At 33.9% G+C, this 128,029-nt stretch overlaps 9 protein-coding genes across 22 annotated transcripts; 3 read left to right on the top strand and 6 right to left on the bottom strand.

Annotated features, from left to right (window-relative positions):
• Window positions 1-1,409: 1,409 nt before the first annotated feature.
• On the top strand, window positions 1,410-24,747 carry ATM (Serine/Threonine-kinase ATM-like protein). Of its 6 annotated transcripts, XM_078318138.1 has the most exons (78): window positions 1,416-1,589; window positions 1,736-1,844; window positions 2,135-2,278; window positions 2,357-2,518; window positions 2,821-3,016; window positions 3,143-3,299; window positions 3,406-3,548; window positions 3,695-3,782; window positions 4,600-4,703; window positions 4,801-4,899; window positions 4,998-5,054; window positions 5,176-5,239; window positions 5,376-5,462; window positions 5,552-5,593; window positions 5,788-5,858; window positions 5,960-6,008; window positions 6,110-6,181; window positions 6,302-6,406; window positions 6,523-6,609; window positions 6,721-6,908; window positions 7,108-7,702; window positions 7,830-7,898; window positions 8,003-8,167; window positions 8,262-8,387; window positions 8,496-8,623; window positions 8,707-8,863; window positions 8,961-9,007; window positions 9,101-9,164; window positions 9,348-9,422; window positions 9,507-9,629; window positions 9,956-10,141; window positions 10,240-10,361; window positions 10,467-10,536; window positions 11,102-11,229; window positions 11,687-11,828; window positions 11,963-12,103; window positions 12,253-12,351; window positions 12,445-12,491; window positions 12,587-12,782; window positions 12,973-13,179; window positions 13,311-13,382; window positions 13,471-13,540; window positions 13,622-13,730; window positions 13,848-13,971; window positions 14,058-14,186; window positions 14,533-14,622; window positions 14,739-14,786; window positions 14,900-15,004; window positions 15,217-15,303; window positions 15,411-15,713; window positions 15,815-15,930; window positions 16,041-16,107; window positions 16,184-16,258; window positions 16,390-16,512; window positions 17,072-17,236; window positions 17,958-18,059; window positions 18,130-18,281; window positions 18,402-18,603; window positions 18,916-18,963; window positions 19,101-19,184; window positions 19,769-19,852; window positions 20,101-20,181; window positions 20,288-20,377; window positions 20,493-20,555; window positions 20,654-20,794; window positions 21,059-21,115; window positions 21,944-22,003; window positions 22,126-22,220; window positions 22,331-22,439; window positions 22,534-22,623; window positions 22,912-22,991; window positions 23,079-23,157; window positions 23,286-23,332; window positions 23,423-23,522; window positions 23,622-23,753; window positions 23,890-24,024; window positions 24,130-24,339; window positions 24,453-24,747. In XM_078318138.1, the coding sequence occupies exons 1-78, from the start codon at window positions 1,521-1,523 to the stop codon at window positions 24,528-24,530; spliced, it is 8,982 nt and encodes a 2,993-aa protein (XP_078174264.1). In that variant the 5' UTR covers window positions 1,416-1,520; the 3' UTR covers window positions 24,531-24,747. The 6 variants fall into 6 exon arrangements, 3 of the variants coding, with proteins under 3 accessions (XP_078174264.1, XP_078174265.1, XP_078174266.1); XM_078318139.1 differs by lacking the exon at window positions 1,416-1,589 and having other exon boundaries at window positions 2,196-2,278; XM_078318140.1 differs by lacking the exons at window positions 1,416-1,589; window positions 1,736-1,844; window positions 2,135-2,278; window positions 2,357-2,518 and having other exon boundaries at window positions 2,827-3,011.
• A 6,130-nt stretch (window positions 24,748-30,877) lies between these two features.
• Window positions 30,878-35,126, bottom strand: DXR (1-deoxy-D-xylulose 5-phosphate reductoisomerase). Its single transcript, XM_078318137.1, has 12 exons — window positions 34,886-35,126; window positions 34,050-34,228; window positions 33,786-33,872; window positions 33,562-33,687; window positions 33,421-33,483; window positions 32,898-33,047; window positions 32,215-32,282; window positions 32,017-32,128; window positions 31,814-31,918; window positions 31,574-31,695; window positions 31,258-31,404; window positions 30,878-31,144 (listed from the first exon to the last, which is right to left on the bottom strand). Exons 1-12 carry the CDS (start codon window positions 34,977-34,979, stop codon window positions 30,979-30,981), a joined length of 1,419 nt encoding a protein of 472 aa, XP_078174263.1. The 5' UTR covers window positions 34,980-35,126; the 3' UTR covers window positions 30,878-30,978.
• Window positions 35,127-46,801: 11,675 nt separating this feature from the next.
• Window positions 46,802-51,127, bottom strand: LOC144568170 (peroxisomal membrane protein PEX14-like). Of its 2 annotated transcripts, none has more exons than XM_078318424.1 (11): window positions 50,901-51,127; window positions 50,399-50,625; window positions 50,132-50,183; window positions 49,869-50,032; window positions 49,590-49,782; window positions 48,652-48,798; window positions 48,519-48,547; window positions 48,391-48,427; window positions 48,233-48,291; window positions 47,828-47,875; window positions 46,802-47,559 (listed from the first exon to the last, which is right to left on the bottom strand). In XM_078318424.1, the coding sequence occupies exons 1-11, from the start codon at window positions 50,947-50,949 to the stop codon at window positions 46,990-46,992; spliced, it is 1,575 nt and encodes a 524-aa protein (XP_078174550.1). In that variant the 5' UTR covers window positions 50,950-51,127; the 3' UTR covers window positions 46,802-46,989. The 2 variants fall into 2 exon arrangements, with proteins under 2 accessions (XP_078174550.1, XP_078174551.1); XM_078318425.1 differs by having other exon boundaries at window positions 50,399-50,619; window positions 50,901-51,103.
• Window positions 51,128-56,208: 5,081 nt separating this feature from the next.
• On the bottom strand, window positions 56,209-61,455 carry LOC144568138 (serine/threonine/tyrosine-protein kinase HT1-like). The gene is made up of 4 exons (XM_078318382.1): window positions 60,342-61,455; window positions 58,099-58,283; window positions 56,903-57,173; window positions 56,209-56,820 (listed from the first exon to the last, which is right to left on the bottom strand). The coding sequence occupies exons 1-4, from the start codon at window positions 60,705-60,707 to the stop codon at window positions 56,560-56,562; spliced, it is 1,083 nt and encodes a 360-aa protein (XP_078174508.1). The 5' UTR covers window positions 60,708-61,455; the 3' UTR covers window positions 56,209-56,559.
• A 9,665-nt stretch (window positions 61,456-71,120) lies between these two features.
• Window positions 71,121-74,238, bottom strand: LOC144568471 (putative glycosyltransferase At3g07620). Its single transcript, XM_078318829.1, has 7 exons — window positions 73,881-74,238; window positions 73,541-73,654; window positions 73,228-73,338; window positions 72,932-73,018; window positions 72,652-72,782; window positions 72,184-72,532; window positions 71,121-72,103 (listed from the first exon to the last, which is right to left on the bottom strand). Exons 1-7 carry the CDS (start codon window positions 74,145-74,147, stop codon window positions 71,420-71,422), a joined length of 1,743 nt encoding a protein of 580 aa, XP_078174955.1. The 5' UTR covers window positions 74,148-74,238; the 3' UTR covers window positions 71,121-71,419.
• A 1,493-nt stretch (window positions 74,239-75,731) lies between these two features.
• LOC144567921 (RNA exonuclease 4-like) lies at window positions 75,732-78,306 on the bottom strand. Its single transcript, XM_078318119.1, has 7 exons — window positions 78,186-78,306; window positions 77,943-78,094; window positions 77,518-77,648; window positions 77,026-77,246; window positions 76,646-76,852; window positions 76,304-76,384; window positions 75,732-76,159 (listed from the first exon to the last, which is right to left on the bottom strand). Exons 1-7 carry the CDS (start codon window positions 78,203-78,205, stop codon window positions 75,919-75,921), a joined length of 1,053 nt encoding a protein of 350 aa, XP_078174245.1. The 5' UTR covers window positions 78,206-78,306; the 3' UTR covers window positions 75,732-75,918.
• A 4,263-nt stretch (window positions 78,307-82,569) lies between these two features.
• LOC144568295 (protein EXECUTER 2, chloroplastic-like) lies at window positions 82,570-87,380 on the bottom strand. 2 transcript variants are annotated; one of them, XR_013515622.1, is made up of 12 exons: window positions 86,958-87,363; window positions 86,653-86,769; window positions 86,485-86,550; window positions 86,285-86,391; window positions 85,741-85,822; window positions 84,948-85,540; window positions 84,372-84,561; window positions 84,054-84,183; window positions 83,716-83,879; window positions 83,538-83,632; window positions 82,818-82,910; window positions 82,570-82,734 (listed from the first exon to the last, which is right to left on the bottom strand). XR_013515622.1 is itself a non-coding variant. In XM_078318592.1 (12 exons), the coding sequence occupies exons 1-12, from the start codon at window positions 87,267-87,269 to the stop codon at window positions 82,636-82,638; spliced, it is 2,028 nt and encodes a 675-aa protein (XP_078174718.1). In that variant the 5' UTR covers window positions 87,270-87,380; the 3' UTR covers window positions 82,570-82,635. The 2 variants fall into 2 exon arrangements, 1 of the variants encoding a protein (XP_078174718.1); XM_078318592.1 differs by having other exon boundaries at window positions 83,538-83,612; window positions 86,958-87,380.
• A 5,710-nt stretch (window positions 87,381-93,090) lies between these two features.
• On the top strand, window positions 93,091-101,036 carry LOC144567920 (uncharacterized). Of its 7 annotated transcripts, none has more exons than XM_078318117.1 (21): window positions 93,091-93,640; window positions 94,069-94,131; window positions 94,428-94,693; window positions 94,875-94,971; window positions 95,066-95,143; window positions 95,243-95,302; window positions 95,446-95,550; window positions 95,725-95,835; window positions 96,692-96,733; window positions 97,032-97,133; window positions 97,529-97,722; window positions 98,105-98,415; window positions 98,755-98,876; window positions 99,350-99,392; window positions 99,509-99,600; window positions 99,708-99,756; window positions 99,929-99,999; window positions 100,262-100,381; window positions 100,493-100,581; window positions 100,659-100,704; window positions 100,793-101,036. In XM_078318117.1, exons 1-21 carry the CDS (start codon window positions 93,395-93,397, stop codon window positions 100,838-100,840), a joined length of 2,355 nt encoding a protein of 784 aa, XP_078174243.1. In that variant the 5' UTR covers window positions 93,091-93,394; the 3' UTR covers window positions 100,841-101,036. The 7 variants fall into 7 exon arrangements, with proteins under 7 accessions (XP_078174243.1, XP_078174241.1, XP_078174242.1 ...); XM_078318115.1 differs by having other exon boundaries at window positions 97,526-97,722; XM_078318116.1 differs by having other exon boundaries at window positions 97,032-97,142; window positions 98,761-98,876.
• A 10,276-nt stretch (window positions 101,037-111,312) lies between these two features.
• LOC144568303 (uncharacterized protein At4g28440-like) lies at window positions 111,313-113,740 on the top strand. The gene is made up of 3 exons (XM_078318603.1): window positions 111,313-111,433; window positions 112,145-112,397; window positions 113,276-113,740. The coding sequence occupies exons 2-3, from the start codon at window positions 112,157-112,159 to the stop codon at window positions 113,464-113,466; spliced, it is 432 nt and encodes a 143-aa protein (XP_078174729.1). The 5' UTR covers window positions 111,313-111,433; window positions 112,145-112,156; the 3' UTR covers window positions 113,467-113,740.
• Window positions 113,741-128,029: the final 14,289 nt, after the last annotated feature.

Below are 128,029 nucleotides of genomic sequence, written 5' to 3'. Positions count from 1 at the left end.
AAGATAAAATTATGTAGAAAACATTCGTGGTTTTAGATTTACAAAATTCCTCATTGATCGTTAGAAATATTGATTAGATTAAACAAAGAAAAAAAATTCACCTCTAAAAACGTGTAAAAGATGGATAAGTGATGTGTCCAGTTTTTATATTTGCACTTGCACGACGAGGATGAATACTTTCTCGATAAGGGATGAATACTTGTGCAACGGACAACTCGAAAGTATGTTATTATGGATCTCATTTGAAAGATAAAATTATGTAGAAAACATTCGTAGTTTTAGATTTACAAAATTCCTCATCGATCGTTAGAAATATTGATTAGATTAAACAAAGAAAAAAGATCCACCTCTAAAAACGTGTAAAAGATGGATGAGTGATGTATCCAGTTTTTATATTTGCACTTACACGACGATGATAAATACTTTTTCGATAAGGGATGAATACTTATGCAACGGACAACTTAAAAGTATGTCATTATGGGTCTCATTTGAAAGATAAAATTATGTAGAAAACATTCGTGGTTTTAGATTTACAAAATTCCTCACCGATCGTCAGAAAATGTTGATTAGATTGAATGGAGAAAAAAAAATCACCTCTGAAAACGTGTCAAGTTTTTTTTAAAATACTTGATATATCAGGTATGAATACTTGATATGTTGTTATAGATGAATACTTGATGCATTATATATGAATACTTCCGCGCGCTAGTCGTAAAATCTTTCAAATATTAGATAGTCCTCAAATAGTAAGTGGTCCCCCTAGGTAGTTAGTAGTTATTGAAATTATTAATGACTAGGAGATGAAATGGGGGATTGTTACGGAGATAGCTAGGTACTCCCTTTTTATTTTATATTCAACTATAATATATATATTTTTTATTATATTCGAACGGTTATTTAATTAAGAGCATCTACATCCCTGAAACTATTAGAGTTTCTAATCTGACGTGGCAGTTTTTAATCCAGTTTCAGGGATGTGAGAGAGTTTCTTATTTAGAAACTATGCAGAAAAGTTTCTTATTAAGAAACTGTTTATAAACTCTGTGTTGGCCAAATGATTGGCTCAAATTATTTCTCTTTTAAACTCTAAAATGAGTTTTAGAATATGAAAGTTAGAAACTTTAAAAATCATAATTTCTAAAAAGTAGTTAACAGTTATTTAGAAATCTTTTGAGTCTTAGGATGTAGATGCTCCAAGACTATTATTTTTCTCAGAACCCCGCGAATTCGGATACCTACAGTAACCCAAAATGCGAGTTTGATCCAGAATTCCGGACTGTCTCTGTTTTGGCACGAATATTAAAGGGCTCAACTAGGGTCTGATTGATCCGGATTCTGATCGTACGGATAAGATACAAACTCAAAATTTGGTACTTTAGGGACCAGCGCAAGTGAAAGTCGAGAAAAATTAAACAACTGGTTCTAATAAACCCTAGTCCAAAACCCTTTCTCTGCGATCATCGTTTCGTCTCACTCCCCAGTCCCAATGCATCAAAACCATTAATCAAATCCATCCATCCATGGCGACCCCACGAGATGTTCGAGAGGTCGTCTCCAAGCTCTCCTCCGACAAGCCCAAATCTCGCGATGTACCCCCACCCCCTCTCTCTCCTTGCGCATTATTTTTTTTTTTCCATTTTGCATTGACTGGGTCTAGATAGGATACCAGCAGTTCGTTTACTGTCCAATTTTATCTTCGCTAAAGTTTTTTTTAACTTTTGGAAAATTATAATAGGAAGGAGTAAAACTGTTGAGTAGCTGGCTGGAGGGAGAGAGGTCCTATGGCTTTTGTAGATTACTCGCTCGAAATACTCTCAAGATTAAACCGGGTGATATCCCACCAGGTCCAAATTTAATCCTTTCAAGTTTACTCATATTCAAATAATTTTCCATTTAATGAGAGAAAAGAAGAAGACAATAATCAATAATCAATGCCATAGAAAATGGTCCCATTTGGACCAGGTGCGAGCGGCATTGTACATAAGAAATGAACCAGTATACAGAAGTCAATTCAGTGAACCTAAAATATAGAGAAAAGAAATTGATACAACAGAACAAAAAATGATAAGTGCACCTAAGCAAACATTATATAGGTAAAAAATTTTGTATTAATTTTCTGTGCATCTCCTTGTAGCTGAGACATGGCCTTATATTATCACTTTGCTAACCAAGTGTGTTGCACTGGAGATTTCCAGTAGCAAGAAGCGCCCGCCTAAAATTTTATACGCTAGGACTCTTCGGATGGCGGTTCAATGTGCCGAAGATCCAAAACTCTTAGGTTTGTTACCAAAAAAAATACCAAAAAATGAGAAAATCAAATTAATTGAAAAAAACTAAGCGGAAGGCATTATGTCAGGGCAAAGATTGTTTCTATTTTCTATTGTGAAGTCTCTGTTCAACCACATACTGGAGGTAACAAAGGACGTTTCCAGTTTCCACTCTGAGTACAGCAGCATTCTCAGAAGTATTCTCATCATCAGTGATTACCGATATCAAATGAGGAACAAAATATATAGCAGTGAGTTTGATTTTTTTCCTTTTCTATTCGTGGCCTCTTTTAAATGGTTTCTGTACTGACTACTTTGTTGTTGATATCAGTTTCTCTGGTATTTACCAGTAACAGTAACAGTATCATTCTTGATTGTTATTTGTTTCTCATGAAAAAAAATAAAACTTCCATTCCCAGTTGTACATCCCAAATTGTTTGGGCATGTTTTGGAGAAGTACTAGCCAGTACATGACAAGCTGGTACTGATGTATTTTGTCATTTACTGTTCTTTGAATAACTTCTCCATTTTTAACTGTCTACATTTTAACCAGGTCTGGTTCTTCTATTCTTGAATAAGGCTGTATCTGGAATTGACATGAAATCAAACATCCAATCTATCTCTAAAGAGGATTTGTTTAGGTCTATTCTGACACTTCATGTTCTATTGGAGAACCCACCTGGTGATTTTACTGATAGTATAAGAAATGAGATCATCTCAGGATTTTGTGATATTTTTGTACAAGTGAGGTTCGTTTTTAATTTGGTCACTTCATTTTTTGTATTTGATACTTAATTCTGAATAAGATGAAATATCAATAAATGCTTTCAAGTAAATATAGAAATTAGAATTGTTCATTTAACTCTGTAAATCAGGGAAGAAGGTAAGATATTGAGAAAGCTTATGGAATGTGTGAATACATACCTGACAAAAGATGGCCCAAATCTAGGGTTTCGAGTTATGGAGATACATTCTTCACTAAAAGAGTGTATGTTTCGTTCTTGGCTCACAACACATGACCGATCCTTGAAGGTACCATTTAATGTATTTTTTGAAATCACATTGTGAACATTTAGGGACTCTAAAAGAATATTATGTTTCTTTTTCTTTCTTATATGCACATTTTTTAATGTTTCAGAATTCATTTTTAACATATGGGAGAATTATGCTGAGGCTAAATAGAGGTGCGTCAGGAGGAGGTGGGCTTGTTGAACAGTTTCTTGATGTGATAATCAAAGAACTAGACCAAAGTGTTGGCACTGCATCTGGCACTTCTCATCGGTTAGTATTTTACTTATTTTGTTCTTTCTGTTTAAATTCTTGAATTCAGATGGTGAATTTAAGTATACATTGGCTGTTGCTGGGTTAATGAAGCGTTCAATTTCGTTTCTTTTGAACTTGTTTTGGTTTTTCAAAATTCAAATAAGGGCCGAGGTGTTTCGAGATGAGAAGACTGGATTAATCCCAAGCATACACGAAGGGTTAATGGATCTTGCTGCCAATGTTTTGTATCAGGTTTTGTTTTCTTATCTTTTTTTTTTTTTGGTTAATTGTAACTAATCAAATATTGGGATGGTACCAGCTGTTTGATACCATATACCTTTTGATATGATTTCAGTAGAAACAAAATCGGTAGGATAGCCCCACTTCTTTCAACAACAACAACAACAACAAAGCTTTTTGGTCCCAACAAGTTGGGGTAGGCTAGAAATGAAACTTCGGAGTGAGGGTTTCATTTCCATAAAAGGCTGTATTTTATAGTGGCTCGCCAAGCCTATTACAACCCTCCTCCTTTTTCCTGGCTTGGGACGGGCTGTGTAGAATCTGCACATGCATAGTTTTAGCCCCACTTCTTAAAAAAAAATGTAACTAATAAACTAAACTATGATAACTTGCTTTATATCTAATTTGACATGCAATGTACCCTATGGAATTCAATCCCATGGTGCACAATAGCTGTCTTATCTGGTTGTATGAACCATATGGATATCCTCACTATCTTCTTCTTCTTCTTCAAAGCCTTTATTCCCAAACAAGTTGAGGTAGGCTAGAAATGAAACCCAACCAGAATCAGCAACACATGGACTTCCCAGGAGGTCACCCATCCTAGTACTACTCCTGCCTAATTCGTGAGGGTTTCATTTCCATAAAGAAGCTGTTTTTTTTACCTCTGGCTCGCCAAGCCTTTCATGACCCACCCTCCTTTTTTCTGGCTTGGGATAGGCTGTGTAGAAACTACACAAGCCTCTTATGGATATCCTCACTATACAAAGGGCAAATATATAAAGTATTATTTTATGCATCTTTATTATAGACAGTTATATTTATATAGGCATGCAAGTACACAACAAAGGCTTCGAGCAAGGAGAAACGATTGAAGATGGAGCATCCTGCCACTCTAATACATGACGGTATCTTAAAAGGTTCTTTCCTATGGTAAGCCTCCCTCTCCCTCTCTCTCTCTCTGTATGAATTTGGAAATTATTAACCTACATCACTTTTGGAAATTATTAACCTACATCACTTTTGCCAGGAGTGGTGCTGTTTGTCATCTTATACGCTATTATGGATCTCGTATTGAAAAGTCTCTTTTGATCGATTGGTTTGATGCGAGTCATGGGAGCCTGAAGAGGTTCTTATACTAGATTTATTTTTTAAATACAAATACTTTTATTTGAGCGTTCTGTAATGAGCATGATTAATAACTTGTTTCCCATTTTTCTTAAATAGGATCTTGGGTAATGCGAATTCTCTGCAAATTCAGGATACACTCCTGTGGCTCTTGAGGTTTGTTTCTTGAGCTTAATATTTGTTAAATACCCTTTAATTCTGAACTACACACCATGCTTGTCTTTTCCATGCTCTTTTAGTAATTTGCTTTGATATTCTTTACTCTGCATTTTGCAAGGGCACTGCAGGAGTTATCCTATGTGCTTTGGCGTTCACAAAATTTTTTGCTGATTCCAAGTGAGGTGCATTTTCCAATCCCTACCATTCAAATTAGAAATTAGAAAGTCTATCCTTCCCTTCCTTTTTTTAGTTTACCTTCATATATACATTGTAATTATATCTTTTCTTAGTTTAATGACTTCGGCTATTAATTTATAGATAGCACATATCAGAAGCCGTTGGCAAGATGTATGGAGCTCATTGATGCAAAGCCTTCCTATTATTTTCAGCACGACTAACTCAGCTGTGAGTTTCTCTAAACATTCAGCTTTTTTTTTTTTGTTTCTCTTAAATATTAGTGTCTGATATTGACAAGCCATAATTGTAACTTGTAGGTTGATACTGCTCTAGATCTCTTGTCTAACATGCTCTTAAGGGTAAGTATCCTTCTGAAGAAACATTTTTGTGTTGTGCATTTATTCAAGGTCTTTTCACTGTACTATGGCATAATTGGACTGTAACATCATGACAGGGGCCGATTCTTCATTACTAAATACGTAATATGTTTGTAGAGATAATAATAGATTGTGTCTTTAATTCCTTCAAAATTGGAATTTTGTTCTTTTGGCAGGATCAAGTAGGTTCAGCTTTTGTAACACAAGATGTGTGGGATTTGCGAACCTTTAAGCAAATGCCATCGTTGTTAGTGCTTTGTTTGGATATTTTCTTTAACATATCAGTATTTTTTTAATTCACGAGATTGTAGAAAGATCCATTTTACAATTTTTTTAAACACTATTTAGGTCTGCTTTACATTTCATTTCTTGCGTCTTCTCAAGGATAGGTTTTCAGGTATGACTAATCTGAACATTGCTTCCTTTTTATTACTTGTTTCTGATCTGCCATAAAGGTTGCTGTTTTTATTTTTGGTAGATGTTACTTCTCTTATGCAGGGTGGTATCTCTGGGTCTTTGTTCGTTAGAAAGAATCTCTTAGAAGCTACTTTGGAATTGGCCAATTTGAAGGTATTGACGCAGTACTGAATCTTATTGAAGGCCAGTGATGTATGACCTATTTATTTCAATAACAGGGGTTTTGATATTTAATTTTTTAAGCTGTCTAATTACATGTTACTTTTGTGGCAGGAACCTATGCTTTTGAATGATGGAAATGTGACTCTTATAGCAGATGTCATTTACTCTCTCTGTACTGGGTCTTCAGCTTCTCTCTCTTCCTTTACTAGCTCAGCGGTACATCTTCAATGAGTTTTTCTTCTAGACGTCTCCAATAAATTTGTTTTCATACTTCATTTTTAATGCATTGTTGTCTTTTCTTTTATATTTGTTACATTTCAATATACTTTTAGCTGTTAGAGCAAGGCCAGGGAGTTGGTGATGACTACGAGTTTTCAGTGGAATCCTTGGCTGAACTTAATCCTGTAATCTCACAGAAGGTCTATTTACATATATTGCATTTCACATTCTCTGATGGAGATATATTAGAAAAAGAACCTCAAGTTTGTCCATAATTCACTTAATAATGATTCATGTGTACTTATTTACAGGTTGAGGCCGACAAGAATATACAAACGCATCTTCCGATGCTAATTAAAGAACCTTTAGTTGTTGAATTAATGAAATATCTTGAGGTTTCTTTGGCATCCAATGCTGACTTTAAGAAAACCAATTCTTCAGCTCTTGTTTATTCTTGTTCTCTTCTTTGCAACATCATCTACTGTGCTTTAGTTATAAGGTCAGATATAGTGTAATTTGAACTTTGTTATCATAATTAATGTTAAAAACAAAAAGCAAGCACTATGTAGGATTCCATCGCAGTTTTGTCAAATGGGAAAACAGTATAAAATAAAACATCCCACATCATGACAACAATTACAGACTACATGTACCTAGTTTATGATATGTAATGCTCTTTTTAACTTTCATTTACACAGGCTACCAAATGAAACATCCCACATTATGACAATTATTTCAGACCACATATACCAAGTTTTGAACCATTTAGCATCAGAAATCAACTATAAAGCTATTGAAATCCAATCTAAAGGCTTTGTTAATACCTCCACATTAGACTCATGTGGGCCCAACTTGACTTCCCTCAAGAGCCTTGTGTCTTCTCCTTTATTCATCCTCTTGAAGAAAAACAGCAGCACAGACTTGGAGCATTTTGATGGCGTTAACCAATCACTTGATGCACTTCTAATGGCTTTTGCTAAGCTCTTTGAGGCTATTTCTGAAAACACCCCTGATTCAGGGCTGGATTTCCAAAATGTACCACCCACATCTCTGAATTCTGATGAAGTGGTCCCCTTTCCTGAGCCTAGCACTGTGATACATGACATGGAGTTGGATGCAAATAGCGGTTCAGGGGATATTGATGCATCAAAAACCAGTAATTTAGTTGTAGCCTGTTCACCTTTAACATATCAGATGGAACTGGTCTCGATCATTACCACCTTCTTCTCTATTCTGCCGATTCGTGCTTGGGAGATCTTGTACAACTGTATTGGAGATGAACCCAATGATAAGGTAGGTATTTACTTTTTGAACTATCAATGAGCACAAACAGTTATGAATGCCATTTTTTTCTGATAAGTCTATCTTCAGGTCCAGCTTAAATAACTTATTTAAAATTGTTACATTGATTTCGAGTCAGGTCCATCATAGCATATTGCATAACCTTTGCAAACACATCCATGATCCAACTCAAAATCTTTCTGTTCTGGTATGAATTTCTTATCCTTCAATTTTGTTTTCTTGAGTGCTTATGTACTAGAGCTTGATTTACTGGTTTCCTATTTCTTCTTTTTTTCGTCTTATATTAAACAGGTCAAAATAATCAATAAAACATTGGAGGAAAGTGCAAACAAAAAGCTTCTTTGTCTTGACTGTATAGATGCAATGGACGTCTTGTTAGGGAGATTACTCTCTCTCCAATCAGTGAGAGAAAATAATAAAGAAATACAATCTTTGCTCAAAGGACTGTCAACAGAGGTAAAATCAAGCAGCTGTTTGGTTGTTGTAATTCTCTATTGTAATATGTGTAAAATAATACATGCAAATTGAATAAGTATTATCTCTGTTGTAGAATTTGAGTAATTTGTCAGAAATACTTGACAAAATTGCGGAGACAGAAATTCCAGATTGGAGTTACCGTGGCAAGCTTATTGGTTGTATTTCCTCTTTTATTTCTCTTGACCCTGACAGTGGCCAGGTAATGATCTTTCTGAATGTTTTATTACTGATTTCTTAATTTATAATGTGCTTGTGAAAATTAGATTTATAATGTGTTTATCAAAATTATAAGCGCTTCTCTTTTCAGGCCATGATTGAACGGCTTCTAGCTATGTTGCATGATCCTGATTACCGTGTCAGGCTTATAATGGCGAGAAAAGTTGGTTTTCTTTTCCAAACGTGGGATGGCCACAATGAGCTCTTTCATGACATTAGGTCAGTTCTTTTCCAATTACAATGTTCTCCTTTATTACTGCTCAACCACGTTCTTATTTGCTCTTTTTATTTGTTTGGTTCAGTTCCAATTTTGGGGTGGAGATGGTGAGGTTCTCTAACGAAAAAATCATCAAAGCTAAAGAAGTTATTGTCGCAGGCTCACAACCTCAGACGTATATTGAAACTGCGCTTATTACTCTAGGTCACCTTGCTCTCTTTAGCGAAGATGTAGAAGTTGAGGTATTTACTTGAGAAAAATCCTGTTTCGAGCTTTTAGTTCACTAGTTGTGTTACTAGTATGATGATCTCTTACATTATATTTTCTTTTGATGCTTAGTGTGTCTTTATGATGTGTGCTGCTGCCTCTATAGAGCCTATTCAAAGGTAAATAAACTAAATTTGGATTAATCAACCTGAATAGTTCATACTTTTTGTTGCAGTAAAATTTAATGCAACTACTACTTTTTCCTTTTATAGAGATCTGACATACACACTAGTTGATAATGTCTCAAAGCAACTTAGTTATCCATCCAGGAGGAAGGTGCGTTGTGTTGTAATCAAATTTATGGTTTCCTTAAATAATTGGATTCGGGTGGTTTTATACCACTTATTCCAGAAAAAAAAATGGGGGCGAGTTCATATTACCTTTTGTGAAACTTCCAAAGATATTTAGCTAGTCTTATTTATCAAAAGTAATAATTCTACTATCTTCCTTATTTTTTAGTACATGGAGCAATTAATTGGTTCGGTTCTCTTTCGGTGGGTTGCTTGTGATGTTAGCCTTGTGTCTCTTGTTGAGGTAAAATTCAGAGTCTCCCATCTTACAATTCTCTTATTTATCTTACTTTTGCATGTACTATATTTTTATTTTCACTTTCCGTAGGTGCAAAATCTATTTGGCTTTGAGGGATCTAACCCGAGAGGCTTCATTGAGTTTTGCAATCCTTCTCTCCTTCCTTTTCTTGTTCTCAAAGGAGATGCCACTAGCCTAAACTGGATTTCTAAGGTTTCGCCTCATTACTTTCTTTGTTTTATCATTTCATGTATGAGGTCTGATATCGAAGGTTAAATAATTTAAGCACTGCAAGAACCCTAAATAGCCGAGACAGGGTTTACTGGATCAGAAGAGGTTTAACAACTTATTTCATATGCAAAAAGAATTGTTTTACAAATTTATATTATCAGAGAATGGTAAACTAGTCCAAAAGTTGTAATGGGATTTGTAGGAGCTTTTGTTTGGCATCAATTCAACAGTTTGAGAACCTATCATAAAAACAAAACCATAGAACAGTAACCTCTTATTAAAAAATTGCAACTATGTGTAACTTTCAGGTCTCTTGCTTGTCCTTGTCTGGTCTAATTAATGAATACTTTGTGCCTATATTTGCGTTGTCCATGGCGTTGAACTGTAGCACGAAACCAGAAAAAGAATATGCCAGAAGAGCACTATGCGAAACGCTTCTGCAATATGGGGACATTTCGGAGACACAAAGGGATGACCTTATAAAAAAGCACCTGGTATACACTTCGATTCTCTCTCTGATGACTATTCTTGTTCTTATGTTAATGTATTTGGCATTGATAAGTTCCTTTGTCCTTTTTTTTTTGAATTTCAGGTTTCAATAGTGGGCTTCTTGTTTTTCCTAACCTCATCATTGCCTAACCCTGAGATGCCTTATTTTGCAAAAGAAACCATAGCTCGTTCAGTTAAAACAATTGTCGACGGATTTATGGAAATGTACATGCTCTTTTGATTCCTCTCTTGGTACAAATTTAATTGTCAGTTCTTATCTTTTATATTTATACATTCTGCAATTTTTATGGTTGTTTTTATGGATGTCAGGGATGATAACATTAGCAGTGTACATGTGGTTGACAAGATCAACATTTTTCGTCCTGATCGAGTTTTTAAGGTAAATAAACTATTAATATTGTCTTTTTTTTATATTCTTTGTACAGATTGCTGTTAACATGGTACATTTGCAAATTACCATTTCCATCAATGTACATTTTGTGGCTGTTTGCAAATAATCATAATCATTAAAACAAACTCAATTCTACAAAAGAAAGAAAAAAAAGACTAAATTACCCCTAACTTTGGGATATTAACTTAAATGAAATCTTTTATGAAGATTATTTCAATTTGGAGCACCCCAAATATGTTCCATTTTTCATTTTTCACTTCTCATTTGATGTTTGAAGGGATGCCCAGTTCAGTATTAACAATCCAATGATTTGCTTCCAGTGGCAAGCATGGAATAATGTTCAACATTTCGTTGTAAACACGAGAATGTTCGGTTATTGGTACAATCAGAATAAAATACTTGGGTATTATTTACAAATTGCAATAGAACCTTCATATTTTGTCATTACAAAAAGTGAATTTGTTTGACTTGCAACAGTCTAAGCATGCAAGTAACCTACGTGCAACCTATTTGGTGCCTAAAGTTAATTTATTTTGTTATATTCTAAATGCAGTTCTTGGTAGAAATGCACTATCAGATAACAGCTTCTAATCACTTCCGGCATGTGCACTACAAGCTCTCTGCCATTGAGGTGCTCATGGATGTACTTGGCCACAGGGTTATCATTCCAAGCACTTCCTAGTAAGTTTTGCATTTGATATTCTTATCATTATTTTTAACTTTAGAGAAATTATTTCTGCACCCCTTAACTTCACCCGAAAGTTTTTATACTTAACATGCAAGTTGTACATATCTAATTCAATGTGTTTATACCTAGTATGTAAAGTGTTTACCATTTTTCTTTTTATTAGTAACCATAGGAAAGTATCAGGGAAATACACTGTGAATAAGTAAAAATACAACTTCCAGGATTTTTGTTCCTAGTAATGTAAGATATAAACACTTCTGTCATTAAGCTTAAACTTTAGTCAGAATAAAGTGTCAACATCTGGGGTGCAAGGGGTGCAAATCACCCTTCTTAAATTTATTGTTAAATGTTAATATTATTTGTGTAAATCTTTTTTTTTTGTTTTTTTTTCATTTTGAGGAGTTTGTAGTGGTTATTATTGGTAGTTTAACTTTGTCTTGTTTATGGCAGCTACATTATTAGCATTATAGGGAACTTTATTCAGATTGGATCTTTGCAAGATCAATGCTGTATTATCCTTTCTAAATTAGCGGAAGCATTTAATGCGGATCCAACTAAAGAAACCATCAGCGTGTTAGGCGAACAGCTTCAGGTGATTCTTTTTATCTATATTTTAAGGTCGGGGAGAAACCTTCATCATTAAAGATATATAACAAAAATTAAGAGCCTTGTAAAAAATTTTCATGTCTGATTACTTATTTCTGCTTGGTTTTTGATTGCTAATAGTTTCTGGTCTCGAGGTTAGTGGCATCTTGCATTACTATTGGAGGCTGTGAAGAAGGGGGCATTTCACATTCATCTAGTGTTATTTCTTTGCTCCATCAATTGACTGTAGATGCCAATCCATCCTTTTATGATTATATAAGAGTATGCGTTGCTTTCATTTAAAGTTTCCTTTTAGTGAGTTTCATATTTTTTTTAATACTGCAAACCTGTTTTTTTATGTTGCATTTCTTTTTGGCTACAATTTAGGTTTAGCTATGATGTTTTCATATGTGTGTGTTATTCTATTTCAGGAACTAGAACCATTCCCAACTCTCAAGTGTTTAGAGAAAATAAGGGTTTTCCACAATGAACTCTCCAGAACCTATTCTCCAAGGGATCAATTTTTGAAGGTAAGTTTGATTGGGAGTGGTATATAGGCAGAAATACTCTCCGAATTTAAATACACTTTTAATGTTTCCTTTAAATTGTTTGTCCTTTTACAGTTTGTCAAGAGAGCTCCTTATCTGCCTCCTAAATTGTTCTTTTTGAGGTAGTCTATACACTTTAAAGCCTTGTTCATGTGATTTTTCTTCTTTTTTTTACTTGTGGTTTTTATGGAAACATTCAGTCTTTTTTGTGTTTCAGCCTTGAGATGCATCATAGTAATTTGGTATCAGGATTGCTGATAGACAGAGGTTCAACAAATGGATCGGTGGACAGTGGGTGTTGGTACACTGACCCTGATTTTGTGTCTGCTGCATGGGCACTACTTGATCTCTGCAGTACAACCAATGAATACAGTTCTGACACCTGTGCACTTGCTGCTGATTTCCTATCTAGGGTTTGTTTCCATTATTTCTCTTTTCTATGCAAACACCTCTAGATCTTATTGCCATACCATATATATTCTATTTCAATGTTGTATTGGGCCTGACTTTTGCACGGATTTGTTTGTTTCATGCTTGTTGTTTGTTCCAAGTATCACATTGTAACTCCTTTATTTACTAATGACTTGCTTCTTCTAATAATAGGTTGGCATTTGTGACCCACACCATGTTGTTTTGCTTTTACCTGAGAACACTTTGTGTAAAAACACTGATAGTTTTGCTGATGAAGCCAGTTCCCATCCCAATTCAGGGGTTTCTGAAGAGCTACTAATACAGATTGTCAGGTTACTAAAGATGTGCTTATCTGATGATTCTGTGAAAATAGTGGACATTGCTGCAAAAACTCTAAAGGTACGAAATTTTAGATCATTTTGTACTTGTCTTGATAATGGTTTATAAATTATTGAGTCAGAATTCTTAATTTTAAAACAGTCAGTCAGGTCTTGATTTGATAGAAGAAACACTGACCTATTAATTTGTAGGGAATTCTTTCAACAGCAAAAGGACAAAATATACTTCAATGCCTCGACTCCCACGATAGATCTTTATTGGCAGTACGAGTTTTTTTAGCTCTCTTTTTTTAAAGTTAATATATTATCTTCTCATCTCTTTTGTTAACTGGAATTTGTTATGGCTGAGTAGGTGCACTCTAAAGGTGTGAACATGGCACTAGTTGAAAAGTTACTGCTTGAATCTGATGGAGGCTCTACTGGTATGGCACAATATTTTTTTCTTTACTAGATATATTTGTATCAAATAAGCAAACTAAATTTTTCAAAATTTTAATTTGCAGTTTTGGTCAAAGAATCATCCTTGTGGGAAACAGAAGGGAAAACCTATGAAACATGGGTCTGCTCTCTTGTTTACTCACTCATTACGCACTGTGATGACATCATTCTTCGGTACTTCTTTCAAAGTTAATAAATCATAGTTACATTTTACTTCTTTGGTGTATGTTTTCTTGGTAATATAAAATATATGTCTTGAATACCTTCTTCTTCTTAACTTGTTTGGTGTAGACTCTGCCAAAGTATAGTACTACTGAAAGCTGAGATAGCTGAGCAATTACTTGCTAGTGTCTTGGTTAGTCTAGCCAAAAAAGCTGACTCACTTTCTTTGCTTTGTGAAATTATCTCAAAAAAGGTAAATACATTCTCAATTTAACTATAACACATTGACTATCAGGTGTTTTACTTCAAATTTTAACAAAAAACGTTGAAATTTTTCAGATCAACGAGAATATATTTGTCGAATCAAATTATTCACTGAAGTCAATTCAAGTGTTTTTGGAAGCATTGAACAAAGTTAGGTCCTTTTATATTGCTGAGAAGGCCAGATCAGTCCCATCTACACCTAAGGTAAACCTTGGCTGTAAGCTAAGTACCTGATTTGTGTTTCTTTTTGGGCTATTTTGCCATGTTTTAGCCTCAATTATTACACCAAGACAATAAACAAAATAAAGGAGATAATAGTAGGGACGAAATCGGTAGTATAGTTTTCTATTTTGCCAAGGCTATTTTTGCCTTGGCTGAAAGGACATTTTATCATTTGGAGTATCTAATTATATAAATTATGTAATGAATTTTTGGTAGCATCTTTGATTGTGTTGGACTACTTGTCCATAGTTTTCTATTTCTCCCTTAACAGGCAAAATCTGATATCAATAATGAAATTACATGATGTCTAATCAGTTAGCTTTTGTAGGCCTCCTCTTCCTTGAGGCTGCAGAGAGCATCAGTGAGATCAAAAGACAAGTCACCTAAACTTGAACAATTTACATCCTCTTGGCAAAAGGTGAAGTACTTATTTTTCTTCTTTCTTTCAAGAAAATTGCTTATTTTATACTTTTCTTTGATATAAATAAACATTTAGTATTACTTTTGCGCTGAACCAATATATTATTGTCAAAGGTGTATTGGCTTTCGATTGACTATCTAGAGGTCGCCAAAGCAGCAATGGCAAGTGAACCACATTCTTGTTTTTAAAAGCAAAAAAATCAATGTCATTGTTTCTTAATTTTCTTTTTTGTTCTTTACTTAAAATTGTTTACTGGTTCTCACATTTTCTCTAGAGGTGTGGATCATACTTCACAGCAGTACTATATGCTGAGCTATGGTGTGAAGAGCATTTCACTACCCTATCCCTTGGCTCACCCGATTTTTCTCATGAAGAGCTGGTTATTATTTTGGCCCTATTTTATTTTATTTATTTTTTAGATGCGGAAAACCCAAAACAGTAGGCTGTGTTAATTGTGTATCAAAAAGCAAAATAATAAGTTGTTACATTTCAGTTGGTAATTGTACCAGCCTTTACCGGTATCTTTTTCTTAAAGGGGCTAGTATGTTTACTCTTGTATGTTTTCCTAACTCTGTTTACATATTTTGCTAGTTGCCTCCTCACATAGATGTATTAGTTGCAGCGTACAAGCAAATCAATGAACCAGATAGCATCTATGGTATTGTACAAACTAACAAGGTTGGTCTTTAATCGAGTACTTGATCTATGTTTCTTTTTGTTCTTTTTCTTATTTTTTGGTTTATTTAATTGTCTTTTACTTGCTGTTTTTGTATATATAAAAACAGATGGCATCTCAAATAGTTAGATTTGAGCACGAGGGTAACTGGAGCAAATCCTTAGAGTACTATGATTTGCTTGTAAGATCAGCTCCAGCTAGAAACATTGGTAGATCATATGAAATGATGTGTAAAGACCGTAATTCATACGGCGCTTCGTCAGGGATAAATCAACCAAACTGGGACTTGTATAAAGGTTTAGTGAGGTCTCTTCAGAAAACTGGATGCACTCACATGCTTGATACGTACTGCCAGGGCTTAACCAGCCAAAAGGATTTTTTGCAAAATGACCCCGAGTTTGTTGATATTCAGGTGAAGTTATTTGAACTGGAACCTAAACATTCTTATATGTGTCAATTCTTTTTTTTTTTTTCTTTTTATATAATGGTGCATTGTGCTTTTTGTTGGTACAGTTTGAAGCTGCTTGGAGGGCTGGAAACTGGGATTTTTCTTTTTTCATGCCAGATGCAAATACCCTATATATTTCACAAAATTCCAAATATAACCTTTTCAATGAGAGCTTGCACAAGTACATCTCTTTTATTTGCTCATGGTTTGGGGTGAAAGTGAAAGGGCTTGTGTTGACCATGATGTTTTCTTTTGTTCATTTACTTTGTTTTTTTTTTTTTTTTTGTATAGTTGCTTGAGAGCTTTACAAGAAGGTGATAATTGCGAGTTCCTGCTGAAACTTAAAGCTGCCAAAAAGGTACTTACGGTTTCATTCACTTCTAAAAATATTATATAAATCAAATGGTGTAAACACTGATTTATGCGTAATGCAGGATTTGGTACGGTCTCTTGCAAATGCTAGCAAGGAAAGCACCAAGTATATCCATTCTACTGTCTGCCGCCTCCAGGTAATCAACCTTGTTGTAGGTGGTGCATTTTGTTGTATTTATTCCTTGCATCAATTCTTGCAATTGAAATTGAGATATTAGTTCTTTGCATCAATACTTATAATAACATCAGATTTTCATAATGCAAAAAGATGCTGGATCACATATCTATGTCGTGGGATGTACGATGGAAAACTTGTGCTGATAAAAGGTCAAAATGTACTCCCAAGATCATTGATAATTCTTCTGAAGCTATCATCCCTGGAAGAGCTCAGGTTCGTATTTTTGTACTGGGCCTCTGTGTTTGATTCTTTGATTGGTGTTATTCTTCTTCCTCTTTACTTTACTTTTTTTTTTTTGGTACTCCCAAGTCCCAACAGTATGAAGTAGACAAAAATCTCTAGGTTATTTGAACTTCTGATGGTTAATTTTGAACTGTCAAGGGGACATGCATGTAATAAGATAAAACTAACTATTTTCTACCAAGGTTGCCTTCTAGTTGGTTTGATCTTACTTTTCTTTTGATAAAAGGTAGCATTTGAGCTACCCGTTTCATTAAACATGAAACAAGTTTACACCATCAAGACAGGAAAATGTAAAGATCCATTTTGCACTAGTGCTCTAGTGGTGGGGTCTGCATTGAGCAAATAAGTAGTACCAGGTTTTTAGTGGTTTTAGGTTTCTTGGGAGAAACATATATCTGCTAGTTTCTCAAATACATCAACTTACAACACAGATAGCAATTAAGAAATATTTTCTGTCACTTGTATAATTAGTGATAAAGTATTATCAAAGATGTCACTAAACAATTGCCAGTTCGATCTTGTATTGCAGATGGAACCACTGAATGAAGAATGGAGATTTGTTCTTCAACAAACTCAGTTGGATCTTGACATATTGGAACCCTTTATTGCATTTAGGCGTGTACTTCTTCAGATCTTAGACTGTAAAGAATTTGTCATAGAAAATCTCTTACAATCTGCCTCAGTCCTTCGCAAGGTTTAAACCTTTTTGTTTTTGAATTATCCACTTAAACTGTTTAACTCTCGAGAAGATTTGATTATGATTGCTTTGTTTTTGGAGTTCAATAAAAGATTAGTCATATGAGTGAGGCTATGGTACTATGCATTGCGCATAGTGGTCTCTACTATGGATCAATGTCTCCACTTTCAAAGTCCAAATAGTTGATCTCTATATGAAAATGTGCTTGCAGATCAAATTTTATATTTTTTAGAATTGCTTTACTATGTTTTTAGATGGGTAGAAATCACTTGATCTAAAGATTCTAGACCATTCAAAAGTAGTGATTTTTCACATATCTTAAGAAATAGTAAAAAAAAATCTAAAAAATGTAAAATTTAGTCTGGAAGTACATTTTCATATGGAAATGATGCTGAATGGTTCAGATCATTGACTATTTGGACTTTAAAGCGGAGATATTGATCCATAGTACGGACCAATCTGCACTGTGCATAGTACCATAGCGTCACTCTAGTCATATTGATAATTAAAGGAGTGATAAAAGCTGGTTAAAAATACACACATCTGGGTGTAAACACCCCATTTCCAGGGAGCGGTTTTGAATCCTTGTGTTCTAGAAGGCTTGTTGTACCAATTTATAAACTAAAGACCCATGCTTCATTAAACTTAATTTGAAATTTGGAATGAAAGGCATCATCTTGCTCTTTGGAAACTTATATGTTGCTAATTATTCATGCAGGGCTCAAAGTTTTCTCTGGCAGCAGCTGCATTACATGAACTTAAAGAACTGTGCTGTCAGAAAGCACAAGGACCTTCATCACAAAATTATTATCTTGCAAGGGTAAGACAGTAATAACTATTGAATCAACTATTAACTTCATTTTCTTTATATACTTCTTTTGTGGTTATAGCTTGAAGAAGCTAAACTTTTGAGAGCAGAGGGACAACATGACATGGCAGTTAGTCTCGGGAGGTACATCATACAAAATTATCCAAGGGAGGAGGAGATTTCAAATGTATACCGTCTGGTCGGTAAATGGCTGGCTGAAACTAGATCTAGCAAGTAATTCTTTTTGCATGTCTTAGTATTACTAGATACTTGATTATTTGTATGTTAAATAATTTGTTAGTCCTATGGCCTGATTTTTTGTTTCATGTTATTTTGATTGGGCAATTTGTATAGCTCAAGAACTATAATAGAGCAGTATCTGAAGCAATCAGTGGAACTTACAGAGTTGAGAAAGAGCAGCATGGGTACGTGCATATCTAGGCAGTGCCAGGCTTACTTCCATCTGGCACACTACACTGATGCTCTTTTCAAAAACTATGAAGAAAGACTCGCATCCAGTGAGTGGCAAGCTGCTCTTAGGCTCAGGAAACACAAGGTACCTCATAACCTTTATCCGAAAAATCAGTCCAGTATTGAATAATACCAATTCTCCAGTCGGGTTCCATTTCTAGCCTACCCCAACTTGTTTGGGACTAAAGGCTTGGTTGTTGTTGTTGATTGAACAATACCAATTATCTGTAACCTCAAATGAGTTTTCATACTATCTGAAAAGAATTAATGGCGGAAGGGAGCAACATCGGAACTTTGAAGCTTGCAATTAATTAAATTTCAGGGATGTAAAATTCCAGAACAGCAGTTCCCTTTATTGTCATACTTTTAGCACTGATGAAATTATTTTTATTCCCAGACCAAAGAGTTGGATGCGCTGATTAAAAGACTAAGAAGTTCATCTAGGGTAAGTGGCAGTTCTATGGTACTGTATACTATTTAGTCTGGTATCCTTCTAGATTATTGACCAGTAAGTACCTCCATTTTAGAGGGACATTTTGTTTTGGATTTATGATATTACTTCTTCTTCAATAAACTTTGTAGGGAGAAAAGACAGATTATTCAGTTAAAATTCACGAATTACAAAAACAACTTGCAATGGACAAGGAAGAGGAGCAAAAGCTTCAGGTAGTTATATATATATAACCTATTGTAATATAACATTATTATTTTATAGAGGAAACTAAAATAAGTGCACAGTTAAGTATAACTATATATAATGAGTTTGGCTAATATAACATCAATGTTATTTTAGCATATATAACACCAATTCCAAAACCTATCGAATCGACTTCAAACGACTAATCCAAACCGTTCAAACTAATGTACTTTATGAGTGATGCGTTTACATGCAAAATTTATAACTTTTCAAACTTATTTAGTATCAAGTCAAGCGGTCAAATGTGTGAGTTTTTAAGTTAATTTTAATGCATTCATTTTTTCAATATTTTTACCGCTTGACTTGATACTAAATAAGTTCGAAAATATAAAAAATTTGCATATAAATGCATCACTTATAAAGTAAATTGGTTTGAACGGTTTGGATTAGTCGTTTGAAGTCGATTTGATAGGTTTTGGAGTTGGTGTTATATATGCTAAAATAACGTTATATTAGCCAAACTCATATATAATTGACAAATACTTATTTCGCTACAGCAGAGCATGGGCACATTATTTCTATTTATTATTTTTTTTTGGGTCTTTCTTGGTAGGATGATAGAGATAACTTTCTCCGCCTAGCCTTGGATGGATACCAACGTTCACTTGTAGTAAGCGGCAAGTATGATTTACGTGTGGTATGTTCTCTCAACTTGTTTCATTTCTAGCCTACCCCATCTTGTTTGGGACTAAAGGCTTGGTTGTTGTTGTTGTTGTATGTTCTTTCAAAAACTAGGTGAGTATATGATGTAATCTCTATTTTTTTCTTTTCTTTTTTTGTAATTGTCGGACTGACAGAGTATTATAACAAAAAAGAGAGTATATTTAACCTTTTGACCTTAACTATTTTGAATTATGACTTCTCATAACAATAGATATTCATTAGGTATTCAGGTTGGTCTCCTTGTGGTTTAATCTTTCCTCTTGCAAACATGTGGTTGAATCTATGCACAAGACAGTAAAGGAGGTATACTTTATTTCATTTGTTTACTGTTATATTGTACTTCATTAATTTTTTATTATATTATTTTTAAATCCTTTCGTTAATAAGTAAAACCTTACTGAAAATGCAGGTTCAGTCATATAAATTTGTACCGCTAGTTTATCAGATTGCATCAAGGCTTGGAAGCTTGAAAGATGCTCAAGGGTCTAACAATTTCCAGGTCTTTTTTTTTCCGTTGTACAATTTCTACAAAGATTTAGATGATACTTTACATTCCTTTGTTAAAAATGAGTATGATTTGTGTTAAAAATGGGTATATCTCAATAATTTTACAGAATGCATTGGTTTCTCTTTTGAGGAAAATGGCAATTGATCATCCATACCATACTATGTTCCAGGTATTTTATGGAAATATTAATTTTTATTAATACATATCTGGCATAGTACAAAAATTGTTGCTCTCTGTTAAATTTGTAGTCAATTTTTATTCTTGTAGCTGTTGGCTTTGGCAAATGGAGACCGAGTAAAAGACAGACAACGAAGTAGGAGCTCTTTTGTGGTAGATATTGAAAAGAAACAAGCTGCTGAGAATCTCTTAAACGAGCTTGGTTCCTTTCATGGTCCTTTGATTCGTCAGGTTAGCCTTACTTTCTGTAACATACTTTACATTCATCTCATAGTTAGGTTTTGTAATAATATCATAACATGTGCAAGTGAGACTATGACATGTCCGTTTAGAATTTGAGACCATGATAGTTAGGTTTTGTAATAAGATCATAAATTCATAAGATGTGCATACTCCATATCTGTCTATAACCAACCAAATGTTAACTTGCTTTGATTTTTTTTTTTAATGTTTTTTTGGGCTTATTTGGGAATTATTGCTTACATATCCTCTTAGATGAAAATGATGGTGGAAGCATACATCAAGCTTGCTGAATTAGAGACAAGTAAAGAGGTTAGTAAGTATTATTCTTCTGGCGCAAGGATCGCTTGACAATGGTTATTCTGGCAATCTTGACAATGAATATTTGAAAAAAAAATTAAACTTGGGAAGTAAATTTATAGGTATGTTTGGTGTTTTAATAATTGGTTCTTATTCGGTATTCGGAAAGCCACCAAATACCGCATATACAGTATGCGGCCGAATATTCGGATTTTTATTCGGATTTTCAAATGAAAAATCATAGGCATTAACTCTAATAAACATAGATAAACATAGATAAACATTACAAATAAACATAAATAAAATATAACACTAGTTAGAACAAGTTAACAATCCACAGTACAAATTACAAAACTACAAATAAGCATAAATAAAACATAAGTTCAAACTTAAATAAATGAAATTATAACTTATTCGGTTCTTATTCGGATTCTTATTCTTTATTCGGAAATATTCGGCCGAATAGATAATATGCAGAAAAAAAATATGCGGCCAAATATTCGAAACCGAATATTGGACCGAATACTCATTTTCTATTCAGATTCCAACCGAATACGAATATTCGGCCGACTAAACCGACTTTTAAAACACTGGGTATGTTATTGTACATGTAGATAGCGTAGCGATCAAATTTCATGCAACATACACCAAATCTCATCATATTTTGTAGACATTGTATGTGTGGATAATATGGATCATGCCTATAATGTTGGATTTCAAATGTAATCTTTATTTTTGAAGATTGTCAAAATGAAGCATTGTCAAGTGATCCCCCCCCCCCCCCTCATCTTATATTTTATACCCCTGAAATCTAAAACACTGGAAACTTTTGGATTGTAGGATACTAACAAGAAAGTGCCTTTACCAAGGGAAATTCGCAGTCTTCGCCAACTTGAGCTTGTGAGATAGACAAAACAAAATTATATTTTTTTTCAATAATTGTTCCTTTCTTCTGAATAAAGAATGAAGAGTGCCTTTTTCTATTATTATATCTCCTTAACTTGATGTCCTTGGTACTTAAGGTTCCAGTTGTGACAGCTACAATTCCTGTGGACCCAAGTTGTCAGTACGGAGAAGGATCCTTCTCTCATTTCATGGGATTTGGAGATTCTATAATGTAAGTCTAATTGTGCTCCTTTTTTGTATTACTCTAATATCAAATACCTGAAATGTTCCATCTCCGATCAGTTAGCTTGACTATTTATAGTTTAAAACCTGATTTTGTAGGATAATGAATGGAATAAATGCACCCAAACAGGTTGAGTGTCTTGGGTCGGATGGTGAAAAATATCGTCAGCTTGCCAAATCTGGAAATGACGACTTACGCCAAGATGCTGTAAGAAAGGATGACTTTTACATGTCTTTTTCTAATTTTGTAGTAGGATTTCTCATCATCTTTGTATGTTTGGGAAAACATAATAAAAATACAGGTGATGGAACAGTTTTTTGGTCTTGTAAACATGTTTCTACAAAACCACAGAGATACTTGGAAGAGAAGATTGGGAATACGTACCTATAAGGTTCAAATTGAATTTTCGTGTTCTTTGATTATTTTTTTATGATTATTTATTTGTCAATCCCAATTTTTTAAATCAATAACAACAATATCTTTGGTTTTTAATGTTTGACAACTCTATGCCTATTGCGCATCAAATATCATTTTGAGTCCGAACTGGATAGTTCTGGACACATGATACTAAAATATTGTTGTAATATATTTAATAAACCGGGACAGGTAGAAAAAGGTTTCATACAGCTGATCTCTTCAGTGGGTCCCACTCACCAATTCTCCTATAATATTTTTACAGGTTGTTCCTTTTACCCCCAGTGCTGGTTTGGTTGAATGGGTGAACGGAACTATCCCCCTTGGCGAATATCTTCTTGGAAGGTATTAGAGTTACCTTTTTGGCTAAAGCATTTCTGATATTACTTTTCTTTATTTTCTGTTTACTTCTGTCTGTATTCTCTTGTGCAGTACACGGTCTGGAGGTGCACATGCTTGCTATGGAGCTGGAAATTGGTCATTTCTTCAGTGCCGTGAGCATATGTCAACTGTATGCTTAAACATTTCTGATATTATTTTGCATGTGCAACTGTCCACATAAACTATCTTGCGTTTCTTTTCTTTTATAAAGGGCAGTTCCTAATGTATATTGAAAGAATGCACGCCTCTATTTTGCAGGAGAAGGACAAGAAGAAGGCTTTTCTTAGAGTGTGTGACAATTTTAGGTATGAATAAGTAGCCTGTGATCAATGGTTTATAATTCCCTGTTACTATTGTTATTTGCTTCCAATACAAGTATTTGTTGAAATGTACAGGCCAGTGATGCATCACTTCTTTTTAGAAAGATTCTCCCAACCGGTTGATTGGTTTGGTACTAGGCTCTCTTACACTAGGAGTGTTGCCGCAAGTTCCATGGTTTGTCATTTTTTTAATCTAGCAGTTTAATTTCTACATGAATTTTTGTTTCTTTTGTATGTTTTAGACAACTGTTTGGTTTTCCTTGTCTTTTGGTAGGTCGGCTATGTTGTTGGTTTAGGAGATCGGCATTCAATGAATATATTAATAGACCAAAAGACGGCAGAGGTGATTCATATCGATCTTGGTGTGGCCTTCGAGCAAGGCCTAATGCTTAAAACACCCGAGAGGGTATTAATAACTTATTATTTGTTTTCAAATTTTTAGCACATTTAGGTTTATTGGTTGCTATTACAGAACATACAAACATTCAAAATGGAAAACCAAGTGAGAAAATAGGCTAAATTGACTCGGTACAAAAATATAGGTGCCGTTTAGGCTAACAAGAGATATGATAGATGGCATGGGAGTAACGGGAGTAGAGGGAGTGTTCAGAAGATGCTGCGAGGAGACTCTCTCTGTTATGAGGACCAACAAAGAAGCCCTTCTCACTATCATTGAGGTACCCTTGTTCACTTCTTTTTTATATCTTCATTTCTTTACTTGCAATTATATGTTTTGGTTGTGCCAATGATTTACAACAAATAAATTGCAAATATATATTCAGGTGTTCATCCATGACCCGCTCTACAAATGGGCCCTTTCTCCTTTGAAAGCCTTGCAACGTCAGAAGGAAACGGAAGAGGAGATGGACTCTTCCTTAGATGACTCTCAAGATGCCTATGAAGGAAATAAGGATGCGGCACGTGCCTCCCTCAGGGTTAAACAAAAGCTTGATGGGTACGAAGAGGGCGAAATGTGTAGCATCCAGGGCCAGGTAATTAGCTAAATGATGTAATAAACCTTGTCATTGTCATTCAGAATAAAGTGATAATTTGGCGATCTTATTAATTTTGTTCTCACTAATCAATTAATTTGTTTGTTTTGAAGGTACAGCAACTGATACAAGATGCGGTCGATATTGACCGGCTGTGCCAGATGTTCCCTGGTTGGGGTGCCTGGTTGTGACCTTTATGCTGAGTTGGAATTGGTTGGAGTCCCTGCTTTGTAAAGTACAATTTTTGTATAAACTCGATAGAATAGATATGTTGTGGCGCTAGGAGTAGGAGATGATATGAAATAACGTAACAAGCCTTATTTTTTCTCAGATTCTCACTTCAAATTGTTTATATGACTGGTTAACACCGGTGTTATCTTTGTTAGAAAAAGCCATCATTTCCTTTGCGAGTTGCATGAAAATGCGCAGCCTTTTGCATGCAAATTGCCCTTGGGGGTTGGTGCAAAGAATACATTTGTTGATCTCTTTACCTAGCTAGCTAGCCATTCAATATCCAGTAATTTGCAGCCTAAATAAAAGATCTATGTAACTCTCAAATAAAATAAAAAAGAACCTATATAATCCATTTTTTATGCTACCCAACAGAGATTTTTTAGAAGAAACTAATTGTGAATCATAACTTCATTCTAAAACAAAGGGTTTATATACAATACCAACAACCAAAGTCATAACGAAAATACAAAACACCTTTTTCCCCATAATTTATAAAACTTGCAAAATATAACATTAAACAGAGTAGTTCACATTAATTTATAGATTTTTTAACAATTTTTTAGGTAGGAAAATAAAAAAATCTAAAAGAATATAGAGACCATCATAAAATATATTTTCGAGCGAAAGTTGAAGGTCAATCCACCTAACTTTTAATATACACGAAGAATTCTTCTATCCGGATTATAACTTGCGACTTCTCACACAGAGAGCATTGTCTTTACCATTTACCATTAGACAAAAAATTGGTTCTTCATCATATAATATATTTAATATCAGATTTGTTGTACACATATATGTTTGAATCGGTCAAAATTACGATATCCGTAAGAGAAGATACAGACATTGAAAGTTTATAAATAAACCACTAATTAAAGACAATTATTGGTGATTAGAAACTTAATTATCAGGGCCTTCATGGAAAAAGAGCTGGATCTGGGTCGTCGACAACTATGCAAATAGTTGTGTAGCAGATGTAAAAATAACTAATTGTTAGCTTTCAGCACATAATATGTGTGAATCGGTCACAGGAAATTTTACAGACTGGCTATAAATGATGTTTGTTATGATAATAATGATGGAGCAGCGGGAGAGAAGCGACGGGATAACCTCTTGAAACCATTTGATTCTCAAGAAACATGTAAAATTGTGGTAACTAGTTGCTCATTATGGCCGTTTCCTAATGCCATTACAACCTGAGAAACTTATTAATTTGAGTGATCTGGCAAGTGGCACCTGATGACTTCAATCATTTTTAAGATACCAAGCAATATATGATTTGCAAATTAGCAATTAATTAAAATGATTTGAGTGACATGACTACGAGTCATATTGTGGCCCAGATTGCCGAAAAGATGAGCTAATTAAGGTTGTTGGAAACCAGCTACGTAGACGGTCAGAAATCCCGTTTTGGCAAGATACCCTACAAAAGTCAACTTGAGTGGCATTTTGGATATTTTGATATGGAGCTTTCACCGCTTTGATGAACAATTACAACAATGCTTCTTATTTTGGAGTATTTTTCCCAAAGGTAGAAAAATGTAGTTTATATTCATTGGTGCCTTATTGGGTGGCACTTAATATTATCCAGCACTCAGATCGATGAGATGCCAATAGAGTTGCTGAAGATATAGGTTGTAAATACTGGAACCGAATCGTCTGTCCCCTGTCCCCTGGAGGCAGGAAGGGGACAGGAAATTCCTGCCCCCAGAGTCACTGTAGAGTGGGCCTTCCATATAACTCTAAACCCAAAATTATTTTAACCTAAACCCTTTAACAGTAACCGGACCCACCCTGGGCAGGAGATCTGATTCCGTAAATACTTTAAAATAATAATAGCAAATTCTATTTTTCACCCAGTGATGAAAAGTAGAGTGGAAAAAATGGCACGGCGGAGCCAGCTCCGTCACGGAACGGCACGCATGTCGGTTACGTGTCGTGATTCGCGGGTTCTCGTGCTGTGATCATTTGTGTGCCGTGATCATATTTTGAAAATATAGTACGGTACGGCACATCACGCAAAATATCTAGTTACAGCACGTGATCACGCGAGTCATATGTAATTAGGACCGTTAGATCTTGATCAAATGATGAATCTTAAATAAACTAACTTAAATTATGATAAAATGATCACGCGAGTCACGTTTGGACATAACATGACTCACGTGATATGACTATTCGCGTGCCGTGACCACCCTTGATATTTTGGTTGTGGCACGATACAACACGTGAAAAATTAACTTCGTCACAGTACGGGACGACACGGCATGGCACGAGACCAAAATCACGACGTGTTAGTCACGGCACGGTGCTTTTTTACCACTAATGAAAATTATGTGATGCACAATTTGTTTTACGATCTTGCGGAGAAGCTCTCTGCTGAAGATTGTTTTAGGTTAACAAATGTTAAGAGAAAAATCCCTTCAACTCTGCAGCATGTATATATGTCTCCAAGTTGACAATGAAAATATGAAAGAGAATCTATCTAGCATATGTGATAGCAATACCACAGCTTTGACTAAAGTCAAAGGCTGTTAGATTTCTGTTAAGAAAGGTTGTTAGACATGTTTGTTAGATTAGGCTGTTAAGCATTGGTTAGCTGATGGCTATATAATGCCTTCTCTGTAATTGTAACAAGGACAAGAAATCAATAAAGAAATTCACTTCTCTCTTTCACTGTTCATCAACAGTTATCAATATGTTATACAAAAAATAAATTTTTTTAAAAAAAACACTTGTGTACCCTCATCTTAAAATCCATTTATTAACGATATTAGTGAAATCATTCCCAAGAAATTTACAAATTTTAGAGAAGTGTATGAATATCAGAGTATAAAAGATTCAATGCATACAGGAGAGATGGATTGAATGATTTCAGACCTCTGCCCTGTTGTTGCAATAGGTATAGCTAATTCCACTCTCTTCTCTCTGTTTTGTTTCATTTTATCTTTCTTTCTTTATTTCTTTTTGCTCCCTTTTTCGTTCTTTTATTTTATTTATTTTCAATTTTCTCTACAACTTTCATGATATTTGGTTAAATATCAATGCATTTACAGAACGTTTTGAACAATATATAACATTAAATCCTTCGGAAAGTTCTCAAAGGATGAGCTATTCAGCAATAAAAACATTAAAATTAAACTAGCATGTAATTTGTGCAATGCATGCGACTTTCCTATGTGTATAAGCATATCATATGACGATAACTATATATAATTGCATAGTTAAAGTAAAATGTAAAGAGTACATCAAAGCAGATGAGGTTTTGATTCGGTTCCTAAACGCAAAAACACTAATCTAACTCAAAAACTATTTAATATAATCTATTCGGGCCTTCCTTCTTTATGATGCTTTTAGTATAATGTTTTATTAATACCACAAATTGAATTCAATATTGTATACGAGTAGAACTAGGGTGTTCTTAAGCTCACCAAAGTGTTTGGTGAGCTTAATTCCAAAAATCATCAAATCAGTTTCAAATGATGAATCCGAACCGTTGGAACCCGCCTACCTTACGAGTGATGCGTCTACATGTAAAAATTTTAAACATTCAAATTAATTTAGTATAAAGTCAATTGGTCAAAATTAGAAGGTTGTTAAAGTAATTTTAGTGCATTCATTTTTTGAACGTTTTTTGACCGCTTGACTTTATACTAAATTAATTCGAATGTTTAAAATTTTCACATGTAGACGCATCACTCGTAAGGTAGACGGGTTCCAACAGTTCGGATTCATCATTTGAAACTGATTTGATGATTTTTGGAGTTAAGCTCACCAAATACTTTGGTGAGCTTAAGAACACCCTAGTTCTACTCATTGTATACAATGGCAAAACAATTAGAAAATGTTAAGTAGGAAATTTTTTTTTTTTTGACAAAAAAAAATGTCAGGGGATAATTAGAAGAACGAAGTATAAATATCACCAATCTTAAACCACTTCAATACCATAATACTTACCACTTTTTTGCTGATACACTATGCTAATCCCATTTACATTAGATTAACCATTTTTTTCTTCAATTGAATTTTTTCTGAAGTAATTTAATTCCCTGTCAGATGAGTTATTCTGTTATTGCATAAAGTTTCCTGAATAGAATTAATATAACTTATAGATAACAATTAGGTAAAGCCAATGCAATTGTTTATAATATAACATTAAGCCTAGAGGTATCTATCAAAAGGAGTTGGCTACAGTGCTACGCGTAGCATAGAGGGTCTCCGTGCAACGGTTTAATATTTGAGTTTTCAAAATCCTAACGGTCGATCCGATCTGTTCAACATGATCTCCAGATGAATATGTATTTTCACACCAAATTTTACATTTTTTAGAATCTTTTTACTATTTTTTTAGATAGGCAGAACATCACTTGATGTAAATGGGTACAAAATTTTCAGATCAAGTGACTCTCTACCTATCTAAAAAAATAGTAAATTTTTTAAAAAAATAGTAAATTTTTTAAAAAAATATATATAATTTAGTTTGCAAGTACATATTCATATGGATATTATGTTGAACTGTTCAAATCAACTGTTAGAATTTTGAAAATGTAAATATTGAGCCGTTGCACGGAGGCCATCTATGTTACGCGTAGCATATTAGCATTTTCTCTATCGCGTAGCATAGAGAGTCTCCGTGCAACGGCTCAATATTTGAGTTTTCAAAATCCTAACAGTTGATCCGAACCGTTCAACATGATCTCTATATGAATATGAACATGATCTCTATATTTGAGTTTTACATTTTTTAGAATGTTTTTACTATTTTTTTAGATAGGTAAAACATCACTTGATCTGGAAATTATGTACCATTCAGATCAAGTGTTACTTTTTTTTACTATTTTTTTGCTATCGAGGAGTTGGCTACGTACAGTGCTACGCGTAGCATACACCCTCTTCCCTATCAAGGAGTTGGCCCTCTCATGCAGTTACCAATCTCAGCTGCATATACCCTAGGCCTCTTCCTCTCACTGAGCTTGTGCTCATAATATCACATACAAGTATCTATCAAAATATATCACTGTCTACGGCACATGCTCCGAACTTGTCCAGTGACTTGGCTAAATGAAATTTTAATGAATGGAAACATTTCTTTTGCGAAATCTTATGTTCCTTTCATTCTGAAAAATATGGATGATACCATTAACTAAATTGATAGGACATAACTAAAAATCATTGAGTGTTTCAGGTCCATATTGTAAACGAGAGGGAGAAAAAAGAATGGCAGCAGCGAAAAGGGAGCATGCATACATGCATTAACGCAAAAGTCGGGAATAAATCGAGTCACCATGCTTACAAACAACCTCAGTACCTCACGCATGCATGAGTTTGTTTTTACTTGATTAATTATTTGTAACAATGATGTTGCCATATTCAATCTATTGTTCTGACTAATTTGAGTACCAAAACATGCATTCTAAACCATCAAGTAGCGTCTATTACATTGAATATATATAGAAAGTGGTACTGTTGCGTTTCATTCTTATTTTGCAGAGAAATTGGCGAAATCATGGAAGTTTCTGACATTCTGAAATCATGACATGACCCGCATCATATCCGACGCGAGTCGCATCACACCCTGATGCTACCACAAGACACGAGGCGCATCAAGCAGGTCGCGTTGTCAACTCATGCGAGGCGCATCAGAAAGATTCCAACGTGAGTCGCATCACTCTTGACGCGACTCGCATCAAGGTTCCCCAGAGCAGAAAGCGGAGGCCCAATGAAGCCCAGTAAAGGCCCAAATTGGTGGGGACGTTTGGAGAAAGCTATATAAAGACCATCCTCTGCCACCACCAGGGGAGAAAATTGAAGAAGTTCAAACTACCTAGCTCTTTGGAGTGTCGTTCAAGAAAGGGAGCTGAGGAGAGAAGATTTGAAGATTCCTCATATATCTATTTCTTCATTCGGTTTTATCATAATTTCTTCTTTTATCTTTTTTCTTTATAATGCTTGAGTAGATCTTTCTTATTTCTAGGGTTGATGTAATCTGAAATTTTGTTTGTAATACATTGAAATTGAATTTGAGTTTTTATTGTGTTTATTTGCCTGAGTATTATTATTTCATTGCTTGATTGAGATTGTTTGAATGAATCATGATGTCTAATGTTGAATGTTTCTTGCATCTCTTCTAGTACCTTGACCTTGATGTTTCTTGCAATTAGATCAAGTATTTGAGGTATATCTTAGATCCGAAAGGTGAGATCAATAGTAACTGAGAGGTGAAATTTTCATCTATTGGGAGATAGTGGATACCTTTAGCAAAATTTTCATCTATTGAGAGATAGTGGATACCTTTAGCAAACCAGACAAATGACTTGCACTAAAAACTTTTATTCAATATTAATCATCATTTACAGGCTGATTTCCACTGTAAAATAACCTAAACCTTATTAGATGGGATTCCTATATCTAGACAATAACTGGGCTCCGGCCCAATGGTTCTACGCTAGCAGCATAATCCCGTGCCCACAAGTCAAAGTGTATTATTTCTTCAAGGGATGGATGCACCACTAGATCCTTCTGATGCGCGTTGCAAGTATGCTCAACAACTTTAAATATATCCAAGTAGCTAATCCTGAATAAGAAAAGGTACATAAAACATTTACAATTATAATTTTTGAGAAACTGAAAGAAAAACAAACCCATTATTCTGAATTTATTTTTTTGTTGTTGTTGAGAAAAATGTACTTTTCATTGATAAACAACTCGACAGCCTTCTCATTGGCAGCACTGAGAACTCCAGTCATGGTACCGCCTGCTCTACCAGCAGCATATGCTAAATCCATCGACGGATATTTAACATTATCTGGTGCTTTAAATGTTAATGAACCCAGCCTACGAAAATTAGAAGTGAAAATAAAAGGGAACCAATTTTGCATGTCAGACAAAAAAAGGAATTATGGATACTGTGAAAATTAAAATATTTTCCATTTTATTTTTTTGTTCTTATGCAAGGTGAGTAGGGGGGCAGGGAGGGAAATTTAGGAAATGAAGATGAAATTACTTGCAGAGGTCAAGTCTAGGCCAAGTGACCTCAGAGCAATAAATTCTCTCCGGCCAAGACATTGTGTACAGTATAGGTAGACGCATATCAGGCCACCCCAATTGTGCCAAAATAGAAGAATCCTGTAGAGAAAAATTACAAGTATCAGAACAATCAGTGCTTTTTATTAATCTATCTGTTCTTACTCTTAATGACATTACTATCAAGTAAAAAATGAAGGATACAATAATGAAAACTAACCTGTGTTTCGATCATAGAATGTATAATAGATTGTGGGTGAATAACAATCTCAATGTCATCATATTCGGCTCCAAATAAATAGTGTGCTTCGATCACCTCTAATCCCTACATAATTTGAAAAATAATAAAAAAACAACTATCTCAAAGGGCAGTTTAAGTAAATTTTAAGTAGATCAAACTAAAGAACAATAAGAAAGTAATACTTTGTTAAATAAGGTAGCAGAATCCACAGTGATTTTTTTGCCCATAGTCCAATTTGGATGCTTCAGAGCATCTGCAACTTTGACTTCTTTTAGCTTCTCCACCGGCCAATCTCTAGAAATGCAAAAGTCGGTTTTTGAGGGGATGATTTGTAAAATAGACAAGAAGTTTGTATACTTTTGTAAGAGATAGATAAAGACCTGAAAGCTCCTCCTGATGCTGTAAGAATTATTCTCCTGAGCGCTCCTTCTGGCAACCCTTGTATACACTACAGAGACAGGGAGCATGAGTGAGAGAGAATGTGTGTAATATCAGAGTTTCTAAAATTAAATAGTAAATTTCAGTGTTGTAAAAAACGTCCGTTTAGACTGATTAATCAGCCGATTAGTCGTTGGCAGTGACCAAGCCGTCATGGATTTTTCCGATTAATCGGCCGATTATTCCCGTTTAATCGCTTGACGGTACCCTATCCATCCGACGACCGCATACCGTTATTTACAACACTGGTAAATTTATAAGCTTCATGCTTTGCTAATTATAAATCAACCCTAAAAAACAAAATTAAGTTGAGAGGATGGTTGGTACAGTATTAGTGGACCACTGGTACCACCACCAAACTTTTGATCTTCAGCCAGATTAAGGAATAACAATTACAGATAGAGTGAGACCAAGCATTGTAAAATCCATGTCTAATTCCAGCTTTAAATCTTAAAACATTAATAAAAGTTGCTGCAAATGTTTCTTCTCTAAATTCAAACAAGTATTGCAAATTCCGGAAATTATATCTTGGGATACCAGGCCTTGCTCCTATAACGAAGGTTTTAGATTAAAAAAAAAAAATATATATATATATATATATATAAAGGAGTAACTAGGAGAATACCTGAAAAATAGCAGAATGCTCAGAATCAGCAGGTAGTATCTTGACTTTATGCTTATGTGCAAGAGGCAACACAAAGGGTCCTCCCGCAATAAGCGTCTCTTTATTCGCTAATGCTATATCCTTTCCCGCCTCTATTGCCGCCACTGTCGGCTAATATTTTATTAAAGACAGAAAAAAATAGTCAATTCACTTATTCCAGCTTCGATTTTTTGTAGTTACGACGTTTTTCATTGTACTATAGCAAAATGTCAAAGCATCATGTATACATCACTAATTTATGAATATCATGTATAACATTAGGAGGCATGAAAAATATTAAACACATTCCCTTTGTTTCCAATTTCATATAAACATGGGTTGATTCCAATTTAGAAAGGACAAAAGAGAGAACTTTTTGTGTGCTTCCAAAAAAAAAGGAGTGGGGAGGGGAGAAGAGAGATACTGTGTTAGAGAGGTATATGAGATGCTGTTCATTTTCCAGAGCTATGTTCATATAAAAAGTAACTAAAAGATAACCATATACCTTCAATCCAGCACAGCCTACTATCCCTGTAACTACCGTCACAGCATCTGGATGTCTGGCAACCTAAAAAAAATACAACTATAATAAATTAAAGTAAAAACAATAGAAAAATAAATATTAAATTTTAGAAAGAAAACTAACCTCCACGACACCTTGCTCACCAGGTATAATCTCGGGTTTCTCTTCACAATCAGCTAAGGCTTCTTTCAATTCATTTACTAACGACTCATTTCTCACAGCTACTAATTTAGGTTTGAACCTTTTCACCTGATCACACAAAAAAAGGAATAAATCAAACCTGTTCTTTCAAAATATCTTCATAGGAACAACTCTATTGTTATAAATTTTGACAACAAAAAATGAACCTGATCAGCTAGAAGTGTGACATTTGATCCAGCTGCAAGTGCAACTACTCTGAATTTATCTGGATTTTCAGCTACTATGTCCAGTGTCTGAAAATTTGAAATTTGGGATTGAAAAAAGAATTACAATCAAGGCTTTCAGTCTAAAAAAATTTAATTTTTTAAATGACTATAGTATCTTGATTTTTGCAAGTAGAATTTCTCAAAAAGGCAAGGGGTCTATAAGAAAAGTTTTAAGTTAAATTAAATTGTACTGGTAAGGAGTACCTGAGTGCCGATTGAGCCAGTGGACCCCACAATTGAAATGGGTTTGGGACCATCCCATGAGCTGCGACTCGGCTCTAGTACGGCCCGACCTGGCCAGGCTGGTGGTGGGGCTTGAACTGAACACACAATTCTCTTTGACACATATGCCCTTCTATCTCTTCTCCTCAAAGGAAAATCAACTGTAAATGAGAACAAAAGAAAAGAGGACAGTTATGTATTTGGGTTTAGCTTAGGGTTAAATGCATTGACTACTAATTAAGTTGAGAATCGTGACAACCATCACAAATATAGGTAGAATATAAATTACAACACTTTAGACATGATATATATGAAACAAATATCATGTATATAAAAAAATGATGAGATCAGGCGCATGGTTTACAGTACATAGAATGATTTGAACTTTTCAATGTCTTGAATTTAACAGCCTTAAAACAATATGACAAATTGCATGAAATATGAAAGGTATACTATCTGTATTTGAGAAATTTTGTAGGAATAATTGTATACTAATTGCATTTTCAGGGGATACCATTTCTTAGTGATTGTTGCTTCACTTATCAAGCACTAAATAGTAGTTCTGAGCTCAGAAAAAGCTTCCATGAAAATTTCGCACAACATTTTAAGTAGGAATTAAACAAAATCGAAACCTGAACAAAATAAAAAATAATTGGGAAGAAAAATAAAAAATAATTGGGAAGAAAAAGAAAACACCCAGTGAGAGCGGGAAAGAAGGTATTTTAAAAGAACTAAAACATTAAGCTGATTGAGCTTAATCAGCGAAGACAAAGGAATAAAGTTGTGCCATTAAGAAAAAAGAATTCGAGAAAGAAAACCTCTGATTTGACGAAAGGTGGAGGTTCTGTGTGAATCAAAGAAAGGAACAGCGCCAGCTCCGATCTCTCCAACAACTGAGAATTTGAGTGACATATCTCCTCTCCGCTGCTTGCAATACCAATTAAAAGTGACAAAGTGCAGAGAGAGAGAAAGCGAGGGAGCGAGCGAGCGAGAGGGAAAGAGAAAGAGAGGAGAGGAGGGGGGAGATAAGAGAGGGAGGCAGTGGAGAGCGCAACACTCTCATTCTAAATAGAAGAATGTTTTTTCGCATATAGCCCCATACAAAGTAGATATGTTATAAAAGTAGGTTAAAATAATTCAGAAAATTTTATTTTATGCTTTGTGCTTTTTAAGTTAATTATTAAATTTTTTAAAATAATTCATTTGAAAAATTATTACTTTATTAGAGATGAAAATTATTCGCAATTATAAATGTTAACCTGTATTAACATAGAGCACATACATAGAAACAAAATCATCTTTTAGTACTTCAGAGTATATTATAACACAGTATCTTAAATGTACACTAACAGAAAAATTATTTGTCAATAAAATAAATTATAACATCTCATGAGGCATGAATAATTTTTTTTTATCCTCTCTTGCAAAAACTTCCCGGGATATATTACAGTTGAACATCTAATACATAAGAGTTGGATCCTCAATACAGAAGCATCATTTTGCATAAAATAAGAAGTTGTAGGGATAAATATGTAAGTACGCATGCACATAAAATAGTCAATCAACTCAATAGTGGTCAAAGAAAAAAGGAACTTTTCTGGGGGTGGCCTTTTGGTCCATTACTAGCAACTCGCAAGTCCCAAATGCCACGTGGCACGACACTTGACTACATTTAATTATTTATACTTCTCCGGCATCCTTCAGACCTTCACCCAGACGACCAGAATTCGGATCACCCCAAGTACTTGGCTCAAGCAAATTACAAACGGACGGTCCAGGGCCGTTTTTTTAACTTGGCACGAATCTTAAAACATAGCCCCATGGTTTCTATTAGGGGTGGCAACGAGCTGTTAAAGAGCGAGCTAGGCCACACTCGTACTCGGCTTGTTAGTGTATCAAGCTGAGCGAGCGAGTTTAGATTTTAGGTCCCGAGCTAAAACTATTGCTCAAGATCGATTCGTGACTTGTCCGAGCGAGCCGAGCTAGCTCGTTATTAGCTTGGCAAATTTATAAATTTATATATTTTCTTTTCTGCTATATCTTAAATTTTCATAACACATCTTATCAATTATGGCTAAAACAAAATAATATTTATATGACTAATTACTGAGGAATGCTCTTAATTCAATTGTAATTAAGTAAATCAACTACTATAAATTAAGTTTACAGCTAAATTCATACAAATAAATTCACAGAATAAATTCATGCATACCAAATCAAATAAATTCATACAAATTAACTTAATTGCTTATAATTAATTTACACATATTCCATATAAAATTACCAATCAACTTAAATACAGTCCAAAATGCAATTGCCATAACACTGGCTATAACATCCATAGACCATAATATCCCCAATCTAAAGTGAACGGATCCGATTAAACTATTAAACTATGTATATTAAATAGCTCGTTAACGACCGAGCTGGCTTGTGCCGAGCCAGGCCAAACTCAAACTCATTAATTCTGGCTCGAGTATGTAGCGAGCGAGCTAATTTTAACTCGATCCACTAACGAACGAGCTGTTACCGATCGAGTCACGGGGTAATACCAAGCGAGCCACGAGCTTTTTTGCCAGTCCTAGTTTCTATAGATATTGGATTGACATTGGTCCGGCTAAAATTAATCTGAACCGTCTGTTTGTAATTTGCTTAAGTCAGGTGAGAGGATACGGATTCGGCTGAGATGACCCACCACATGTTGCAGCGAGTTACCGACATCACAAGGACCCTGCAATTATTGAGTGCGTATCCTCTGAGATATCTCATATTTTGCGTGACCGACGTGTCCGGTGCCTATTGGGTGACGTAGGGGGCCAGTATTATTTGACCTTTGAGATTCGTGTAAAACGTATTGAAACGGTTGAGATTTTTCAAAAAGTCACGCAAAATATGAGATATCTCAGAGGATGGGAATTCGCAATTATCTATCAATCAAAATTTAAAGCTTCTTGTGGGTCACCTCAGTCGGTGCAACACCAGTACACCACACGTGTTGTACTGCACATATGAATTTCATGGAATCATACACAATTTTTTAATTCCGTCTATTCATTGCAGTTTGTGACATAAATATAATTCTACTAATACTAATAATAAATTAATAATAATTGGATAAACTCTGACTTTGGTGTGCTTTTTGTGCAGAACTTCCCTCAATTAGTAGTCACGTCAGTTGGAAATGTATTATTTACTATGAAATTGTAAATAATTTATATATTTTAGTTGCCACATCGTTAGCACTTCTGATTAATTATCAAGTTATCTGCCAAAACACGCTTATTAAGAGACAGTAACAAATTAACAATGTAACAATTTCAATTTTAGTGTATTTATTTTGTACCAAAATATTATAAATTTATAATAAATGTATCAAATCCGGGATATCATTATAATGGTAACTACCAACTACCAACGGCGACTAATCAACTCTTTACTTTTCTTTCTTTGTTTGTTTGGTCAAGATTCAAATTTTAAAAAACAAGAAGCCCTGCTCTTTCAATTGATGCAAACACAAGGCGTGTAAAAGGGTTGAATTCTTGTTTTACACTTGCACTATATTTCTGTTATTTATCCAGAGGGATTTTTTTTTCAGAAGCCCCTGTATTATCCACAAATTATGGCAATGGATATTAAGCAAAACCCTGTGATTGGTGGAGAAAATTGAAGCAGTCTTTAACCAAACGTTAATTAAGAATTGGAAACATATATATATATATATATATATATATATATATATATATATATATATAGAGGTAGGCTAATAAACAATCGATTGTTCCTAGCCTCCCGTGCAACCAAGTCGTTTTTCAATTTTTAAAGCCCAAATGATCGATCCAAACCGTTAGATGTGATCTCCATATTAAAATGTGCTAGGAGACCAAATTTTACATTTTTTAGAATTTTTTTACTATTTATTAAGCCACTTTGAAAATCACTGATCCAACGGTAGCTTCTGATTTTACTGTTTGGTTAAGCCACCGTTGGATCAGCGATTTTCAAAGTGGCTTAATAAATAGTAAAAAAATTCCAAAAAATGTAAAATTTGGTCTCCTAGCACATTTTAATATAGAGATCACATCTAACGGCTTGGATCGATCATTTGGACTTTAAAAATCGGAAAATGACTTGGTTGCACGGGAGGCTAGGAACAATCGATTGTTTATTAGCCTACCTCTATATATATATATATATATATATATATATTTTTTCTTTCTACTAAGTACAAATTTTTAGTAAGTTAAAACAATTAATTGAGGGCCCTTGGAATTGTAAAGAAGGTAGACAACTTTCACAAAATTTTTAAAAAAAAATCCAGGGAGTTGTTTCACATTTGAAAATACATATTAAATAGCACTAGGAGAAGTCAATAGTCCTACTTGAAGAAAATAAATGTGATTAGCAATGTACTTTTAACCTTGTCAAACCGGAGTTGCTTTCGAACAACGGCATTTGAGAGTCAAAGACCCAATAATTGACCTTGCACTGTGTTTGTGCAAGGACTAAGGATCAAAGGATGTTTACCAGACAAAATCAAATGAGGAATAGCAACAATTAGTTAATCAATTATTGGGAATTTTTTTGATAAACCATAATTAAGAAAAAAAATTTTACTAACCCAGCATGATTATTTTTTTTTTTCAAAAACCAGAAGGACCGGAGGAGTCCTCCGGTCTCAAAATTTTCCTTTAATCAAGACCGGAGGAGCCCTCCGGTCTCTCATAATTTAAACCGGTTTGATTTATTACAATTGCATTATAATTCGGGTGGCACAGAGAATCCAAAAGTTTAAAATAATTCAAGACCGGATGGCCGGTCCGGTCTCTACCCAAAAAAAATTAAAGACCGGATGACCGGTCCGGTCTTAGCCTAAATAATTAATTTACAATTATATTGGTGTAGCACCGCACATAGCCTAAATAATTAATTCACATAGCCTAAATAATTAATTTACAATATAATTGGTGTAGCACCGCACCACAGATCAATAATTCAATAATGTGTCATATGTCTTCGCGGTCTATGTTAAATAACTGGTATTGTTCTGCTGAGTCAGGTGGTGCCGTGTTCAAATGAGCCCTGATTGACAGATCGAACTGGCTAGAGAGCAGACGAATGCCAACATATGTGTGTTTTCTTAGCTCATCAAAACTTGTTGAGTTAGTAACAGAAAATGTGCAGGTCGGTGTGTCTGAAATTTCGCATCTACGATAAACATTTATTATTACTCCAGACATTATCTGAAAAAAAAAATTAACAATCAATCATCGATATCATTTTTAATTTTAAGACTACTGCATACATACTGTAAAACAGACTTCTCGACACTATAATACTTTAAAACCTAAACATATAAATAATATAAAAAAAGATTCTAAAATTTTTTATTTCGCAATTTTACAGAGTGATCAAATCCATACTTTAACACTACTACATACAAATTGTAAACAAAACTCATCGACACTGTAAAACCTAACATATCAAATCCATGCCATCCAAAGCGATTAAATTTAGCCATTTTAGTAACTAATTTTTAATTTTACAACCTTATAACTACTGTAATTGAAAAAAAAACTTACTACAATCTTTAGATGAAAGCTACCAACATAGAAGAGGCCAATCTGTAACAACACAATATTTCAGTGGAGCTTGATTATCAGCTTAAAATGACGGAGAAGAAAAAATTTACAAGATTAAGTTTTCTGAATTTATGTTAGACTGAGGGGAGAGAAGATGATTTATAGAAAAAAGAAAAGAGAAAAAAACGTGGCTGCACAGTCACCGCACCGACGCACCCAAAAAGGATAAAAATTGGTGAGACCGGAACCTCCAGGTCTTGAAAAAAAAAAGTGAAAAAAAAAAATGAGTCGCTGCACAGTCCGCCGCACCATCAATTAAAAAAATGTGACAAATTGTTAAGACCGGAGGGCTCATCCGGTCTTGAGGAAAGGAAAAATTTGAGACCGGAGGGCTCCTCCGGTCCTTCTGGTTTTTGAAAAAAAAAAAGCAATCATGCTGGATTAGTAAAAATCATTTTTTTAATTATGGTTTATCAAAAAAATTCAATTATTGGCGTGCTTATCCCCTGCTGCTTTATGAGTATAAGATATTAAGACGATCTCTCTTGAATCATTTTTAACGGTCAGCTGCTGGGAAAAATCTGCATTTGGTCTAGACATATGGCTCCTATGTGAAAAGTCTTGGATTTGAAACCTACAAAGTAGATAAATCTTCTATAATATATAAAAATTTGAAAGTGTGTTATATGGCTTGACCTCTAACCCATAATTTAAAAAAAAAAAAAAAAAACGATCAGGTGCTGCCGTGCTGGTGTGGTCATTGATTGCTTTTTCAACGAACCGATAAATTTTGAATTAAATAGCTTGGTTTTTGGGTATACAAGGTTCGGTTAGGTTGAATTTTAAATTAATTTTTTTTATAGTTAGTTCGGTTTAATCTCTCTTATTTCAGTTCAATCAAACAAAACAAAATTTACTCCATATTTACTTGAAAACTACTTCGATTTATATTTAGTTTGATTTAATTTCTCTTATTTGGTTCAACCAAACAAATCGGAATTTACTTCATATTTACTTGAATTACTTCAATTTTTTATACTTGGTTAGGTTTAATATCTCTTATTTTGGTTCAATTGATATATATCTTAATATTTATTTGTATAATTATTAAATGTATTTGTTTGTATAATTATTAAATGTATTTGTGTATTTATTGAGTTTGAATATTTTGAAATTTAATCTCTCTTATTTCAATCAATCAAACAAACCAAATTTTCCTTTGTTTTTTTTTTGTTCGGTTATTATTTGATTGACCAGTTAATTCCGTTAAAATTTTGAAAAACGAATAATTTTTTATTTTGATTATTATAATTTAGTTTTGATCCAACCAACCGTTTGAACACTAGTCAGCTGGGCATATGTCCTCGTTCTATTCAAATCAGTGCTGATTTAGGCCGCTAAACATTACAAAATCTACGCACAACATTCTACCATTCCTTGCAAATTGATTTAATGTTATTTTTGTTTTTCCCTATTTGGTTGTGGCCTAAAGGGTGGAATAAAGAGTTTAGACCTCGTTATTCTATCAAACGTGTCTTAATTGAGCCGGACTAAGATGGCATAAGTATCTTATTATTAATATATAATTATATAATTAATATTTTATATTGTTAATATATTAAATAATTATTTTAATAAGATTATATAATTAGTATCTTTTTATTAATAATTATTATTAATTTATAATTATATAATTAGTATTTTATTATTAATATTTTATATTATTAATATATTAAATAAATTTTATAATAATATATAATATATTACAGTTATTATTAATATATTAATATTATATAATTAATATCTTATTATAAATAATTAACCAATTTAGGCTTTCAAAACTTTAGTCCTCCGCCAACTCTAACCAAACAAGGAATAGTTTAAGCTATGATTTAACTTTAGGCCTCAACCAAACGTGAATAATTTAGACCGGTCTAAGTTGGAATAACCAATTTAGGCCTCCTTAGCTTTATGTCACAACCAAACATGGGGTATATGTCTACAAAACTTCTTCTATTCTGGCCGATTTTTTTATTAATCGAAAATAAAATTAAAAATATATCGCGAATGGGGATTATTTTACTGGAAAATTGAAATATAGAAAAAACGAGATTGATTATCTCGTCATCGGGCAGTACAAAATTTCTCGTCCAGATTAATGGCCCGCTAATCTATATCCTTAAGGTTTGTTTTCATATAAGTAGGAAAAACAAAAAATCCTGGACAGGATCCATCCAGCACTTTTGCAGTATTTTCTTTTTGAACTTTGTTTTCATATAAGAGAATGAAAAAAAAAACTAAAAAAGAAATTGCTACAATTAATGACAGACAAGATGGTTTATCCTGTCCTTTTTTTTAAAATTAGATCGCTAGTTAGGATAAGATTAACATGACGAGATGCTTTATCCCGTCCACCTACAGTGTCAGACGGGATAAACCATCCTATTTTTCCTATATTTTGATTTTTTAGCAAAATGATCTCCTTTAGTGATATTTTTTTATTTTATTTTCGATTTATAAAAAATTGTCTATTATGATGCCCAACTTTTTAGACAATGAATACGGTTTAGATTGGGTGGAGATATTTTCATACTCATATCCAGGAAAATGCTAATATGCTACGCGTAGCATAGAGGGCCTCCAAGCAACTGCTTAATATTTGAGTTTTCAAAATCCTAACGGTCGATCCGAACCGTTCAATATGATCTCCATATAAATATGTACTTGCAAACCAAATTTTACATTTTTTTTTTTTAAATTTACTATTTTTTAGATAGGTAGAAAATCCTTTGATCTGAAAATTTTGTACCATTTAGATCAAGTGATTTTCTACCTATCTAAAAAAATAGTACAAAAATTCTAAAAAATGTAAAATTTGGTTTGCAAGTACATATTCATATGGAGATCATGTTGAACAATTTGGATCGACTGTTAAGATTTTGAAAACTCAAATATTGAGCCATTGCACGGAGGCCCTCTATGCTACGCGTAACATCGTAGCCAACTCCCTCATATCCATACAAATTAATTTTACTTATATTCTAATTATATCTATTAAATATTAGCTTACTCATACTCTTTCAACAAAACAAATAACGATAATTATTAAATAAATTAATAGCATATAATTTAATTAAAAAATATATCAAATAAATATATAAATAAAATAGTCATGTATCTAATATCACTAAATATGAAAAATTATAATTTTTATTCCATTATTTAAAAAACATAAATTATAATTAAATAAAAAATAAAATATTGTATAAATCAATATTATCATATATTATTAATAAACTATATAAAATATTAAAAAATCAATTTTATCATAAAAATATAAAATATAAATTAAATCAACCAAATCATAATAATAAAATTACAGAGTTATATTTAGAAATAAAAAATTATCATATATAATTATCATATTTATTAATTATGTTATTTTTATAACGAATACGAAATATCTCTCATCCATATTTTCATTCAATAAAATAACAAAAAAAATTAACTCTAAGTACCATCCCTTATTCTTCAAAATATCAGATTTAGCACAAGTTACACATTTTTTTTTTTTTTGAGGGGAAGCACAAGTTACACATGATTTGCCTCAACTGCATCCACATTTTCTTCCTCCACAATTTCTCAACCCCGTCACAATCAGGTTTGACTGCCACGTCATCAGTACCCCGTCCAAGATCGGACTGCTCTTCGGATTGGGGTGGCGGGTTGCTGCTGTGGCCTCAGGCATGGCGACAGGTGGCGGATGAGGTGGCATCCACCTGCGCTGCTGAACCAACTGGGTCTGACTGGACCCTTCATCATTCCCCGCCGAACTATATATGGGAATATATTGCTTTGACTCGTCAGACTCGGGTCCCGCCTCGCCTATTTTGACGACCGACTTTTTGCGCCACCTTGACTGATCTTAATTAGTGCCATTAAGATTTAAGAGGGTATGATGATGTGGCGGCGTATGCGGATTCTTGACATCTTTGATCTAAGGTTTTGAACCGTCATCGCTCGAATGCGACTGGGCATATTATTTATTAGGTCTATGCCGTGGTTTTGGATCTAAGGTTCCATTTTAAGAGGTCTATGCTGTGATTTTAATTTTGAAGTGGCTCATAACACATTAGTTTGAAATTGTGAATTCATAAAAGGTAAAAAGAAACAGTGTAAATTTTATTTTGCGAGAAGAAAACTAATGTATAAATTACTGGTATAACTAGGACTGTCAAAACAAATTGTAATTCGTAATTCGATTGACTTCGATTCAAAAAATGCATAGTTTGCAATTAATTTGATTCAAAATTAGTTCGATTCAAATCTTATTCAAACTCAAACTAGAGTGAATTCAATTCGGTTTGATTCGTTGACATCCCTAGCATGATATGCATTCATCAATTAAAAGGACGTCTAATGAACTCTCTCATAGTGGCTATTTTTCTTTTCTTTTCTTTTTTTCCTATTTTTGGGCATGCAAGTGTTCTCTAGAACTACTGAACTAAATTATTAGGCGTAGCATTTGTAATTAGTTTTTGAAGTAACTGTAAGCATAGTTAGTTAGATTTCTGTTAGTCAGTTATTCGTTGCTCTTGTGACAGGGGTCACCCTAATTTCTCCCCCTATTTTCCCTACTCCAGGCCGAGGCTATGGTAATTCAGGCCCAAATTAAAGAGAAAAACTGTACAAAAGATAAAAAATTAATATATATAAAAAGAAATAAATCTTAGTTGCAGGAGCTTTTTTTCAGTCGTCTGTTGTACAATTATTAGTAAAAAAAACAAAAGTTTTTGTTATATTTTGTAATTGATTAATCATGTCAAGTGATAAGGATCATTTGCCAATATACACCATATTATTTTTCGAAGGTTAATATATATCTTATATTCAAAATCAAACAATTTGAATGTGTTCTAGCATTGCTTATCATGCAAGTGCAAAATTACCAGGGTCAATGCATTTTTTTTTTTTAAAATCAAATCAATTGAAATTTTCAATGGTCAATAGTTCAACACCTAAAAGGTTAAAAAAGCTCGAAAAGAAATTAGCATACCTCCATATATGATTTATAATTTATGGTTCAGTTGATCCACGGGCAGATGAAGGCCTCCATGTTTACCAAAACATCCATGAGGCGGGACCTGAGTCGGGTGTTTGAATTGCAAGTAAAAGGTGTTTGAATCTGATCTTTATCTACCAATTTTTTTTTTCTAAACAAGAAAAAAGAACACACGAACATATATTCTTACCATCATCGCTTTACCAATTACTTGGAACTATTGTGAAACTAAACTACAGTGAAAGTGTCTAGGGAAGAAACTACTTGGATGCATTCTCCATTTTTCGTGTAAACTTCCAAGCCTCCGACCTCGTTTTGATGAATAAAACTGGGTCGATGTGAGCATCAAAAGAAACTTTAGCCTCCTCTATTGGAAGACCACCATAGGTTGAGACGCGCACTCCATAAGTTAGTGATTCAAGGTGAGAGTTGCAGTATTTTTCAATGCCCAGGCTCTGAAATATCATCCTTTCAACAATTTATTCCAGAATGCGGGCTTTTTGCGCATATGTCGTAACAGTGTTGCTGGCACAAGTTCATTCAAGTTATTAGAATACACAGGAACTGAATCAGATTAATTAATTAAACTTATACCTGGCCCAATTAATAGTTAATCACAATTTTAGTTTTCTTATAAGCAGCCATAGTTTCTGTATCCAATTAAAATCATACCCCTTCTAAACTCCAGGAAATACAAGATTCTTATTTTTCTACTAAAGAAAACTAGAAGTTCGGACTTCCAATTTATGTAATATCACATCATATTAAACTATTAAATAAATAAATTCGTGTTTATGGACTTCGAAGTTCTAACTCAAATCTTAATTACTTGTACGATACTGCACCAAATTAAATCCTTACCAGAACTTTTGGTTGCCTTCCGAGTTCTGGCCAGATCTTCCGAGCAAATATTTCGACAATCTCTGGGTTGGATGCATCCCGTACATTAATTCTCTCATAGGCCACATCTGTTAATAGCTCGTGAGCCAAATACGAATATTTTGATTCCTTGATCAGCTGCTTTACCTCGAGTGGCAGTGCAAATATCTTCGGCATGATCGATTGGAACAAGACCTCTGGCCGGACTCCGTCATATACCACATCGAAACAGTCATAACTCTGTAAAACAGCCAAGGCTTGGGTCCGGGCTGTTTCCCAGTTAAATCCAACCCTTTGAAATTGATTTTGGGAAGTTGGGAGTTTCTGATGAGAACACATTAGCTTTAATTGCATTTGTATATTTGATCAATTTAGATTTGATGTGGGTTTGTTTCTCTGCTAGCAATGCCTTAAATACACTACAAGAGTGCGTGAGTTTTCAACTTGACATAATTCATAAGAAAAAAGAAATGACATGCGTGAGACTAGTACTGAGATATATTAATAAAGAAAATCAACTAGCTAGGTGATGCGTGTCCATAGACTCATAGTCGGCCACCTCTGTCGATGAAAAACCACACGTAGTGAACTGCATATATGAATCCAATCCTATTCAACTTTCCAAATTCCGTCAAGCAAAATCCAACTGATTGTTGGAGAAAAATAATTTACCAGGCTAAAATGAGAAATAGCAACAATTATTTAAGAGTGTTAATCGCAATAAATATATATAAATAAATATCCACGAATATTCTTTCCTGATAAATTAAAGTCCGTCACATGTTAATGCAGATCACCTCCAATACAAAATCCATTAATTTAGACGATCAAGATCTGAATCCATTTTTAAAGTTCAGCTGGGCTGAGCATCTGGCACTCGTTCTATTCAATCAGTGCTCATCTACGCTGCTAAACATCACAAAATCTACGCACAACATTCTACCATTACATACAAACCAAGTTATGGAAATTTGACAAGCTCCTCTCAACATGTGCCTCAATCCGAACCTCAATTTGCTAAATTAATAAAAATCTAGAATATTATTGTAAAATTATTTAAAATCTACAAAATAATTATGTTATTTTCTGTTTCCATATATGGTGTCCTGCTTTGTTGTTGAATATAATTTGCACCTCTCCTAATATTTCCCTTTGCTCTCTTAACCTCACCAAACCATGTCATCGAACTACATGCGCCTGAAATAAAGACGATATTGCAGATATGTAAATCTTTACCCTCTTATTTTCCACAATTCCTTTCATGTAATAAAAAACAAGTCCCCCTCCCTTGTGTTTCTCATATAATTTTTCTTTTCTTAGGTTTCTTATTCAGAATATAACAGATCAAAATTAACCTAAGTAGCATCACTTGTTCTTCGAAAGCTCAAGACATGAGCACAAGTTACACATGATTTGCCTCAACTGCATCCGCATTTCCTTCCTGCACAATCTCAACCCCATTACTGGGGCCCGCCACTGCCTCAAAAGCTCCAGCTCCTTCGCCACTGGGACCCACCTCATCAGGTTTGACCGCCGCGTCATTAGTTTTGACTGATGTGTCACCATCAGCACCCTCGTCCAAGATCGGATTGCTCTTCAGCTTGGGGTGGCGGATTGCAGCCGTGGCCTCAGGCATGGCAACAGGCGGTGGCTGAGGTGGCACCCACCTGCGCTGCGGAACCTGGGTCTGGCTGGACCCCGCATCATTTCCTGCCGAACTATATGAGAATTGCTTGGACTCGTCAGACTCAGGTCCTGTCTCGGCTATTTTGACGGCTGACTTTTTGCGCCACCATGGCTCTGACGAGGAGTCTGCAGCTGTACTGATCTTGGTGCCATTAAGAGGGTATGATGATGTGGCAGCATATGTGGATTCTTGGATCTCGGGATTTGAACCGTCATCGCTCGAATGCGATTGGGCATACGTGTAAGTTGGTCTCAGATTCGACGCTGGTGGGGCCGTCTCCCATGGCTAGTTCAACACGATGAAATAAACAATTATATGCAAGCATGATATGTATCAATTACAAGGACATCTAATGAACTCTCTCAAAGTATCAATTAGTGGGTACCTACTAATAGTGTATTTTTTTTCCTTTTATTTTTCCTATTTTTTTGGATGCACGTGTTCATGCCAACATTCTGTCTGGTACTACCGAACTAAATGCACTCTCATCTCCAAAAGAGGGAAAAAAAACTGCCCAAAAGATAGAAATTAATAAATAAAAAAAGGAATAAACCTTAGTTGCAGGAGCCTTTTCACTCCCGTGTGGTCCCATAGACATCATCTGTGTACAACCAGTAGTAAAAAAATGAAAGATCTTATTATATTTTGTAATTAATTACACATGTGAAGTGATAAAAATCACTTGCCAATAGATAAGAACTATAATAATTTTGACCACCAACATATATAGATCCTTGTTCAAAGGTTTATATATATCTTATATTCAAAATCAAACAATTTGAATGTGATCTAGCATTGCATATAATTTTTCTTTTTTAGTGGAAGCTTGTAGGCATGCAAGTGCAAAATTACCAGGTTCGATACATTTTCTTTTATCAAGTCATTGAAATTTTCAGTGGCAAGAGTTCAACACCTAAAAAATAAAAAATGAGTGTTGTGCAAAGAGAAATCAGAATACCTCCATATATGATTTATAGTTTACAGGATCAGTCGATCCAGGGGCAGATGAAGGCCTTCCTGTTTATGAAAAAATTCACAAAACAACGCTCAATCTATGTCCATAAAATAATTGAAGTTGCTACTTTAAAAATGAGAGAGAGAGAGAGAGAGAGAGACCATAATCAGCAGTCGCTGTACCATTTGTGTTGACAGGCTGAAAAAGACGAAATGGGACAAAATCAGCACACAAAAATTGTGACAATGACACGCAAATCAAATAAAATTTGCAAATCAAGTTATCAAACCTGAGCTCCCCATACATTGCTAACTGGTCCTGATTCAAACAAAGAAATATCAAATAAGTCAAACCATGTCCGCAAAAGCATATTTGAAAATATAACCTTGACAGATTAAAATTAAAACTCGATCGATACTAACCATTTCTTGTGGCGGAGTGGTTGAATTGGTCTTCTAATACTCCATTTTCTTTTTTATTTTCAAGTTTTTTAATGGCCTCTCCCATTGATTTCATTTCCTTCACTTGCACATCAAGAGCCCTCATAAACGCCTCAAAGTAGCCTTTCTCTGAAAAGGTAAAACAAGGGAGCATTCATTGTAAAAGTCATCCTACAAAATAAATTTTATGCAATGATAGTATCATAATAATACATCCACAGGATGTTAAAATCAGGCAACTGAAAAAAGGTGAGGCCATGGTAATATGCATATTATAGCAGCCCGTACTATGGACTCGCATCTCTGTTTTCAAAATCCAAACATTTGATCCGAACCGTTCATCATGTTCTTCATATAAATCTACTTACAGATCAAATTTTACATTTTTTATATTTTTTACTACTTTTTTATAGGTAGAATATCACTTGATTTGAAAATTCTGGACCATCCAAAACAGTGATTTTCCACCTATCTAAAAAATAATAAAAAAATCTAAGAAATGTAAAATTTTGATCTGCAAGTACATTTTCATATGGAGATCATGTTTAACGGTTTGGATGAATTATCTGAACTTTGAAAATAGATATATGGATCCATAGTACAGGTCGATCCGTAATATGCATATTACCATAGTCTCACTCATTGAAAAATTCAACTCCTTTGATGAGCTTTGAAGCATGCACCAATTCCTGTGATTTTATACATACATACATACATACAAGTTATATCAATTTTGTAGATCACACTTGGAATGTTGTATTTCAAAACTGAATCTCGGTTGATAACCACAGTGAATACTCTCCCAGTAATTCAGTTAAGCACAAAGTTCAAATTAACTTTCTCCATCTTCAACTTTTTAGTGATCAATTTCTTAAATGAATAACTAGGAAAATAAATACGAAGTAAAGGTGGAACAAAACCTTCATTTCTGGATGAGAGCAAGTCTTGACTAGTCTTCGCCACCAGAGCGGCCGCAGAGGCGGCGGCTTTGGCAGCCTCGGCTGCCTCCTCTGCAACTTTTGAGCTTTGCTTCTCTTCTTTCTCAACTTCTTCTTCTTCTCTTTCTGATACTACCTTTTTTATCCAGGCTTTTATTCTCGGTACAACAACTCTCTGCAACACAATTCAAAATACAGAATTGCAAAATTAATTTGATTCTATAGTAAAATTGGGTAGTGAAAACAATAATGAAACTTTACCTTAAAAAAGACGACGGTACCAGTTCCACCAGCAGCAAGGATACCAGTAGCCAGAACTATGTGGTACCAATTAATCGTTCTCTTTACAACAGCTGGTACCATCGCCGTGGTCGGTTGTGCTGCCGGAGTTAGCGCAGCTGTTGCTGGATTCGGCGGGGCCACCACTAAAATTAACAGCCAATCAAATTTTTAGTCTCTTATGCCAAAAGAAACAGCTGTTTACTCTCCTTGCATTTTTTACATTTATAAACATTTATCAATACCTTGAGTTGAGACAGGAGATTCAGCACTGGTACCACTTGTTGGTGATGAGTCCTGTACAGATTTAATTAGTTATCATAATCCATGCATTAAAAAAGAAGTTACTTTATTAATTGATGATTGCATAGACACATATCCTATTACTATGAATTAAAAGAAAAAGAACTTCAACATACAAAGTGTTGAATATTTATTATCATAAATGGGGTCTTAGGGTAAATTCACATACTTATCGGGTCATACTGAAAATTTACAATTGGAAAACTTACGGGTACACGGCGAAAGGCTTCGTCAACCTCTTCTTTTGTTAAACCTTTCTTCTCAAGGAAAGAACGGCGATAAACCACGGGAGAACCCTTTACTCTTGGATGAGAAAGAAACCTAACCGCATTCTGCACCTGGTCCTCCCTTATCGGAGCTGGGTCCACAAATGCGGGTTTTTCTGGTGCCGGGTTGATTGCCTCTTCCATTGCATCAGTTTTCTCCCCTTCTGTACCTATCAGTAGGAACTATTTGGGTTAAAATGGTAAAAATCAAGGAAAAAGTTCCTTTCTTTATTGGTCAACACTGGTACACCACTAAATCGGTACAAACTGATTGGTACTTTAATATGCCATGCGGTACCATATCGGGTGCATTCCCAATACCGATTCGAGTAAAAGAATACTGTTTAGGGTAAACAGAGGTGTTCTCAGCCGCAATAGGCCTCAATCAATTTTTAATTTCTTATAACGAAAACACAAAAATTGGGATGAAAAGCGAATTTCGAACCTGGGATTTGTTGATTCTGAGGCGGAGAAGGGGTTGTTTTAGTCGCCATGATTTGCGACAAGTGAATTTCCCTCGATTGCTCGGCCAATTTTATTGTTTATTTTATCTTCTTTTTCTCTTTTCAAGTGGAACGGAGAAAGGAAGACTATACAAGACTCGCTAATCAGACCGAATTTCTTCTGTTCAATTTCCACCAGTTCCCAAAAAACTGGATATATCCATTTATTTAGTGCTTACAAAAAAATATATATCAATAATTAGTTATCTCTCAAAAAAATACATACCACAACTAGGGGTGGCAACGAACCGAACCGAACCGAACTTACCTTAGGTTTGAGTTTGGTTTGAATTAATTTCGAACCGAACCTAGTTTGATTCGTTTCGAACCGAACCCATTTCGAATCGAATTAATTGCGAACTACACATTTTTCGAATCAAACCCGAATCGAATCACGAACTAAATTATTTTTTAGCAGCCCTAGTTATACCTGTAGTTTATACATTAATTTTTTCTCGCAGGACAAAATTCACATGGCTTCCTTTTACCGGTATGAACTATGAAATAAGTGTTTTTAAGTTGAAAAATTGTTCATGAAAAAATACATCAGAGACGGCTTTCCTGGTATGAACTACGAGAGACGACCGAAAAGAGAGGAGAGACAGTCATCTAGGCCGGAGAGAGGAGTGACAGCCGGAGAGACAGCCAGTCGCCGAGAGTGTCGGTTAGATTTTAGAGCTAGAGGGAGAGTGAGTTAGGGAGAGGTGGAGAGAGAACTAGGTTATTGAGATTTGAGAACGAGGGAGTGTCGGCTAAGTTAAATTATGACTCTCTATCTTGAATTTTAATTTCATCAGGTAAATGGATGGCCGGTGATTTTATGAGATTCGAACCACAAAAAAATCACGAACCTATTTCGATCGAACCAGGCTAGATTTGAGTTTGGTTTGAATTAATTCCGAACCGAACCTGGTTTGGTTCGTTTCAATTCGAACCTATTTCGAATCGAATTAAACTCAAATTAAACTCGAATCAAACCCGAATCAAACCCGAATCGAATCACGAACCTCGAATTTTTTTGCCAGCCCTAACCATAACTGACGAAACCCGTAATATAAGTATTTTTTATGTTTTATTCAAATAAAATAAAATATCACGCCTTTACTAAAATAGTGATGGGTAGTTGGGTACCTAAGCTTTATGGAACGGAGAAAAAGAGAATATCTTTCTACTTATTTTGCGCTATTGGTACACCGCCAATGTCCCCCGTCAGTGACCCCCTGGTTTTGTCAGGCACATAATTTGTCTTTTTTTTCAATATTTTCCAAGAAAGCAATCCAATTAAGTTGTCAATTTAACTGATCTGTAGAGATATACTTTAAACTTTACTATTTTGTATCTAAAAAGACAAATTTGGAGTAATATGTATTTAAAAAAAGAAAACCAATTTAATTGATTTGGTAGCTTTGATTCTCATCACATAAGAAATTTTTTTACATTCTATTCTTATTAACTTTAAAATCCTCATTCTATTGAGGAAACAACTTTATAACGAATGTCAAAATTAGTACATGGTTAAATTGAAATTATGAAATTGTAAAAGAACTAAGGATCCAAAAACATTCTGATAGATGTACATTTTAGTCTAAAAATAATAATAATTTTTCACAACAATTCAGTCATCTATTTTTTATCAACTGTAGTGTCATTAACAAATTTCAACTTGAATCATAGTTTAAGAATAGTGTTACATTATTTCTATAATATTTGAAAAGTATAACATCACTAATGTTATTTTGTTATTTTAGAAAAATAATCTTGTCATCATCTTCTCTCCACAGGCTCAAATATACAAATATTTTTCTATATGCATCAAGTAGTATATTGTATATAGAGTATTATTTATAACTTCCACTGAGTAGAATACATTGCAAAATCAATCTGTGTGTACCCCTAAGAAAATTGAATGAGAAGATAGGGATCTGTGAAACACTGATAGGAAAACTACAGGAGTGATGGTCGTGGATTTGTTTTTCCGAGTGAACAACTTTTTTCTTTTGGAAGTGTTGCAACTGCACCATTTTTAAAACAATGTGATAAGGATCGCCAATCACCGTACCAATAACTTCAATTTATTATAATACATTCTTTAAAGAGGAGGCACCAAGTTACAACAATTTTTTGAGTTACAACAAGTTACAATAAGCATTTTCTATATTTTCAAAGTCTAAATCGTCGATCCAAACCGTTAGATGTGATCTCTACAATAAAATGTGCTTGGAGGCCAAATTTTACATTTTTTGGAATTTTTTTACTATTTATTAAGATGGGTACAAAATTCAATGGTCTGAACACCATTGAATTTTGTACCCATCATAATAAATAGTAAAAAAATTCCAAAAAATGTAAAACTTGGTCTCCAAGCACATTTTATTGTAAATATCACATCTAACGGTTTGGATCGACGATTTGGACTTTGAAAATGTAGTAAATGCTTGTTGTAACTCAAAAATTATTGTAACTTGATTCCTCCTCTTCTTTAAAATAAAATATATTAAGACTCAGTAAATAGCGAGGCATTCTAACCACGGTTATTGAGAAAAAACAAACCTTATCTGCGGACTTCACAAATAGTAATAAAAGATCTTTGACATATGGTTAACTTCATTGATTGTTTTCCTTTTTTCCATAAATAAATCAGCCATTATATAAATGAAGACATGACAATCTGATTCTTCCCTAGTAATAGACGATAATGTTTTACCAAATAAGACAGCATTACTATTTACCAGTGTTTTAATATTGAGTTTATATGTGGTATGTGGAAAGCCACTGTATACCACAGATTTTTATGCGGATTTTAAATGAGAATTTATATATATATATATATAGAGGTTGGCTAAGATCAAAATGGTAGTTCCTGAGCTTTGGTGCTACCAATTTGTTTTTTAATTTCCAAAGTCCAAAACGTCGATCTAAACCGTTCAAGTTGATCTCTATATTAAAAATGTGCTTGGAGACCAAATTTTATATTTTTCTGAATTTTTTTACTATTTATTAAGCCACTTTGAAAATTGTTAATCCAACAGTGGCTTAACAAAACAATAAAATCAGAAGTCATTGTTGGATCAGGGATTTTCAAAGTGGCTTAATAAATAGTAAGAAAATTCAGAAAAATGTAAAATTTGGTCTCCAAGCACATTTTAATATAGAAATCAACTTGAACAGTTCGGATCGATGTTTTGAACTTTGAAAATTAAAAAAAAATTGGTAGCACCAAAGCTTAGGAACTACCACTTTGATCTTAGCCAACCTCTCTCTCTCTCTCTCTCTCTATATATATATATAGAGTTGGGCTACGGTGAGTTGCGAAGGAAAGCGACTATTTTACTTTACGCTTATATTTTGCGATTTTAAAGTTCAAAATGTCGATCCGAACCACTCAACATAATCTCCATATTGAAATGTGCTTGGAGACCAAATTTTATATTTTTTGGAATTTTTTTACTATTTATTAAGCCACTTTGAAAATCGCCGATCCAGCAGTCCAGAAATTTTTACTGTTCACTCGGATTTTCAGATTTTCAAAGTGGCTTAATAAATAGTAAAAAAATTCCCAAAAATGTAAAATTTAGTTTCCAAGCATATTTTAATATAGATTAAACATCTAACGGTTTGGATCGGCTATTTGAACTTTGAAAATGAAGATATTGCGTGAAGTAAAAACATGTTTTACTTCGCAACTCACCGTAGCCTTACTCTATATATATATATAAACAAGTATACAGTAATATGTGATATAAATTGCTGTTAATATACTCTAAACCGGTATTTTTATTACTTTTAATATAATTTAAACCGTTAATATACTCTAAACCAGTATATTTATTAATGTTAATATACTCTAAACCGGTAATATGCTATAAATTGCATATTCGAACCGAATATAGATTTTCTATTCGGATTGCAACCGAATATTCGACTGAATAAACCGAATATTACTACACTGCTATTTACTAATAAGTACCAAATGGTCGTGGATTGCTCAACACAATGGTTTTCAATATGATTGTACGGTTTTAGAGGATCTCTGATATTTAGATGCATGTATACCCCTAAAAGATATTATTTTAATTGAATTAATTAGGGCAACTACCTTTTAGATAATATGATTAGCAAGAAATAAGTTATGCTTTAATGATTCTTCCATTCCCTCACTAACCAACATAGGGACCTCTATTATTTCACTTACTTCCTATTGGTGCAAAGTCAAAAATGACGATATTTTTTTTAAACTAACCTTGTTTTTGCCTATGGATGTCTCTCCCTTCGCTCAGGTAGGCGATCTGATAATTTAGTCAGATTCCGATAGGGATACCTTTCAGAGGATACTCCCGGACTTGGATCAGAGGAGCCGGGTCTGTCAGCCTACCTGAGGGGCAGAGTTGAGCTCGCTAAAGATACTAATATGTTGCCCTCTGATTAAAATCCTGCCTCCCCTGCATCCTCCTCTTCTTATTCTCCTAGTACTTCATCATATGCTAGCTTTACGAGGGCTTTCTGCTCTACTTGCTCTAGTGACACTTAGTTCTTTGTTATGTATTGCTTAGCTACTGTTTTGCCTTTACCTAGCTGTCAAATGTCTTTTATATTTGTTGTTATCTAGTTGCTTATGTTTTGTTGTAAGAACTCTACTTCTATGTCTTTTGTATAATAGAATTGCCGTTTCATTGATTATTGTAAAGAACTATCCTTGTTTCAATATGAAACAGGTGGGTTACCCAATTTTATCAAAAAAAATAATAATAAGTACCAAATGGTGAGCGGAGCAATCCGTATTTTGAGTTAATTTTCAAACTGCGCGATCAAAATTCAGATTCTTAATATTAGTGCGGATTTAAATCGGACGGTTCAAATCTTAACTCAAAATGAAGTTACTCGAGAGGATACGAATTCGGGCGAGGGTGGAACCGTGGGGGCTTATTATATTGATAAAATGGAGAATGAGAATCAGTGCGCAATGTATAAAGAAAAATAACCAACAGCACGTTGGTGTGCATTTCAAGGCTTCAAATTGATAGAACATCATCCGGTACTTAGCGGGTCGGGTTCAAATAAGGTTCACCAAATCAGGTAGCTGGTAGCCCCCCATAAGGGGCCGTAAATTCACAACCTAAAATACTCACATCGTAAAAATATAAATTGTTGTAGAATTGGACACATCGTTGGTGCATAAAAGAAAAGAACAAATTAACTAAATAGCTTAGTTTATGTTGTGTGCTGTTCTGTCACTTGTGTGTGTGTGAGAGAGAGATGGAACTAATCAGCCTTAATTAAAAAGATAGATGCCATTTTTTGTACATTTTTTTCCGAACAGAAACAAAACAAGGGACTCAATAATATAAACTTGATAAGTTAGTAGTAAGCCTAAGCCTTCATCTCAATTTAAGAGAGGCCGGCACATACAAAGATTAGATTCACATAAAATAAAACCTCAGGAAACAACACAACCCCTATTTGTAATTGTACAACAAAACAACACATCAAGCTAACCTAGCTATGGTTGTTCTGCATATAACCCCGGATATAATACTAAAATTCATCTATATCAACCCCTTGAAACAGCAACTTTCAAGGGCATATAAACAAATTTCCAGGTTATCAGGCCCTGTTGGAGGAAGCACAATTTCTATGGGGCACCCTGAAAAGAGGGAAGCATCTCTTCAGGCCTTTCTCTTGTACAGGGACTGGATTGTAAGAGAGAAAGAAGGTAGGGTCTTCATCTAAAGACTTCTTGTAACTCTCTAGGATCGACACTATTTTGTCAAAATCAGGTCTTTTTAAAGGATTACTGGCCCAGCATTGGTTGATGAGGTGGCTTATTGCAATTGGACAAGATGTCGGCATAGGTGGCCTTGCATTCTGAAATTTTTAAAGTAAATTTCAGAATTTGACAAGTAATATACAGTGTATTATAAAAACACGAATAGAACCATACATGTACCTTTTGTGCAACAGCAAAAGCGGCTTGTTCAGGCGTTAAACCATTAAAAGGTACCAGACCTGTTAAGAGTTCCCAAAGAACTACCCCAAAACTGTACACATCAACCTTCTTTGTGTGACTTTTCTCTTTTATCATTTCTGGTGCCATCCACCGGTACGTACTCGCAAATCCCTTAGCTGTACCGCATTCTGACTCCACGCATGAAATACCAAAATCTGCCACCTTCACTGACATGTCATCTCCTAGGAGTATATTCTCTGATTTTAGGTCCCTGTTTTCATTACTCATAGCAGTCAAGGTCTCAAACTTCAAATATATTATGTCAGTAAATTTGCTAAAGATACCCTATTATCCAAAAAGTTGCATGAAACCCCTCCCATTTCATCATTTGCAAAAATAATCCCTCCTGATGTGAAATTGAAAGTCACTTCTCTTATTTGAATCTTAATGGCACATATTCGGACATTCTTTCAATCTAACCAAGCAAGTACCCATCAAAACAAAGCTTTTTAGACAAGCTTCCTTTCGAGCCATATTTCAAATATGAACAGTTAAACCAACTTCATAAAGGTTATTTATGCGATTTTTGATAAATTTTTACACCATGAAAGCTAAATAGATAAGTAATATAACCTGCGCGAGTGAGGCTACGGTAATATCCATATTACACAGTGGCCCACACTATGGACTCATGTCTAAGTTTATAAAGTCCAAAGAAGAGTTGATCTGAACCATTCAACATGATCTTCGTATGAAAATGTACATGCAAACCAAATTTTACATTTTTTAGAATTTTTTTGCTATTATTTTAGATAGGTAGAAGAAAATTCTGGACCATCCAGAAGTAGTCATTTTATACCTATCTAGAAAAATAGTAAAAAATTATAAAAAATGTAAAATTTACCCTCCAAGTACATTTTCATATGGAGATCATGTTTAACGGTTCGGATTGCCTGTTTAAACTTTGAAAATAGATATATGAATACATAGCACAGGTCAATTTGTAATATAAATATTAGCATAGCCTCACTCTAACTTGCTTCACAAATAAGGGATTCTTGCATTACAAAATTGACAATGACGGGGCTTATGAGAGTTTCATGGTAATTTGTGAATTCATTTTGCAAAATTATGCACGGGAGATATGCACAAAACATTCAGTATTTCTGCAGCAAAAATTAATAATTTACCCCTACCTATGTAAAATTCCTTGCGAATGGAGATAGTTCATGCCTTGAGCTACGTCAAGCGCTATTTTTAGAACCGTCTTGAGAGGGAGAGAATTGGGGCCTTGTTTGTGAAGGTATTTTCTAAGAGAACCCCCTGACATGTACTCCGTGATTATGCAAAATACAGGGGGTCTCTTGCAAGCCGCCACAAACTATCAATAAAAAAAGTAAAACAAAAAATAATTATTCCTAGTGATAAATAATCACGTCAAGCAAACTTTCATCTAGTGAGTTTTAGCCATTAATTGTGGCTGGTAGTTACACTACTTAAAATAAGTAAACAACAAAAACAAATAAAAGAATAAGAAGCAAGCAAACAAAAATTAAATAAATGGATAAGGATGCATCAACTTGTTATTCAGAGAAATGAAAGTAGTATTGTTTGATAAAAAAGGACTGCTGCTTGAGCTGTGTATATCCAACAAAGATATCTATATTCAATGAATTGCAAAATTTCCTATAGTAAGAACCAAAAACATGACGCGTTTACAAATCTAGAGCCCAGGTGGAAAAAAAAAAATTCAAGAATGGGCCACAAGTGTGCCTATTTAGGATAGGTGCATATTTTCCGCTCTAGAATTACTTTTTTCATACTTACTGTACACCCTTGATACTTTGTATAGCAGTACCATTTGCAGTTTACCTCAAAATGGGTGATGGTATTTACTTAATTTTTTGCCATTGATTTTACCTATTCCACATGTACACTCTTGATTGCTAGGGAGGTAAAAAGGACAATTAATTACAAACGTCAATAATCACTCTTTGCATATATGTTCAATAAATTTCATTTCTTTCCTGAATAAAAAGAAAGAAGGTTTATGGAAAAGGAAAAAAATGAACCAAACATAAAAAAAAATGTTTTTAAATAAATTCAAAGATACAGTAAAACTATCAAAATAGTCTAAATTTCAACAAAATCAAGTTGAACAAATTTGCCATCAAACTTTAGGAATGGAACGGATGATGACGATCCGTGCCATTAATTATCATCTACACAGTCAAATCTAGTGTTTTACTTGTGAGAGTTCTTTTTTATCCATTGGATGAGGAGGCAATAATAATTGAACGAGATATAATTAAAAGATATATTAAGTATATTTAATAAAATGATTCCATTATACTTTTGTAACTCAAGCTGTGAATATATTAGCTAAGACCATCATGCCTAACTAATTGAAACCGGTAATTTGAGAATTTTATAAACATTTTAATAATCTATATAACCATTAATTTTCAATGTCCTCGAAGATTCTATTGACACAGATTTTAAATATTCCTATGCAAATCTTATTGACACAATAATTATTATAAAAGATTTACCAATTCCCACCTCATATAAGATTTGAAATTTAAATAAAAAACAATAGTTCAGAGCACCTGTCTAAATTTGAAATAGTGTAATTAGGGACATTAGAATATGGCACATATTAATATATTTATGACTAATACAATACTTGCAAGTAATATATAAGAATGGATAGATTAAGTCTAGAGTGAGTCTATGGTGCTATGCATATCACGGGTTGTTACCGTGCTACGGCTCTATATTCGAGTTTTCAAATCCTAACGGTCGATCCGAACCATTCATCTTGTTCTCCATATTAATATGTTTTTGGAGACCAAATTTTACATTTTTTGAAATTTTTTACTATTTTTTTAGATATTTAGAAAATCACTTGATCTGAAAATTCTGGATCATCCAAAAACAGTGATTTTCAATAAATCTAAAAAAATAGTAAAAAAATTTCAAAAAATGTAAAATTTGGTCTCCAAACACATATTAATATGGAGAACAAGATGAACGGTTCGGATCGACCGTTAGGATTTGAAAACTCGAATATAGAGCCGTAGCATGGTGCCAAATCGTAATATGCATAGTACCATAGACTCACTCTTAAGTCTACTTGGCTTTTTCCTTCTTATTTTTTTTTGCAAGTAGTTAATCTGGACTGGACTATCATTCCAAATTTAAGAAATTACCAATCTATCCCTAATCTTCACAGTATTAAATATCATGATTACTTTCCATACAAATTAAAATGGTGAGCACCTTTTGACTTGCGTATACATGTCACCAACTTTACTCTGATTGATAGGCCTTGCCACTAGATAATGATAAACTATTTTGATTATCCTAATGGGATACTAAACAATTGACACTATGAATTGAAGATCAACAAACAAAGCACATAAATAAATAAAATTACCTTGATAATATTTGTATGCCTCAACCGAAACAACAATCCAACCTCTGAAGTGAACTGTTGCTCAAGTTGTGCTGCAAGAGCGGCATCCTCTTCGGGTTGACTTATCATTTTAATGGCCACTTCCCTCTCTTTGTAAATCCCATGGTAAATCCTACTATACCGGCCTGATGCGAACTTATTGCCGATCAGTAATTGTGACATGTCGCAACTCCATTCGTCCTCTCTGACTCCTTTAATGGCCCCACCAGACGAGACCAGATATTTTGACCAAGATATTGCCCTTTTGTACTCGCCCAGAGAAAGCCTCCTCTCCAGTCTCCGAGTAGTGCCTCCTTGGTTTGGTTTGAGACATTGCAAGGTTTTCATATTTGTTTCAAATTTGAAGAGTTTAAATTGGGGTAAGATGAAATAGCAAGTGGCTATTGAACTTGATGTAGCATGTTGCCTAGTTAGTATAGGTAAATCAAATTGATCTAAGCAAAATAAATGAAACCCAATTCGGAATAGAGCGTATCATGGCTAATATCCAAATTTGGCTTACAAGAGCAACATGATAAAAGGGAAAGGGAAATCAAGAACGAATCCTATTTTCAATAAATTCTGAATAGGGAATCTCTCCTAGTTATGAATTTCCTTTAATTTACAGTGAAATTCGGGGTATAGAACATGCTTATTAGGTTGGTAAATCCCGCTGCTTCCATTGACAAAGATCAAATAGAGTACTTACCGATAGGATATCAAAACAAAAATCTGAAAGATAATTATGATTTAGAGTTTTTTTGAGCTAGTGGATCGATTTATGAACTGAAAAGCAGAAAAAAGGGAAAAAGAAAAAAGGAAGATATTGGAGTTGGGTGTGGACTGGAGACACAGTATCTACTTGCCAACTACATTTCTCCTCTCCTCACCGTTTTGAGCTCGACAAAAATCGGTAGAGAGGTCGACATAAATGGAGATAGATTAGATCGAGAGAGGAGAGAAGTTGATTAATTAACTAAGGATTGATTGATCAGTGAAGGAGCAAGGAGGGATGAGAGAGATGTTTTGTTTTGTTTTGTTTGTTTGGATGAGTCATGAGTGTTTTATTTTATTTTTATTTTTTAGTTGTTGTTTAAGGAGGATAACGTGGTGGGTCGATGGGATTCGGGGGAGTTAGTTTCCCGATTTGCTAATTTTACCATATTGCCCCTCTTAGCACGCACCGAATATCAATGGTAAATTTCGCTAGAGGTTAAATTTGATATTTTGAACGGAATATTCTGTTAAAATTTTGGATGAAATGAGTATATTCTATTATATTTTAGATGGAATGAGAATATTATGTTAATATTTCAAATGAAAAGGTTATAGGTTGAATTAATTGGAACAAATTAAAAATTCAATGGATATGAAGAGACAAATCAAATTTAAATAATCAATTCGTAACAGAAAATAAAGTTTAGTGACCTCCAGTAAAATTTATCCGAATAAAAATATTGCTAATTAATTTTTTTTCTTTCCTCTGATTTAGTTTGATTTAGTTTAGCGCGGCTACAAGCCTACAAAAATTATTAAAAAATCATAAATAATAAAATGATGTAAAACAAAAATTAACAGTACTTCGATGTTGTTTGCGTGTTTTGATTGCCAATTGATATGGTTTTTCTTTCCTGATTGTACAGTGTAATTTGTTACTTGCAATAAATTGCAAATTTAATTAGGGTTGAAGTTGTGCATCAATAGAGAAATATTCAATAAGCAAAAGCTTACATGAGATAAAAATTGAATACTTTGTGAAAAAAAAACAATATTTAAGTTATACAATATTTAAACAAGCAAAGCCTCTCTTTTTTCAATTCAGTTTATCTCATAAAATAGTAATAATACATTGTTTAGAAGAAGGTGTTAATCTTTTCTCTGAATAGTTCCGGAGCTTTTTCAGTAAAAAAATATATGTCAAAAGCTTTTATGTCACATTGTAGTAAAAGTAATTATCTTTATTATACCGAGAATTCATAAGAATTTATTGAGAAATAATAATTAAAATGAACTTATTACTTTTGTAGTTTCGTTTACTTTATCAATTTAACAATTGGTAAAAAAAAATGCATTTTATGAAGGTGAAACAATATAAGTAAAATAAAATAACTATATATCATGTATTAAACACAGCATAATGAAAAATGTTGTTAACGTTTATCTATCAAAACTTGAACTCTACAAAAAAAATACATAGCATAAAAAATTATTTCCTTTTAACAAACATAATACAATTTATTTTGTCAAATTTTACCTATTAAAAATAGCAAGATACGTTGATAAAATGAAAGTTGTTTAAGATAAATGGTTAATTTTCTATTTACTCTGATAGACTTCTTTAATTTTCTATTTACCTTTATATTCTTTGTTATATCTAATATACCTCCTAACTCTTGTTTAATTTTTCTATTAACCTATACAGTTAATTATTTATAATTAATTATTGTCAGATTTTTTTTATTTTTCCATTATACTCTTTTTTTTATCTTAATATCTTTTATACTGACAAACACACTGTATAATTGATTGCAAGTCACAACAGATTTTAAACAAATGGCATCATGTGCTGATCAGATAAAGATTTCAAACAAATTAATGTTGAGCGATCTTAGTACGGTATATATGCATGATTTATCACATCCAGTCTACCAGAAAAATACAATTTAAAAGAAGCATACTATAATTTAGCACCATATCTAGTATATCAGAAAAATCTAATCGATTAAATTAATTAATACAATAAAATAAAATACAATTCAACTCCATTTTAGATGAATCGTTAAGAGTGGAATCAAAATTCCAAATTCCACTCACCCAACCTCATATGTCTGTCCGAAAGATGAGATTGAATCGTCTGCCCCCCGGGGGGCAGGAAATTCCTGTCCCCAGAGTCTCTGCGGGTGGGGCCTCATTTAAAAACAGTAACAATAGTTAAACCCTTAAACAGTAACCGGTCCCATCCCGCAGTGACTCTGGGGGCAGGAATTTCCTGCACCCCGGGGAGCAGACGATTCGGTTTCCCGAAAGATACTTAACTAGAGCGAACAAGAAATTGTTTAGCGTGAAGAGGTCCAATCTCATTGAAAATGAAAAGGCTTCCCTTTACACCGTAAAGCAATACAAAATTTACCGAAAACGAGAGAGCAGGTAAAAACACAGGAGGTGAAAAGAAAACAAACAATAAAATAGGAGAAGAACAACACAAAATCAAGATGAAAAAAAATAAGAAGAGAGAAGAAAGACCACATTTCAAAGAACGTAGAAAAAAGAAGATAAATTACTTATTTTTGAAATTTTTTTGTCTTTTATTAATTAAACTAGAGATTTAGTTATTGTTAAATTCAGAATTATTGTGTAATGGATAAAAAAAAGAGCTTTTAAGTGTTTAAAATATATATATAGAGAGAGAGAGAGTTAGGCTGGGGTGCTATGGATAGCATAGTGGCCTCTATGCTACGGCTCAATATTCGAGTTTTCAAAATTCAAACGGTCGATCCGAACCGTTCATATTAATATCTGCTTGGAGACCAAATTTTATAATTTTCTGAATTTTTTTACTATTTATTAAGCCACTTTGAAAATCGCTAATCCAACGGTTTTACTGTTTTGTGCAGCCACCGTTGGATCAACAATTTTGTAAAATACTTAATAAATAGTAAAAAAATTCAGAAAAATATAAAATTTGGTCTCCAAGCAGATATTAATATGGAGAATAAGATGAACGGTTCGGATCGACCGTTTGGATTTTGAAAACTCGAATATTGAGCCGTAGCATAGAGGCCACTATGCTATCCATAGCACCCCAGCCTAACTCATATATATATATATATATATAGGTTTTGGCTGATATGCTACGGGTAGCTAAGAGGCCTCCGTGCTACGGCTCGGATTTCGAGTTTTCAAAATCCTAACGGTCGATCCAAACCGTTCATCTTGTTCTCCATATTAATATGTGCTTGGAGACCAAATTTTACATTTTTCTGAATTTTTTTACTATTTATTAAGCCACTTTGAAAACCGCTGATCCAACGGTAGTTTCTGGTTTTACTGTTGGGTTAAGCCACCGTTGGATCAGGGGTTTTCAAAGTGGCTTAATAAATAGTAAAAAAATTCAGAAAAATGTAAAATTTGGTCTCCAAACACATATTAATATGGAGAACAAGATGAACGGTTCGGATCGACCGTTAGGATTTTGAAAACTCGAAATCCGAGCCGTAGCACGGAGGCCTCTTAGCTACCCGTAGCACCGTAGCCACGTCCTATATATATATATATATATATTAAAGTGTTCAGGATTATATAGAAAATTAGAAAATATATGAAAAATTAACCCTAAGATGAAAGAATTGGGCTCTCGAATGGCATATTGGTTATTTAGAGGTTTTGAAAGGGCATTTTAGACCAGAGTTATGAGTTACGAGATAATCAATAAAATAGGTGAGAGAAGCGTGGGACCCATAACAGCATGATGCCTGAGAGGAGCTGTCGGACAGGCCGTATACTCTCTTCCGTATACGGATCCGGTAATGCTAACTAATCGAATGTGGATCCCCCATTTTTATATATAACTTATTATATTATACTGTTCACAGCACCTGGTTCTATCCGTACACTCCCCAACTCTTTCAATTCGTTTTTTTTTATCAAGTCCGTACTATTTTATTTTCTTTGAATCCTATTCTCTGCTTCCTGCGATTTGAGTAATCATTGATTCTGTATAAAGCTATGGTTAATTTTGGAGTAAAGCTAATATACACTTAAGTGTATCGTACAATTAACTTTATGACCGTCAGATTTCTTTAAAAGTCATGTAGATTTTTTAAAAATCATGGTAGCACGACTTTTAAAGAAATTCGATGGCCCTAAGGTTAAGTATACAGTATACACTTGGTACACTTAAGTGTATATTAGCTTTACTCGTTAATTTTGTTAAAAAAATTTGGCTGCCTGTTGTGCTCTAGGTAGCACAATTTTACTGATATATTGATAATATGAGATGAGATGATGGTAATAAGATATTTTATAACTATGCAATAAGTATAATAGAGGATAAGATTGTGTTTGAGTAAGGCTTGGGTGCTATTGATAGCATGAGGTTATCCGTACTAGTCTTAAAAATTTATCAAATAAATTTTAAATCTCGATTTAAGTAGCTCAGTAAATCAGTTATATAATGAACTTGTATAATACCAATTTTTACTATTTTTATAATTTATGAAATAAGACAAAAATGACTTAAAAATAAAATAAAATTGTCAACATTTTAGGATATTTTTTGTCATCTTTCATAAATCATAAAAAAATAGTAAAAAATTTTTAAAAAAAATAAAAGTTTAGTATTCTACAAGTTTATTATATAACCAATTTATTGAGCTACTTAAATCGAAATTTAAAATTTATATGATAGATTTTTGAGGCCGTAGCACGGATGACCTTATGTTATTCATAGCACCCAAGCCTTACTCATTATGTTTTAGGACCTGTTCGGCTGCCACTGTGTCCGTGGAAAAAAAGAAATTCACTTAGAGTGAATTTTTTTTCCCCACGCGTACAGTGTTTTGGCCATTCAAATTGGATCGGAATCCAAGCTCATTCCCATTCCTGCCTGGCAGCCGAACATGCCCTTATAGAATAATCAATGATGGGAATGTGTAGTTGGGGTTATAGGCGGACTTATATATATATGGGTCAATTTACTCTCATTTTTAAAAATTTTATTTTGTATTTATATATGATTTATTATATATTTTAGAGTAAAATGTCATGGACACTGTAATTTGACTCCGTTCTTAGTATTTAAATTTTATATAATTGGTTCCTGATCTCCATAGTTCAAAAGTCTAACTCCGCCTCTGATTGATATTATGCATTAACACTGTTTCTTTTGTATCGGCTTTAATATAGAGTTTGTAGCGAAAAGTTAAATATAAGGTGGTGTGTAGTTGACATTTAGATTTCAAGGAACTTTTTTATGAAAAGGAATAGTTTTTTAGGTTTGTTGTAATTTTAAATTTTAAAATGTAATTAATAGTTTCAAATTAATGAAACAGGTTTTTGCCCCTTTTTTTTTCCAAAAAAGAAAAAGAAAAACCATGGTTATTTTCTTAGTTCAATTTTGTAAGATTGTAACGAGGATTTGATTCAACTTACAAAATTAAAAACTTCTTGCATTAATTTTAACAATTAACAGCACAGTTGGTTATTTTAATTGTAATAAAAATTAAATACTTTTATATTGTCAATTTGTCAGTAAAGTTTGTTGAACAGAAAGTGTTACCAGTGGTTTGCCCCACTTAAAAGTGCAATGGTTTTTGGTCTCGTTTGTGCTCCGGGTGCATATGGAAAGTCTGTGCCTCTCTGCCTGTCTGCCATTGTGGGGTCTCCGGCCATTACTGACAAGAAACGGGAAGACAATCCAAACCGCCATGTTTTCCCACCTACATCTGACTTGCTGATTGATAGTTTGATATTCTCTATTTATAATTATGACAATAATGAAATGGATTACTTGCTAGTGATATATATTATATAGATGAGGGTTCAAATGCCTCCATCATGCTTCCATCTCTCTCCATTATTTTCAAAGTTCAAACAGTCGATCCGAACCACTCAACCTAACCTCCATACTAAAATATGTTTGGAGACCAAATTTTATATTTTTAGAAAATTTTTTAGATAGATACAAAAATACTATTTTTAGATGGTCCAGATTTACTGATTTTGTACCTATCTAAAAAAATAGTAAAAAAATTCATAAAAATATAAAATTTGGTCTCCAAACATATTTTAGTATGGAGGTTAAATTGAGTGGTTCGGATCGACTGTTTGAACTTTGAAAATGATGGAGAGAGATGGAGGCATGATGGAGACACAAAAACATGGAGGCATTTGAACTCTCCTCATTTTAATTTATGTTAGGTCTTTTCTCTAGTAGAAATTCTGCAACCATCCAGTTCTATAATAGAAGTATAGAACTGGATGGTTGCATAATTTCTACTGGAGAAAAGACCTAACATAAATTAAAATGAGGAGGATTCAAATGCCTCCATTATGCCTCTATTTTGAAAAACTTTAATAACTCAAAATTTAAAATTTAAAATTTAAAATAAAACCGTTGGATATGAACTACATCATTTTATATATGCATGTGTTAAAAATTATGACATTTCAACTTTGTTTTGGTTACTATCTTTAGCTTGTAAAAATATATACTAATGTGAATAATTTATAGACGTTGATTTTTTAACTTATTGATTCACATAAAATCAAAATCAAAATGTGATAATTTTTTATGGGTACATAGAGAAAATAATATAGATCACATCTAACAGTTTTGTTTTGAATTTTAAAATTTAAATTTTGAGTTATTAAAGTTTTTAAAAATAAAAATATAATGAAAACACAAAAGAGAGACATTTGAACCCTCAGTTAAAATTTGATAATATATATACGTTTACCCGGCTTCACATTTCATACGGACACGGGACACTCCACTACAAAACAAAAAAGAAATGAAAAAGATCTAAGTAAATAAAAGCTTTCTAGAGAACTTCACCTTTTTACTGTTTGTCTCTTTTGCCCGTGAACCTGAAGAAGAGAGCAGATACAAAAAGAGAATAAAAGGATGACTTAATTAAATTCAATTACATAACTAAATGTCAATCGTTCATATTCTAATTCTAGATTGCAACTTTATTAATACCGTTCCTTTACACTTGGTAGATCTATATCGAGTGAATTGATCTCATTTATTTTCAAAATTTATATTGTATGATTTTCTACATAATTCAGAATAAATATGAATATTGAAAAAATGAACTTCACATTTAACATAAAATATTATATGATTAATCTCAACGTATGTTTGATTTTTATAATTTGAAAGTCTGATTATATTTTTGACTTCACATGTATAATAAACAAATATTGTTGGTAACTATACACATATTTAATTAAATATAACAATTTTTGGTATCAAGTGTCCCTTGAAATAAAAGGAAAAACAAGCATGCATTAAAAACTAAATTGAATTAAGTTCAGTAGTTGGGAGGCTACGCCTACACAGTTATAGCTCCTCTAATATTTTTCTTGTGAAATGAAATTAATGCTATTATTGCTGGTGTAGCAATCCCAAGTGATAGAATAGAATCATAGATAGGGTTATCCTCTTGGACAAGGAGGAGATATCACATGATTTCACATCCCATGGATTATAGATATAACTTTTCTTAGCCCCAATTATTCCTGTGAAAAGACCTTTTCTTAAGGAAAATTATTGGATGGTGCCAAAAGCGTTCAATTTATTTTCTGTACCATTTATAAAAATAAATTTAACAAAGTGAGATAATTTTCGGAAAATTTTGAATCATAGCAAGGACATTACAAAGCTTTTATTTACTTAGATTTTTTTTTTTATTATTTTCTTTCATGACACTAGTGTTTATGGCGTCCTATTTTATTTTCGGGACAATAATGGTCAGTCCCAATTTTTTTTTTATTGTAAATATGTCTAGTTCAGTTGGTAGAAAACTAAAAAAAACAGATTAAAAAATAATTTTAAATTAGACATTTTTTTTTCCAAATTAGAAGTGGAATTATTCATCAATACTATTTTTTGCAGAAATAATAATTTTTAAAATTTAGGCATGATTATTTTCAAATAAACAAATAATTTTCAAATTTTTATATTCAGGACAATTTTTTTTTGTTTTTCAAATAATTTGCAAATATTTAAATTTAAATTTGGAAATAATTATTCCTGAATTTTAAAAAATAATTATCTTTACAATTAATTGCACTTCTAATTTGAAATAAAAAAAATATAATTTTAAATTAATTATTTCTGATTTCTTTTTTTCTGCCAACCTATAATCACAATTCACAACATCCAACAAAAAAAAAAAAAAAAAAAACTAGGACACAAATACGCAATGAAGAATAGGCATAACGTCTCAGAAAAGAAAACTAGTTTGAAGTTGGTTCTTTGTACAATTTTTATTTTTTGTACGGTGTTGATGTACGGCCAACAAAAACCTTCTTAAAAAGTAGACACGTCCTGCCAGATGTTCGTTCCAATAATTTAATTAAGAAAATAAAGAATACTGCGATCATGTCGCGAAGCTAACCCACTTGACAAGAGACCATACAAATGGTAACATGGGTTGCACCGTGCCTGGCGCCTTGCAACTTGCAACTTGCCAATTGGATCAGTGGGCCAAATCCAAAGAGTGAATGATTACAAAGTAATACGCGCTTATGACGGATGTTTAAAATGCTACAATGCTACTACATATGCATAGTGTTCGGCAAGGGTAGCTTAGGTTTCTTTAGAGCTCCTTAGTGTTCTAAGAAGTCTTAAGTTTGTCAAACACTTGTTTCTTTGTAAAGTTTAAAGCTACTTTCTTAAGCCTCCTTTTGTCCACATTTTTAAGCTTGTTCAAATTTTTAAGGAGCCATTCTATATGACTTAAGCACTTGAAGCTCTTTAAGAAAGCTAAGCCTTCACCTTCTTAACTTTTTGTTGTCAAACACCTCTTCTTTAACAAAGTTTAAAATTTAATCCTACTCAACTTGCTACATGAGGTTGAAAAGAATGCACGAACGAAAGATGTTGACTTTAGTGAAACGATCGAGACAGAAATTGAGATGATGAAAATGTATTCTGTTTTACTGTGTTATGAGGAAAAATGTATTTTGGTGTACCAACGGTTCTCTCTAAATGGTCTGCACAGATATCAATGTATCATTATTCTAATTCTATTTCTAATATAAGCAAGGAGACCCCTTTAGTTCCTTGATTTAATTCTAACTCTCGGATTCTAGATCGATGATGACAATTAATCTGAGATTTTGATCTTATTTCTCAACAGGAAGGAGGAATTTTTTTTTTTTTTGCAATGACAAGTTATGATACGAGTGAGGCTGGTACTTTATAAAGCGCAGATCAATTTGTACTATGAATTTATGTTTTTGTTCTCAATGTTCAAACAGTTAATATGGGCAACTGAATATGTTCTTTATATGAAAATATAATTGAAGACCGACTTTTACTCGTTTTAGAACTTTTCTACTATTGTTTTAAATAAGTTGAAAATCACTACTTTTCCCTAATTTAGAATTTTTAAATTAGATGTTTTCTAGTTATTTAAAAAAAAAGTTTATCTTTAATAAATAAAATAAAATTGTGATTTGCAGTATATTTTCATAAAAATATCATCTTAAACTATTCAGATCGACTATTTAGACTTTGAAAACAAAAATATAAATCTACAATACAAAACAATGTGCGTTTTGCGAAGATAGCTTATCTTTAATAAAAAAAATATAAAATTGTGATTTACAGATATATTTTCATCAAAAAAATCATCTTAAACTATTCGAATATTTGAACTTTGACAATAAACATATAAATCTATAATACAAATCAATGTGCATTTTGGGAAGTACCGTAACCTCACTCTTCATGAGGCTACATGTCCTACAGTTTATAAATCTTCAACTTTCAACAAATCAAAATATATAGGTTTAACGGAAATTTGAAATTATTCGCCTGACATCTAAAATTTGATAAATATGAAGAAAGAGAGATAATCCGAAATATTAAATTTATAATTTTTGTGATTCAACTTTAATTGAATATGATGATGGACAAAATATAAAATTCAACGACCTAAAAATCATATAATTCAAAATTAACTGATAAGAAACTGATACTTACAAAATTGAGTGACCTATAGTGAAATTAATTCGCATAATTACAAGTAATAATAAATATTTGCAATCATTAGAAAAAACAGAAATTACAGAATTATGGTAAGAACTCCTAACATGATTATTGAAATCACAAAACTGATTACAATTCACAGCCAGAATGAACTACCAAAGAACTCTATCACATTAATTATATACTTTATACAACAAATTTAATTTATTTGACTAGCTTTACTCAAAGAAACATCAAAAACTCTATACACCTAAACCCTGACCCAAAAAACTCTTTCAAATGAAGAAATTCTCGAAATTTCCTAAACAAAATTGCATATTTATTTGACATGGCACTACTAATGGGCTTGGATCTGATTAAGCCTGCTAAACCAAATAGAATGCAACACCATATGAAACAAATCATACTTTTCAGGTTTCATATGCCAAAGAAAATGCCTCTGGACCCTATTAACATTCATCCACAAATCCATGTACCGTTTTTGTGAGATACCAACCAAAATCTCCTTCAATTTTGGTATATCTCTCTCTAAAACCACCACCGAAAATTCACTCCAATTCAAGACCTCATCAAATGGCAACACAAAATGATCTGCTACGATAACAGGTACACACCCGTTATAAATCGCCTCTACTATCCTTGGGCTGTTCACCTCATACCCCATGGGACAAATGCAATATTTGCTAGATTTCATGTGCTGGGAGTAAGACATCTTTTTAGAAATGGATTTGGGTAAGCTGGCATAGATTTGCATTTCTGGGTCTCTATCGTTGCCCCAGTGCTGCACCAAAATGGGTCTGACCCGGCCATGCATTTGACCCGCAAAGAAGGCGAGGATAGTTCGCTGAGACACAGGCTTTCCTCCAACATCTCTTTGAGGTCGTTTTGGGAATTTTATGAAAGTTTCAGGGAGAGAGACATCTTTCCCTTGGATGAAGACACCTTCTGATGTGTCGGCATTACATAGAGCTTTTATTGCGTTTCTTCTTAGTTCTTCGTGTAATTTAGTTGTGTAAGGTCCCTGAAAATTTAATAATTCATCAAAGGAATATTATACTTATGGTAAATCTGTTGCCATTGTTTGGTAAAAAAAAGGATTACCCAATCATGACAAGCAACGAAGAAATGGTCGGCTCCTCTAGTGCGGTTCCAAAAGAAATACTTAGCAGAAAGCATCTCAACATAACCCTTCACAAATTTTGACAGGGGCAATATTGTGTGGGACCCAGGTACATACAAAGCATATTCAAGCCGGCGTGAGCTGTACGGCAGATAGAACAGGTGGGCTCGAGTTGGATCCTTTGTGGTGTATTGTTTATTGCCCTCTAGCAATTTCATGAACCACCCTTCTGATGCATATATGCCTTTAAGTTCCGGAGTGTGAAAAATAGGTCTCGTCCCCTCTTGATATATGTAAACTTTCAGGGTCTTTTCCATAAGTTCATAACTCCTACAAAATAACAAGGTCATGTATAAAAAGTTAGCACATGTTTTACATTTTTGTTTTCTTGAGATTCAACCAACAAATTTTCCTTAATAAAACATAGAAACTGGTTAAAAATTACTGACCGCTTGAAAATTGATACATTTCTGAAAAGAAGGGCATATAAATCAGGATCATAAGATACAAGTGGGCCCACCTCAAGTTCTCTCTTTGCTAACACAAGCTCCTGATCAGCCGGTGATGGCCAAAGCGGTGCCTAATAAGAAAGAGAATAACATATGAGATACAAAACTCCTAAAAATATGGCATTTTGCAAATGAGATCAAAGCTATTTCAGAGAGAGAGATAGAAAATGCAAATTTTCTCCATATGAAGAAGTACACCGTAGTAAAGAAAAATATGCACCTGTGGTTGAAAAAATTGAATCTCTGAAGCATGGGCTTCTGATTGAGTTGATTCCAAATTTGAAATAGATGTATCGTTGGTGCCAGGCTAAAAACAGTCAAAAAGAAAACTAATTACTAATTTGGACTAACCATGAACGATTTATTATATTTGTTCTCATAATTCAATGATATATAGGACTAGCTTGATTGGTTGATTCATAATCACATTTATTCTTTTATTTGTATTATCATAAATGATTATTTATATTTCTCTTGTTTTCTATTATTCATCAAAGATAATATTTAGTGACTTACCTCTGGTATAAAAGGAGGGGCTTTTAGGTCAATGTGCGCCAATTCTTCCACCAAATCATCAAAATTATCACTTGGAGAAGGTGAAGGTGCAGTATAGGACACCAAGATGGGCTACATAAACCGAAGTTTCACATTAAAAGGGTAGGCTCATAAGTTACACTAGTACTTTGATATTTCAATGTACTATTTTGAATGTGCTTTTGTTTGATTAACGGGGCACGGGCACAGTACAGTACCAGCATATTAATAGAAGTTGCAATTCAGATTTCATTCAATCACAATTAAAACAGAATTTAGACCTTGAAAATTTTACCTCGAAAGAAGGAGGAGATAACTTTTCACCATTGACAAACGAATTGTCCACTGGAGATGGTAATATTGTCACAACTGGAGGCGATGAAACAGCAGGAAAGGGAGAGTAATTTACCTGTTAAATGTAAGAACAAAACAACTTCAAATTATCGCGAAAATTGAACAAAAGGACATGATATCATAATAATTGTACTGGTACTATTTGCATGCAATCGCAGTAGCACGGATCCACCTCGTGCAGTAAGAATTCCATGTACGACCAGTGACGTTGCATACTCTTGCATTTGGAAAGAAACTTTTGTGGAGCGATCACAAATCAAATGAAAGGTTGAGCTGACTACCTTTGTTGAATCTGCCTCCAACTCGGGCAAATCATCGTCATTGGAAAATAACGGAGACGTCCAGTCCGACAAATTAGAAAGGGGATGAGGAGTTAGAGAGTCGAGATCAGCCGAGGAGGAAGAGCTTATTATAAGAGCACGCTGAGGGACAGTGAAGGCAATGAGGAGCGCCGCCGTCACTGACGTCAGCATCAAGGCGGCGATGATGTGGCGCTGCCTCACCGCCACCGCGCCGCCGAGGCGGTGGAGTACCTTGGGCGAGCGCATTCTCTCTCGAGTCTCGACTTTCAATAGATAAGATCAGTGGGAAGAGAGAGAGAGAGTAGAGGCGGTGAGGGGTAAAATTGAAAAGAATGGATAAAATTATGGTTTGACTTGATGAGCAACAGTTACTTTAGTCAGTGAGACAGTGAGCATTGAGTTCAGATCCATTACGGTACCTTACCATGTAGAATGATATCTTCACCGTTCAATTCAATGGGCACGAATCTTAAAGGAAAAATTGGTTATTTGTCACTCCAAAACCTTCAAATTGTAAAAATATCACTCCAAACTTTATTAATTTACAATTTTGCCACTCCAAATAATTAATGACTGAAATACCCTCCCTTCTTCTCCTCTTTTTCTTCTCGTCTCTTCTTCTCCTACCATGGCGAAATTGAGTCCGAGAAAATGAACGTATACAGTTAATTAGCACTTAAACCCGATCTTCTTAATTTGAATTTCAAAAACAACTTCTCTAATACGTTCGATCGAATAAACAGCTTGAAATTCAAATTTAATATATTTCAAAAAAAGAAATTCAAATTTAATAGACAGCCTATTCGAGTAAACAGCTTCTCTATTCAAATTTAATAGACAGCTCCTGTCTAATACTCTTCTTAACTTGAGTCCGAGTAAACAGCTTCTCTATTAAATTTCAAAAACAGCCTATTCGATCTTCTTAATTTGAGTTTGAATTTTGGTCCGAGAAAAACGTTAAAAATTGAACTACTTTATAAGATTTCAACGGGAGGATGGGTGAAGTGGAATGAGCATAGCACCAATTTAAATTATTTCTAATTTTAGTAGTGAATTCATTTTTTTTAACTTTTCACGGAACAATTTAACTCGAATTAAAAAATTGGCTCTTTCTTTATTCAACAATTTGACTCAGCTTAACTGTGCGCTGTGCATCAGAATACAGTGCCTTTCGCTATGGCAGGAGAAGAAGAAGAAGAGAAGAAAGAAGGGTATTTTAATTATTAATTATTTGGAGTGACAAAAATTACAAATTAATGAAGTTTGAAGTGACATTTTTATGATTTCAAATTTTGAGATGATATTTTTACAATTTGAAGGTTTTGGAGTGGCAAATAACCAATTTTCCCAATCTTAAATAGCACCCTTGATCCAAATAGCTAAATGATATTATACGCAGTAGGGTACCGCAGGGATACTCACCCAGGGGAGAGCGGGGTTTCCGATGGGCATCGGAACAAATCCTGTTCGATGGGCTGTTGGAACCGTCGGATCTACTTTAGGATTCGTGTGTACGGATTTTAAAGCAGACGCGAAATTGCGGGCGCGAATCCTAAAGCAGATCTGACGGTTCCAACAGCCCATCGAACAGGATTTGGTTCGATGCCCATCGGACACCCCCCTTACCCCTCACGCAGAAGCAGTACCCGTGAGGACTGAGGAGTGAAGAGAGCATGATCGGTGGACACCACATCACTCCAGTTTAACAAAACCGGAGAGAATATTGGCTTACTCAGTTGATCTGAATTGTAAGAAATAAAATCTCCAATTTTTAATTAGTAATTAATTAAGAGAAAAACGGGCAGTAAGTAGTTCAATGGATGGATCATATCCAATTAGAAAAGCACGCATTTTATACATACATATATTGATTGTCAAATGAATATTACAACGACATATTTCCCTTGCTAATTGCTAATGACTAGCTTCGACTTTAGTTGAACATTGAATTAAACCACGCTCTTCTACTCCATGCTAATATTAATAATATATTAATCTAATCAATACATGACATTAATTAATTATAAGAGTCAAGACACCAACAGTAGTAGTCAGAGCCAGAGAGGTCGAGCAGAGCCTCCGGCGTCATCCTCTCGAGCTCTCTCTGCCGCCATGCTGGATAGTTATTGCGGGCGGAGGCATCGTTGCACCCGGACGCATAGTCTCTGGGGTGACCCGGGTACTGCATCCTCATGTAAAGCCGCAGTGCTGCTACGCAATCCTCGTACGGATCTTGTATTCCATTCTGGATCTCATACCTGAAACATGTATCCATCCATCATCAATCCATATTTTAATGCATATTATTACACAAATAGAGAACACTTCTGGATTTTAATTAATTAATTAGTTGATAGGTTAAAGAGAGAGAGAGAGAGATAGTGATTGGTGAGCTTAATTACCCTAGATAGGTTTGAGTGAGGTACTTGAGTGAGTTGCTGAGCTTGCTTGTTTTCATCAATGGAGGATATTTTGCAGTGTCCCTGCAATCATATTTTTGTTCAAATTTGAGAGGAAAATATATATTTTTTAATTTCTGATATTATTTTAATTTTGAAAGAGCCATAAAAATATTATCTAATTACATGATTTGCTATATCTGTTAATTAATATTAATTGATCTTCAACATATTTTAAATCTTTAAATTATTATTTCTTTTAAAAAGTCCTTTCATCACTTGACTTGATCATTTTATGGGTTTTAAGCTAATTTTGTTATATATACATCAAAATTTTTTAAGTACCTGAGGAGGATCGAAGGATACTCGACACCGAGGCAATTGAGGTCGTGTTCGAGACCGTGGCCAACGAGGATCCTGGCCTTGCTGCCCTTTGACCGAACCTTCCATATCGGTTCTCCATTGCACAATATGTCTTGGATCCGTCTCTGTGCTTGCTTGATGGGCACCGCATCCCTCAGGTGCTCCAGCCTCATACCCGTACTCTCATACCTGACAAATAAAATACATACAACTCTTTTTATATATAGATTCTTTACTTGCATATATATATGTACCAATTTAAATAGAATTGCAATTTGAATGAAATTTAAGTAGTTTTCTTCTATTACTCTCGACAAAGATCAAAAGAGCATGGCAATTAATTAATAAATATAATATTGCACCTGTAATTAGTGACGGGAAGTTGCGGCTTGACGTAAGCATGGAAGATTATGTTTTCATCCTCTCCGACAAGGCAAACCCTAGCACAGAGGTTGAGCGAGCCGTCACTCCCGCCTCCTACCATCTTACAGCCCAATGCAACCACACGGGACCCGCTCATTTGACCATTGTCGATATATGATCCAGCTTGTAAGTTGAGCCTTGACATTCTTGAAATTATACCCTGTTAATCAGACATACAGTATATATTAATGTGAATTGAAATAGTATATATACATTTTTTTTTTCCTATATATTGATACTGTACTTCTTGCCTTAAAAAATACAGCAAAATAGTGTAAACCTTCAAGTAAATTTTGTATATCTTTCTAATTAAAAGTATTAAATTTAAGGATACATAGGCGCTTGCATCCTCTATTAATTCAACAATGAAACACAAATTAAACAACAACGATCTCAAAATTGAATAATTCTAGGGGAAAAGAAGAACTCACCGTTGCGGTACAAGAGAACTGGCATGCTGCACGATGGGACCGGAGAGCGCTTGAGCTATCTAATAATTTCAAGCACAAGTTACATCCACGGACGCTGAACACACGTGCACATTCAACTTTCGGCAGTGGTCCTAGAATTATAGAAAATATGTAGGTACTTACGTAAGTTAAACATAAGTAAACCTTATTTTATTAAAATTTATGGTAACATCTATATATATATGTAAGCTCTTACATTTGATTTTTATAATGTAATGTGAAAATTCTTAAAAGGTCATACTCATAAAAAGAAAAAGGGAAGTAAACAAAAGGAAAGCAGGAACAGGAATGCACAAGGAATCAGGGGTGCTTGCACTTTATATATATAGAAGTAACTTTAAATTAGGTATGAGGATTAAAATGTAATTATAAGATATGAAATGTACCTATGAGGTGCTCTCTAAGTGACTCGTAGGAACGACATTGCTTTTGACACACGTCGCATTTCGGTTCGTGCACCGAGTGAAATGAAACCCTCATATGCTCTACGAGATGCTCGACCTTGTTGTATTGCCTATAGCATGCTGCACACTTGTTCCTGCATATGTATGATTGCATTTATATATCATATTAATTTGTATCTACATATGTGTGTGTGTGTGAGAGAGAGAGAGAGAGCGAGCGAGCACCTATGAGTCTCTGAATCCATTGTGAAACTTATCGGTGTTACTACGAGGTTCAAGAGGTGTAAGAAGCTGATGCAAGAAAAAAACTTAATTTGGTTCTGAAATGAAATGAAAGAGTCTAGGGGTATTTATACACAAAGTTGTTTGTTGAGGAGCAAACATGGAAAAAATGAATGGCCACCTGTTTACCATAAGTGGCCCCAGTTTGGTGCAAGAATTAGAATGAAACTGTATTTTCAATTAGATTTTAAACATCAAATGCATTGTAGTAACCCTATAATTAATAAGTATAGTTTTATTATGTTATTAATTACTAGTATAATTATCTAAAAAAGTTATTACTTATTCTGTTGTTAATTAATTCATTAGCAGAAGCCGCTGCAACTCTGCAAGTATGTAACTGTTCTTTCCATATATATGTAGAATGATAAAATCAATACTGATTTCACATGTAAAGATATATGCATTATATATATTCTTAAGTTGTAGATTGCATGCTAGTCCAACATAATGCAATTATAAATTATTAAGTTGTGCGCGCGCTCAAGCCGTTTCAACTTGCGGATTATGATCAATCCGCATACATGCACATGATATATATCAGTGTCATGGCGCTCCTAATTAGGCTCTATTAACCTTTGACTAGATATTAAACTAGTTCATAAACCTATTCAAAACAAGAGAAAATCAAGGAGCATAATCTAAATTAAAAAAAGACCGAGCGCATCGAACAGAGAAACATGTGCTTGAAAGATTAGTATTAGAGCATGGATTCCTGCCCATGCATCATCACCCTATGAGTGTAGTGAGTGTAGGGGTGAGTAAATCGCTCATAACTCGCTCAATAAAAGCTCGTCTAAACTCGCTCATTTATCCGCTCATTTAAATTCGCTCATTTACTTAATGAACGAGCATGAACATGATCCAACTCGCTCATTAAGAATTTGCCACATCTAATCCCTACCACATTTAATCGTATGTAATTTTGTGTAACATCAACCTTGCCTCATTAAGATTGATAGATAGTGAGCATAGTTTCATATTTAATCCTGTGTAATATAGTGAGCACAATGTAACATTTAATCCTGTGTAATATACTAATATTCATAGTTTCATATTCATTTTTTTTTTGTAAATCGACAGAACCAAAACCTCCACCTAAAACTCAAAACAAGTAATAGTCATAACAACTCGCTCATTTAAATGAATTATGACAATTTGTTTAATTTTGTTATGATGACTTTTAACAAATTTTGTTATGCGTGGGCACACTATATAATTTTGTTATGAGTCATAAGTCATAACTCGTGAGCCGCTCATAACTCACTCATTAAAAGCTCGCTCATTTACAACTCGCTCATTTATCCGCTCATTTAAACTCGCTCATTAACAACTCGCTCATTTACTTAATGAGCGAGCATAAGCATACCCTAACTCGCTCATGCTCGCTCATTAATCACTCTAAGTGAGTGTGCATCTTTATTCAAACGTTTTCTTGCCTCTTCTTTTTTCTACTTGAAAGGAATGAAGAGAATTGACAACTTACACGAGAGAGAGAGAAAGAGATACGATAAGATATTTTTCCATCTAATCTCATACGTCACGAAGGATCTGAAGCTTTTGACCATCTTTGACTAGTTGATTTTTAGTGTGACCCCACAGCATATTCTAAATTCATTGCGAATGTTTTGGGTTAGGATCACGCCAATATAGCAAACCCAAATTCACTTGAATGCAGCTCCAATTTATTATAAAACATTGTGTTCTTATGACCTTATATCATCATTTTTGTTATTTGCTTGAAGCATTTACAGCAATCTCTAGCTATCACCCTTATTATCACAAATTAATTAAGGACCAAATTGTAAGGTGTTCATTGGATCCGATTTATTTAGTTTTCAACCAAACTGATAAATTTTGAATTAAAATGTTCGGCTCAGTTGAATTTTAGAATTACTTTGGTTTTTTTGTATTTAGTTCGGTTTAATCTCTCTTATTTAGTATCTTGATAGAAGTATATATTTATTTCTATAATTATTAAATGTATTTGTATATGTATTGAGTTTTGACCTTTTGAAATTTAATCTCTCTTATTTCATCTCAAACATACAAATTGAAATTTATTTCAAATTTATTCGTTGACAAGTTTAATTTGGTTGGTTCAGTTAGATTTTTGTAAACCGAATAAAAATTTTGATTTGACTATTTTAATTCGGTTTTAACCGAATTGACCGTAGAACACCCCTAAGTATGAGCTCTAAAAATTCAAAAACAAAATATGCATCATTACCGGTTTGGGTCCTGTAATCGGTAACGGGTATGGAGGATCCGCACGAAAAGCCTTGCATCCGGTCAAAAGAGAGAGCAAAGAAAGGAGCTAACCACCAGAAAAAAGAAAGAAGAACAAAGTTTGAAAAGTTTTACTATTCTGAATGTCAACACCACAGCCCATGAAAAGCATCCCTATCCCTTCCCTTCCCTTCCATGTCAAAACCCCAACCCAACATAAAGAGCAAAAACTAAAAAGAAAAAAAGTAAATACTAAAAGAAAAGCACTACCAATCAGAGGTTTGAGCTTTTGTTCCATAAAAGATGCATGTTTGACTTTGCATATCCTTTTGAATAATTACTTGAATCCATGTTTCAGGTTTGTAACAGGGTTTCGGAGTTAGAAAGGTCTAGGACTGTAGGGTATACCTTACCTGTTTAAAAAATAGTCCATTCCTCATTTAGCTAATAACATTTTCATGATTATATATTTTATCAAAATAAATTATTTTTTGTTTCAAATTATCACTATAATACCTTGTGGTAGGGGTGGCAACGAACCGAACCGAACCGAACTTACCCTAGGTTTGAGTTTGGTTTGAATTAATTTCGAACCGAACCTGGTTTGATTCGTTTCGAACCAAACCCATTTCGAACCGAACCTATTTCGAACTACACATTTTTCGAATCAAACCCGAATCGAATCACGAACTAAATTAGTTTTTAGCAGTCCTAGTTATACCGGTAGTTTATTCATTAATTTTTTCTCGCGGGACAATTTACATGGCTTCCTTTTACCGGTATGAACTATGAAATGAGTGTTTTTAAGTTGAAAAATTATTCATGAAAAAATACATCAGAGACGGCTTTCCTGGTATTAACTATGAGAGACAACCGAAGAGAGAGGAGAGACAGTCATCTAGGCCGAAGAGAGGAGTAACAGCCGGAGAAACAGCCAGTCGCCGAGAGCGTCAGCTATATTTTAGAGCTAGAGGGAGAGTAAGTTAGGAAGAGGTGAAGAGAGAACTAGGTTTGAGATTTGAGAGCGAGAGAGTGTCGGCTAAGTTAAATTATGACTCTCTATCTTGAATTTTAATTTCATCACGTAAATGGATGGCCGATGTTATTATGAGATTCGAACCATAAAAATGATCGAACCCATTTCGATCGAACCAGGCTAGGTTTGGGTTTGGTTTGAATTAATTCTGAACCGAACCTGGTTTGGTTCGTTTCAATTCGAACCCATTTCGAATCGAATTAAACTCGAATCAAACCCGAATCGAATCACGAACCTCGAATTTTTTTGCCAGCCCTACCTTGTGGGTTATAGTCAGAATTGGAAATGCGCCAGGAAATTTTGTTCGTTTTCGTTTAAGATCCATATGCTATGCCAAGTTGCCAAATGCCAACCCATGTAAAAACCATAGCCATGTAGTAATAGATTACATAGCAAGTGTAGCACCAGATCTATCAGTTTTTATCTACTTTGCCTCCGAATTTTTTTTTGCTCCCCTTTAGATTTCTAATTAATAATTTGAATTAATATTAAAATTAAAATTAAAATTAATTTCTTGAATTATGATTAGTAATCAAAATTACAATCATAAATTATAAGTTTATAAGTCACATTAAAAAGTACAAGTTAAAGCATTATTTTTTATTGATTATTCAATTAGTTAATGAGTTAAAATCCAATTAGCTATTTTTTCCGATTCGTTTTTTTTTTTAACTCCCTTGACAAAATCCTGAATCCACCCAGGGTGGATGCATACAAGTATATAAATGCACCTCATATGCCATATTTGGTGCATCGGTGGATTGCTCATGGTAATACTGCCCGATGAGCAAGTAAGAGGAGGAATTAAAACAACACGTCATTTCACAAACTTTCACGACACATTATGGAGGTTAAAACAAGAACAAATACAGGTAGATACAAAAGATAAATACATTATTGCTATCCATCTCTATAATATGATGAACAGGTAGATAGATAAAACTCTCAAATACAGAAAAATATGATGTGCAGATCCGTCATTTTGCCCTTTTCTTTTACTTGTTAGTTTTCAACGACGGCGAGGGGGCAGGTGGAAATAACTCAAATTTCATTTTTAGAAAAAAAAAGAAACAAAAAAAGTTAGAAGGGAGCCCAACTAAAACAAACGCAACACCATAAAAAAAAATATTATTGAGGGAGCTGAAGGCGATGAAAAAGCACAAGGAAACTCTGAACAGGTGCAAGGTATAGAAATCCAAGTTCTGCTCCTTTAATGGGGCCCATTCCCTGACCAAAAAAAAATTGGGTAAATTCATCTGCCTTTTTCCTTCTCTGCTCATTTCAATATTAAGTTTATGCAAATTACAAACCTTGCCATTGAGCTCGAGAAGTTCGCCTTGAACCCATTCGGGATTTTCATATCCTGGCTGAGCTGTTCTTCCCTGTCCGCTATAAAATGATGTCTGTGAAGTATACATTCATAAACAAAAAAAAAATCAGCATATCTTTAAAACTGCCTGATAGGTTAAATAAAAAATGAGATGGGCTATTATGGTGCTTTGGGAAGTAAAACTACCTGATAGGTTAAATAAAAAATCAGCATGTTTTAGTTCCCATGTGTTTTATTTCCCACCCTTATCTACGTTTTCTATGTCCAAAGAGTCGATCCGAACCGCTCAACATGATCTCCATGTGCTTGGAGACCAAATTTTATATTTTTTGGGAACTTTTTTACTATTTTTTTAGATAGGTACCAAATCACTGTTTTTCAGAAGATTCTGGACCATCCAAAAACAGTGATTTTGTACTTACAAAAAAAATAGTAAAGGATTTCCAAAAAATGTAATATTTGGTCTCCAAGCACAATTTTAATATGCAGCTCATGTTGAACGGTTCAGATCGACTATTTGGACCATGAAATTGCATAATATGGCCGGGAAGTAAAACAGGGCTTTGCTTCCCAAAGCACTGTATAGCCCAAGTGCCCAACTCAATAAAAAAATGCTTGTATATTCAGGCAGATGTTTTTAAGCTATCTAAAAGGTTAAAAAAAAAAAAAGATTGATATTTGGCAAACAAAATCAAATTACCACGCCGAGTGCTTCAGGAAAAATGCCATCGTTTGAGATTTTGTTTCCTTTTCCTATTTTAGCTCGAAATGTGACCTATCCAAGTAAAAGACAAGCTTCATTTCAAAATTACATTACTATATATATACAAGTTGCAAAGCGAAAAGCACATTACTTTCTACAGTTTCTCTATATGTACCTCGCCAGCAGGGACATTTAAGTCTCCAGTCAATTTGACAGCTTCAACGTACTCGAAAAATTCTAGACCTGAGGATACCTCGTCAGACCCACTCCACTGGCCATATTTTCGCCGCAACTGGACCACCTCTGGACCATGTGGACCATACGACCCCACATATAGACCTACAATGCAAAGCAAAGTAATTTAAATATAATTTCACTTTTACATCCAACTTGATTATAGGTAATGAGCATACTTCAATATGAACAATTGACTACATTTTTTACCTTCTGAAGGATAGCTTCAAGAAATAAAAGAAGTGAAAGTAGAAGTTAGAATTGGAAAAATAGGAGTACCAGTGAAGGGGTCGAGGCTCTCAGTATCAGCAGATATGCGATTGAAAATGGTGTCCTCTGACAGTATGTTCTTAATTCTATGTTCATTTTCGATAGATGAAAAATTTATTAACTCTTCCAAGCCTTTAGTCTGTTCATGAGAATCCTCGGATCAGTTCATATGTTGTTTTCATTTCAATATTCATCAACATAAAAGACTCATGTTTAAATGAATATATATGCAAGGAGTAAATTAAAAAAAAAAAGATATTTAATTTTCAAAATTGGATAATATGACAAATATGAATATCTCATTTTAACAAAATAGCCTCCTCATACCTTTCTATCCTTCTGGCCACCCTTACTAGTACCAAAGAGTGAGGTCACCATATCAGATGTCTTCAAAGTCGAACCAAAGGTGGCCTGAGCATTTATATCTCCATATAACATATCTCCCTCAACACCTTTTCTGGGGACGTGTAGCACAAATGAATCCTTCTCCATGCACCTCACCTCTGCCGGCGCCCTCCTGTAGACAAGGTTAGATTTTAAGCACACATACATACTTCTTATATAGCACCATTTGTATACTACATAAAATATTTATTGATAGAAGTACGATGGATATTATTGCATCCAGAAAACCAAAGCACAAACCAGGCACGAGATGCATATCCTTCTTAACAGGGAATTCATATCACCTGAGGTAACAAAATTTTTGAGTTTGAATACGGTTCATTCGTTATATATTAACACAAATCTTAAAGGGGCCCCATGTCTTAAAGGGGCCCATGCATTACAAGCTTGGGCGGGATTGGCCCGGATTCTGATCGAACAGTCCGGATTGAAACTCAAAAATTATGTTACCTCAGAAGATGCGGACTCCTTAACGGGTTAGTGTGCTCAAGAAAATACCTATAAGAAATATTAGAAATATCTTCTCTATTGTGTAGTACTCTCCCAATATATAATAATACTTTATGACTGTCTTTATCCAGATCAGGTCCAATTTCACTCGTATCCTGTAACAAGTCCCCAATTTCATCCCCAGAATCATCCCCGGTTTCGTTTTCTTCATCCTCCTCTTCTTGTCCTTCCTGCCCCAATTCATTATATTCCTCCTCCTCCTCATCATCATCATCATCATCATCAACATCAACATCAACATCAACATCAACATCCACATCGTCATCGTCTTCGTCTTCGTCTTCGTCTTCGTCTTCGTCTTCGTCTTCGTCTTCGTCTTCAATTAAGTGTTGCAATGATTCCATGTCGAGTTTTTCTTCGGACATGCTGTCGTTCAGCATTTGCACTTTAAAAGATGAGATTCTCTCCTTGAAGAAACTGACGACATTTTGTAAAGCCTCATCTGGCTTTTCTGAGATGCCGCTATCTTGAGGGAGGGCATTATCGTCCTTTTCAGCAGAGGCACTATCACCTGTCTCTTGTTTGCTTGATGGATTGTCAGCAGTTGGTTTAGATATTTTAGTCGATTGCAATGAGACTACCTGTCTAAAGTTTACAATAGTAAGGTCTTTTGCACAAAAAAAGAGAACCTCTGTTCACTTTAATGAGACAAACAGAGAGAAGGAAATGCATATTTGTACCACCAGGCACGAAGCCAAGTCTGTGTTCTCTACAGAATTTTAACCAGTACTGCTTATTTTCTACTGAGACAAAAAAAAAAGTAACTGGAACAAAGGCCTACCTTCATCGTGAATTTTCCATCATCGTCTTTGAGAAGAAATATTTCAAATAATGGTGTCCCCAAGGATTTTATGAGCAATTGCCTGGTAAATAACAATCAAATATGTTAAGTTCTACTATGAAATAAATTGCTAATCGGTGAGAGCAATAAAAATTAACTAAAGCAATAATAATAACCTTGGGCTGTAAGTCAAATTACTTGAATAGGAAATAATATTCTCGTCTCTTCAAGTAATTTAGTCATCTAATCAATTATTTGTATTGAAAATATTAAAAAAACTCTCTTTCCAATCTATATCCATTCAAGTGGATAGAAAAATTTGGATTCAATTTTGCTTTTGTTTTCATTTTGATTCAAAGGAAAGATACCGTAGAATGTCAAAAATTCGCTAAGAATGCCTTTTAAAAGATTATGCAGTACAATTGAATCTAATGAGCCTTTTTCAAATATAAGTATTCAGCTAATAAAAAATGTTTTGATTATTTTATAATAATACTGATTATCTGTATAACTATAAAAATAATCTTTTTGATTATATAATAACCTTGGGCTGTAGCTTCTAGCAACATATCGGCCAACTTCAGGGGTTATTCGCACTATTCTACCAAAAGAGACATGCAAATCCTTAGCATGCCCCACCCACCAGCCAGTCTGAAATTAAAAGATGTTCAGAATTAAAAATAAAATTAATAATCGGAAACACCTCTCTAAAGTTGATCTCCCAAACTTAATTTTGGTACTTACAAGTCCAGTCCCGGCAAGTCGGCTCAACCTCGAGGCATCATGGTACCGTTGCTCTTCTATAGAATTCTAAACAAGACAAATAAATAAATCTTAGTCCTTACAAATTGAATCAAACTAGAAAGACTTTATTAAAAAAGAAACAAGGAAAAGGAGAGAGAAATCGGACACCTTCAATTCAGACATCACTTGAGCTACTACATCTTTTGATGCGGCCTCAGCAATAGATTTTTTCAACTTTGCAGCTTCCGAGAAATCTTCGTTTTCTATTGCTTCTTCTAGTTGGAACTATCAATAATAAATCATCCAAAAAAATGAAACAGTTATCCAATCAAGCTGTTTCAGTGCATTTTAATTATTTTAAATCTAAATTAATTGTTATATGGCACTACAATTGTGTATGTATCCATGAAATCCACCCTAGAACCTGGAAACAATTGTAACAAGTTAAAAAATTCAGATATTTAATTTTTTACCTTTAGAACAGAAAGGAAGCTCTCGGCCTGATCAATATCTGAGAAATGGCGGTTCCACGTGGCCCAGTCCCAATCAGCATGCGAACTAGAAGTGGTAGAGCTACTGGAAGTAGAATCGCCTGAGGTGGAGCTAGTGCATCTGCAAGAGACAACCTGAGAGGAGGAGGAGGAGGTGCTCGGACAGCTAAGAACTAGGGTTAGGGAACCCGGTCGTCGAAGAAGAGGGGGCGAAGGCACCGAGGGGCGGCGGAGAGAGACCCCCGGTGCCGCATGATGAAGCGGAGGCGCTGACAATCCCACGGCGGCTTGCATCGCCGGAGACTTGAGGCTGAGAGTCAAAGGGGTAAAGCACTCCCCACACTGGAGAAGAGATGAGGTGTTTCCGTGTTTGTTTAGGTGGTGTGTGGAATTATTTTTATTATTATTTTCTCAGTTTCCCGACTTGTTCTGGGGAGACTGGGACTAGTCTGCATCTTCTGCATGAACTAAGAAAAAAATCTTTTGAGTTTATTGCATTTCAGCCGTCTGATCAGGATCGGAGCCGATTCGGCCCACGCCTAAAACGCACGGAGCCCTTTACTATTAGTGTGGATCTCAATCAGACGATCAATATTTATTAAAGAACGTTTCGTTAATTTCAGAGGATACAAATTTGGAACGGGCATGCGGAGATAACGTTTAACTGACAGGTTGACCCATGTTATGGGTCCCAGATGTCAGTCAATGCGGGGCAGTGGTGGTCTAATCCAAGCAAATCTGGGCCTAGGCCTGTTGTTGGAATCCGTATCATTCCAGGTAGCTGAGATGAAAGTGGTAAATTCATACCGTTCTTTTAACTTGCACAAATTTTAAAGCAGATCCCCTACCGTTATAATAGGTATTGGATTGAGTTTGACTCGGCTGGAATTAATCTAGACCGTTTGTTTTAATAATTTATATTTTTTAATATTCGTGCAGATTCTGTTTGGATAATCCGAATCTAAATTCAAACTTTGGTTTACTACACAGGATTTGAATTCGTCTGTCGGAACCTCGAGTTTCAACTTACAAAGTTACAACTAACCGGGATAAGGTTTGAAAATCTACTTTCATTTTGACAAACAATCTTAAAACCTTTAACTGCTAATTTAGTTTTGTAAAAAAATAAGACACCATGGCACCATGCTAAAAATTATGTTCGTATAAAAATTTCATAATGAAAATGAATATGCATATAAAAAAAATTTAAGTTGTAATGTGGAGAACGAATATTACATATATAGAATAAGTTAGGAAAAAAATTGTTTGGTACTTTGTTTGTATGAATCCAATAATATGAACACCTAAAGGCTTACAAATCCAGAAAGTAGAGGTGGTCCAATGGACATTGCATTAAAATTGTTTTGATATTTGATCGGAACCGGCCGATTCGTGTCAAGATGTATGCGCATTTTATCTGCACCAACTTATTGTTATGCACACAGACTATAATACCGATCAAAGGATACATTGATCCATCCCGCTACCTACAAATGCTGAAACTGAGACTGAGTAACCCTGATTGTTGAATAGGAGCTTGATACGTCCAGTTGTTTTCGAAAGGAGATGGATGGGACCTGAAGGCCTCAGCAGGAATAGATTTAGATTTTCATTTTTATCCCTGAAACTTAATTAAAAAGAGATTCCATTCCAGCCTCAGCTCTTATTGGATGAAATGATGGAAGATGAACAAATAAGAGCTGATGATAATAAAGGGGGGTAGCACCGTAGCATGCATCATGCCTTCGTAGTGACTAAGCAAGCCCACGTGGCGCTTCCGTTATTCCATTCATTGCAATCGCACCCAGTTTCGATTGATTATTGATGCACCATAAGCGTGGATCCTATACAATGTGCTCGTACAATATTTTTGTGTTAGTAATGTCATCTCTGTGTAAACATAAATGGTGGACTAACAACTTGTTTGGATGGAGAGTAGAGAAAGAGAAATAAATAATACAGGGGAGTGAAATAGAATAGAAATGAAGATTAATATATATAACTTTTTGCTTTTGGTTGATTAATGAGAAAACTAAATTTAATTTTTCTTTGTCTTTTTTATTTTTGAGTAAATTTTTTATGTCTTATTTTTTGTTTGGTTGATTGAAATTTATAATGTTAATGAGAAATTTGGTGGTTGTTGTAGGTTTATGACAAAGAAACTTGAATGAGAATTATATATGTAAGATATATGATTATACATCTGTGTTATTTTTTTTTTAAATTTACAACAAAATTTATTTTTATCTGTTACACTCCAAATAGAAAAGGGTAATTGATTATATTGATTATAATCAAAGGTTTAAATAGCGTTTATCGCGTCATAGTGTACTAGTTAAAAAAACAACGCTATGCTCAAATAGCGCCTCTATAGCGCGCTATAGTGTTGATAGTGCCATAGCTTTTATGGTCTGAAAACGCTATAGCGCGCTATTTAGAACCTTGATTATAATCATTAAAGGTTAAATTTTTCACCTCATGTACCCTTCACCTTCGATATAATTTTGTCAACCAATCACGATTTGAGAAAATATTTTATTTTCTTTCCATTTCCTATCTTTCTCTACTCTCCATCCAAACAAGGTGTAAGCGTAAACCCTCTAAAATTAATAAATCACCTGAATACGAAGTATACACGAGTTGATACATTGAACCATCAAACACTCACAACAAGAATGAGACACCTTTCGCGAGGATAAAAAAGTGACTTTTTGCGACGGACTACTCTCATTCTTCAGCTTTTTCTTTTTGCGACGTTACTTTTCGCGAGGGAGTACCGTCATAAATTTGTTTTTTCTCTCGCAAAAAGTATCTACATTGTTGTAGTGACTGCGCCCGGGTCAAAATTTTATATTTACCTTTAAAAAAAGTCACGATTTTGTGAAAAATTTATATTTATCATGGACGCAACTTGTCACTGCGGCCACTCTATTAGGCCATGTTCGGCTGCTGTAACAAAATTATTGTTCATGTGGGAAAAAAAAATTCACTCAGACTGGATTTTTTTTCTCACGTGAACAGTAAAAATTAGTTCAAAAGTTTCCAAATCCTATTCCCATTCCCTTTCCTCTCATACCGCCGAACAGGGCCTTAGTGGTCGCAATTTGTCGTTGTGTCCGCCAAAAGGTGTAGAAATGTATTGGTTCCTACTCGATTTTGGTGTTGTATTGCTTTTTTTTGTAGCTTTTTGGTGGTTGCAATCTGTCGTTGCTTCCATGATAGAAATGGAATTTCCACAAAATCCTGGTGTACTGGTTTATCTTTTTTTTTTAATGATAAATATAAAAATTTCAGCCACCAGGTCTTTTATTTATTATCTGTCGTATCAAATGACAAGATATGTTATACAATTTTTTTTATAAATTGCAGTGCTCTAAATAGCTAGCTATAGCAGCACTATAGCTTTTTCGGACCATAAACGCTAAGCTATGAGATAAAAGTGCGCTAACTCAGCTACAGCTGCTATAGCTATAATAGCTGACCGCTATAGCTACCGCTATGCTACATTGACTTTTTTTTTGTAATTTATATAAACTTTTGTAATTATATTCTTGTTTCTAATGCTACATGGTCTTCTATGATAAGTATGCTAAACCAAACTACGTGCTTCTGTTTTTACTTGTAATTTATTCTCTCATTCTATATCGAGAAATATCCAAATGTTAATTCTTCATTTTGATTGCTCTTTGTAGGGCTGGCAAAAAAAATTCGAGGTTCGTGATTCGATTCGGGTTTGATTCAAGTTTAATTCGATTCGAAATGGGTTCGAATTGAAATGAACCAAACCAGGTTCGGTTCGGAATTAATTCAAACCAAACTCAAACCTAGCCTGGTTCTATCGAAATAGATTCATGATTTTTTTGTGGTTCGAATCTCATAAAATCACCGGCCATCCATTTACCTGATGAAATTAAAATCCAAGATAGAGAGTCATAATTTAACTTAGCTGACACTCCCTCGCTCTCAAATCTCAATAACCTAGTTCTCTCTCCACCTCTCCCTAACTCACTCTCCCTCTAGCTCTAAAATCTAGTCGACACTCTCGGCGACTGGCTGTCTCTCCGGCTGTCACTCCTCTCTCCGGCCTAGATGACTGTCTCTCCTCTCTCTTCGATCGTCTCTCATAGTTCATACCAGAAAAGCCGTCTCTGATGTATTTTTTCATGAACAATTTTTCAACTTAAAAACACTTATTTCATAGTTCATACCGGTAAAAGGAAGCCATGTGAATTTTGTCCCACGAGAAAAAATTAATGTATAAACTACCGGTATAACTAGGGCTGCTAAAAAATAATTTAGTTCGTGATTCGATTTGGGTTCGATTCGAAAAATGTGTAGTTCGCAATTAATTCGATTCGAAATGGGTTCGGTTCGAAATTAATTCAAACCAAACTCAAACCTAAGGTAAGTTCGGTTCGGTTCGGTTCGTTGCCACCCCTAGCTCTTCGCATAATATTCATTTGTAAAATTATTATCGTTTGTTTCAATTGAAAGCTGATTTTGATTATTGTTGTTGTTGTTATTATTATTATTATTATTATTATAATAATATATCAAATGTTTAAATATGTATATTGACTTCATTTACCTTATAAAATTAATTGCTATTTGTCTATTATAATATGTAATACTATGAAGTATTAAATAATGTTACTTTTTAGATTTGTTTCCTTCTTATTTATATAATTGATAAAAAGTATAGACTTAAACTAATTGTCATTTAGTTGTTACATCGATATCAATATCTAATATTGATTATGTTGATAATTAGTAGAAATATAGAATATAAAATTTAAGAAAAGGAAAATCGCTATGTATGATAGCTTTCGCTATAGCTACACTATTTGCAGTAGCTTTTTTTTTTTTGTCTCCCCGCTATGCTGCTACAATCGCTATTTAGAACCTTGGTAAATTGTGGATTATAGTTTTTGTACGCTGAGATCGTGCATGTTATATCAATTAAGGGGAGCTTTACATTTAATTGTAAACGCTAACATAGTAGTTTTACCAAACAAAGCACAGCAAGCAAAAAAAAGGAAAAGGAAGCTTCTTAAAGCGAGATTTGATGGTTCAAATCTTTCAAATTTGCAGGGGGTATAAACCGGGTCAGGTTGGTAGGGTTTCACCCAGGACAATAATCTGATTTACTATAATGAAGTTGCAACATTTGCAATCCGTAACTAACTAATCAAGATAAAAATCATTCATATGAACTTTGCGTTAGACGGTCATATTTTGTGAATTACTAATTAACCATCAGTTGTAATTGAAAAAAAAAGACATCCTATAACAATAACCAGAGAAAATTTTACTTAAATTTGTTTTTTTTTTTGCAAAACACCACACTATTTCTATAATAATATAGTATTATGGCTGTGTATAAATAAAATTTATAAAAAATAATATAAAGTGGCCAGGACAGATTTTACCTGACATTGTTTACGAAATTCGGAGGCAAAATTTATCTATCAAATTAATTAGAATTCAAATCATACTTCTAATTTCATATATTGGTACCGTGGACTGGCGTGGAGTGGGGAATATAAACGGGGTACTCGAAGCAAATATGAGAGCAAGGCAACAAAAAGACAACCTGCTGGCTGCTTCGGTCGACTAATCCAGGTCCCTTGCGGCGGATACGATTACACTCTCTCTATGCGGCCACTTTCTTCTCAACCTACATCTATCGTGGTCGTGGAGACGTGGACTCGCGGACTCGCGGACTCGCGGTTCCTTATTTAATTGCTGTGATTCCATCCGTCAGTTTCATGCCACACATATTGTCACATCTGTAAATAAAATAGAGAATCAGAGTTGCTGAAGCTCCGCTTCCGCTCCTCTCACTGTGGCTCGTTTCCGTGTTGCTCGCAGTCGCAGGACCTCCGCTACCCCGAGGCCGGAATTCATTTCACCTCGAGTTAAGTCAAATTTAGAGTTTATATCTGATCCGTCAGGATTTTGGTCCGGATTCAAATCGGACGGCAGGAATCTAAACTCAAAATTTAAGTTACTTGAGAGAATGCGAACTCTTTTACCACATCATCATTTCGTCTTATTATAACGTAGTAGGTCCCACACTTCCAGTTAAATTTTATCATTTAAATTAAAACAAACAAAAAAACGATTAACCTTTTATTGTCACTAACCATTCTTTATTTCTCCTCTTCTCTCCATTTCAATTTCACCACCTCTCCTCTCCTCCCCTCTCTGTGATTTATCTGCAGTAAGATCTGATCACACCAACAAAACCCCCACAATTCCTCTCTCTCCCTTTCCTACGCGATCTCACACACTCTCTCTCTCGACAGTTTGAGCTACCCATTTCCCTCTATATCTCTCTCTAAAACCTGGTTTTATCAGCCAACCACAAAACCCCCACAGTTTGGCCACGTACAAAAGGATTGATTTCATTTCCTGTGATGGGAGCGTACGACCCGAATCCGGGGAAAGACGATCTGACGTCGGCGCAGCGGGCCCCATCCACAGTGGAATCCGTCCCTTCTCTCAGCCGTGCACCGGGCGTACGCAACATGGTGGAACGATTCGACGATCTCTCCGTTAGAGACATGAGAGAAGGACAGAGAAACGATGATGACACCTCCAGTGACAATCTGTTCCAAGTCATGAAGGCTGTAGAGGATGCTGAGGCTACAATCAAGCAGCAGGTTTTATTTTGTTTTTTTTCCCCCCCTCTTTTGAGTTATTTATTATCCTTTGTATTGTTCTTTGCTAATTATTGACTTGTACGTGTGTGGATTAGAACGCGTGTTACTTGGGTTTTTTTTTGTCTCTGTGATAAATGTTAGAAAAAGACCTGAAATGAAATAGAAGTCTTGTTAAACCAATCCACAATTTAGTGGAAGACTTGACCAAGGAAAGAACTTGGTAGCTACCTGGAAAATACATATATTCAAACTGTAATCTGCAATTCTGTATAGTTCTCTCCCCCCTCTCAGCTCTGGTACACCTGTTTGCAACCTATAATTAAATCTATTTCTAATTTTGATTTTCTTCTCAGATTTAGGTTTTGTTATATATGAGGAAGCTTTGATGTTCTTACTGTTTTTTTTTTTTGGTTTAAATTTCTTTTCAGCTGGAAGAGAATAACAAATTAAAAGAGGATCTCATCAGAAAAACACAAGAGTTAGAGAGAGTTGTAAGAATATTTTGAAATTTTGATTTCTCTTAATAATATGCAGTCCTGATTACGTAGTACGTCACGAGTATAACTGCTATAAACAGCCAATTAAGCCAAAATTTAGTCCAATCATGTCCCAGTTAACCGTCAGTCAAGTAATTTTGTATCAATTAGGCCCAATTTAACTACAATTCTGTATCAATTAGGTCATTAATCAATTATTGCCTCATATAAGCTTCAACAAAGTCATTTAAGCCTTATATTTATTGTGACCACTGTATGAATATTTGGTTTACTATATTTACTCTTTTCAGAGGCTAGAGGCTTCCATGCGATCAAATGCAGTGAACACCGAACCCAATAATCCAACAGAAAACAGGCCAACACTGGGCCCCACCTTGCAACCCAGCTTAACTGCTCGACAAACAACAATTGATGGGGACGAGCAGTCAGTACAGAGTGGAAGCAGTAGAGTAAACAATGGTGGCTCAAAAAGACATTTCCGTGAAAATACGGCTACTGACAGTGGGCCCCAGTCTCGTATCTCTACGCCTTCTTCCCGATCGCTCTCCCCCACTAGGTTCATCTCTTTCCAAATTTGGTTATGTTTCATTTAACTACGTTTGAATTTATACTTTGTTCCCTTTTTGAGGTGTGATTGCAAAAGCCTGTAAGCTGTTGTAAAATTCTCTTTTTTAAAAAAAAAAGGTGTCGTGAAATTCTCAGCGCTTTGTTTCGATACTATGTTTTATTATTTATAGGCAAAGAAAGGAAGGAGACAGTGATCCGAGATTCAACCTGTCAACTCAAGGATTAGTGCCAGTTTCAGAAGGTAACTCAAATCTCATGTGGAAACAGGTAATGCTTTAAACTTGTTATCAATACGCAATTCACATAACTCGATAATTTTTGTTATATAAAGGAAATCTGTACCTTTTTTTTGTCCTGTTAGGAGCTAATAGCGAAAGTTAGAGAACTTGAAGAAGAGATAGCTCAATTAAGGAAGCATCTCTCTGACTACTCAATGAAGGTAAGATTTAAAGAATCTCTTTTGATTAAGTAACGTTTATGGATTGGTTTTTATCCTTTATCCTTTATTAAAGTTGATTTTGGACTCCTTTTCTTATAGGAAGCACAAATTCTATACGAGAAGTCTATACTAGAGAAACGCATTGCTTACATGCGCAGGGTAATAGTGTCTCCTTTCTTGTAATCCCCTGTACCATTATTTCAGCATTTTTAATAATGTGTCTTTTCTTGTAACCCCCTGTATAATTTGATACCCATGTAGATTTTTTATTTGTTTTAATTTTGCTTGAAAATTCTTCCCAGGTTTTTGATGAGCAACAACAGGATTTGGTCGATGCTGCTTCGAAGGCATTATCATATAGACAAGATATTATCGAGGAAAATATTCGTCTGACCTATGCCTTGCAAGTAAACATGTTATCTCTGTTTTATTGAAATAGTTGTCTTTTAACTGTATTATTTCTCTACAATTGTTGCCAATGATTATTAATTAAAAGGGAGAACAAACACACAACACACACACAATAGTTAAGCTTCTTTGTCAGAATATCATATGTAAACTGTTTAAAACCTCTTTTTCAGGCAGCACAACAAGAAAGATCGACCTTTGTATCTTCTCTTTTATCTCTCTTATCAGAGTATAACCTCCAGCCTGCTGTGAACGATGCTCAATCGATTGTCAGTAGTGTGAAGGTATCTTTCTTTTTAGTGTTTTCTACATGGTATCTTACAAACCCAACTATTTCAGTGTTTACCTCAAACTTTTTACTATGTTTCCAAATGTTTACACATCACGACTTTCCGAGAGATTATAAATGTTAGGGAGAATTATTGGTATACCCGTTGAAATATTTTAAATTGCCACCCCATCATAATGCTCAAATTTCTTATTTCTCCATTTTATTAGGATAATTGTTGTCATACCCATCAAAAAATTATAAATATCCAGTTTCCCCATCAAAACTTGGAAATTGCTTTTTTCCCCACTAAAAACAAATAACCTTTCTCATTTCTTCTTTCTTTAATGTAATTTTAAACTTTATTTGAGCTTATTATTAATCTTTTATTTTAAGATGAAAGGACTATTTACTCTTCTATTCAAACTAACACATTCTTACTGCCCAACTACGATCAATGTTCTTCTGCATTCTAATCAATCAAATGTTGAATGCTAATGTGCAAGTTAGCTACTGGATTTGTATTGATGGGAAAACTGTGTTATTTGTATAAAAATTTAAAAACTGGGTTATTCTAATCAATCAAATAAACAGTAAAAATAAGATTAAAGAAATGGCAAATAGGAAAAGTTATTTGTTTTTAGTGGGGAAAAAGCAATTTTAGGTTTTGATGGGGAAATTAGATATTTACAAATTTTGATGGATATGACAACAATTAACCAATCATATTTAAAGGAAGTTCACACCAACTATATGTATACTCTATTGTGTAATTAGCTTTGATCTCCGTGTTCCATAACTTACTGTCTTGAATTATATAATTTCATTATTCACCTTAGTGATTAAACTTTGGTTTTGTTACCTGGTTGCAGATTTTGTTTAGGCACTTGCAAGAAAGGCTTATCATTACTGAGGTCTGGTGTTCTCATCTTTTTGGTTTTATTTGGAAAATCACAGATCTTGCTCGTATCTTATACTCTGTATGGCAATAGCTTTTTGATGCTACCACAATAATATTCTCATATTATTACTATCCAATTAAAAAACTACTAAAAATGTCAAATCAGACAAGTAATGCAATCCAATTAAATAAAAGAGTGAAAAAAAGGTATTCAACATACTCGTCTGTACCTGGTTTGGCATTCTATACTGGTTCAATTTGTTTTTGTAAATTTTAGGCTATATTTCAATTTTGTTTTCATGAATTTTTAGGAGAAATTGAAGGAGTCTCAGTATCAGATAGCACCATTGCAGACCGATTATTCAAACAACTTGGCGATTCCTCCCGCTTCTCCTTCCCATGGCAAAGCTTTAGTTAGTACTGTAAGTTTATATATTTTTTAATTACAAATCCAGTTAATAAACTACAAAACCCCCCAAAAAAAGGAACAGCGTAGAATTGGAACATTTTATCTGGGCTGGTTTGGTTGACTGGGGGGTAGGGGGGGGGGGGGCACAAGTTCATATGGACCTTGCAAATTGTTGAAGTATCATGTGCACGCTGTTTAAACCCTAGAGCATGTGCGTTTTCTCTTTGTAAGGCCAAACAGTTTTATATTGAATGGAATTGTTTCAACAAGAGGTTCTTCTCTAGTGTTCAGTTGGAAGTTATCTGGTAAAAAATTTCAGGAAACACATCCTTCATTTCATCCCTTGTCATTTTACTACCTATGAAATGTTTCTGACAATGGGCCCATCACTTATAGCAGAATACAGGTCTGGATATAGTGCCACAACATCCATATGGCCACTCACAATCCCCCATGTCATCGCCAAGCGTGCAACCCCGATCCGACTGGGACACACCTGGTCATCCCAGCCGTCAGCACGTGGGGCCCACTGGGCCTGGGCTGAGGAATCCTGAAATGGATAGCATGGGCCGAGCTTCTCCTTCTATTAGCAGGTTAGCATTAGTTTCCTGCAGAGTGCCTCCCGCTGGTGCTTTCTGGTATCTTTGAATATTTTATTGTAGAAATCTATATTCTACTCAAAATAAAATTAAAATTATGTACACATTTTCATAGAAATGTACTTTCTTTCTAAATATGAGCTCTTCCATAAGTAATCAGTACACTGAGTACTTTATACTGCAATGACTTTGTGAACAAAGAGGACTGCACTGAAAGATTGGATTGTTACAAGAAAACACTGGTACTTGATTGGTTCTGATAAAATTTCATTGTACCAGTTCTTTACTGGTACTCATACTTCACCAATGCTAGCACTGACTTCAGACTTTTATCAGTCTCCTTATTTGACTATTAAAATCCTTGTTTAAACAAAAGAAATCAAGGAGTTCAAGAGAGCCCATCTCACCCAATCCAAGCGGACCCACATGTCAGATTCACTCCTGAGCCGAACGATCATAATCTCTCTTTCAAGGACCTGGCGAGAGGCACTGGAACTGACTTAGAAGATTTAGAAGGGCCTGTCGGTGGGCCTCCCCAGCATTTGAGAGAGCCTTCTGCCCAGTGGGGCTCCGCCACCTCGCCTAATCAAAGCTCAGCAACAGCTGGCGCAGGTGCAGAGGATCAAAATGCTGCGTACCCATATCTTCCTACTGTGCTTGAGGAACCGAGCTCTTCTTTCTCTGAAGGTTTTATTTACTTCTGTGTACATATTCTTTATTACATGTAGATCATAATAATTAATAACAAACAAGAATGATAATAAGATAGAAATAAGACTAACAGGAGTAACAAAATCCTCACAAGAACACACGAGAGAAAAATAAATACTCTTGCTTAATTTCCTTTGAACTAAGCTGGAGAGGATGTTTGTCCTCTTTCTATAATTAAAAGGGAAAAGACACATTACTATAATTTGAGGATAGAAAATTTCCAAAAAAAAAAGAAAAAAAAAAGCTTTATAATGTTCTGTAATGTTCTTCTTTCTGAAATATAAAATCCGTTCTTAATCTTGACATTTGTTTCAGCTGCAGAGGATGACCCTTTACCGGCCATAGAGGGGCTTAGAATTACAGGAGAAGCATTTCCAGGAAGAGAACTTCAAGCAAGTGGTTACTCCATCAATGGCACCACCAGTTGCAATTTTGAAGTACCGTCCTTGCACCTTTTCTTTTCCAATTGTAGTGTTGTATCCATCAACAACCATGACTCTGACAAAATGATATTTTTAAACAAAAGTAAATTTGTAGGTATATTCTCTATTAGTCTAGATAAACTGTGTATCATATTGGTGCAATTTGAGATTTATTTGGTCTCCAATCAAGTGCCAATAACACTAAACTGTTAACTTTTTAAATTGTTTGATGGATGACCGATCAATTTTTAACATGCACTGGATTATTAACACAACCCATCCAATCCATAAAAAACTTATTTTAATTTTGTATATTTTGGTAAACATTTTATCAGTTGTCACGGTGTCCAAAGAAGCTCGTCTTAATATAACCGATCTAATGTTGTTCGGTCTCGAACTTTTGTCACTGCATATAAAATATTGTACAGATTCTTATAATCTACTTTGCACAATTCTTATGTTTTACTTTTTTTTTATCATTTTTTTAGTGGGTGCGCCATCATGAAGATGGATCAATAAATTACATAGATGGTACTTTTTCTCATGCATCTGTCTATACATTTATTGAATAATCTTTTTGGGTTATGTCAGGAAAGGTCATGCAATATTTCTTTAATGTTCTTTTGTTTTTTATTTTTCTTGTACAGGTGCGAAGCAACCATGTTATTTAGTGACAGCTGATGATGTAGATGCATACCTAGCTATTGAAGTTCAACCGTTGGATGAGAAAAAAAGAAAGGTTAGCAATGAAACTTCCATTTTTTATTGATATTTTGTTAAAAAAAATAGACATAATCGGAGTTTACATTAACTAATGTTTATTTTTATTTTTTTTGGTAATTGTAGGGTGAACTTGTGAAAGTCTTTGCAAATGATCAGAAAAAGATTACTTGTGGTTAGTATTACTGGTTAACTTGATTTTTTCTTGTTACTTGTGGTTTGGTAGGAAATCAGAATTTATTTAAAAGATTAAAGTTCAAGATAATTTTGCTATTAAAGTTAAGCAAGAAAACCTTTTGCTTCTAACTAGAAATATTTTATATCAACATTTTTGCATTCTTGTGCAGATGTTGAGATGCAAGAACAGATAAAGAAAAATCTTTCTGTTGGTCACATCAGTTATGACATTGAGTTATCCGTAAGTAATATTTTGTCATAATTGCATTGTTTAATCTGCTAATTTTGATGGCATATACAAAGAGTCCAACACCTTATATTTAGATGCAAAAGGAAACTTTTGAAATAATCTGTGTGCCCCAGTTACTCTATTGTTCTTATATTTAGATGCAAAAAGAAACTTTTGGAGGGCTCCCCCTTATTCAAATTCGAGGTTTTAGGCTTCTATTTTTTTGGATGTGCATGTTAGAATATATAATTGTTTTTTCTCAATGATGAAACAGGCAAGATTTATGGATATATGGGAACAGGCTGTATTGATAATAAAGAGGGAAGGGTACAGCATTAAATGCAGCGGACCCCGAGGTGTTGTAGTTGTCGAGAAGTTTGAACAAGCCACTTCTGTATTTCTCTTTATTCTCTTCCTTTTTCATTACTAACTTGTGTTTTGCTTTTCCAAACAAATTACGAATTAGTGGTGATATTATTTTTCTTATTTTAATCTTGTGTTTCAGATAAATATACCATATGGACGCCCTGCGGAGTTTATAATCCAAACGGCACAAAATGTTGATCATGTTCTAAGAACAGCTGAAAACGGAATGTAAGTCTCTCTCAACTGTCATGGTTATTATTTTTCTTCTATTTACCTCTAGTAATTTTGAGCATTTAATTTTGCAGGCTTCGGGATTCTATTGTGCTTACCATGCGACTTTTTAAAATGATGGTATGTATGTATGTTATCAATTTATTAATTAACTGCATAAACTTGCTTTGACTTGATCTTTTCCTAATTGGTTGTCTTTTCCTAATAGGCCGTGGAAAAGAAAAAAGCCAAAAAAAGGGGTCTCTTCTTCAAGTAACTACTTGTTTTTTTCACTACCATATTCTAATTTATATATATTCAGTAGTACATGTTTGTACTTGTATGTAATGTATTTATCTGATAAATAGGATATGCTCTTTTCTTGAATCTGTTGTAGCTGGCAAGTTAATACTATTTTTTTTTTTCCTATGTCCCTTCTTTAATTTAAAGAACACATTTATTTCACCTCTAAATATTTATGTGCAATACTGTTGTTTTCCATATTGGTTATCACTTGTATTTCTTTCAGGCTAAAAAAAAGATCCAAATGGTGGACTGAGTTTGCCTGGTGTAAGGGTTCCATTTTTCTTAGTAATTGTGGGGCCCATCGGCTCTGATACTAACTAAAAATAGGAATTCAGATCCAACGCGGTACCGGACCATGTAGAACACGAGGTCTGAGTCGTCTGTTTTATTATGGCACGATTCTCAAAGTGTACTCGTATATTACAAATAGGCTCCGAAGTGATTTTTGGTGCGGCCAGGAATCTTCTACGCGGTCCGGTAAAGCAGAGGATATCCCTAAAATAGGGGGACTGAAGTGTATATTTTTCTTTGTTTTTTTTATTTTTTTCTTTTGCCAATGCGATGTTAACCAAAAAAAGGCAATAACAGGGCAAATGGCTAATGTATTTCTCAACAGCAGTTTTATATCCTTTTGTTGAGGCTGTGACGGTTGATCTAACAAGGGATTATTAATCCAGGTGTAAATATACATATCAACACTATCATGTTACATAATTTTTTATTTATAGAAATTAATTAAAAATATATATAGGAAAATGGATTGATAGCGGTTTACTGTCCCCACATGCCTGTGGCAAATCCTTGCTATAACTATTTTATTTCTGAAGAAACCGAATTAATGATTTAGTTCCTTTAAAGCTGTTTAATGAAATTGATTCATTGATTCGGTTCAATGGAATGAAAATTTCCAGACAATCTATCCATTCATTTAGAACTGTTTACTGAACTTTTATAAATAAAAAAAAATCTGATGTTATGTAAGAAGATCCTGTTTTCAAAACCCTCCAAAGCATTGCGTGTCAACTAGATTATAGCTGATAACCTAACTAAAGAAATCAATATTATCAGAATCGAACCGGATATCGACCCGGTAATGCTTTGGGTCAATGGTTTACTGGTCGGACCAGTGGGTTAATTGGTTCAACCGCTGATTTTTTAATAATACTAAATATATTAATAAATAGAAATGTTATTGTCCAAAAAAAATGAAAGTATTATCTCTTGATTAATTTAGCTAAGTGCAGTGATATAAAAATTTATATTTTTGAATTAATACATCAAATAAAAGTTTAATTTGTCTAATGAATAAAAAAAATCAGCAACAAAGCTAAATGACTAAAAATTCAATTTTAAAGCTGAACAAATTGGCATTCAATATGTGTATCTTTTAACATTTTTTTTCCTTGATATTTTTATATAGAACATAATTATGTCTAATTAAGTCAGTAAGATACATTCTCATATACAACATCCTAATTTTTATTATTATTAATAATTGAAGATTTAAAAAAACACTAAACAGAAAAGTGGAAACTAACTCTAAATTTAATAACGATACTAGTATCAAAATGTAAGAAATATTTTTTTTTGAAAGCTTATTATCAATTGAGCTTATTTCTAATATTATTAAAATAAAACGTAGGAACACTTTATTTTCCATCAAAGAGATTTTACTATTTAATACCTTTATTTTAGAATTAAAAAATTAACATCATATATATTTTTCAATTTTTTTTTATGGAAAAGAGCCTCCAACACTCTTTTCAACAATTCATATTAGATTTTTCGGCAGTTTGAATTTTTTTTTTTATAAAATAATGCAATGACGGCTGATTATGTTCGAACACATAATTGTTTGAAAGATAATACATAATTGTTCGAATACATAACTGATTATTTTAAAAAATTAACACCATATAAAATATCGTAGTAACACAAAAGATAACATAGAGTGTTAACGGATTAACCCATGTTAGTTGCTTTTTTACTTTTTTTTTGTTGGAAATGTATAAGTAATAAATGGCCCTGGGAGTTTATGAACAGTTCAGACTTTAAAATTTTAAAAATGAAAGAACCAATTCAAACCAATTCACTGGTTTTTGTGAAAACCGTCCGATCTTTTTATTTTCTTCCGGTCTGTGTGCATATATGGTCCATTATTCAAACTGAACCAGATTTGATTGCGGGTTCGGTTTATTCCGGTCCATTCGTCCGGTCCGGTTTTAATAACAGTGAAAGAAACCGTATTATAAGTTTTTCCTTTTTGATTTTTTTTGTCGTCTTTATATCTGTTCATATTCTTCTCAGTTGTGGTTATTATCTTCTCGATTGTGTACCGGTACCTTTGTTGCGTTTCGAACAAGAGGCATGCTTGGATTGGGCCGGGTTGTTCCTTGTGCCTTGTCAGTTACTTGGCGCGCTACCATGTAATCAAATTTTCATGGATAGAAAACCTTTTCTGAGGATCAGTGGGTTCTGACAAAGGCCACGGTTTTCTAGTTGGAAATTCTACCGCTCTTTGCTGGCAATTTATTACAGGAACAGTATCATATTTATGTATCATTCATTGCAGCTAGGCAGTTCAGTTTATGAACCGCCTCCTATTGTCTAGTGCGACTGTTTTGGACACATTTTTACGTACTCGGCTACATTTTGGAGTTTTTCTTGTTACTGATATTCTCTGTGGTATAAGATTGAACGTAGATGTATTATGATTATATGATCATTACTTTTTAAGTTTTTATCGTTTGACATGATATTACTACTAGTTTGTTACATGAGAAATGTATGTATGCTTTGATGTAATTAATCAAATGAGGCTATGTTACATTGCAATGCGTGGATTGGTCCGTACATTGAATTTATATCTCTATTTTTAAAGTTCAACATTATTATCATATGAAAATGTACTTGGAGATCAAATTTTATATTTTTTGAAACCTTTTTACTATTTTTTTAATCAATTAGAAAATCACTTGATAAAAAAATTCTAGACTATCCGAGAGTAGTGATTTTCTACCTAACTAAAAAATAGTAAAAAATTCTAAAACATATAAAACTAGATGCGTCGTTGCGGCTCCGCCGCAACCGTTTTTTTTTAGTGTCTGTTGGCGTACATGGACGCATAATTTTGATATTAGATAGTTTGTAAATTAGGCTTGGAGCTTAGTGTCATCACTTGTGCCATTATTATTAATATCGTACAAGTACTATATTGGAAAACTAACGAATTTACAATTTTGAAATGTAAGAACTTTATAAGAAAGGTATTAGGTCCAATAACATATTGCACAGCATTTTAACCCTACAACATATGTTTTGTATTACATAACATGTGAAAATTCCTAATGGCACGAAGAAGAGAATTTTCAAAATGTATCTAAATGCTTAGCCCCGTTAACCTAAAATTTTAATCTAATTAGGCTGGGAAAGACCACCAGTTTGAGGATCTATTCCTTCCCAATTTTTTGCAAAACGACCACCACCACTCTCCAATGTTTACCACATCAATCTAGATAGCAAATGTAAACAGTTTTAGAAATAGGAAACCAAAGAGAACGTACCGCCTGATACTGGTTAAAACATGTTATGAAGTATACCATGCTACAAATGTACATGTCAAAGCACTCTACCAGAAAAGCTCAATCACAATTTATTGATTTTCAAGTAAAAAATGAACAAATAAAATATAGGAAGTATCTAATTGTCCACAGCTTTTTGTCCACCATTTGTCCACAGCTTTGACTTGTGCGAATACTGTAAAATTACTTCTACATGCTATATAATTATACAATATATCACATAAAATATATCAGTTAATCACAAAACATTCAGCAACTATTTGAAGTGGTCCCATGATAGTTAGAAAAAGATTGCAACTTGCACAACATGACAAAATAAATGTACTTTCAAACTGTACTTTCGGAAATTACAGTTATAGGAAGTTATTGGCAGTTAGAGTTAGTTATTAGCGGTTATTGGCAGTTAGAATTAATTATTAGCGTCCGCACTGGGTTGAATCTTGTATACTGTAAAATTGAATCTTGTATACTGTAAAATTGAATATTGTATATAGTAAAATTTTCAATTGAATCTTGTATACTGTAAAATTGAATCTTCTACACAGTAAAATTTACAATTGAATCTTGTATACTGTAAAATTGAATCTTGTATACAGTAGAATTTTCAATTGAATCTTGTATACTGTAAAAGTTAAATCTTGTATATAGTAGAATTTTCAATTGAATATTGCATACTGTAAAATTGAATCTCGTATAATGTAAAATTTTCAAATAATACTGTAAATTTTCAATTGAATCTTGTATACTGTAAAAAGACAGTTAGATGGGAGTGGATAAGGTTATGGACAAATGGTGGACAAAACCCAGTGGACAGAAACATTTTCTCTAAAATATATACCAAATGGCCAAAGTTTCCCAATATTGTTGTTGCAATCTACGGGAGGAATTCCATAGCTTAGAGATCATACCATGTAACTAAATCCATTTTCAACATTACAAATGAAGAAACAACTCAAAAGAAATAGGCCCAAGCCTTTAACCAAAGATGAACTGGATTTTTACCAAAATGACCCAACTAAAATTGACCTGCAATTGAATTGAAACCTTTTCAAAAAAAAAAAAAAAAAACTATTATAAATAGATGCATTAGCTTGTTGCAGGGAATATTCGAAAAATTTAAATACACATACGAGCATTTTCCTCAGTAATCCTTTGTTCTTTCTTAGCTACTTGTTGAGATTCCAAAAGAACTTAAAAGTATAGTAACAGGTACAAATTACTAAAGAAAAATAACGAAGTACTAATACATGAAATACAACTCTTGAACTTACATTATTTCAAAGAGTAGGCTCCATAGTCTACTCTTGGATATGTATTACTATTTATACAAAAAATTTACTTGTATTCAGGTTCAAGCACATACATGTATTACTATTTATACCGGATTCATAAGAGGGTACAGATACACATTTGATTCTGTTAATTTTTGGATATGTGTAGTATTTATTTACTTATGGTACCAGTGCCAGCCTCGGAAGTATCATCATGTGATTGTGATGGCGTCTTGCCTTCCAGTAGGATAAAATTCAAACTCCTAATGGGATTTAGTTCTGCCAAATAATCTAGAAGTAGTATCAGGGCTTGTGAAGATAGAGATGCTGTCAAACGCACTCCCAGACAGGCCGACAGCATTGAGTGAACTCTTCTGGAAGATTCCTCTTTTGGGTTCCACAACCCAGTCGAAAATAATCGCTGTTCAGAAACTTGAAAAGAGAAATACCAGTCATATCAGAAATTTGAATTTCTATGCAAGTTGAAGAGAAAGAAATGTTAGTGACATTTACAAAAATGTAATGCTTTCTGGGGTCGGTCTCAATAATGCTTCCACATATAGTACCAGACTTGTACCAATGCACAATTTCTACTTTTAAATTTGGAATGGACAATTAAATCAGAATCGAACCCAATAAGTGTTAAAACAGGTACAACATTAAATATCATAAATATTAAACTACACACATTTCTAACGAAACAAAAGTTTGTAACAATAATCAATTAGATACATGAGCAACACTCTTATGTTAGAATGAATGAAACTACTGGAAAATTGAAATGAAATAATTATATTAGATATGAGAAATTCAAAATGTATCTTTAATTTCAAAATTCATGCCCATTACATGCAAACAGTTGAAAGTAACCTTCCATTATTCCTTTAACATCGTTGTTCTTTTGCAAAGATCAGGGATATCTATAAAATCTCTAAAAGTTAGTTGTTTATACAACGATGACATCTTGAACCCCTAAATTATATAAGAAACACAATTTTTAAACTATGAGTTCTGCCTTGAGATGTGTATGAGTTATATACATAACTTTTTAGTCTAACACTTGCTGAAGACAACTTAATATCTCATTATTATTCAAGCATTTTTCGAAACCCAGAAGAATGAATACGTCAGCACTTCATCCTTATGCTTAGTGGATCGAAATTTACATAATATCTCGAGAAGGCAGATATAAACAATGAAAACAAATCGTATTTATAAAATCCTCAAACAATGGAGGCAATGCAGAATATTGAAACTTTTACAGCTCAAGTCTGTTATTACTTGGTTTACTCGGATTCGCTAGAAATTATACAATTTTGTTGAAGCACATTGAAAAACTTATCATAATTGAAATGGGCAACAGAAAAGATTAAACAATAAAAACCAACTCTTCTGATAGTTTCGGGTGAACTTTCAAATATGTTGACAGGCAAATGCAGAGAGGCCCAAAATAGTCAGAAACCACCTTCCCTATCAACTATGGCTTCAGAAAGGCAATTTGTCTTCACACACAAAAGCAGCTGATGCTTTACTAATTGGTATGAAATTACATATCTATTACCTAAAGTAGTAGTGCATGTCACCAAAACACTTTGCAATATTGTCGGAAGTAACTTCTATCAGTTTTTGGATATCTTGTGAAGCTTAAATTTGATTACTTGTATAAAAATGACGTAATATTAGAGATGGATAAATAATTCAGAATATGTTCTAATTTAAATCTATAAGCCAATTAATTGAGAGGAACTTTTGGAATTTTTTATCGTTCCAAAGTGACTGAATTGATGACGAATTTTTTATCGTTCCAAAGTGACTGAATTGAAAGTCATCGATACTACCCAGCTCCTATACCTAAAAATTTCAATTCGCTTCGTAAATATTAAAATTGTTTCCAGTAAACTATTGTCATTTTCTAATAGGATCTTTGAACAATTAAGTAAAAATTGTAAAAAGTTAATTACAATTCTAAGCAAAGACTTCAGTGTTATTTCCCATCTAATCAGAGTCATGGTGGAATAATATTATGGAACTAACTTAAAAAAACAAAAAAGGAAGCCAAAATACTTGCATATAAATAATATGCAAACGACGCTCCAAGCATCACCTTTTTTTTCCGTTTGGTCTCTAACACTTCAATATTATAATTTTTGTGTCTAATTGGCATCAATTTTACCAAATTGATTGTAGTATTTACAAAAAAAATGTGACTATACTATGATAATTAGAATAAAAAAAATACACTTCTCTAGTTAGTGGATCCTCGTGAGTGCAAACAAAGTAGCAGCCTCCGCCAAGGTTGCACAAAAAAAAAAATTCGAGAAATGAAGAAACTCAAATTTTGACAGTAATCGGTTCAATGAATATAGAGGAAGTGAATTTGTTGTAACAACCCATACCATTTTATCATTTTCTCTTCCTTTGTAATATTTTTGTGGAGCACACCCTTATGTGAAAATCATTGAGGTATTCCCTTTCCTTTTGGGGGGGGGGGGGGGGGGGGGGGGGACTTCTAACTCTTTATTTTGTGGACCTTTGATATACCAATCTTTCAAATGACAAAGAATTTACCTTAGTAACAGTGGAGAAGTTGGGTTTTTCCGTTGAGAAGATGCGTCTCCCAATCGGAATAGATATTTTACATCTCCTATTGTACTTGCCGGTAGTGACAAATTAGGGAGACGCAAAAATATTACATTAGTTGTAACCAGCTGGACAGAAAAAGTTGAATTACAATTCAATGGAAATAAGTGGAACTCATGAGGCAATGAAGCGAGAAGGCGTTGTGCAAATAAAAGTTGAGATTTGGGAAGGTGAGATCACTGTCAATGTTGGTAACAAAATCTGCAATGAGTGAAAGGAATTAATGATCAGCTTTTGAGAAAATCTTACTGACAGGATGAAGCGAAGACCACCAAGAGGTGAGAGCATCGATCTCTTTATGCTGGACGAAGGAGGAGAAAGGGAGGGAAAGAACTGAACGAAGAGAAATTAAGTAAAGCTTGGAAAAGTTGGGGCCGATGTCTCCAAGGTACCGGAAACGCAACAAAGAATGCGGGGAAAGTTAGAGGAGGCCAGGGCGAGCGACACGTTGAGAAAGGGTAGCACGTGGCAATAGTAAAAAAGGAGGAAAGGACGGGTGGCACAAATGGGAAATTTGTGAAGATCAGAAGTAGAATATTGCGCAAATGAGCGTAAATTAACCAGATTCATAGATCTACCATCGTACGGAAGAGAATGGGGGTGTCACTGTAGAATGAACAGTAACACCCCATCCAAAATTAATATATTGATAATTTGTTCTCCAAATATATTTTCATATAATAATAATATTTAATGGTTCATATTGGTTATTTGAACTTTGAAAACAGAGATATAAATTTAATGTACGGACCGATCCGCACATTGCAATGTACCATTGTCTTACTCATCTAATAATATAATGAGAGTATGATATTTTTAGATCCCTCGAGGGAGTGTTGTTCTAGCAATAATCTTTTTTCGTCTATTTGACTAATTTGTAAAACATACAATTATTGAATTTTACGAATTCTTCTATTTTAGAATTATGTAGGTTCAAGCCGAATTGGAATTACAATGTAGAATTCTTGAACTGAAGAAATCATGAAGATATTTATCAAGAATTTAATTTGTAATATTTTAAAGTTGGTAAAGTGTTTTTTATGTTGTTTCAACAGGATAAAAATGTTGGTAACGTTTGTAAAACGTTATAACGATTATACCTTAAGAAAACGCTGTGAAACAACTCGATCAAAGTCAAAGAAATCGAAAACGTTGCTGTAACGTTTTAAAAAGTTATAACGTTTGTGGAAAAAGTTGTAACGTTTTAAAAAGTTGGTAACGTTTTAAAAAGTTGGTAACGTTTTAAAAAGTTGGTAACGTTTTAAAAAGTTGGTAACGTTTTAAAAAGTTGGTAACGTTTTAATTAATTTCTAAACTTCAAAAATTTCTGATTTTGATCAACTTTTTACAGTGCAAAACGTTACATAACGTTTTACTGAGCTTACAGAAAATTGAAAACCCTAAATCGTATTTTGAACTAAAACGTCTGTAACGTTTTAAGTCAAATTGCTCTTTCTGGAGCTGTCTCTATAAATAGAGCTGTGGGGTCTCTTCCCCACTTGAACCGGCCACCTCTAACAATTGCAAAAACCTATTTTCTGTGAGCGTGGTTCCTCCATTGTTGTGAGAGCTTAAAACTTCAATATCCCTCAAACAACCTCAAATCCACTTCACTAATCTTGAGTTAGATTAGGTTAGAGTGAGCTTTTGAGTGTTTCTCTTGCGAACATTGATTTAGAGACTTCGTTCTCTTCTTGAGTTGTCCGTGTGACTTCCCTTGGTTGTAAGGGCTCGCCGGCTCTCATCTCTAGTTGGCCGTGTGACTTTCCGGTTACTTTGTAAGGGCTCACCGGTTCACAAGTTGTAATCCTTTCTCGTTGGGTATAGAAAGGCGCACCTAGAAGAGGTTGCGACGCCCCGGAGACGTTGGCCTTTGTTTTGCTGAACTCTGTTATCACCCCGCGTGTCAATTTTCTCTAAACTCATCTATTTACTTTTTAATCGCAATTATTTTTCAGTTTTTGAGCAATTAGTGGTGCACTAAGTTTAACAGGGAGGAGACTGCAAAAGTGCATGGTCGTGCTCTATAAACGTAGACTGTAAAAAAATATGAGGATTATTTTACTTTGTGGTTTCAGATTAATTCAAAAACAGTGTTTATTCGGATAGTGCAGGGCTATAATTATTTGTGCTTTGAGATTCTTGTAAAGTTCAAAAAAATGGTCCGGATTATTTTACTCTGCAAAATAGTGTATACGTAGTAGAGATTAGGGGTGTCAATGAGCTGGCTTGGTCCGAACTAAGTTCTAGCTTAACTTGTTAATTCTGGACTGAGCTACAACTAAACGAGCTGGATTTAGGACATCCGAGCTAAAACCTCAGCTTGAACTTGTAATAAGCCAGTCCGAGTTAGCTCGTGAGCAGACGAGTTGGCGAGCTGGATATTGTTTTAAGAAGAAAATAAATTCTACAAACTTTTTTGACTGATATGAACCTAACTAGACAATATAAAATGCACACAAATTCATACAAATTCACAAATTGATGCCTAGTCGAGTTAACTCGCGAGCTGGCTAGCAAGCTAGACCCCAGCTTAAACTCGTCAATTCTGGACCGAGCTAGTGGCGAACTGACTCGTTAACAGCTCGGTCCAATAAAGCGAGCGAGTCACGATCGAGCCACAAGCTACAAGCTTTTTTGCCACCCGTACTAGAGATACAATTATACAAATGACCAGCTAATTATAGAAAAAAAAAATAAGCCATCCGACATGTACGAACCTGATCGTCTCAGATCAATCCAACGAGTACATTTCCGATCGTATCAGATCAGATCGGACGGCTGCCATTGCCTATGATGTTTCCCTCACGCAGCCCTCGTGATTTTCTCTTTTTCTTCGGGTAAAGATTTTAACAGAGTATTTTTGACTTCATACAGCATAAAAACTATAGAATTAAAACAGCGCTGCATACGGTTATTGCGCTGCATGAGGATAAAACTACTGTGTTAAATTCGTTACCCTTTTATTCCTCATCGCGCCTCCTCTTCTCTTCTTTCAATATCTTCTTCTTAGCCGAGACGAAAAGAAAAGAAAAGAGATCAAAATCAAAGAGAAATCTTTCAACTGTGACTGTGAGTGTCTCACTTCTTCTTTCTTTCTTATACTATTTTTTCTACTGTTTTCACCAAATTAGGTCGTATTATGTTGATAATTTTGGAACTCGTGCTTTAGATCGGTCATCGGTTTCTTCTCAAAATCAGATTCTGTGTCTGTCGCCTCGTAAATTCAATTCGGTTCTGATTTTTACTCGATGATATTTTCAGTGCGTTAATACGATGTCGTGATCTATTTATTTGTAAAATTTGTTACTTTTATAAATTGCGAAAGGATCTGATGAGATTCAGATATTTATCGGAATCCCTGGAAACTATCCCCTGAAATAAATAAGTAAAATTTGGAACTTGACAAGTTTGCATCTTGTTCCTGTTGCATTACCTTGGTATTTAGTTAACTTCAATAAATAAAGCATGTGTATTTGCTTTCAATACTGTACTGTTCTATGGTTAGGGATGCCAAATATTACCTGATCCAACCTCAATCAGTGTTGTTGCTGATCTAGTTGGGTCAGAGTACACCCTCCTCAATTGGATCCTACTGTCGGTAACTGTAAATCAATATATATTACAAATGTATGTAGTCATGTGTTTAAATATTGTTTAAAGCATTCTTGCTTGAGAAATTGTGAGGCAATCTCTTATCTATATTCAAATTAGTAGATATCCATATGGAATTATCTATAGCAATATTTAGTTCATTTATTGACATTTTATTTTTGTGCAAAGAGGGTAAAAAAGATGGCGGATTCAAAACCAGGTCAGAGGAAAGCCGTGTTCACTAAGGTTGAGCAGTTGCGACCTGGTACCACCGGCCACAATCTGACATTGAAGGTGGTTGACTCGAAGATTGTCGTACAGCGAGGTGGAGTTGGAGGTGGAAGATCTGACGGTGGGCCCCAATCTCGTCAGATGCGCATTGCTGAGTGCCTTGTTGGTGATGAAACTGGCATGATTGTTTTCACTGCCCGAAACGAGCAAGGTACTAGTTTCCTTAACTACTCTGTCATGTGTACGTCTAATCTCATTTGAATTTGATATTTATGAAATTCCATTTGTAAGAAGTTATTTAAAATCTAGAACTTTCCATAGTTCTGAGTTCTGACTAACCCTAATAGTAGTAACTCGTCTTATTTCTTTTATATTTCTAGAAGCACAAGTAGCATTTCCTATTATAATTTGTGGGATGTAACGCAATTTCTAATTTAGAAAGTTTTCATTTAAAGAGATCACTTTCTAGTGTTGTTTATATTGGCTCCTGTTCTCTCTTTCATAGTAATAATTGCTGACGTGGCCACTGAAAAAATTAAAAGTTAATTGCACGAGTGTACAGGTTTAGAAATTATAACTTAATTTCTTTTTAGTCCTTGACAGCAATTTTTAGTTTCTTCTTAATTTTACTGATGTAGATGCTCTTAAATCCAGCTAAAATGAAGCCAACTGAATTCAAACAGTTGCAAAAAGCATAATCCCATCACTAAAAAAAGGATGGGCGAGGTATCAATGATTGCTTATTGTATTTACAACCAGCACATAAATAATTTCTCCTTGCAAACCTTTAAATGAAGACTCGGCTCCTAATCCCTGGCCCTTTTTAAATAAAATGTGCATCAGTAAATTTATGGATCTGTTATATGTTTTGACGGAATTTTTCCTCGTGCAATTTTTGAATTTGGTTTCATATTTGAGACTCACGTGAATTATGGTTTCCAAACATATAAATTTCCTCATTTCTAGTGCTTCTATGCAAACAATAATTTTGCGGGATACTTGAATGCGACCAGTGCATTCAAATTATAAATTTAGAAGGACAATAAACCTGATTTGTGACTTAAATTTATGCACATTTTCATTTGGCAGTGGATTTAATGAAAGCGGGGGCCACAGTAACAGTGAGGAATGCAAAGATTGACATGTTCAAGGGGTCAATGCGTCTGGCTGTTGACAAGTGGGGCCGTGTGGAAGCTGCCGAACCAGCCGACTTTACTGTGAAAGAGGATAACAATTTATCTCTCGTTGAATTTGAGCTTGTTACCGTGGTCGAAGAGTAAGTAGTGCGTGGGCTTTGTTTTATCCAAAGAGGGGTCCACTCGGCATCCTCTTGTGTGAGACTAGCATTAGTGATTAAGGCTCCTTTATTTTTAGGCTATGAATTTATTTTACTCCTTCACTTGAAACTTTTTGTTGTTGCAGTAATTGTTTGTTTGTTTCGTGTGTGGTTTTTGGTACACTTGTGATGTGTTGTTAACTAAATCATATTTCCTTTTACTGTAATATTTTACCATGCGCCTGCGGTGTAGAAATTATGCCAAATGGTTAACTAAATATGTAGGTTTGTTGTTCATGGGCTTGTGCCTGCTGGTTGTGGTAATTACACGACTGGTACAGAGATTCTGTCTGTTACCATCTTCTTCAGGGCTTGTTCTTCCCGATTTTATTTTAGCATTTAAAAAAAAAAAAAAAATCAAACTTTAAAGGTAGTCGGCAACATAGCACTGATATTTGGAATTTGGAAAGGGTCAAACTCGAATTTGTGCATCTAGAAGGGGGTCAAACCCTAGTTTGAAGGCATCTGTTATTTACCCATTCAGGTATGCATAAAAAAGAAGAAGAAAAATACATTAGATATGCAGTCATGCAGATCTCGTTTGCGTATCTGTTCAGAAAGACACTATTAGCTATTAGGTCCGTTCATCTGTCTTGAAGCACGCAGATCTAGTCTGCCATGTTTTGATATTTTTAAAATGCCACCTAACTTTGAATTTTGATTCTTTTTAAATGCTAATAAAAAGAAAAATCGGACGCTCTTCTCTTATTTTTATTGCTTACCGCGATGCCCGGAGGATTGGGAAAATAAAAATAAATATATATAAGTATAATTTCATTCAATGTGAGCCTGTTTTATGGGCTGAGTGTGTGTTTAGTGGTTTTATTTAAGCCCAGTGCAGTACTATCTCCATCACGCATCATTTTTTGTAGGTATGAAACGTACAATAGGATTCATTTATCCCAATGGGAACAGAATCTCCTGCCCCCTTATGGGCAGGAAAATCCTGCCCACATTTGAATTTGGCCGTCCGATTTGTATCAGATTGGTACTGTGATAAAACGCTGTGATGGTCGTTTGGGCGCTGAAATAAGACGGAAAGAAATTGCTGAAAAGGGGGGATTTTTGCATAGGTGTAGACTATTTGTTTGATCTAACCCTCAGTTAATATGTCAGAATTTTCTCTTAGAGAGGAATTTTTGAACAGGTAGACTATTTGTTTGTTCTAACCCTCAGTTAGTATGTCAGAATGATGTGTCCGATCAATTAGTATATCAATTGAAGTTTCACTGAGCTCTAACCCCTCAGTTATGGTTAAATCCCTCAAAGACAAACTCAATTAGAAATAGAAAAAATGTTAAAGGGTATAGATGGTGGAAAGTAATGGAGATGCAAATATTAACTAAAATGTATATATTCACTCATTTAGTACTGCTTCCCAAAAGTGGAGAAGGTTTTGTTTTTTTTGTTTTTGTTTTTGTTTTTTCTTCTTCTTACTGCACCTATTAAATGTATGTTAAGTTACAGTTCAATGAAAAAGACAATTTTTGACTTTTTATTTCAAAAACAATTATGCATGTTGAATTATTTGTTGCATATTTTGTAGTTTTTAATTAATGACATCGTAAGTTTCTTAGAGCAAGTGGTTATCCTCGAATGTTTTCTGGTAGAGAGAATGCAGATAGAGAGGTACTGGTACAGTGAATGCTTACTAGTAATGCACAATAGTATGCCAGTAAAGGGGTAGGGGCATGGGTGAAGTGCAGCTAGTGCTTCGGAAATGCTTCTGGTAATGAGAGGAGGTGGGAAGAGATGTAACAACAACGGCTACAGTGTTGCTCCCTGTAATGGTTGTAGTTAATTAGGTGCTTTTGTAATATGCGGGGTTATGTTTTGCAATGTCATGCTTAGAACGAAATAGATCAATGTGCTAAGTGTTTGAATGTTTGATGTTTCCAGTAAATTCTGTTTTGCTTTGTTTGAGCCACCGTTGAGGGCATAAAATAGTCTTTTTCTAGAATTCGAATTTTCATGTTGTTGCGGATCACAAGCACAAGTATTTTGCATACACCACTGTTGGACAACAGTGGTATTGCTTGTTGATTAGGTACATATCAAGATCGACAGGTTTGAGCCAAGCTGCAGTACTTAGTTTGCAATTTTTATTATAATCATGCTGCTACTATGTCCTATTCATTTTGTTATGAAACTAGTAAGTGCATTATAATTAACGTTTTGAAGTATTACTATGTCACATTCTTTTTTTTTGTCATGTGTTTTACAATTTTTAATTGTGGTTCTCTTCTGATTTTGCTAATTTGTCAAAGTTACAAAGACATGTGCCCTTCACCCTCGTGGCATGAGTCATAAAATAATAAGAAGGTTCAAAATTAAAAGTTAGGCAAGAATTCTGGTACCATGGCACTGGTTACTGGTACAGATGTAATATGTCTTCCTCTGACGCTATTTTACTGGTACATACCTTATGTTTTTTTTATAGTTTCTCGTTACTTTAGTTTAGCTTTTTATTTTACTTTTTTTTAGGTTTTAAATTCTGGTTTCCTTTTGGCTTTTATTTATTTTGTTTTGCACAATGTAATCTTGATACAACTTGTGACCATCATAAATGAAATCTATGGACATGACCCTCACCATTCTCTCTCAAAAATAAAAAAATTATTCAAGGTCAGGATGTCTGTGAGTTACACGTAGAAACGCTCATAGCAATTTCTTGGGGAATTACGTATTTACACATAGTTGCTAAGTAGCTGTGGAGAGAGCCCTTCTCCCTCGCGGCATGAGTCTTGGGAGAGGCGGGACGCATCGAAGAGGAAGAAATGATATTGTGCGCAGGAAGAGGAAGTGAGCAATTGAAGAGGAGGCAGGGGCGTGACGAAGGGGAAGAGAGCAATCAGGCGGCCGAGGGGGGAAGGAGGCAGCACTACTACAGAAAAGGAGATTGCACACGGACATAAATGAAATTTATACACGGATTTTCTACCGTGTAAGCTGTGAGGGTGTAGAAATTCTTGTAAACAGCCGTGTATAATTTCTTATTGAGCTACATGTATATTTAGCTAAACAGCCGTGTACGATTCCTTGCCAGTGGCGTTCTCCATTACCGAGCTAAATGGATTATTACATAAACAGTCGTGTACGATTCCTTGCTAGTGGCGCTCTCCATTACCGAGCTACACGGATTATTACATAAAAAATTGTGTACGATTATTCTTTCTACACGGACGTTTAGCTAAATATCCGTGTACAATTACTATTTTTACACGGATTATTACATAAACACCCGTGTACAATTCCTTGGAGAGTTACACGGATTATTACATAAACAGCTGTGTACGATTACTATTTCTACATGGACGTTTAGCTAATTATCTGTGTAGAATTGTTTTTTGGCTAGCCTCCAGTTTTGCTAGCCATTTAAAATCATAATTAACTAAAACATAATTTCCAAAACAGAGCCATACATTTTAAAATCAGAATTCCAAAACTATACAAAATTCATGTACACTAAATTATACAAAATTATACAAATCCATATTTAGCATTACAAAATTCAAATTGAAACCACCTTGCCCACATAAATCTAACATTGTCGATCTGCTCGTTGGAGTAACATTTTTGCTTTGGTCCATACTACAATTATAATTTGGTATTAGTTAGTAACAAGAAAATTAAGGTAAGTCAAGGCACACATAAGCAAGTATCAATTGTAAAAATTTAAAGTTGGCAGTTACAATTTAAAGTTGATAAAAATTGATAACAAGCAATTATTAAAAAAAATAACGTTATATGGTTTAAATTATTTATATGAAAAATATACAATAAACTTCCGGACTGATTATTATATATGAATTCATATAAAACCATAACAGATTTCAATTCATGCAACATATATACATATTGCCTTCTGTACACATGCAATCCAATGTGATAAAACATAACATATACTCCTCATGATCCAATACAATGTTTGTATAAAAGTTATGTCCTTACCACTTAGTAACCATGTGATCAAGGTTTGGACCGAAATTTAGTTTGGACCGAAATTTTATGTTGCTAAAACGATTGGTTATAATCTAGTTTGGACCGAAATTTCATACATACATAGTTGTATTAGATCTTACATATCAAAAAAGGAGTGTGCATGTGATCCATGATATGATGCCTCTTGGTTAAAGGTCTCCAACAAAATTGCATCTCCAATGAAAAAATACAAGGATCAACATATATGTGCATATGACTTGTTCTGGCCGCACTGCCAATTTGAAGCTCTTAATGGGACCAAGCTGCAAAATAAATTGCAAAGATGGATAGATAGTTCCTAGCCAATCAAAATGGAAGCCAATTTCATATTATTTGGATTTTATTTCAATTTATTATGGATTTTGAAAGTTTAGTCTTTGAAATATAAAAAACCAGCAAAAATGGAAGTTTAGCATTCCTCTTTCGATCTGTATTTTGAATTTTTAAAATCTGAACTTCAAAAATTCATAACTAAATATATAAAATTCAGAAAAATATGAAATATATGTCTAAGTTGTGTATTTTTGAATGCTCTACACAATTGTGAAGTCCATTTTTATAACTAATATGGTCCCTGCCAGTTCAAAGTCTGGTACAACCACAACAAAACAGACTACACAAGGCTACCTCTCGCAAGCACATCATCCAACATCTCAACAATGCACCAGAAAAATGCAGCACCAAATCATTGCTTCTGGGAAAATCAACAATCCGGAAAGCAATCTCAACAAGTCAAAGCAACCCGATAAGAAAAAAATCCAATTGAATAAACGAGCATTTCAAGAATTACCCGAATTAGGCAAATAGAAGAGATGGAGAGGAAAAACGGCCGGTTCCAATTAAGCACCAAATTAGCACCGAGAGACACTGGAAATACTCACAAGCACCGAGAGACACCGGAAATTAACACCGAGGAGGAGACGAGGGGGTTTAGGGTTCCAAGCACCAAAGACAAAGGGGCGTGCAACTTATGAAAATTTTGGAAATTTTCGAAGAGGAGGCTCGAAATTTATATAATCAAAACCCTAAAATAACATTTCTGCACGACTCTTTATTAAATGTCCGTGTAGCTCTCTCAAGGCTTTCTACACTGTTATTTAAACAAAAAACCGTGTACAATTTCTACCTTTCTACACGGCTCTTTATTAAACGTCCGTGTAACTCTCTCAAGCTTTCTACACTGTTATTTAAACAATAAGCCGTGTACAATTCCTATCTTTCTTCACGGTTCTTTAATTAAATATCCGTGTAGCTCTCTCATGGCTTTCTACACTGTTATTTAAACAATAAGTCGTGTACATTTCCTAATAAACATCCGTGTAGCTCTCTCACGGCTTTCTACACTGATTCTTTAATAAATATCCGTGTAGAGATCCCACAGATATTTCAGGCTTCCAAAAAATTACAATTTATACACAGTTTTTATATAAAATTGTCAAATCCGTGTACAATGTACAGTGTACAATGACCATTTTTGTAGTAGTGCAGGGACGCAAGAAGAGAAAAATTAGGAAGAGTACGAAAAGTTGAAGAGAAAAATAAAATAACGGAGATGATGCTTACAATATTTCCGTTTCCGTCTAATTTCAGTGCCCAAATGAGCATCACAACATTTTCTCACAGTGCGAATCTGAAAGCAGATCGGACGATCAAATTTAAGTGTGGGTAGGATTTTCCTGCCCATAAGGAGGCAGGTGATTCGGTCCCTTACCTTAAATTTAACAGTATGTGTGAGCACTGAGCAAACTTGTTTTGAAGTCTTTCTGTTCACACTTGTTAACTGTTCAAACTGCTAAAAATTGGTTAACAATACCTGTCATCCTTTGTAGATATCACATTCAGTATCCTTCCGAGACATCTACGTTGACAGTAAAGTTTGAAGGAATGGGGACACGGGAGCTAAATGTGTGGGTGTGTGTGTTGGGGGGGGGGGGGGGGTTTATTTTTTTTGTATGTGTTCAACCGTCACATAATTCACATGGGGAAACAAAATACCAAGGTTTTGCACTTAAGGATCATACTATGACAGTATGCTCCTAAAATTTGCATGATATTTGTAAAAAATAAAAAAAAATTCAAGTCTCCAATATATATATTTGGCTTCAAGTTTCAATTATTCAAGTGTTACTCAAGCAAGTGAATTTAATTTAATGCTCTAGAATTACCTAAATTTTTACATAAACAACCATTATTTACACATATGAGTAGAACTAGGGTGTTCTTAAGCTCACTCCAAAACCCATCAAATCGGTTTCAAATAACTAATCCGAACCGTTGGAACCCGTCTACTTTACGAGTGATGCGTCTACATGTGAAAATTTTAAACATTTGAATTAATTTAGTATAAAGTCAATCGGTCAAAATTAGAAGGTTAATAAATTAATTTTAGCGCATTCATTTTTTGAACGTTTTTTGACCGCTTGACTTTATACTAAATTAATTCGAATGTTTAAAATTTTCACATGTAGATGCATCATTCGTAAGGTAGGCAGATTTCGACGGTTCGGATTCGTCATTTGAAACCGATTTGATGAATTTTGGAGTTAAGCTCACCAAACACTTTGGTGAGCTTAAGAACACCCTAGTTCTACTCTACACATATACCATATGCGTTATATATTAGTGTTCCTGTACAGATTTCTTTCCCTTTCAACCTTTTCCTGTGTATTGTTTCGTTTGGATGCTCATATGTAATCATGGGATCAAACTCTGTACAAAACCACACAATGGGATATTATTTTTCTATGTTTTGTCTTGTATATAAATATCTTTTTGTTCACACAAACATGAAACATATCACACACGTTGGTTAAAAATTTAATACTCGCCCTAGGGGCTAGGATATGGGGAATTCTATGTGGCATGAGAGATTTGAAGTTATCAACCACAAACAAAATGCACATGTTCATATTAGAATATATACATGGATCTAGAAAGGGTTAGAAAATGACTTTTAAATCCTTTTCGTTCTGTTGTGCTGTTGAAATCCAATCAGTAAAAATTATATTCACAAATGGGAGGAATCCTCAGTTCATGGATATCAAAAATGTTTGAAAAGGTCATCGGAAAAGATAAGATTATAACGTTAAATTCTGTTAATTGCTATTGTAAAGCAAACAACCCTGCGAAGTTTCTTGACGATATTATCTAAAATGAAAAAAAAAACATCATAAAGATTTCATCTGCTACTTATTACCTTTCCTAATTCCATTAAAATAAATGAAGTACAATGTGAAGTAATTTACAGAAGAGATGAAGGGAACAAATATCACAAATAGGTTTCTTAAATCATTTATATCACTTCTTTTAGAAAAATAAAAATGAAGAACTGTTGTTTTTCTCTTTTGAAATTGTAATATGCAGGGGTTGCCATGCAAATTTGACTGGTGAACTGTCTTTCTTTTAACCTTTTCCTATAAAATAGAAATAGAAATTTAGAATTCATTGAGTTACCAGATAAAAATTTACTAATTATGGGAAAGAAATCAGTTTTTAAGTACATAGAGGCAGATATCAGAGTCCCTTTCAACAATTAATATATTGATCAGGCTTCTAAATAGCTAGCTATAGCGGCGCTATAACTTTTCCGGACCATAAACGCTAAGCTATGAGATAAAATTGCGTTAACTCAGCTACGACCGCTATAGCTACCGCTATGCTACATGGTTTTTTTTTTGCAATTTATATGGACTTCTGTACTTCTATTCTTATTTCTAATGCTACATGGAATTCTACGATAAGTATACTAAACCAAACTATATGCTTCTATTTTTATTTGTGATTTATTCTATTATTCTATATCGAGAAAAATTCAAATACTAATTCTTCATTTTGATTACTCTTTTTATAGTATTCATTTGTAAAATTATTATCGTTCGTTTCAATTGAAAGAATTGATAAAAAGTATAGACTTAGATTAGTTGTCATTTAGTTGTTACATCAATTCTCTAATATTGATTATGTTGATAATTAGTAGAAATATAGAATATAAAGTTTGAAAAGGGAAATCGCTATGTGTGATAGCTTCCGCTATAACTACGCTATTCGCAATAGCTTTTTTTTTTTTGTCTCCCCTCTATGCCGCTATAATCGCTATTTAGAACCTTGGTATTGATGTATCCTTTCTTGGTTGCTCTTGCAAAGTGTGAACTTATAATTTATGTGTAGACATATCATACCAAAACAACTGGAAAATTACCGAGCTATTATTGTCAGTATTAATAAAACAATACGAAATGGGCTACGTATACTGCTTTGAGAAGTAAAGTCGATTTTTACTTCATGCTTGTATTTGGTGATTTGAAGATTCAAACAATTAATTTGAACTGTTCAACATAATTTCTACATTAAAATGCGTCTGGAGACAAAATTTTATAATTTTCAACTACTTATAAGTACAAAATCATTGTTTTTTATATCTAAAATTTTCTTAAAACCAGTGATTTGTTATCTATAAAAATAATCACTACTAGAATCTGCACTTTTTCTAAGGATTAAAATATGACTTTTTCCATCGGCTTACTCTTGGAAAAAGCCCCAAAAGCGTAATTGCCGTGCGCTACCCTCAGAAATCCTACCGTCAAAAATAGCCTCGATGAAAATACCATTTTTCTGACTTTCTCCACGGGCTTACCTTTGGAAATACTATTTTCTTACTTTTTCCGTGAGTTTACCTTTGGAAATACTACCGTTAGAAATACTTTGACATCAAGTCCATGAGCTTATTATTTCCAAGGGCAAAGTGCATGGGTTCCACTGTAGTATTTCTGAGGGCAACACATGTGGGTCCCAACAGGTTATTTCCAAGAGCAGCTATGTGGGACCTACCATAGTATTTCCAAGGGCAACACATGTGGGTCCCAACAGGTTATTTCCAAGGGCAAAGTTTGTGGAACCCACTGTGGTATTTCCAATTCCCATGCAGCTAATTACCCAATTCCAATTCAGCCAATTCTCCAATTTCCCATTCAACCAAATTCCCCAATTCCATTCAACCAAATTAACAAACGCATTAAAATATAAAGTAAAAACATGTAATTAACATGAATTGACACTGTATAATCATAGTACATTGTATCAAAATACCAAAAAAAATTACAATAGAAGTTCTAAAAGAAAGTTCTATATATACCCTAATTCAAGACAACTAACAAAACTATATTTAGAATCAACTAAATTTGCAAAAATGTTTTTACAAGAACAATGCAATCACTCTTCCTTTTATCTTGCTATGTTGTCACTGCTGTAAAAATGAAAAAGTGAGTTAGTTTGTTTTAAATAGCAGAGTATCATTGATTATTGGATATTTGAATTTTTCAAGCATTGTTTCCATACTGTACAAGAAAAAGTACATGTATATAAGCAATAATGGAAAAAAAAGAAACGTACAACAAAAAATACAAGGAAAAAAATACAGTGGCAATACAATCTTGGATTCCGGTCTCAAACCTTAGAAGTAATATAAGGAAAAAAAATACTGCTCTAAATTGGACATATCCTTCTTTAATTTGTGGCATATTTATATAGTACAGAAATAAATTTTCATAAAATAATCAACAATTTTGCAGCCTTTTTGGCAATAATTTTGCCCGCATAATTGAATAAACTGGTAGAATTTACAAACTGGTACAATTGTATAAAAAAAATCTTGCTTTTTTAGAATTTATAATCAATACGTACTAGTACAATTTTGCCTGCCCCATTGGATTGTTGCGGCTTCACTCCTTGCAACCTCTTGTCCAGTTTGAGCTCAATACTCACAAATCTTGTTACTCCACCCTGTATCTTTTCAGAAAAGAAATGGTACTTTCATTTAATATTTTTTTTAATGGAAAGTTGTATAGCCCTTAGCTATATTATTTTTATAACCCAGTGACTTATTAATGCAAAAAATATTTTAAACCCCTTAAATTTTTTTAATAAATCTCTGATGGTATGCACCAATTATGCTTCAGCTACAGAATTTTTTTGATAAACCATAATTAAGAAAATTATTTTTACTAATCCAGCATGATTGTTTTTTTTTTTTCAAAAACCACAAAGACCGGAGGGCTCCTCCGGTCTCACTTTTTTTCCTTTTCTCAAGACCGGAGGAGCCATCCGGTCTCAATTTTTTTTTTTTTTTTTTTTTACTTTTTCCACTTTTTTCCGTGCGGCGATCTGTGTAGCATCTCTATTTTTTATGTATATATAATATATGTATATGTGTATGTGTATGTGTATGTGTATGTGTATGTGTATGTGTATGTGTATGTGTATATATAATATAATATATGTATATAAGTATATAAGTATATATGTATATATAATATATGTGTGTGTATATCAAAATCGCTATATCCAGACTGTTGAATTTTGTACTCATCTTAAAAAATAGTAAAAAAATTTCAAAAAATATAAAATTTTATCTACATGCATATTTTAGCATAAATATTATGTTGAACGGTTCGGATCGACAATTTGAACTTTGAAAGCGAAGATATAAAATATGAGGTATGAAAAATGAGGCATTAGAACCCTAATCATTATACATATATTATATATACATATATTATACATACACATATACATATATTATATATACATAAAATAAGAGATGCTACACAGATAGCCACACAGAAAAAAGTAAAAAAAAAAAAAATGGGACCGGACCAAGGCTCCGGTCTTGAAGAGTAAAATTTGTTGGATATACTAGTGGGATCTTCTGTGGCTTCCGTTAAATTTTGAAATAAAAATAGGGAGACCGGAGGGCTCCTCCGGTCTTGAGGAAAGGAAAAAAGTGAGACCGGAGGGCTCCTCCGGTCTTTCTGGTTTTTGAAAAAAAAAAAAGCAATCATGCTGGATTAGTAAAAATGATTTTCTTAATTATGATTTATCAAAAAAATCCTCAGCCACACACCAACTTTTTAGTACCCATTTTGCATCATAAACATTTCCATTTAATAATTACCTATCAATCAATCTAAGTACAAAGGTAAAACATACCTATAAAGAGTCAAATCAGGGTGCTCAGTGCATGCCAATAGCATCATAAACATTTTCATTTAATAATTACCTATCAATCAATCTAAGTACAAAGGTAAAACATACCTATAAAGAGTCAAATCAGGGTGCTCAGTGCATGCCAATAGCATATCAAATGGTACTTTACAGAACAAACTAGATTTTAGAACATGTGCCTATAAAGAAGGAAAGAAACATATATTAAGTCATAGATGATTAAGTTTCATAGATATAGAAAATAAAAAAATGGTATGATATTGATAACTACAGAAAATGGTACCTACAAGGTTACGTGCCACACAACCTATGCACTCCACATTGTGAGTATGACTCACATGCTCAAAGTAATTGATTACACTCCTGAAATATTAAAATAATTAGAATAAAACTTGCAAAAAGAACAATTTAGCTGAATGTTGATTAAAACTGAAAAAAAATTAGAGTGAATATGCTTACTTCCAAACCACCTATGAAACAGGGAGGTTACTGAGCTTTTTTTTTCAGACTTAAGCTCTCTACTTTTTTCACTTGCTTCTTTAACTGTCACAACATTGAATAACCAGAGAAATTACAAAGAGTTGAATTTCGTGGATCATTTGTCAAATGCATGAACACTAGAAATCCAACCTTTATATATATCTATTTGACATTTTATCTTGAAATTGATCGTTCAAATTACAACTCTATGAAGTTTCGTTTGTTACTTTAAGCCCTTATATATCATTTTTTTTTTTTGAAGAATGCTTGGCAGAAGCTGCCAAGATGATGCCCTTATATATAATTAATTGAAGGCATTCCAGAAATATTTTCTTCGATATAGCGTGACTTATAATTTCTGGTGCAAAGTTTTTACTTTGTTGATGAAATGGTCTTGAATTCTTATTCTGACTCTGCAAACATATATATATTTTTTGGTTTCAATTGTCGACAGACTTCAACTTGTATATTTAATATGACATTGGATCCGAAAATGCTAAAATATTATAGTTGTTTTGCTCTTTTTATTAGATTTTGGTGTAGATATTTTTATTTAGTTTTTTTTCTTCTTTGAGATTCGTGCCAAGTTAAAAAGAACGGTTGAGATCTAGTAATTGTAAAAGATTCCCTTATCAGGTATTGGAGAGGATGTGAATTCGTCCCTTTGCTGTGCATGTACAAGAGTTTAATTCTGCCATGCACGTCTTCCTATTTCTCCACATGATTTTTGTAACCATCATTAACGTACATTCCAATATTCAATTATGATTTCCTTTTGTCTTCACTCTTCAGAGACATTTTACACCTGAGTCCTCCATTTTCTTACAAAGCCCATAAAAATTTTGGATAACCAAAAACTTCAAAAGAAATCGATTTAATATTTTATAACAGAGGAGCTATTTTTGTTTAAAGGTGGTTAATTAACTAATAGTTACAGTATGTTGATCATTAAGAAGCTTTGGCAGATTACAGATTACTTGACAAATCAATCAACAAATGTCAAGTATTTCAAATTGTTGGCCACTTTAGCACTTGAAAAATTTAATGTACCCTTTTTCTTTTTCTTTTTTTTATTAATTTCTACATTAAAAATATTTTCCCAGCAAATCAACCATTACAAACGTACGACACCTAGGACTTGTAATAATTAATTTCGTCAAATCCAACAATTTGACGAATCACAATCTATTGCACAAGGTAATAAGGTATGACGAAATAGTCCAATAAATATCTTTGGGACAGATATTTTTTTAACTCGCAATAATGACTTTGTTTTAAAGTAAAGGCAACATATTTTTAACCAACAACGGTCACATATTTTTATCAATAGAGCTAGGGTATTGACGAGACATATTTTGTCTGAAATAGGTATTGACTAGACATATAAATATATATAAAAAACACTTATTATGTTTTTATAATATAAGGTCTTCTGTTTACATCTGAATGCAAATACCGATACAGATTAATTGAATATTAGACGGATACATATGAATACGGATAATTAAAATTTATTTGTAATAATTACATTACAAACCGTATATGCATCTTTATCCGCATAAATTAATTATATCTGTACGTATATGCAAAATATTTGAATTTGCAGAAATTTAGATATGGATACGAATAATATCCGATCCATTTGTACATCTAATCATGGGAATGAAATTTATTCTCTTCTCGTGAACAGTAACCCTGCTATCCCTGCTTTTTTAAATTCAGTCATTAAATTGTTTCGAGATGCGTGCACAAAAAAGTTTTGAAAAAAGTTACTTTGAGATTCGTTCCCCCAAAAATTGAATGGCTGGATTCGTTAAGACTTTGAAACTAGCCCCTATTTAATTTCATTAAGACTTGTTACAATAGTCTTGTAACTGATTTACCCAAATATTTTTATTTATACAAATTGAAGAAATCCTCATGTAGTCATGTTGACTTTGAAACTAGCTAGATAACTTAATCACAAGAACAAATTAAGGATTAATATCTAATTAATTAGAGACAATTTGTATGAAACAATCATGCTAAGGAATGCGAGTATATATAGTTGACTAGATTAATTACTTAATTGCATACAAATTAAAAAGAAATGAGAATATATACTTTAAACATGTAAGACTTTGTATCCATTTAATTTTTGAATAATTGGTCAATAAAAGAATTTATGCTGAGAAAGTGGAGTTGACAAGGTACAATACTTAACTAGAACCCCAAAACAATACATCACGCTAATATAAGATAGATGCACGTCCGATTGACATTTATTGAAGCAGTTCAACATCCTGTTGACCTAAAAAATAAAAATAAAAATCAAACAACAGAATTAAAACAAATTGCAACATGATCACGTAATTGCATACGTTTGCTGGGACAATACAACTAATTAACACACTAATTTATCAGACAGTTAAATATTAATTAACCCAAACTACATCAACTTAATTATATTTAAATTGTTGTATCTTTTGTTCATTCATTCTAAAGTTTAAATTGATTCTATTTTGTTTTAGATCATTAACAAAATAATCTTATATTGAAATATATATATGTGTGTGTGTGGTTAAAAAAAGTAGTATCATTAATTGTAATAAAGTCTGATAATGATATCAGTGTTATTTGATAATGACACTTATTCTAAAATCAATCAAATATGTTTTAAATAACTGATTTAAACTGTTCAAACCAATGTACATTACGAGTGATGTATTTACATGCAAACTTTCTAAAATTTCGAATCTATTTCGTATGGAGTCAAATGGTAAAAAAAATTAGTTAATTTTAATGTGCGCATTTATTTTTCATCATATTTTGACCACTTGATTTCATACTAAATGAGTTCGAAGATTTATAATTTTTGCATAGAAATGCATCACATGTGAGTAAGATCGGTTTCAACAGTTTGGGTTTGTTATTTAAAGCCTATTTGATAGATTTTAAAGTCAATATCACTATGGTTGATATAATATTGATGTCATAGGAGCCAGACATACATAAATGTATTATCACAAAGTAACAGTTTGTAAAGGAAAGTAAAGGAGAGAATATAT

The sequence above is a fragment of the Carex rostrata genome, chromosome 17 (genome assembly GCF_964058835.1).
Source record: "Carex rostrata chromosome 17, lpCarRost1.2, whole genome shotgun sequence".
NCBI lineage: Eukaryota > Viridiplantae > Streptophyta > Magnoliopsida > Poales > Cyperaceae > Carex > Carex rostrata.
This window is presented reverse-complemented; position numbering and strand designations above follow the sequence as displayed.

Bases quoted from the DNA above. Each gene is read 5' to 3' on its own strand.
- ATM (XM_078318138.1), top strand. From the start codon at position 1,521: ATGGCGACCCCACGAGATGTTCGAGAGGTCGTCTCCAAGCTCTCCTCC. The intron at 13,180-13,310 runs GTACGAAATTTT...ATTAATTTGTAG, and splicing joins TTGCTGCAAAAACTCTAAAG to GGAATTCTTTCAACAGCAAA. The intron at 14,623-14,738 runs GTGAAGTACTTA...TTATTGTCAAAG, and splicing joins TTACATCCTCTTGGCAAAAG to GTGTATTGGCTTTCGATTGA.
- DXR (XM_078318137.1), bottom strand. From the start codon at position 34,979: ATGTCACTCAAATTCTCAGTTGTTGGAGAGATCGGAGCTGGCGCTGTT. The intron at 33,688-33,785 runs GTTCATTTTTTG...TTGTGTGATCAG, and splicing joins TCACACTTCTAGCTGATCAG to GTGAAAAGGTTCAAACCTAA. The intron at 31,405-31,573 runs GTAATTTCATCT...TAATTTTCGTAG, and splicing joins CCTAGACTTGACCTCTGCAA to GCTGGGTTCATTAACATTTA.
- LOC144568170 (XM_078318424.1), bottom strand. From the start codon at position 50,949: ATGGCGACTAAAACAACCCCTTCTCCGCCTCAGAATCAACAAATCCCA. The intron at 49,783-49,868 runs GTAAAGTTTCAT...ATTGTGTTGCAG, and splicing joins GTACCGTCGTCTTTTTTAAG to AGAGTTGTTGTACCGAGAAT. The intron at 47,560-47,827 runs GTTTATTCCTTT...GTGTTGAACTAG, and splicing joins AAAAGGCTCCTGCAACTAAG to CCATGGGAGACGGCCCCACC.
- LOC144568138 (XM_078318382.1), bottom strand. From the start codon at position 60,707: ATGAAAACCTTGCAATGTCTCAAACCAAACCAAGGAGGCACTACTCGG. The intron at 58,284-60,341 runs GTAATTTTATTT...TTTTATTGATAG, and splicing joins GGCATACAAATATTATCAAG to TTTGTGGCGGCTTGCAAGAG. The intron at 56,821-56,902 runs GTACATGTATGG...TAAAAATTTCAG, and splicing joins CTTTTGCTGTTGCACAAAAG to AATGCAAGGCCACCTATGCC.
- LOC144568471 (XM_078318829.1), bottom strand. From the start codon at position 74,147: ATGCGCTCGCCCAAGGTACTCCACCGCCTCGGCGGCGCGGTGGCGGTG. The intron at 73,339-73,540 runs GTAAAATTTTCA...CGGTTTATGTAG, and splicing joins TATCTCCTCCTTCTTTCGAG to CCCATCTTGGTGTCCTATAC. The intron at 72,104-72,183 runs GTAATCCTTTTT...TTAAATTTTCAG, and splicing joins TCGTTGCTTGTCATGATTGG to GGACCTTACACAACTAAATT.
- LOC144567921 (XM_078318119.1), bottom strand. From the start codon at position 78,205: ATGGATTCAGAGACTCATAG. The intron at 77,247-77,517 runs GTGAGTTCTTCT...TCTGATTAACAG, and splicing joins AGTTCTCTTGTACCGCAACG to GGTATAATTTCAAGAATGTC. The intron at 76,853-77,025 runs GTGCAATATTAT...TTTATTTGTCAG, and splicing joins CTTCCCGTCACTAATTACAG to GTATGAGAGTACGGGTATGA.
- LOC144568295 (XM_078318592.1), bottom strand. From the start codon at position 87,269: ATGCAAGCCGCCGTGGGATTGTCAGCGCCTCCGCTTCATCATGCGGCA. The intron at 86,392-86,484 runs GTAAGTACCAAA...TTTTAATTTCAG, and splicing joins GACTTGCCGGGACTGGACTT to ACTGGCTGGTGGGTGGGGCA. The intron at 83,613-83,715 runs GTACATATAGAG...TTACTTGGATAG, and splicing joins TAAATGTCCCTGCTGGCGAG to GTCACATTTCGAGCTAAAAT.
- LOC144567920 (XM_078318112.1), top strand. From the start codon at position 93,395: ATGGGAGCGTACGACCCGAATCCGGGGAAAGACGATCTGACGTCGGCG. The intron at 93,641-94,068 runs GTTTTATTTTGT...ATTTCTTTTCAG, and splicing joins AGGCTACAATCAAGCAGCAG to CTGGAAGAGAATAACAAATT. The intron at 95,551-95,724 runs GTAAACATGTTA...CCTCTTTTTCAG, and splicing joins GTCTGACCTATGCCTTGCAA to GCAGCACAACAAGAAAGATC.
- LOC144568303 (XM_078318603.1), top strand. From the start codon at position 112,157: ATGGCGGATTCAAAACCAGGTCAGAGGAAAGCCGTGTTCACTAAGGTT. The intron at 112,398-113,275 runs GTACTAGTTTCC...TTCATTTGGCAG, and splicing joins CACTGCCCGAAACGAGCAAG to TGGATTTAATGAAAGCGGGG.